This window comes from Lissotriton helveticus, chromosome 4_2, assembly GCF_964261635.1.
Source record: "Lissotriton helveticus chromosome 4_2, aLisHel1.1, whole genome shotgun sequence".
Lineage (NCBI taxonomy): Eukaryota > Metazoa > Chordata > Amphibia > Caudata > Salamandridae > Lissotriton > Lissotriton helveticus.
Window position 1 is genome coordinate 46,335,004 of NC_136064.1, and position 144,179 is coordinate 46,479,182.

The 144,179-nt window shown below is 45.2% G+C and overlaps 1 protein-coding gene across 1 annotated transcript; it reads left to right on the top strand.

Moving 5' to 3' along the window:
- Nucleotides 1-4,473: 4,473 nt before the first annotated feature.
- On the top strand, nucleotides 4,474-106,347 carry LOC144752027 (G-protein coupled receptor 83-like). The gene is made up of 4 exons (XM_078639986.1): nucleotides 4,474-5,133; nucleotides 60,250-60,375; nucleotides 95,393-95,526; nucleotides 105,523-106,347. Exons 1-4 carry the CDS (start codon nucleotides 4,774-4,776, stop codon nucleotides 106,142-106,144), a joined length of 1,242 nt encoding a protein of 413 aa, XP_078496112.1. The 5' UTR covers nucleotides 4,474-4,773; the 3' UTR covers nucleotides 106,145-106,347.
- Nucleotides 106,348-144,179: the final 37,832 nt, after the last annotated feature.

The following is a 144,179-nucleotide window of genomic DNA, read 5'->3' on the forward strand; positions in this document are numbered from 1 at the left end:
AGTAAAAGTCAAATATTAAAATCGCTTTCAACTTACTGAATTGTCTTAGTCCAAACAGCCAAGGGGGGTTGCCCAGCCCTGCCTCGTTATGCCCGGACTGCCACAGACTGCCTGCCCTTTGCCCGGGCTTAGCCCGGCGCACTCCCACGAGCGTCCTGCGAGGCGGGAGATGTTCTGCGCTGTTATAGCGCCTGCAGGCGCAGCAGGAGCGTCACGGGAGCGCCGGTGTGCCGGGCTGCTGGGGGATGTGGTCCCTCGGGTGCAGTCTGGTCCCGCTGAAGCCGTTCCCCTCACGGCGGGAAAGTTACCGAAAGCTGGCCGTTCCCCTCACGGCAGGTAAGGCTGAAGAAAGTGCCTCAGAGTGGCTTTTTACATTCTTGAAGTTGGACCTTAAGGGCCTCCTTTACTATATTTTGACACACAGCACCATAGCAAGTCTTCCTGCTGTGCTGTTGTGTGTCAAAATAAAAGGGCAGGAATGTGCTGTATCTATAAGATAAGGCACATTACTCTCCTCCCGTGCACCAGTGCACTAACAGCAGCTGTGTGCCAATGTAGAAACTCTTGTGCCATGGAGCAACTGTGTCTGTGTTGCAGAGATGATTGTTTATGTTCAGGAAGGGACACCTTCCTGCACTTAAACCATCATACAAGGCAATTTGCTCTTTCCATGTGTGCAGAAAAATGCAGCACACATAGAAAGAAGCAAAAAACGAGGTGAAATAAAAGTATTTCTCCTTGTTGCCCCACTCCTATGCCTCTCCTGGGGCGGCATAGGATTCTGGCACATTCCCAGGTTTAGGAAACTTAGTAAATCTGGGAATGCGTGAGGTTCCATGGATGTTGCATGGGAACAACCACAGCAACACCCATGGAACACCCCCTTCATACAGAGTAATGCTTGAAAGGGTCCCATATTTACAAGGCCATGAAAAGTCACGCAGGGTGACTTTTTGTGACTTTGTAAATATGGGCTGGCACTCTGCACCACCAGAGCGTCAAAAAAAGTGATGCACCAGCGGCAGAATGACCTTGTAAATGAGGCCTCAGTGTGCACTGGTCCTCGATGAGTTTGGATTTCTTCCATTTGGTTTACAGCTCTGCCAACTATGCTCACCCTCTCACATAAGAGGGGTAGACTAGTATGGCGATGGCTGCCTTACTTTTTGTATGACTGAGAGGTTCATGTTTGCTGCAGTCTGTGCATCACTGTATTGAAACCAATACAAAACAGGGTTGCTGTTGAGGTGATTGTAGCCACAAAGCAGCAGCATCGTTTATCACTAGCAGCTTCGCTGATATCAGTGATTTACTGTGGCGATATTTTGCTAATCATCCATTGGTTAGGGGTATTTTATGTCCTATCTGGGGCACAATTATAGCAAAAGTGACCAGATAGTGTCAGTGATCTGATCACCCTACCAGCCCCACGATTACTTTATTTACCCTCAGATCTCTATACACGGCCAGGTCAAAGGCTTTATACCGAGTACAAGGGTTAGAGAGCGACCCAAGACCCTTCTCTTCGTAGGTTGCCCCAGTGGCAGATGCGCCTCAACGTTTCCTCATCAGTGCTCATTCTGGCGCTCCTTGAGGAAAGCTTCCAGGAGGAGGATTTTTTTGTTTAATTACCTCTATAAAACTAACAGCGGATGTTAGAATAAACGTGTGGAGGCATATTTACAAGCCTCTAACGCCCGTCGGTGCGTCACTTTTAATATGGGGAAAAGTAACGTACCGACGGCGCACGGGGCTTCTAAATAAGCCCCGTAGTTTCTTCAGCACAGTATTGTAGACGACTTATAATTTGTTTTTTCTTAATATATTATTGCGGTTTTCAGCTGTTTCTCAGGTTCAACAATCCTTTAAAAGCCCTATACATCTGTATGATTTTCAAAACCGAAATAAAAATGTATGTTTTTATTCTATCATTTCGCAGAATAATTTCTCAATCACAGTTTATTTGAATATCTTTACCGATGTCACTGCAGAAACCATCTTCCTCAAGCGGGTCGTGCGATTGCACCGTGTAAATTTCATTTTTGGCAGAATTATGGCCCCAATGAGAGCAAGGAATACAAAAAATTAAATAGAAATAAATCTTCAAAATAATCTGCAGACATGTATGTAAAAGGAAACGTAAATATCCTAACAACAGACGTCAATACACATTTCCAGTACAAAGATTTTAAAGCAGAAGCTAAAAAAGAAATTGAAAAACTAAAACGACTTCTAAATGCGTCGTTTTGTGCGAGCCCTTTTCAGTATGCATTATAAAAATATTTATGTGGACTAGGTGACAAAAACAAAGGATTATACATTTCGAGATAGCGGAAGGTAAGGAAAGTTCTCGTGGTTGGGTGAGCCTGGTTTCTGACCATCTCTTCCATTTCTTTCCGCGCTGGGGACCCCACATCTCCCCCCACATCCCACCTTCCCTCGTAGAAGCAATACATCAGCAGCCGTGCTGGGCTGAATGAAGCTGATACTTGCCTCCCGCGAAGCCTGTCTGCCTCCTATTGGTCGTGGTCGCCAAGACCCACCCCCATCGTCAGAGGAGTGTGCACAATATAACCAGGATTGGTCCTCAGAGCAGCTCCCAGTGCGAGGCTCTGGTACAAGCGCTCGGAGCTGAAGGCATTCAGCACAAGGACAGCTCCCGGGGCACCGAGGCAGAACTAATACGCTTCAGCACCGAGGAGCTGACGTAGAGGCTGTCATTGTCAGCAACAGCTTGTACACTGCTGTGCACAGCTCCCAGTGCAAGACTTCGATACTGCTAGGGAGAGCTGACATACTGCTGTGCACAGCTCCCCGTGCAAGGCTTTGACACTCTCAGGATCCGCTGAGACACTGCAGTTCCGAGAAGAACTCCCAATGCTGGATTTCGACACAGTCAGGAACAGCTGAGACACTTTAGTGCCCAGGACCGACCCCGAGCAAGGCTGGTGGTGATACGACTGTGCACAGCTCCCTGTGGACGATTCAGTGATTGTCACCAACAGTTGTTATATTTCAGAGTCGAGGACAGTTCACTATTCACGACTATTACGCTGTCAGTAGGAGTTTATATAGTACTGTGCGCAGGTCCCCTGCAAGGCTTTGACACTCACAGGAACATAAGATACACTGCAATACTTTGGACAGCTCACGGTGCAAGGCTGAGACACTGGCAGGAACAGCTGATATACTTCAGTACCGTGGACAGCTCTCCATGCAAGGCTGAGACTCTGGAAGAACAGCTGATATACTTCAGTACCGTGGACAGCTCTCCGTGCAAGGCTGCGACGCTGGTAAGAACAGCTGATGTACTTCAGTACCGTGGACAGCTCTGCGTGCAAGGCTGCGGCGCTGGCAGGAACCGCTGATATACCTAATGAACTTGGAGAGCTCTCCGTGCAAAGCTGAGACACTGACAGGAAAAGCTGATATACTTCAGTCCCGTGGACAGCTCTCCGTGCACAGCCCCGGCACCCTCGGGAGCAGATGTGCACAGCTCCTTGAGCAAGGCTCCGGTGCTGTCAGGAACAGCTGATATACTTCAGTACAGATGGCAGCTCCCGTGTGAGTCTCTGACAGTTTTAGAAAGAGCTCAGATCGCTCCCCCGTGAAGGACCGAAACTGTGCAGTACCGAGCACCCCTTCCACTTCAAAGCCCTGGTTCTACAGGACAGCGCCTGGCTCACACATAGCTGGACAGAGCTGCCCTGCTGTTCCGGCTTCGGGGACAAGGTGATTCACAGGGCCCTGAAACTGCCGGTCCCTCTATACTCCAGCACCGAGGACGGCTGGCAGCAAACTCCGGACAGAGCTGCCGCACTTCAGCACTGCGGACGGAATCTAGTGAAAGGCTCTGACGGGTACATCTGATATACTTTAGCACAGAGAAAACTGATAGCATTGCACGCTCGGGGCTAAACTGATCTGGCTCTGTTCCCGGTGACAGCACCCTGTGCACACGCCGGACAGAACACTGCTCCAGCACTTCTCCAGTAAACATTCCGGACAGAGCTGCTTCAGGATCGCAGGCAGCTCAAGTGATCATTCTGGGCAGAGCTGCTCTTCATTAGCAAATAGGAGAGTTTCAGAGAACATTCCGGAGAGAACTGTTCTGCTTCAGGACCGAAGACAACTCCCTGAGTATATTCTGGACAGAGCTGCTCTTCTTCGGGACCTAAGACAACTACAGGCGCGCGCTCCGGACAGAGCTGCCGTGCCTTATGACTGGGGACAGTGCTCCGAGTCCAGCTCTGACATGGTCGATCTGAGATGCTGTACCTCATTCACTGAGTTTTTGTGAAGCAAGACATTCAGTTGACACTATTGTTTCAAAGTTTGCAGTGCGCTGGCAGTTCTATACCACATAGAAGCCCTTTTCGAAGCACACACGATACTCTACAAAATAAAAAAGAAAGCAGGATTCCCTCATGAAGAACATTTCCAAATGTTCAAGCTAAGCTGGCGCACCAGACTAGTAAAGTTGCAATCCGTTACTGCGAACTGTAGAAAAGTGCTTTTTCGGCACTTGTTAGAGTTACATGAACACATAACAAAAACGAAGCAAGCTCACTGGACCGGAAACCTCTCGCATACACAACTGTATATCTTTTAATAGGTGTTGAAACTCCACCTCTGTTTTAAAATTGCGGATTAAAATTGGAAGCAGCTCACATAAATCATCCGATTCCAGCAAACATTAGCGCTATGAGTAGTTGCCAAGTGCTCTGAGTCTTCTTCCTGGCAGTTGATGCTGAGGTTAGCTTTCTTCTAAGGATGACCCGGCACGCCTGGTTCTCGCTCCCTTACGCTTCAAAGTCCTTCCGGCGCACGAAGGAGGCGAACGGCACTGACTTCCTCTTTGGCCTCTACGAGGACTCCAACATCTCTTCCTTCTTCGACAACCTCGGGGACTTTGAGAACAGCAAGTATGAGGCCGAGTCCCAGAGCTCGACCGTCAAGGCGCTGCTCATCGTGGCCTACTCCGTCATCATCCTCATCTCCCTCTTCGGGAACCTCCTGGTCTGTCACGTGGTCATCAAGAACAAGCGCATGCACTCGGCCACCAGCCTCTTCATCGTCAACCTGGCCATAGCCGACATCATGATCACTCTGCTGAACACTCCTTTCACCCTGGTAAGGCTGCTCTGTGCCCCCTCCTCCGTGCCATATGTTCACTCTTTGTCTGTGTGAGCCATTTACCAGTGTTAGCACTAACGTGATGAGCAGGGACATCTTAAAGGAATTTGGGGGCCCTGGGGCCGGAGGCGGCCTTATGCATGTGCAAGCTGTGCACCTGCACAGGGCCGCCAAACCCCAGGGGCCGCCACGCCAATATAAATCCTAAATATAATAATGCTCTGAGGATCGATACTTTTTTGCGTGGCGGCCCCTGCCAGGGATTTGTTCCGGCTCTGTTCCACTTTAACGTTTTATTAAAATACCTTCCTGACCTCCAGGGGGGCTCCGCCCCGCCCGGACCCCCTCTTCCGGGGCCCCATACCTACGCTCCCTGCCCAGGGCCGCCCTGATCCTAGAGGGATGTATGACGTTACAACGCATACTTTTACAACGTATACCTTTACAACGCAACATCCATTACAACGCATTCCATTACAACACATGCCATTACGATGAATTTTTAAAAACTACCTTTACAGCGCATTCCATTACAACGCATACTACCTATACAACGCATACCATTACAACGCATAACATTACATTGCATGTATGGTAAGTATTGGATAGTGTAGGGGTAAAAATTACTATTCTAACTCCAGGGGGGTGCAACAGTAGGGTAAGTGTTGGATAGTGTAGGGGTAAACATTACTATTCTAACTCCAGGGGGGTGCAACAGTAGGGTAAGTGTTGGATAGTGTAAGGGTACTATGCGTTGTAATCTTATGTGTTGTAATGGTATGCGTTGTAATGACTGCGTTGTAGTGGTATGCGTTGTAGTGGTATGCGTTGTAGTGTCATGTGTTGTAATGGTTGCGTTGTAATGGCATGCGATGTAATGGATGGTGCGTTGTACAAGTTTCGTTGTAATGGTAGTGCATTGTAAAAATTGCGTTGTAAAGGTTGTTTCCCGCCTAGAGCCGCCCCTGCTGGGGCAAACGTATTTTGGGGGCCCCTGTCGCTGTGAACTTATGATGTAGTTTCAGCTCGTTCATGCACTCTTTAGCCTGCTCACTGACAGTGCAAAGGCACACTCATCCAAATTAAAAATTTGTTTACATCTAATATTCAGGGATACAGATGTGTATTATTGCTGCAACTATTCCCTCTGAAGCCCTCCTATTTCTCATATGTGAGGTCCTGTTTGATCTAAAAGAAACTTTATGGATATTGCATTAAACACAAACACAACATTTCTCTGCAAAATGTTTGTGCTAGACTCTCACACATCAACCACATCAAAAATACATGGAAGGAAAACAGTATTTAAAACAATCTGCTTGATAATTATTCACGGCCACAAGGGCAAGACTCTCTGCAGAACAGAGCTGCCTCAATCAGGGGGTCCCTGAAATACAGGGGCCCTGAGCCAGAGCCCACTTTGCCCATGCCTTAAACCGTCCCTGATGGTGAGGGATATTCCAAGTTCTAGTCTGACTTGAATATTGTACCCAGATTGCGCATGCAAGACCTCATCAGTGCTGTGCCTGGAGTTTCAGCTTTTTCTAAATGTCTTCTGTCCTTACGCTGGTGCTGAATGATATCAGGGCACTCAGCATTCACTCATTGAGTGGACATTCCACAGACTCATTGCCCAGACTCAGTTATCACCGCAACTTTCAGCACTGAAACTATGCACCTGATGTACAAAGGTCTTTACCCATTCAACGCAGGCACCCTTGTACCATAGTGCAAGGGTGTCTGCATGCAGGGGAGGATAGTTTATGTGTAGGAAGGTGTCCCTTCCTAAACATAGACAATCCTATAATACCATTTTGTCACTTCTATGTGTGCTGCTTAATGCAGCGCACATGGAAGTAGCAAAATGTCATTTTTTTAAGGACTGTTTTTGTGCAGAAAGGGCCACCTTCCTGTACATAAATCATCCAAGGCTTTTTGCTTTTTTCCATGTGTGGTGCATAAGGCAGCACACACGGTAAACGCAATAATGAGGAGAAGTAAAGTATTTCTCCTCATTATGCCAACTGAAGACCAGGTTTTCCCTGGTCTTAATGTTGGCGCTGCCTCCTATTTACGCTCCCCTTGTAAATAGGGGGCAGCGTCAAAATCAATAGGTGTCCTAGTAAAAGATGTCCAGAGAGTCCTCTAGCTACTTTTGTTCTAGTAACAGAGGCCCAGGCTTTCCACTGCCTTCCCATTATCCAAGCAAGGCATATCCAGGGTGTCCTCCTGCCCCCTTTGTCCTAGTAAGCCATATCCAGGGAGTTCTGTAGCTCTCTTTTATCCTATTAAGAGATGTCCTTTGCCCTGATCATCTTAGTGAGAGATGTCCCGCCCACTTTACCTGAGTAAGAGAGGTGTAGAATGTCCTCTGTCTCTGTGTTATTCTAGTAAGACATACCCAGGCCTTACCCGGCCTCCCCCTTGATCTAATAGGAGATGTCCAGGGTGGCCTCTGCATCCCTCTTCCTCATCATAGTAATAGATGTACAGTTTGTACTTTTTATAACCTTCTTCTTCTGGTAAGACACTTAGGGAGCTATCATTCATTCATTATTAACATAACATAATATGTATATTTGTAAATGCACATTCATGCAGAATGATACCTTGGTTCTGAATTACTGTTGTTTATTGTTATCTAACTCAATGGTACTCATGTTATCGACCTTAGAAGGATGAAAGGCTGAGTGAACACACTGGGATTTTAACCTGCGACCATGCGGTCAAACACAGGCCCCCTACAGTGGACGCATTAGTGCTCTAAGCCACCAGACCTAGTCACACACCCCGCCCCCTCTATCTGATAATGGAGACTCCATTAATTCTTCTGTTGTCCGCATCTCAAAAATGTTCAAAAAGCATCACCTACTACATTAAATCACCCGCTTCCTGCATCCTAATCCCCCAATAACTGCACAGCTTTGCTTCTATTATTCCAATCTATTCAGGGTGTGTTGCTGTTTGTGCACCAGTTTTGCCAACTACGTCACGTAAACCCAGGAGTGTGGATGGAATCGACTTTTTATTACCAATAATAATATAGTTAATTATTTGTGAACAAGTGAACTTGTGGTGTGTTTACGATATTTCTGGCGCTGAACACCTGTTGTACACGAGGCGTGCTTTATTTTTGTTATCACTGATCTTCAAGGAAACTTAGATACTCCTTTTATCTCAGCAAGAATGCACAATTCTTGTACTTAAATTTGACTTTAATACCGTGTGATCATCATGCTCACTGAGATCTCCTTCTCTGTTTTTACTTGCCCTTTTTCCTGTTATGTATCCTTCATTCACGCTTTCTCTCTCTCCTTCTCAGTATTTCTCTCCTCACTTTACTGTCCACTCTCACGAACTTCTCTTTCCTTTTGTCTTGGATGTCTCGCTTTGACTTTCTCTTGTCTGTCACCCTCAGTACTCCTTCCACTTCCCCTTCTTCCTCTGCTTTTCGATCCGTGTTTCCTTTTTTCTATCTTGTGTCGCTCTCTCTCTTTATGTATTTCTTTCCTTCTCTCTCTCAGTTAAATTCGGTTCAATCCATTTCTATATGGCTGTGTTTGAAAATTAATTCCCGGGCCACATTATTGACAAAGTTTTGCAGATTCATCAGTATTGTAGTAAAATGTACGTTTGAGGTTGTAGGTCCCTGGTGGTGTCCCAGGTTAACAGTGATTCTGCTGCCTGTTTCTGACTCTAGTTCTTCACTGACGTTGATGCAAGTGTCTGATACATCATTTGTCTCTGGTTCTACACTGACATGGATGATTGGCATTAGTACATCCTTCTGTCTCTGGTTCTTCATTCGCATGGATGATATAATTGATATTTCATTCTGTCTCTGGCTCTTCACTGACGTGGATGCAAGTCTATAGATCATCCTTCCATCTCTGGTTCTTCACTGACGTGGATGGATGTCTTTAGAACAACGTTCCCTGTGTGGTTCTTCACTGACGTTGATGCATGTCATTAATACATCATTCCATCTCTAATTCTTCGTCACTCGCATCGATATATGTCATTGATTTTTCAATGCATGTCTTTAGTACATCGTTCCGTGGCTGGTTCTTCACTGATGTGGATTCATGTCATGAGTACATCGTTCTGTCTCTGGTTCTTCACTGATGTGGATGCATGTCATGAGTACATCGTACTGTCTTTGGTTCTTCACTGATGTGGATGCATGTCTTTAGTACATCGTTCTGTCTCTGGTTCTTCACTGATGTGGGTGCATGTCATGAGTACATCGTTCTGTCTTTGGTTCTTCACTGATGTGGATGCATGTCATGAGTACATCGTTCTGTCTCTGGTTCTTCACTGATGTGGATGCATGTCATGAGTACATCGTTCTGTCTCTGGTTCTTTACTGATGTGGATGCATGTCTTTAGTACATCGTTCTGTCTCTGGTTCTTCACTGATGTGGATGCATGTCATGAGTACATCGTTCTGTCTCTGGTTCTTCACTGATGTGGATGCATGTCATGAGTACATCGATCTGTCTCTGGTTCTTCACTGACGTGGATGCATGTCTTTAGTACATCGTTCTGTCTCTGGTTCTTCACTGATGTGGATGCATGTCATGAGTACATCGTTCTGTCTCTGGTTCTTCACTGATGTGGATGCATGTCATGAGTACATCGTTCTGTCTCTGGTTCTTCACTGATGTGGATGCATGTCTTTAGTACATCGTTCTGTCTCTGGTTCTTCACTGATGTGGATGCATGTCATGAGTACATCGTTCTGTCTCTGGTTCTTCACTGATGTGGATGCATGTCATGAGTACATCGTTCTGTCTCTGGTTCTTCACTGATGTGGATGCATGTCTTTAGTACATCGTTCTGTCTCTGGTTCTTCACTGATGTGGATGCATGTCTTTAGTACATCATTCTGTCTCTGGTTCTTCACTGATGTGGATGCATGTCATGAGTACACCGTTCTGTCTCTGGTTCTTCACTGATGTGGATGCATGTCTTTAGTACATCGTTCTGTCTCTGGTTCTTCACTGATGTGGATGCATGTCTTTAGTACATCGTTCTGTCTCTGGTTCTTCACTGATGTGGATGCATGTCATGAGTACATCGCTCTGTCTCTGGTTCTTCACTGATGTGGATGCATGTCATGAGTACATCGTTCTGTCTCTGGTTCTTCACTGATGTGGATGCATGTCATGAGTACATCGTTCTGTCTCTGGTTCTTCACTGATGTGGATGCATGTCATGAGTACATCGTTCTGTCTCTGGTTCTTCACTGATGTGGATGCATGTCTTTAGTACATCGTTCTGTCTCTGGTTCTTCACTGATGTGGATGCATGTCATGAGTACATCGTTCTGTCTCTGGTTCTTCACTGATGTGGATGCATGTCATGAGTACATCCTTCTGTCTCTGGTTTTTCACTGACGTGGATGCATGTCATGAGTACAACGTTCTGTCTCTAGTTCTTCACTGATGTGGATGCATGTCATGAGTACATCGTTCTGTCTCTGGTTCTTCACTGATGTGGATGCATGTCATGAGTACATCGTTCTGTCTCTGGTTCTTCACTGATGTGGAAGCATGTCATGAGTACATCCTTCTGTCTCTGGTTCTTCACTGATGTGGATGCATGTCATGAGTACATCGTTCTGTCTCTGGTTCTTCACTGATGTGGATGCATGTCTTTAGTACATCGTTCTGTCTCTGGTTCTTCACTGATGTGGATGCATGTCTTTAGTACATCGTTCTGTCTCTGGTTCTTCACTGATGTGGATGCATGTCATGAGTACATCGTTCTGTCTCTGGTTCTTCACTGATGTGGATGCATGTCTTTAGTACATCGTTCTGTCTCTGGTTCTTCACTGATGTGGATGCATGTCATGAGTACATCGTTCTGTCTCTGGTTCTTCACTGATGTGGATGCATGTCATGAGTACATCGTTCTGTCTCTGGTTCTTCACTGATGTGGATGCATGTCTTTAGTACATCGTTCTGTCTCTGGTTCTTCACTGATGTGGATGCATGTCTTTAGTACATCATTCTGTCTCTGGTTCTTCACTGATGTGGATGCATGTCATGAGTACACCGTTCTGTCTCTGGTTCTTCACTGATGTGGATGCATGTCTTTAGTACATCGTTCTGTCTCTGGTTCTTCACTGATGTGGATGCATGTCTTTAGTACATCGTTCTGTCTCTGGTTCTTCACTGATGTGGATGCATGTCATGAGTACATCGCTCTGTCTCTGGTTCTTCACTGATGTGGATGCATGTCATGAGTACATCGTTCTGTCTCTGGTTCTTCACTGATGTGGATGCATGTCATGAGTACATCGTTCTGTCTCTGGTTCTTCACTGATGTGGATGCATGTCATGAGTACATCGTTCTGTCTCTGGTTCTTCACTGATGTGGATGCATGTCTTTAGTACATCGTTCTGTCTCTGGTTCTTCACTGATGTGGATGCATGTCATGAGTACATCGTTCTGTCTCTGGTTCTTCACTGATGTGGATGCATGTCATGAGTACATCCTTCTGTCTCTGGTTTTTCACTGACGTGGATGCATGTCATGAGTACAACGTTCTGTCTCTAGTTCTTCACTGATGTGGATGCATGTCATGAGTACATCGTTCTGTCTCTGGTTCTTCACTGATGTGGATGCATGTCATGAGTACATCGTTCTGTCTCTGGTTCTTCACTGATGTGGAAGCATGTCATGAGTACATCCTTCTGTCTCTGGTTCTTCACTGATGTGGATGCATGTCATGAGTACATCGTTCTGTCTCTGGTTCTTCACTGATGTGGATGCATGTCTTTAGTACATCGTTCTGTCTCTGGTTCTTCACTGATGTGGATGCATGTCTTTAGTACATCGTTCTGTCTCTGGTTCTTCACTGATGTGGATGCATGTCTTTAGTACATCGTTCTGTCTCTGGTTCTTCACTGATGTGGATTCATGTCATGAGTACATCGTTCTGTCTCTGGTTCTTCACTGACGTGGATGCATGTCATGAGTACATCGTTCTGTCTCTGGTTCTTCACTGATGTGGATGCATGTCATGAGTACATCGTTCTGTCTCTGGTTCTTCACTGATGTGGATGCATGTCATGAGTACATCGTTCTGTCTCTGGTTCTTCACTGATGTGGATGCATGTCTTTAGTACATCTTTCTGCCTCTGGTTCTTCACTGATGTGGATGCATGTCATGAGTACATCGTTCTGTCTCTGGTTCTTCACTGATGTGGATGCATGTCTTTAGTACATCGTTCTGTCTCTGGTTCTTCACTGATGTGGAAGCATGTCATGAGTACATCGTTCTGTCTCTGGTTCTTCACTGATGTGGATGCATGTCATGAGTACATCCTTCTGTTTCTGGTTCTTCACTGATGTGGATGCATGTCATGAGTACATCCTTCTGTCTCTGGTTCTTCACTGATGTGGATGCATGTCATGAGTACATCGTTCTGTCTCTGGTTCTTCACTGATGTGGATGCATGTCATGAGTACATCGTTCTGTCTCTGGTTCTTCACTGATGTGGATGCATGTCTTTAGTACATCGTTCTGTCTCTGGTTCTTCACTGATGTGGAAGCATGTCATGAGTACATCCTTCTGTCTCTGGTTCTTCACTGATGTGGATGCATGTCTTTAGTACATCATTCTGTCTCTGGTTCTTCACTGATGTGGATGCATGTCATGAGTACACCGTTCTGTCTCTGGTTCTTCACTGATGTGGATGCATGTCTTTAGTACATCGTTCTGTCTCTGGTTCTTCACTGATGTGGATGCATGTCTTTAGTACATCGTTCTGTCTCTGGTTCTTCACTGATGTGGATGCATGTCATGAGTACATCGCTCTGTCTCTGGTTCTTCACTGATGTGGATGCATGTCATGAGTACATCGTTCTGTCTCTGGTTCTTCACTGATGTGGATGCATGTCATGAGTACATCGTTCTGTCTCTGGTTCTTCACTGATGTGGATGCATGTCATGAGTACATCGTTCTGTCTCTGGTTCTTCACTGATGTGGATGCATGTCTTTAGTACATCGTTCTGTCTCTGGTTCTTCACTGATGTGGATGCATGTCATGAGTACATCGTTCTGTCTCTGGTTCTTCACTGATGTGGATGCATGTCATGAGTACATCCTTCTGTCTCTGGTTTTTCACTGACGTGGATGCATGTCATGAGTACAACGTTCTGTCTCTAGTTCTTCACTGATGTGGATGCATGTCATGAGTACATCGTTCTGTCTCTGGTTCTTCACTGATGTGGATGCATGTCATGAGTACATCGTTCTGTCTCTGGTTCTTCACTGATGTGGAAGCATGTCATGAGTACATCCTTCTGTCTCTGGTTCTTCACTGATGTGGATGCATGTCATGAGTACATCGTTCTGTCTCTGGTTCTTCACTGATGTGGATGCATGTCTTTAGTACATCGTTCTGTCTCTGGTTCTTCACTGATGTGGATGCATGTCTTTAGTACATCGTTCTGTCTCTGGTTCTTCACTGATGTGGATGCATGTCTTTAGTACATCGTTCTGTCTCTGGTTCTTCACTGATGTGGATTCATGTCATGAGTACATCGTTCTGTCTCTGGTTCTTCACTGACGTGGATGCATGTCATGAGTACATCGTTCTGTCTCTGGTTCTTCACTGATGTGGATGCATGTCATGAGTACATCGTTCTGTCTCTGGTTCTTCACTGATGTGGATGCATGTCATGAGTACATCGTTCTGTCTCTGGTTCTTCACTGATGTGGATGCATGTCTTTAGTACATCTTTCTGCCTCTGGTTCTTCACTGATGTGGATGCATGTCATGAGTACATCGTTCTGTCTCTGGTTCTTCACTGATGTGGATGCATGTCTTTAGTACATCGTTCTGTCTCTGGTTCTTCACTGATGTGGAAGCATGTCATGAGTACATCGTTCTGTCTCTGGTTCTTCACTGATGTGGATGCATGTCATGAGTACATCCTTCTGTTTCTGGTTCTTCACTGATGTGGATGCATGTCATGAGTACATCCTTCTGTCTCTGGTTCTTCACTGATGTGGATGCATGTCATGAGTACATCGTTCTGTCTCTGGTTCTTCACTGATGTGGATGCATGTCATGAGTACATCGTTCTGTCTCTGGTTCTTCACTGATGTGGATGCATGTCTTTAGTACATCGTTCTGTCTCTGGTTCTTCACTGATGTGGATGCATGTCATGAGTACATCGTTCTGTCTCTGGTTCTTCACTGATGTGGATGCATGTCATGAGTACATCGTTCTGTCTCTGGTTCTTCACTGATGTGGATGCATGTCATGAGTACATCGTTCTGTCTCTGGTTCTTCACTGATGTGGATGCATGTCATGAGTACATCGTTCTGTCTCTGGTTCTTCACTGATGTGGGTGCATGTCTTTAGTACATCGTTCTGTCTCTGGTTCTTCACTGATGTGGATGCATGTCATGAGTACATCGTTCTGTCTCTGGTTCTTCACTGACGTGGATGCATGTCATGAGTACAACGTTCTGTCTCTGGTTCTTCACTGACGTGGATGCATGTCATGGGTACATCGTTCTGTCTCTGGTTCTTCACTGATGTGGATGCATGTCATGAGTACATAGTTCTGTCTCTGGTTCTTCACTGATGTGGATGCATGTCATGAGTACATCGTTCTGTCTCTGGTTCTTCACTGATGTGGATGCATGTCATGAGTACATCGTTCTGTCTCTGGTTCTTCACTGATGTGGAAGCATGTCATGAGTACATCGTTCTGTCTCTGGTTCTTCACTGATGTGGATGCATGTCATGAGTACATCCTTCTGTTTCTGGTTCTTCACTGATGTGGATGCATGTCATGAGTACATCCTTCAGTCTCTGGTTCTTCACTGACGTGGATGCATGTCATGAGTACATCGTTCTGTCTCTGGTTCTTCACTGATGTGGATGCATGTCTTTAGTACATCTTTCTGCCTCTGGTTCTTCACTGATGTGGATGCATGTCATGAGTACATCCTTCTGTTTCTGGTTCTTCACTGATGTGGATGCATGTCATGAGTACATCCTTCTGTCTCTGGTTCTTCACTGATGTGGATGCATGTCATGAGTACATCGTTCTGTCTCTGGTTCTTCACTGATGTGGATGCATGTCATGAGTACATCGTTCTGTCTCTGGTTCTTCACTGATGTGGATGCATGTCTTTAGTACATCGTTCTGTCTCTGGTTCTTCACTGATGTGGATGCATGTCATGAGTACATCGTTCTGTCTCTGGTTCTTCACTGATGTGGATGCATGTCATGAGTACATCGTTCTGTCTCTGGTTCTTCACTGATGTGGATGCATGTCATGAGTACATCGTTCTGTCTCTGGTTCTTCACTGATGTGGATGCATGTCATGAGTACATCGCTCTGTCTCTGGTTCTTCACTGATGTGGATGCATGTCATGAGTACATCGTTCTGTCTCTGGTTCTTCACTGATGTGGATGCATGTCATGAGTACATCGTTCTGTCTCTGGTTCTTCACTGATGTGGATGCATGTCATGAGTACATCGTTCTGTCTCTGGTTCTTCACTGATGTGGATGCATGTCTTTAGTACATCGTTCTGTCTCTGGTTCTTCACTGATGTGGATGCATGTCTTTAGTACATCGTTCTGTCTCTGGTTCTTCACTGATGTGGATGCATGTCATGAGTACATCGTTCTGTCTCTGGTTCTTCACTGATGTGGATGCATGTCATGAGTACATCGTTCTGTCTCTGGTTCTTCACTGATGTGGATGCATGTCTTTAGTACATCGTTCTGTCTCTGGTTCTTCACTGATGTGGATGCATGTCATGAGTACATCGTTCTGTCTCTGGTTCTTCACTGATGTGGATGCATGTCATGAGTACATCGTTCTGTCTCTGGTTCTTCACTGATGTGGATGCATGTCTTTAGTACATCGTTCTGTCTCTGGTTCTTCACTGATGTGGATGCATGTCTTTAGTACATCATTCTGTCTCTGGTTCTTCACTGATGTGGATGCATGTCATGAGTACACCGTTCTGTCTCTGGTTCTTCACTGATGTGGATGCATGTCTTTAGTACATCGTTCTGTCTCTGGTTCTTCACTGATGTGGATGCATGTCTTTAGTACATCGTTCTGTCTCTGGTTCTTCACTGATGTGGATGCATGTCATGAGTACATCGCTCTGTCTCTGGTTCTTCACTGATGTGGATGCATGTCATGAGTACATCGTTCTGTCTCTGGTTCTTCACTGATGTGGATGCATGTCATGAGTACATCGTTCTGTCTCTGGTTCTTCACTGATGTGGATGCATGTCATGAGTACATCGTTCTGTCTCTGGTTCTTCACTGATGTGGATGCATGTCTTTAGTACATCGTTCTGTCTCTGGTTCTTCACTGATGTGGATGCATGTCATGAGTACATCGTTCTGTCTCTGGTTCTTCACTGATGTGGATGCATGTCATGAGTACATCCTTCTGTCTCTGGTTTTTCACTGACGTGGATGCATGTCATGAGTACAACGTTCTGTCTCTAGTTCTTCACTGATGTGGATGCATGTCATGAGTACATCGTTCTGTCTCTGGTTCTTCACTGATGTGGATGCATGTCATGAGTACATCGTTCTGTCTCTGGTTCTTCACTGATGTGGAAGCATGTCATGAGTACATCCTTCTTTCTCTGGTTCTTCACTGATGTGGATGCATGTCATGAGTACATCGTTCTGTCTCTGGTTCTTCACTGATGTGGATGCATGTCTTTAGTACATCGTTCTGTCTCTGGTTCTTCACTGATGTGGATGCATGTCTTTAGTACATCGTTCTGTCTCTGGTTCTTCACTGATGTGGATGCATGTCATGAGTACATCGTTCTGTCTCTGGTTCTTCACTGATGTGGATGCATGTCTTTAGTACATCGTTCTGTCTCTGGTTCTTCACTGATGTGGATGCATGTCATGAGTACATCGTTCTGTCTCTGGTTCTTCACTGATGTGGATGCATGTCATGAGTACATCGTTCTGTCTCTGGTTCTTCACTGATGTGGATGCATGTCTTTAGTACATCGTTCTGTCTCTGGTTCTTCACTGATGTGGATGCATGTCTTTAGTACATCATTCTGTCTCTGGTTCTTCACTGATGTGGATGCATGTCATGAGTACACCGTTCTGTCTCTGGTTCTTCACTGATGTGGATGCATGTCTTTAGTACATCGTTCTGTCTCTGGTTCTTCACTGATGTGGATGCATGTCTTTAGTACATCGTTCTGTCTCTGGTTCTTCACTGATGTGGATGCATGTCATGAGTACATCGCTCTGTCTCTGGTTCTTCACTGATGTGGATGCATGTCATGAGTACATCGTTCTGTCTCTGGTTCTTCACTGATGTGGATGCATGTCATGAGTACATCGTTCTGTCTCTGGTTCTTCACTGATGTGGATGCATGTCATGAGTACATCGTTCTGTCTCTGGTTCTTCACTGATGTGGATGCATGTCTTTAGTACATCGTTCTGTCTCTGGTTCTTCACTGATGTGGATGCATGTCATGAGTACATCGTTCTGTCTCTGGTTCTTCACTGATGTGGATGCATGTCATGAGTACATCCTTCTGTCTCTGGTTTTTCACTGACGTGGATGCATGTCATGAGTACAACGTTCTGTCTCTAGTTCTTCACTGATGTGGATGCATGTCATGAGTACATCGTTCTGTCTCTGGTTCTTCACTGATGTGGATGCATGTCATGAGTACATCGTTCTGTCTCTGGTTCTTCACTGATGTGGAAGCATGTCATGAGTACATCCTTCTGTCTCTGGTTCTTCACTGATGTGGATGCATGTCATGAGTACATCGTTCTGTCTCTGGTTCTTCACTGATGTGGATGCATGTCTTTAGTACATCGTTCTGTCTCTGGTTCTTCACTGATGTGGATGCATGTCTTTAGTACATCGTTCTGTCTCTGGTTCTTCACTGATGTGGATTCATGTCATGAGTACATCGTTCTGTCTCTGGTTCTTCACTGACGTGGATGCATGTCATGAGTACATCGTTCTGTCTCTGGTTCTTCACTGATGTGGATGCATGTCATGAGTACATCGTTCTGTCTCTGGTTCTTCACTGATGTGGATGCATGTCATGAGTACATCGTTCTGTCTCTGGTTCTTCACTGATGTGGATGCATGTCTTTAGTACATCTTTCTGCCTCTGGTTCTTCACTGATGTGGATGCATGTCATGAGTACATCGTTCTGTCTCTGGTTCTTCACTGATGTGGATGCATGTCTTTAGTACATCGTTCTGTCTCTGGTTCTTCACTGATGTGGAAGCATGTCATGAGTACATCGTTCTGTCTCTGGTTCTTCACTGATGTGGATGCATGTCATGAGTACATCCTTCTGTTTCTGGTTCTTCACTGATGTGGATGCATGTCATGAGTACATCCTTCTGTCTCTGGTTCTTCACTGATGTGGATGCATGTCATGAGTACATCGTTCTGTCTCTGGTTCTTCACTGATGTGGATGCATGTCATGAGTACATCGTTCTGTCTCTGGTTCTTCACTGATGTGGATGCATGTCTTTAGTACATCGTTCTGTCTCTGGTTCTTCACTGATGTGGATGCATGTCATGAGTACATCGTTCTGTCTCTGGTTCTTCACTGATGTGGATGCATGTCATGAGTACATCGTTCTGTCTCTGGTTCTTCACTGATGTGGATGCATGTCATGAGTACATCGTTCTGTCTCTGGTTCTTCACTGATGTGGATGCATGTCATGAGTACATCGTTCTGTCTCTGGTTCTTCACTGATGTGGGTGCATGTCTTTAGTACATCGTTCTGTCTCTGGTTCTTCACTGATGTGGATGCATGTCATGAGTACATCGTTCTGTCTCTGGTTCTTCACTGACGTGGATGCATGTCATGAGTACAACGTTCTGTCTCTGGTTCTTCACTGACGTGGATGCATGTCATGGGTACATCGTTCTGTCTCTGGTTCTTCACTGATGTGGATGCATGTCATGAGTACATCGTTCTGTCTCTGGTTCTTCACTGATGTGGATGCATGTCATGAGTACATCGTTCTGTCTCTGGTTCTTCACTGATGTGGATGCATGTCATGAGTACATCGTTCTGTCTCTGGTTCTTCACTGATGTGGAAGCATGTCATGAGTACATCGTTCTGTCTCTGGTTCTTCACTGATGTGGATGCATGTCATGAGTACATCCTTCTGTTTCTGGTTCTTCACTGATGTGGATGCATGTCATGAGTACATCCTTCAGTCTCTGGTTCTTCACTGACGTGGATGCATGTCATGAGTACATCGTTCTGTCTCTGGTTCTTCACTGATGTGGATGCATGTCTTTAGTACATCTTTCTGCCTCTGGTTCTTCACTGATGTGGATGCATGTCATGAGTACATCCTTCTGTTTCTGGTTCTTCACTGATGTGGATGCATGTCATGAGTACATCCTTCTGTCTCTGGTTCTTCACTGATGTGGATGCATGTCATGAGTACATCGTTCTGTCTCTGGTTCTTCACTGATGTGGATGCATGTCATGAGTACATCGTTCTGTCTCTGGTTCTTCACTGATGTGGATGCATGTCTTTAGTACATCGTTCTGTCTCTGGTTCTTCACTGATGTGGATGCATGTCATGAGTACATCGTTCTGTCTCTGGTTCTTCACTGATGTGGATGCATGTCATGAGTACATCGTTCTGTCTCTGGTTCTTCACTGATGTGGATGCATGTCATGAGTACATCGTTCTGTCTCTGGTTCTTCACTGATGTGGATGCATGTCATGAGTACATCGTTCTGTCTCTGGTTCTTCACTGATGTGGGTGCATGTCTTTAGTACATCGTTCTGTCTCTGGTTCTTCACTGATGTGGATGCATGTCATGAGTACATCGTTCTGTCTCTGGTTCTTCACTGACGTGGATGCATGTCATGAGTACAACGTTCTGTCTCTGGTTCTTCACTGACGTGGATGCATGTCATGGGTACATCGTTCTGTCTCTGGTTCTTCACTGATGTGGATGCATGTCATGAGTACATCGTTCTGTCTCTGGTTCTTCACTGATGTGGATGCATGTCATGAGTACATCGTTCTGTCTCTGGTTCTTCACTGATGTGGATGCATGTCTTTAGTACATCGTTCTGTCTCTGGTTCTTCACTGATGTGGATGCATGTCTTTAGTACATCGTTCTGTCTCTGGTTCTTCACTGATGTGGATGCATGTCTTTAGTACATCGTTCTGTCTCTGGTTCTTCACTGATGTGGATGCATGTCATGAGTACATCGTTCTGTCTTTGGTTCTTCACTGATGTGGATGCATGTCATGAGTACATCGTTCTGTCTCTGGTTCTTCACTGATGTGGATGCATATCATGAGTACATCGTTCTGTCTCTGGTTCTTCACTGATGTGGATGCATGTCATGAGTACATCGTTCTGTCTCTGGTTCTTCACTGATGTGGATGCATGTCATGAGTACATCGTTCTGTCTCTGGTTCTTCACTGACATGGATGGATGTCTTTAGTACATCGTTCTGTCTCTGGTTCTTCACTGATGTGGATGCATGTCATGAGTACATCCATCTGTCTCTGGTTCTTTGCTAAGTTGAATGCATGTCATGAGTACATCGTTCTGTCTCTGGTTCTTCACTGATGTGGATGCATGTCATCAGTACATCGTTCTGTCTCTGGTTCTTCACTGATGTGGATGCATGTCATGAGTACATCCATCTGTCTCTGGTTCTTTGCTAAGTTGAATGCATGTCATGAGTACATCGTTCTGTCTCTCGTTCTTCACTGATGTGGATGCATGTCTTTAGTACATCGTTCTGTCTCTGGTTCTTCACCGATGTGGATGCATGTCATGAGTACATCGTTCTGTCTCTGGTTCTTAACTGATGTGGATGCATGTCATGAGTACATCGTTCTGTCTCTGGTTCTTCACTGATGTGGATGCATGTCTTTAGTACATCGTTCTGTCTCTGGTTCTTCACTGATGTGGATGCATGTCATGTTTACATCCATCTGTCTCTGGTTCTTTGCTAAGTTGAATGCATGTCATGAGTACATCGTTCTGTCTCTGGTTCTTCACTGATGTGGATGCATGTCATGAGTACATCGTTCTGTCTCTGGTTCTTCACTGATGTGGATGCATGTCTTTAGTACATAGTTCTGTCTCTGGTTGTTCACTGATGTGGATGCATGTCTTTAGTACATCGTTCTGTCTCTGGTTCTTCACTGATGTGGATGCATGTCATGAGTACATTGTTCTGTCTCTGGTTCTTCACTGATGTGGATGCATGTCATGAGTACATCGTTCTGTCTCTGGTTCTTCACTGATGTGGATGCATGTCATGAGTACATCGTTCTGTCTCTGGTTCTTCACTGATGTGGATGCATGTCTTTAGTACATCGTTCTGTCTCTGGTTCTTCACTGATGTGGATGCATGTCTTTAGTACATCGTTCTGTCTCTGGTTCTTCACTGATGTGGATGCATGTCTTTAGTACATCGTTCTGTCTCTGGTTCTTCACTGATGTGGATGCATGTCATGAGTACAACGTTCTGTCTCTGGTTCTTCACTGACGTGGATGCATGTCTTTAGTACATCGTTCTGTCTCTGGTTCTTCACTGATGTGGATGCATGTCTTTAGTACATCCTTCTGTCTCTGGTTCTTCACTGATGTGGATGCATGTCATGAGTACATCGTTCTGTCTCTGGTTCTTCACTGATGTGGATGCATGTCATGAGTACATCGTTCTGTCTCTGGTTCTTCACTGATGTGGATGCATGTCATGAGTACATCGTTCTGTCTCTGGTTCTTCACTGACGTGGATGCATGTCATGAGTACATCGTTCTGTCTCTGGTTCTTCACTGATGTGGATGCATGTCATGAGTACATCGTTCTGTCTCTGGTTCTTCACTGATGTGGATGCATGTCATGAGTACATCGTTCTGTCTATGGTTCTTCACTGATGTGGATGCATGTCTTTAGTACATCGTTCTGTCTCTGGTTCTTCACTGATGTGGATGCATGTCATGAGTACATCGTTCTGTCTCTGGTTCTTCACTGATGTGGATGGATGTCTTTAGTACATCGTTCTGTCTCTGGTTCTTCACTGATGTGGAAGCATGTCATGAGTACATCGTTCTGTCTCTGGTTCTTCACTGATGTGGATGCATGTCATGAGTACATCGTTCTGTCTCTGGTTCTTCACTGATGTGGATGCATGTCATGAGTACATCGTTCTGTCTCTGGTTCTTCACTGATGTGGATGCATGTCATGAGTACATCGTTCTGTCTCTGGTTCTTCACTGACGTGGATGCATGTCTTTAGTACATCGTTCTGTCTCTGGTTCTTCACTGACGTGGATGCATGGTGCCCTTGTGACATTTTGACTCATTGATTATCGAATGCCACCTCATCAATAGCCCAGTATCTTGCTAGGATAAATCACAGTTCCAATGAGAAAACCTTGTTCAATCCACGATGACTATGGCGCAAGCAGGAGGCTTTCCCCCAGAGATGTGCAAGCAGAGTATTTAAGCTGCTGCAAACTAACATTACATTCATAATTCCAAGCAGTAATACTTCCAAGCTGAATTGATAAAAAGGTAAAACTGTAATAAATGAAATAGGACAAACATGATATCTAGTGGATAAAAGTAACATGTGATCTGAATTTATAACGTTTTACAGCAAAAAGGGTCAAGCAATACCAAAGCGCGTATTGAAGTCACTGGTTGCAGATGACCGGTGCCTGGGTGCAGATCCTGGCTGCAAGGGAGCAGGGTGAAGCAAGCCTTGCATGTTGCACCAGTAAAGATGCTTACGTTGGGGCTAAGGGCATCATTTAGAGGTCGGTGGAATGGGCGTCACTGGGCATTAGCTTGCCCCACTGTTGAAAAGTCTAGACTTCTCAGCTGGTTGTCCTTCAGACTGCCAGATCACAGGACTGCTCGCACTGCCCTATCTAGGGAAGGCGACGGTTACAGAATTTTACACCCGCCCACAAACCATTGTGGGCCCAGACAAGAAAACTTCAAAAGACCTCTATATGCAGGCAGTTTTGGCTTTGTGCAATCAAATTCCAGCTCAGAAATTTTAGTTGGGTAAAAAGAAAAATAAATTGGGCGTGGCTATGAAACCTGGCACCCACTTGGAATTCAGACTTGTCTACAGTGCACCTGCAGCACAGTGGGGTGCTCACCAGGCAGAAGGGGAACTCCAGATAAGGCAGGCGGGTGGGCTGCCCACTGCACTATATATGAGGCCACTAGTGTTTTCTCTTTCCATTGACGTCAAGTAGTATGCTGAAGCCTATGGGAATCCTCAAACTCAAATGCAAAGGCCCTAATTTATAGGGGTTTGGTGTAGGGCAGCCCAGTGAGTCACCTTGCAGCTCTGCCCTACGCCAAAGTGAAAGGTCAGGAATCCACCATGTGTATGCAATATGGTGTATTCCTGTTATTTTCCCATGCGCTGGCACTGTTTTGCCTGCCTAGCGCCAATGCAGGCACCCCTGCACCATGGTGCGAGTGCTTCTGTGTTGTAGGTTGGATTGTTTTTGTGCAGGAGGGGGCACCTTCTTGAACAGAAACGATCCTAAGAGCCATTTTCTTCATTTCATGTGTGCTGCAGTGTGCAGCACACATAGAAAGAGGAAAACACGAGGATAAATGCAGTTATTTCTCCTCATTATGCCTCACCTCAGGAGCCTTAAGGTTTCAGCACTTCCCCAGGTTTACATGCTCTCATAAAGCTGGGGAAACATCCAAATCCATGGGTGTTGCGTGGGAAAACCCACCACAACGCCCATGGAACACCTCCTGAGCGCAGAGTGAGGCAATGCAACAATTTGCGCTGCCTTGCCTTACTCCATATCTATGAGGCCAAGCCACGCATTGTGGCTTTTTGTATCCTCATAGACAAGTGGCCTAATTTATGAGAAATGACGCATCGCTGCGTGAAAGCAGCGATGCATCACTTCTCAGTGCGCACTCCTTGCGACATACCTGATGCATCATATTTATTGTATGACGCATCATGTCGCAAGGAGTTACAGATACGTTAGTATTTCTGACATATCTGTAAGCGCAAAAGTGACGCATTGCTGGAGTGTGTCACAAAAGTGACGCAACTCCAGCAATGCGTCCTTTCACATGGGGCAAGCCACTGGTGCGTCACAAAAAGTGACGAACTGGCGGCGTAAAAGTGACGCACAGCCTCATAAATGAGGCCCACGATTTCGTGATTTGCACCGCCGGAGTTACGCTCCAGCGGTACAGGGGGCACGAAGACCTCGATGTGAGGTAAAGCTGCATTTTGTAGCTGCTGTGGTAGCTTTGCTTCTGTGAAGACTTTGCTGCCTTTTTTGTTTTTCAGAAGTTTCCAGCGTGGCAAGGTCAGAAACTCTACCACGGCTCAATTAAGTTGCATGCGTATTTTCGGTAGTCCTGCAGTAGGCTCAATAGATGTAACATTTGTTCTAAAATGCTCTGAGTAAAATAATGTTCAATTGATGTCATTCGGGGTTATATTTGTTTCAGGGGCCTCAGCACCTTTCCCTGCCCTTCAGAAACCAAAAACCTTCCAAAATCTCCCTTTCGTGTAGGTGCTGTGAAACCACATGGTTTATCTCATGGCCCTCAGGCTTCCAGGGACAATTTCTAGGGTGCAGCTACCTCTCCTGCTAGGACTCCCACAGGGCTCAGTGCAATCTACTCCCACCTGGGCAGTGGGTGCTTCCATAATGGACAGAGCCGTTCTTAAGTCTTTTACTCCACGCTGGTCACAGACCCTCGAAGCAGTGGTGTTCTGCTTAAAGGGCTGCTCCATGTTCCACCAGGTGTGTTGTCCATTTCTCATTTCACCTTGAGACTTGGTCCCCAGTTACAGTTAAATGCAGCAGCGTCCAGAGCACCACTGTTTTTGAGGATGGATCTGGAAATTGCCTTTCCAATTCTGGTACATTTATGTTTTCGGTTCAACAAAGTTAAAGGGCTTTAATATTTAAAGTTAGAGAACGTTTTAAAAAAAAGAGAAACTAAACAGTTGTAGTTAACAAGGAGCCGAACTCCTTTGCCATAAATAGGCAAATGGATGGCATGTGTGGAGGGATTTCGGATTTCGGCAAAACAGGAGGCTAGACAGTTGAAACTTAGGGAATACTTCCAGTTCCTTTAGCACTGGTGGACCGCAGGGCACCCTTCAGCCTCGTCACACGTGGGCCCACATAGAATAATTCTTCTTCTGGGTCTTTACCATGTCACTTTCATCCTGTTCACTAGACAATGATAGATAAAAACTGTGAATTAATCTGTACAGAATTGCCCAGTCCAGTCATCTCACCTGTGCAGCAGTTCATGTTTATGTGCCTGCAAAGTATTCCAGAAGCCATTGCTCAAAGTGGAAGGCACCAGGCTCCAGGTTTTGAGGCGCCTGTGCTCCCATGACCTACAACCTGGCCTCTCCATAGGAAACAGCTAGATCAGCCTGTACAGTTGGAAAGAGCCCTTTGTATGTAGACACTGTGGAATCTACTATCTTTAATAATTGGGATGTTGTACCTTTGTATGTAAGGCACTAAGACGTGTGAGCCACAGGCACATGCCGGGCCAACTTACTTAATGTATGAAGGTAGCTTTTTGCACATACAAAGCAGTTTATTTTGTTATCCTGAAGTCAGCCAAGCTCACTCCAATGGTAGCCCTGAACCATGTTTGCCAGTCGCACATGTGGATGGCATAATTGCGCTCTGAGGTCGACTTGTGACAATTCACTTTTATGCCACTGGTGCTTTTCCAGTGCCACCTTGCCGTGGCCTTACCTAAAAGGTTAATATTCCAATTGTTTGTTTAGAAATGTGTTCTTTCTGTTTAGAGAGAGAATGCAATTTTTCGCATTGCCCAGAGTTGCATTCCACAGATCCAAAAAAGATGAGAGGTGGGGGCACGACTGCAAGGTTTTTAATATCTGAATCAGTGTTCTTCTTACTTGCGGTTTTTACTCTGTGTGTCTCTTAGAATGCGGTGCCATACATAAAAAATGGGTTGCATGTTTTGCCCCATGTAACATTATAAATGTAGTTGTGTGACTGTAAGCGCTTAGCAAAAATAATATGGTAATAAAATTGAACAAATGATGAAGTATCTTAATGGCTCTCAGTTGTTCACAAGTGATAGGTTCGCAGCCTTTCCTTTATTGGGGAACAAGAACCCCATTTTAGCACTCGAACTTCTCAGGATAGCAAAGCAGAGCAGTCCAAGGTCTACTCAGGGGAGGTGGTGTGGGCTAGTACCCAATGTTGATGGCATGCAAAAGATCAAACTCATTAAATTATTGTCCATTCAGTGCTTTTAATTGTAATAAGAAAATGTGTTTATGCAAACACTACTAAATACTACACCTCACTAACAGATATATACAGTCAGACAAATGGAAATACGTTTGGTGACATCAATAAAACAGTTTACAACCCCATGAAGCCCTAAACCCACAATCCCCCTGCCTACACTACATCCTTCATAATATAAAGGCGTATCAGTATCAGTAAGGCAGGTCTACTGGCTTTTCAGGGTATCCACACATTAGTGGAAAGAGAATTAATGTATAATTCACCATTGCAATGGCTTCGAAATCAATGGGGATAGTACCATCATTCAATACTATTCATTGTTTCAGAAAACCTTACATTATCAACTTTGACAATAGAGTATTGTGTTGAATACAGTGTCCCAGAGTCTTACTTATACCTTTACACTGCTGCAAATACATCCATAGGACCCTCCAGCAGGCGTCCCTGCATTCCCAAGTCAAAGTGCAAGAGCACAGGCTCTAAGGGTGGGTTGGAAACCAAGCAAGCTTCTCCTGTGGACATCACTATAACCCCTGGGACACTCAGGGCAACTTTTGTTTGGACATCTTATGTAGATCTGTTGGACTTCTTGAAGCCCCCAAACACTCTTTCGAAGCATGGGAGGACCAAGGTCCTTCAAACACTCTAGAGAACTGTGGATGCCACAGGAAGAACCCGTCCTTTCAGGGTCACCACCAGAGCAAATATGGTACTTTTTTTAGAATGCGCACTGGGCCTATGGGATGAGACTTTGCCCTATGGAGTTCCTATTTAAGTAGCAGCTTTACTGCTGTATCCCTGGCTTGGATTATCCAAAATGTGGCTTTGTGTTGCATGTATTTCTTTTTTCAATACCCGGTGCCTGTGTCCACACCGCACCCAAATGCTGGCTTTTTGTTGGGGCAGCATAGGAAGCCCAAGTCTGCCATTGCTTCTTTTGTTACCACCAGAGCCAGCATCTCATTCTTCCCTGCCGGCTCCATTGGGATATAGTGCTGGAGGTCAGAGTGCACCCCACGGATGTATGAGAGAACCACGCAAGCCACTACAATGCATGGCTTTGCTTGCAATGTGGTTTTTACAATGAGCCATCTTTACCACTGCATTCCTTTACCACACAAGTCTTTACAACGCACAACCACTTTGCTTTAGGGCAGAGCACTGGAATTTGGAAAGGTATAAATTACTAATACAACTCCAGTCTGTGCAACAGTAGGGAACGTATTGGATTCCGAAGTCCAATGCTGCTTTCCCTATGGCAAGTAGTTGTAAAGACTTGTGAGGTAAAGGAATGCAGTGGTAAAGATGGGTCATTGTACAGACCACATTGTAAAGGTAGTATGTGTTTTAGACTTTGTGGTAAATGATGTTTCCCGCACCCCACTCTCCCCAGACATGGGCATAGCGAGTTGGGGAAGCACACCGCCAGTGACAAGTGCAGCAGCGCTCACCTTTGTGTCCCATGGGGATGGGGTCCAGTGGGCCAATCTCTTTGTTTTGGATCCTTGGGGACGGGGTGCCTTGGACCTTGGAGGCTTGAGGAAGGGTCCTATTAATGTCCCCTCCAAATAAAAATGTAATACATTGAGGCTACGCTGACCCTAGGGACTTGACCCTCCCTTGGGGCATGTTCAGAGATCACAGCAAAGCGCCACACACTTTATTCCCTGCATAGTTCCCCAAGAAGAAGCAGCTTCAGGTGCTGGTTTAGCTGGTCCCTTAGCGCCGATTTTGCTGATCGTGGTCTAATTATTCTCCTGGTGGCCAGCTCTAGTGACCAAAAGCATTCTCTTCAGGCCTTATTCATCTAAATCTGACTTTATGTTGGGGAGCTTGATTATGCTCCTTTCTTGCCAGACCTGTTTTCTTCCTGGGCTCCTGATGCTCTCCTCTGCTTGGGGGCTATCTTCCACAATTCCTCCATAGTCAACACTTTTTTTTTTTTTTAAATATATTTTTATTGCAGAATCAGGAAGAAACACAACCAACAAACCAACCCATACACCAGCGGGTCCCATCATACAGCACAATAGCAATGCAATACACAGCCGATTAGCCCACATCCCGGAGGCTGGGCGGCGTGTCAATGAGTCAGTTCGCTGGAGGTACCTCGGTGCATGCCCTATGCGGGACACGGGTCAAGTGTAGCACTTTGTATCTGCTTTTATCCCAAAACAACCAACCATCTCCCCCCCATCCAATCCCAGGTCACTTCAATGTCATACCACGAAATCAGCATGACTACTTTCCTGGGCCATCCGGTTCCGGGAAGTCGCCGCTAGCCGGCAAACCCCCCCCCTCCCACAACTCCTACTCTAAACCCCCCCCCCCCAACTGCTGCTGACGCGGGTATCACCAATCCCCCCCTGCTCTAGGTGGACAACTATCAGGAAGTTGTAACAAACAAGTGGTCACACGGAATCCCAGTTCATAATTGATCAGTTTCGTCGCCTTCAGTTAGGTGGTCCCTCAATGCCTGCACCACCATCTCCCATGACCGTGCTAGGTCCAAGCTCTTTTCATTACCCGTTCTAGTCGCCTGGCGCATTCGTGACACACTCTCACAGCCCGACCACTTCACCAATTCGTTCCTCCACCTCCGTGCCGACGGCCCCTCTTTAGATTTCCAATGCCAAGTGAGTTCTCGCTGCGCCAGTATCAGTCCCAACCCAATGAATTTACTCGTCACCTTGGTCTTTTTGGTGTGCGGGAACCAAAGAAGCAGGCACGCGGCCATATCAAAGTCCACCTCCCGATCTGTGACAGCATTCAAGAGGTCTCCCACCTCGGACCAGTAGTCCCCCAACCTCGGGCAACCCCACAACATGTGGTCAAGATCTGCCTCGGGCTCCAAACATCTCGGGCACATGGCGTCAAGCACTTGGAAGTGTCGACGTAACCTCTCCGGGGTCAAATATGCCCTATGGAGCACAAAATAATGCACCTGTTGGAATCTCGCATTCCTTGTCTCTTTCCAGGCCCTGTGTAGCACCTGACCCCAAACAGAGTCCGGAATTGGCCTACCGATGCTGGCCTCCCAGCGCGACTTCAACTCGACCAACGGAGCCAGACCCTCATTCAGCATCCTATTGTGGAGGCAGGTCACCGCCTTGACGGTGCCCGCAGCCATCACCACATATTGGCACACCGCCGACACCTCCGGTTCAGCCAATCCGCCCCCCAGTGCCTCCGCAGAGCCGCGACCACCGCCGCATGCAGCAAGAAGGAACCACTCGGCAGGCCGAACTGCTCCTGCAAGGTCTGGAACTGGGCCAGCGCCCCATCCACATAAAGGTCACCTACCATCTGCAAGCCCAGGTCCTCCCACTCCAACAATTGGGACCAATCACCCCCGTGCGGTAAGGCAGTGAGCATTCCCAACGGAATCTCCGGGGCGTACGGCCGGCGCTTCCCAGCCCTCTTCATATATCTGTTCCAACACAATCTGAGTGTCCATTCCTCCATCGTGACTTCCCTACTGGCCAGTCTCTGTTGCATCACGATAGACGACAAGACATGCCTCTGAACGCCGACCCCCCGGCCATCCTCGGGCCCCCTGAATTCTCTGGCCACGTTCTGCGTCAGGACCTGGAGCTGCGCTGCCAGATAGTATAACTCGTAGTCGGGGACGGCCATCCCTCCCTCACACTTGGGTCTCAGCAGGGTGGTCAGTGCCACCCGTCTGCGACCGTGGCCCCAGAGAAAACCAGTCACCAACGTCCTCAGCTCCCTAAAGATACCCTGCGGGATCCACACCGGCAACGTTCTAAAATAATAGAGAAGTCTCGGGAGTGCCACCATTTTCAACAGTGCCACTCGGCCCAGTACAGACAGCGGGAGGGAGGCCCAGAAGTCCATACTGCCTCTCAACGCCCTAATGCAGCGCCCCACATTCCCCTCAAGGAGGTCCGCCGTGTCATGGTAGATGCGCACCCCTAAGTACAGAAAACAAGATGGTTCCCACACCACCGGCCTCGTGAGCTGTGGGCAGAGCGTGGCCTTCCGCAACGGAAACACACAAGTCTTAGTCCAGTTCACCCTGAGGCCTGAAAGCCTCCCAAACCTGCCCAGCATATCCACCGCGCCTTCCAGAGCCCTTCCAGCGTCCGCCAGGTACAGTAACAAGTCGTCAGCGTACAACGATATATAATGCGAGTCAAGTCCCTGCGCAATCCCGTCGAAAACAACTCCCAGTCTTGCCTGTGCCGCTAAGGGTTCCATCGCTAGAGCAAAGAGCAGAGGGGATAGCGAGCAGCCCTGCCTCGTGCCCCTACAGACCGGATAAACCGAGGAGACCAGTGTCCCTAGCCGCACCCGCGCCTTAGCCGATGAATAGAGCACTCTTGTCCAGCCTCGGAACCCCTCCCCAACCCCGAACTTCAACAGCACACCATCTAAAAAATCCCATTCCAAACTATCAAACGCCTTTTCAATATCAACCGCCAGCACCACCGGGCCCGGATCCGCCAAGGCAGCACTATCAATGACCCCAATCAGCCGACGGATATTCATCGAGGTACTCCTGGAGGGGATGAATCCCGCCTGATCTCTATGCACCAAAGAGGTCATCAGTGGCAGGAGCCGGGTGGCCAGGATTCGGCTCAAAATCTTATAATCCACAGTCAACATAGACAACGGACGAAAAGAAGCGGCATCTAAAGCATCCCTGCCCGGTTTCAGCAGGGGCACAACCAGCGCCTCCGTCATAGAGTCAGGCAATCGCCCCAGTTGTTTCGCCTCCGCATACACAGCCTGCAGTCTGGGTGCCAGCACTTCCATAAATTTGGCGTAGAACTCAATCGGCAGCCCATCCACCCCAGGAGTTCTATTCCGCGCCATATGGCTAATCGCCCCTCTAATTTCGGCCAGGGTGACAGGACCCCCCATATCCCGGGCCTCCTCCTCATCCAATACCGGCAAAGGAATCTGATCTAAATAATCGCTAATGTCCGTGGCTTCCGCTTCGAGGTGGCTGGTATATAGGCCTGTGTAGTAGGATTGAAAGCGCTCCAGGACCGCGGACTGCGAGCAAACCACCATCCCATCCTCCTTTCGTACACTCAGCACCGGACAACCCCTAGGGTTCGGATCAGCCAGCTGCGCAAGGAGCGTGCCCACTTTATCACGTTCCTCATGCACTTTCACCGCATACAACTTAGTCATAGCACCGCAGTCTCTCCGTCTCAGTCGCCACCGCTTCCTTAGCACGCAACAGGCTGTCCTGCAGCTCCGGCTTCTCTGGACGCTGCTGTTCCACCCCTCTCAGCACCGTCTCCGCTTTCGCGAGGTCAGACAGCACGGTTCCTCTCACAGTCAGAAACCGGCCCATGCAAATCCCCCTCACCACCACTTTCATCGCGTCCCATTCATTCGCTCTGGTCGCCGTCGACCCAGCATTGATCGCGAAATAGTCGTCAATGCTTTGTCGGACCGTGTCGCAGAACGCTGGGTCCTCCAGCGTCTCCGGGCGGAGTCGCCATGTGGGGACCGCCGATCTCGCCAACTGCCATTGCACCGAAATCAGCAGCGGGTTATGGTCCGAGATGGTTCTAGACAAGTACTCAGTGTGCCGCACCACCTTCGCCAGAGACTCACAACACAGCACCGAATCCAAACGAACATGCAGATCATGCAGCGCCGAGAAATAGGAGTAATCCCGAGTTTCGGGGTGCTGCGCCCTCCAGACATCCACCAAGCCCCACCTCTCCTGCCAGTCCCGCCTATGGGTCGCAAGTCTGCGCACTGGGGAGTCCACCAAAGGCGGGTGTGACCTGTCCAACCGCACATCCGTAATGGAGTTAAAATCCCCCGCCAGGAGGATAGGGCCTGCCAAGTAGCACGCCAGTGAGCGCGACAAGCTCTCAAAGAAGTGGGCCTGCTCAGCGTTGGGGGCGTAGATGTTACACAGCACCACTTCCCTTCCATACAGCTGTCCCTCCACCACTACATAACGACCCTCCGGATCTATCTTCTGACTCATGACTTGGAATGGCGTGCCTGCTCTGACCCATATCAACACCCCCCTGGCAAATGCTGAGTAAGTCGTGCCAAACACCTGACCCCGCCACCTCCTCTGCAATGCCCCACATTCCTGCTGTGTCAAGTGAGTTTCTTGAAGCATTGCTATCTGAACACCCCGCCTCACCAAGTAGGCATGCACCTTGTGGCGCTTGACCATAGTACGAATACCCCGGACATTCCATGTGATACATTTCAAATTAGGTAACATCCCCATAGAGCATCAATCCCAACAGTGGCGCACGCCAATAAATGTGACCCGCATCGCAGCAATTGTACAACCCCCTCAAAACATCCCCTGCAACTCCCACCCTCCCCCTCCCCAGGACAGGGCCTAGTAACCCAGCTTCAGCCCCGTTCCAAACCTCAAACAACCCACACATCACACTAATCTGTGGTCGACACCACAGAAGACCTTAAGGGTCTGATGGGGACTATGGAGCCCCGAACCAGGACGACAGAGCAACCACCCCGCGCCCATAGCCCCGTGCTGCCAATGCAGCCCCATACCTGGCAGTCCAGTAGAAGTCAGGAGCGTCCAGGCCATACCAAAGTCCAGCCGCCACAAGCCTCACCCATTAAAGATACCATCAGACGTTTGTGGAGTAACCTCCGGCCCCTGTGCACCCCCCACCTCCAAGTGCTCATCGCCAGTCTTCAAACCTTCACTCTCCGAAGCCGAACCCCTGGAGGCGTCCTCCTGCTGCGATCCCGTTATGCTCGCCGTGGCCTCCAACGCACTCCGTCTATCGGCCAGCATTTGCGCCTCTCGCTCGGCCCGTTGACGTCGATTCCGAGAGCGGATGCGCTGCGACTTCCTGACCCTGACCGGTTGTTCCCGATCTCTGGCTGGCCTGTGCGCCCGATCCGTCCCTGCTCGATACAGTTCCAGCCAGGACCAAGCTGCATCGGGTGTTTGGAAAAATTGAGTCTTGCCGTCAACGATGATCCGCAGCTTGGCTGGAAAAAGCAAGGAGTATTGAATCCCCTCCTCTCTCAGCTCCTTTTTCACCGACAGAAAAGAAGCCCTGTTCCGCTGCACCTCCTGCGTATAGTCCGGAAATATTGTCACCTTGCTGTTGTCCACTTGGAAGGGCCCACGATCTCTCGCCTTTTGGATCAGCAGATCCCGGTCCTTGTAATGCAGCAGTCTGGCCACCACCGGTCGGGGCGGTCGGCCCTCCAGGGGAGGCTTCGCGGGCACCCTATGCGCTCTTTCCAGGGAGAAGAAGGGGGACAGACCCTCAGGCGCCACCACTGTGCGGAACCAGTCCTCCAAATAGGCCACTGCATCATCCTTCTCTATTTTCTCCGGAAGCCCCACCACCCTCACGTTGTTCCGGCGGTTGCGACCTTCCGCGTCCTCCACCCTACGCTCCAAAGTCGCCAGTCGATGGACAACGTCATCAAGTTTATGCTCCGCCGTGACCACCGCTGGTTTCAGCTCCTGGAGCAGTTGTTCATTGGATTTCACCCGGTCCGAGAGCTTGGCGTGGTCCGCCCTCAGCAGGCCAAGCCCGGACGCCACCTGCGCAATATCCTGGTGCAGCTCCTCCTTCGTAGCAGTTATCGCGGCTAAGATTGCATCAAGGCGGAGGTTCAGCCTCTGTTCTTGCGGTGAGGACTCCGTCGGGAAGCCGCCAGTCACGTCCTCCGGCCTCCGGCTTCCCTGTCCAGATGGCACGGCGTCGCCAGTTCCCTGCGCGGCCATCTTGTATGCAGATATTCAGCCACTCGAGCAGCCCCTTCGGACAAAGGCGAGGCCCACCAGAAACGCCCAGCGGAGCACCCCAACCAGTGCGGCTCACCAATCCTCAGGACAAGCGGGAGCTCGCGGCGTCAACTGCACCCCACGCACAATCCTCCGACCAGATCCAGTCCGGAAGTGCGCTCCTCGGCGCCCCACAGTCACTCAGAAAACACCCGCAAGGCCCACCAGGGCAAGGGGGGGCAAAGTCCACTGAGGGGGCGGCCAGTGAATCAGGCGAGGCCCTGGGCAACACTGGCCCCCGCGAGACACCATGCGCCGTGGGGCTCAGCACCACTCCGCCAGCCCGGCGCGTCCTCGCTGTCCAGCGGGCGGGACCCCCGCCACCGATCGGGCCGACAGCCACCTCCTAGTCTGCCGGGCCCCAGGCTGTCGAGGCGCCTTGGGCGGCCGCCCCCCCCAGTGCCGCACCAGCTCACTGTTCACCCCTGCGTCCCGTCGGCCCCTATGACGGGTCAGCCAGGGGGTGGGCGGCCTCCCAGTCCAGCAGTGCCTCTGCCGGCACAGCGCAAATGCAGGCTCCGCTCCTCTGCCGTCCGAGGAACGGGTGGGGGAGGGGTGCCACACACTCCGCACACGCCGGTAAATCTCCGCCGGCCTCCTCCGCGGCGCGGGGTCCGCTCCGACGGGCCCCCGCTCTGCTCACTGCCGCACAAGTGCCCCGCAGGAGCCTACAGCCGCTCCGGTGCCCCACACCGCTCCGCTCCCGGAGCTCTCAGGCAGTCGGCGCCGCCATCTTGGCTTTGTTCGCTCGCCAGGTCACGCCGAGCACCAGGTCCGCCCGTGTCCACCGGCCAGGGTCCCGACGGAGTCAAACACTCCTCAACAGGTCACCAGCCCCCCGGACCACGATTCCAGCCGCCAGGCAGCTCGGGGCGACGGTCAGCAGGAGAAAAGACGGGGCATGGCGCGGAGCAACTCGCTCACGCAGCCATCCCGGTCGGCGCTGAAACCACGCCCCCCTCCATAGTCAACACTTGAAACACTTTCCCTGCTGCACTCACCAGGTCCCACAGCGTCCTGGGTCCCTTAAGGACACCTGTGTGTCAATGGAGCCAACAGCCAGCCCACAGACGTTCGAGGAGAACCCTCCAGGGTTCCCCTTGCAGATACATTCCCCCTACTGTTTCTCAGGGGGCATAAAATGGCTAGCAGCACTGGTCATAGAGAAACCAATCCCAGTCCTGAGTACCAGATTAAGTGAAATCCCTCAGTCCATCTTCTCAGTGGGGTTAGGTGGATCCTCCTTCCAACTGGGCATTTTTTCACTGTCATTGTTCCCAGGTCCAGTGTCTTCTCAAGTATTTCTCTCTTATGCTTTTTTTTTAATAGGGGTTAAAAGTTCTGGAAGGTAGGCACCTCTGGCCAACCCTAAGTTTCCACATCATCAATCCACCGCAACCCTCCTATACAACATTCTGGGATTTTTAAAGATGGTGACTTCAAGTGGTCTATGAAAAGAGCCTCAGCCCTACCCCCAACTGACACAGCTGCCTGATCCCTTCCCATGAAAACTTCAAAGGGAAGCTCCTCCTGTGTTTGGCTTGCCTCGATCAGGTGTTGTGTGAAGAGTTAATTAGCAAAATGCAGATTCCCTGCCCACCACTTTCTTTCCTAGGAGCTGGACCAAGCATTATTGTAGGTATGTAAGACATTTTGTTACTGGTTGAGCAAGGGTGAAACCCTACCCAAGTAGCAGCCAGAAACCTTGTTGGGGAAGTCAAAAGCAAACCCTAAATTAACCTGCACTCAACCCTCTGGTGGCTTGGCATGGAGCATGCAGACTTAACTGAGAGTAAATATGTAAAATATTTATGCAGCACTTTAAACAGTGATAAAGTGAAAACACAACAGAAGAGTAATCCCACACCATTTTACACGAATAGATTCGAATGTAATCACTAATTTGTCAGCCAACTGACAAGATTCTAATCAGTAGCGCCAGTGATTTTTAACTACAGTTCCAAAGACACCATACATGAATAGTTTACCTGTTCCCATTTGGAAGTTACAGCTCATTAAATAAAATAAGATAACTCCAATGTTATCCTATGGGAGAAGCGGTCCTTGCAATAGTGTAGAAACACATTTAAGAGTTTTCAGAACATGTAAAACTTAAACGTACATGGCCTACATTTAAAAGACACTGAACCCTGCCCTTCTACTGTGCAGAGGCTATCCTAGGGGTGGCTTATATGTATTAAAAAGTAAGGTTGGGGCCTGGAAAAAGGTTTATTTTGCTGGTTTGAAAATTCATCTCAAAACTGCTCAACCTGGCTCTGCAATGGCAGTTCTGAGACATGATTAAAAGGCTACTTAATTTGGTGGCACAATCTGTGCTGATGGGCCACTGCTAGCATTTATAATTACAAGCTCTGGCTCATGTAATACCACATGAGTAGAGACCTATAAGTAAATTAATTATAGCAAATGGGTATAAGCTAATTTTACTATGTTTAGAGGAGAAATCACAAGCCCTTTAGCACTGGTTAGCAGTGGAAACTGGTCAGAGTTCTAAAAGCCAACAAAAACAGTTTCAGAAAAAAGGAGGGTGTAGGCAAAAAGGATGGCCCTGCAGACAGGGCCAAGTCCAATATGACACTATTGATCCTCCTGCTGGGCTGCAGAGTAAATAACTTGGCCCAACAGGGGGGCAACGGCCTTGAATCTCATTATAGTAAAGTCAGGGAAATATGACACGTCTTAAAGTTCCATAAGGAGTATAGCTATTACGAACGTGACAGTGGATCTGTACTTAGTGTGCATGCCTATTCTAAAATTGATAGAATTTGCCAGGCCTAAGAATGGCAAAACTGCAGTTGTGCATATTCCTCCATAATGTATAATGGAGTGATGACAAACAAAAATGGGGGGAGATGGAGATAGTGGTTAGATTCACCCTCCAAAGTACATGTAGTAGTAAAAATCTGTAGATGACAGATCAAAGAATGTAACCCAAGGCAAAAAAGGTAGGGGGTTCTGCTAGATGTGCGAAATACAACCCCGTATCTGGGAAAAGTACATTCTTTTTTTGAGTCCCCTCACTCACCACTGGTTGCCCCTAGGTGACATGCTTCATCATTGGGGCATCCCAAACAGCTACTCTTTGGGGCGTGCTGTAACTTACGTAACTACATAGGAGCACTTTTTTGTGGAAAAATGTGTAGTGCAGTGTTAGGGGAGTGATGAAAGTGATGCTAAAAATACCTAGCTAGTGAGATAATATTGTATTCCTGCTCCTAGTTGGTATGGGTAAAAAGGGGAGTAAAAGTAACTGTTATGTGTATACAATCCCTAGTATTTAGTCAACATGTTTCGAGGTGTCAGGGTTGGGGCTTGTCCAGCCCCATGCGCACCACATGTCGTAAAAACAAACCTATGATAAAGGAAACCAGATGCACACCTAACGTGTGAGCACCAAATTGAAATAGATACTGTTTATATCAGACTCGTAGTATCTGTTCAGGGAATTAAGCAAAATGGAAATTAGTACATACTGCCTGCCCACCTCTCACATGGGCAGGTCAATACCATATGGGGTGCCTAGATCAATGAGCTCCTCTATAGTTGGTGTAGGTGCCCTTAAAAAAAAAATCATAATTAGTGCCTGAATCCGATGTGACTTGATAAAACACATCGGACATCTCTGTTGTGAGAAAGCGTGGTATTTTTTCCCTTGGGTTAGGTTTTTGGATGTGTCATCTATAGATTCTTTGTTAACCTAATGGAGTGATGACACAGTCTTTTTAGTAGGCACATCTGACCAACACTATCAATGTCCCCTCCCAATAAAAGGTCTACACCAGGTCAGCAGCAATACCTGAAAATGTCCTTCAAGCTACCTGTGCACAGACATTAGGCTGAGCTAGATGGTAGTCTCACACTCTCAACCCACACACGTGTGCACACACAGGTAATTACCTGTTCTCATGTAACCAACCCGGGGCCTCTTACCCTAGCCGCTCAACAGTGGCCTTATCTTCAAAGTGGGACACTGGTGGTTAGCACACTCAGTCCATTTCTACAGAATTAACAGTGGGAGAGACTCTGCTGACAAGATCAGTCATATTAAACCTCAACAAATCAGGTATTTAGAGGCAGAACATTTAGGGAGATTAAGTAAGCACAAACCACTTTCCTATATAACTTATCATGACTAAGCGCAAAGTAAGGCTGAAATGTTGAGAATCCCCAGGGGATTTTACCCTAACTCCTGTATCAGAACTCATAATTTCTATCATTGCCTATTCTGCATGTAGGTGTGGGACATTTGCAAACTAAAAATATATGGAAATCAATTGTGTTGAATTTTTGGCCAATGATCAGCCCATGGATTTCCTACATGTTCTACGATCCAAAGAGGCTGGGAGGTTCACCACTGGCATGGTGATACTGCCATTCTATCAGATGATTTGCTCTGAATGATGGAGGTGAGTCATAATTATTAAAATCCTTTAGTCATGTTGTAAGTGAAATCTCAATTATGCCATGGTATGAACTGTTGCAATACAGTACCTTTTCCTTGCCCATCACTTGGATTCACAATGTTTAATGATATGCCAAGGTCAACGAGCTATGACATTGATGTAGATGCAAGTATTCAGAGGCAAGGTTTATTTTTAGATTCAGAGATGGAATTCATGTGTTCCTGTGAAAAAAAAATTTGTGTTGGCAAAGAGAATAAGTGTATAACCTATTTGATTAAAGATATTGATTTAGACATATTGATGCCATCTGATAAACCTTTAAATTGATCAATAATAATATTGCCAGAGGTGTAAAAAAAATGGGTGCCTCCTTCCCGCAGCTATGTGTTTTATAGCACAGCACACACTTCTCACAGAGAACAATAGCAAAGCTTTCACTGCAGTTTGAGTCACTGCTCCATTTGATTCTGCATAGCAGCAGCAGAGAACCTTCTGCATACCTGGGGGAGGATGCTCGAGCCTTCCAAGTGGGAGACCACATGACTGCTTAACTCCATGAACTTTATTCAAGCACGCCAAGGCTTTTTATTGTTTACTTTACACACTATGCACAAATCATTGTGGCCTTCTGGAAACACGCAGGGGTGGCCTAGTTAATGTATAAATGCAGTTATCTATTATCCTGAAGCCAGTCAATCTCAAAATGGCTTGAACCATATTTTTCCGGTCACACATGTGGATGGTGTTAAATGCACACTGAAGTTCAAGTGCAACATTTAACCATGTACATTTTATACCACTGGTGCATTTCCTTTGCCAAATTACAGTGGGCTTACTTAAAAAGTTAATAAGGCAGTGTACTAGGCAATATTGCCTTCAGTTTAGGGGCAGAGAACATGCACTAGGAGACTAAAGGCCATTTTCACAGTTCCCATAGGCACATTCGAGTAAAAACAATCCACAAAAGGCGCGAAGACCTATACTTAAATGTTTTTAATAACTGTATCAATGTATGTCTTACTGGGAGAGTTGACCAGACTGTGTGTGTCTCTTAAAATGCATGTGCCATACATGTAAAAAGGAATACACATTTAGTCCTACATAGCCTTACAAAACCAATTATGTGGCTGTAAGTACTTAGCAAAGTAGGATGTGATAATGAAGTATGAGTGAACAGAAATTATATTTTAAAAATGTATCATGAAAGAGAGCAAACCTCCTCTGTTAAAATGTTGGTAATCCGCAGAGGATTTCACCCATCTCCGGTTCACACAACTCATAGCTTTCTTCGTTGTGCATTCTGTGTGTAAGTGTAGGACAACTGCACACCGAAGACATATGGAGGTGATTTGTGTTGACATTTAGTCCAATGAAAGGCCCATGGGTTCCTCTTTGGTTTTGTCTCATTCATGGGCCGGAAATGTGCAAGACCATCTGGCTGGTGACATTCCAATACTATCACTGATTGACTCTAAATGGTGGAGCTGTGCCACACATATTAAAGTCCTGTAGACATGTTGTAAGTCAAATCCCAATTCTGCTATTGTATGATCATTTGCGATCCAATAAGTATTCATTCCCTATCATATTGATTCCCAGTTTCTAAGAAAATGCCACGGTCAAAAACCCATTGTATTGGTGTACATGCAAGATGTAAAGCAGGTGTGGAAACACTAGTTGCAATGCTTACTTTGCTTTTCAGATTTTTTTGTGCAACTTCAAATAAGTTCTTAAATCCTACACAAATGGATGGCTTCGAAGGAAGTACATACATGATGGTTGCATCAGCCCTAGAGATATACCAACATCTCTCATATGGTTTGATTTAACAACGACATTTGACACTGTAAACCATACTATAATGCTTGAGAAAATTACGATTCGAGATGCAGTTTAACCCCTTCCGTGCGGGGCTGTTTCCCCCGCTGTGCTGGGGGGCATCCTGCCTTTTTCAACTGCATTCACTAAAACAAGTGCTCCATTTATTTACTTCATCACAAAAGATAACTATTTTAAATGTATTTGTGTCATCTTGCCTGGATTACTGAAACTCCATCCACCCAGATATATCAGTATATCCGGGTGGAGAATGTGTTAGCAAGATTGGCCACAGGGGCACACCACAGCTTTTATCTCTCTCCCTAACTGCATTGGTTTGCAATAATGTTCAAATCATGCTGTTCGGTGCATAAAGTGGTACATCAATCAAATATGATACCTTTCAAATCACCCCCCTTAGAGGACCGGCTGTTGACATACCACTTAGACAAGAAAGCAATTTCTCTTACATACCCAAAAATAATTAAGAATCAAACGGACCCCCTGGTACGACTCCAGGCTCTATGGCAGGCAGAGATGGGGGACCTGGATGACACTGACAGGCAGGTGGTGATTGAATCGGCAAGAGAGGTAGCGGTCTCCTCTAGGCTGGGCCTGATACTGCTCACAATACTACATAGGACCTACTACACAAGGGTGACAATGCAGAAGATAGGTAGAGCCACTGACCCGCGCTGTGTGAATCAGTGTGACGAACTAGGCCTATTCTATCATGCTCTGTGGGAGTGTCCACTGATTACACTATACTGGACAGCAGTGCTGGACACTATCACAGAGGTCAACCATAACCCAGTCCCGCCTGACCCCAAACGTTGTCTACTGAATATATGGGAACCAGCGGACCTCAACCACACAGACCGAAATTGGGCAACAACTGGGATGATGATAGCTAAGCGGAATACAGCTCAGAGGTGGGGGGCAGCACAATCCCCAACCCTGGCAGAGTGGTGTAGAGATATGGACATGATCATGGTGGCTGAGAAAGCTACGTAAATTCACACAGGGTGCCCCAAGAAATGGGAGAAAGTGTGGGGCAAATGGAATGCCTACAGAGGACATTTATGTACCCCCCCTGTCATAGATCGAGACCCAGAGATGAGGAATACAAATTGCAACTACGTGTAATTGTATATCACTGTGCACAATGCTGTTTGATAAGAAAATGTCAATGTAATATCTCCTTAATGAGAAATGTAATTGCAGATCTTGTTTAATGTATAATAAAAAGTTACAACAAAAAAATATACCTTTCAGATCACAATTCAAGCTATATTGTCCCTCACATACTTTAAGATCAGCCTTTCATTTGACCTAACAGTTCTGAAAGTTGAATGAAACACAATTGGTGGCAAAGCCTTTTTGGTAATTGCAGCCCAAAAGTGCAACCTTCTCCCGGACGCACTTAGAAGTGAGCCAGACTGTTAGAAATTAGGCCTCTATTTGGCAAAGATATGCACCCTGTCCAAGTAGGGACTCTCACTCTAGTCAGGGTAAGTAAGTTACACACTAAGAATAACCCGGTGCTCTCCTCCTTGGTAGCTTGGCACAGAGCAATCAGGCTTATCCCAAGAGGCAATTTGTAGAGTATGTTTACACACAGTAACACAGTGATAACACCACAAAAGTGCTCCAAACCAGTTTAGAAAACAGGCAATACTCATCTGAGTAAAACAAGACCAAAATGACAAAAATCAAACATACACAAGTCAAGGTATGACTTTTTAAAAATTAAATAAAGTATAGCACTTGGAAAACAATAGCTCCATTAGGGTTATCTGGTTGTGCTTGACCAGTCCGAATCCACAAGTTCAATCCAATCTCGATAGAGAGAGGACAGACATCAAGAGGCATGCAGACCCCGGTACAGTACCTTGAATGCATCGGAAATCAAAAACTATGCGAGACTCAGGGGAGGTGCTGCATCAGTTCTTTACTGCTATGCAAGTCGTTGGCGCATCGTTACTCGGGGACAGTGCGTTGCACAAAGGAGGTGAGGTCGTCACTGAAGCAGGTGAGGCATTGGTTCCTGGAGGTGGTGCAGAGTCGTGGAGTTGCTGACACCCGGAGATGCGAGGCGCAGCGGAGGTAATGTGGCAGTTGCGATACCATGGTTCCTTACTTCTGTGCGGTGACGATGATGAAGTTGGCATCTAGGGACGCTGTGTTGTGCACAGGAGGTGAGGCATCGCTGTTGGTGAGGTGTCAGTTCTGATGGTGATGCGGTATTGATAAGGCATTATTGGTCAGAGCTGTGCGTCACAGACTTCGGTGATGCAGTTATCAAGACTCACACAGTGACAATTCTTCAGAGGCACTATGGCATCATCGGAGCCTGCATTGTATGTTGCGGTTGTTGTGGTGATCGGTGATCACAGCTTCATTGCAGGCAATGGCAAGGTGTCATTATTTGCATAGAGGCCCTGGTTTTAAAGCGATGCTTGGAGTCAATGCATTGTTTTTCTCTTTTAACACCAAAAACTCACTTCCAAGGGTCCACTTGGCAAGCAGGGCTGTTAGCCGAGCAGCCTAAGTACTGTAGGTGAAGTTTTTGATGTTCCTGAGACTTCAAATAGGAGGCAAGCTCAACTCAAGTCCTTTGAGAAACGATAGAAAGCAGGATGTAGAGAACAAAGTCCAGTCCTCTCACTTCCAGTACAGAAGCAGCAGGGCAACACAGCATAGCAAACAACAAAGTGGAAGGCCAACAGCTCTACTTTGTGGTACAATGTCCTCAGTCCAGAAGTGTATTGAGTATATTGCGTCAGAGGTCCAGTACTTATACCCATTGTGGCCTTTGAATGAGAGAGACTTCCTTGAAAGGTCCTTGAAGTGCACAGGACCCTGCCATTCCTTGCCCTATCTCCTGATACTCTACAGGGGGGTGGAGACTACTTTGTGTGGGGACAGGAACAGCCCTATTTAGGTGTCAGTGTCAACTCCTCCCACCACCCTATCTCAGGAAGTCCCATCAGCCTGGTGATGGGCCATCGGGATTTGCATGGCACACCTCAGCTACCTTTGTGTGGAGGTCTAGAATGAATGCACAAAATACCAACTGTCACGCTGACCCAGATGTTTTTTCTAAGGACAGGCTGAAGCACAGAACAGTTAAGGAAGAAAAAATGCCAACTTTCTAAAAGTGGCATTTTCAGACCTGCAATTTGAAAACAAGCTTTACTAAAAGATGTGTTTTTAAATTGAGAGCCCAGAGACACCAAACTCCAATTTACTATCTGCTCTCAATTGGGATATATACTTGTAAGGTGTTACAAGGCAGCTAACTTACGGGAGAAATAGGCCTTGCTGTAGTAAAATCGTTTTTTAGCAGTTTTTCACCACCAGGACATGTAAAACTCACAAGCACATGTCCTACCTTTCAAATACACTACACCCTACCCATGGGCCTGCCATACGGGTGTCTTACATGTAACAAAAGAGAAGGTTTGGGTTGGGTGAGTGGCTGCACTTAGTAGGTCGAAATGGTAGTTTAATATTGAACAGACAGGCTCTGCAGAGGCAGGCCTGAGACACGTTTGCAGGGCTACTCATGTGATTGGCACAATCAGTACACTATACTAGGGACTTACTAGTAACTCAAATATGCCAGTCATGGAGAAACCAACTATTATTAGGTTTTAGACACAGAGTACTTGCAACTTAGCACTGGTCAGCAGTTGTAAAGTGCACAGAGTCCTAAAGCTAGCACAAACCAAATTCAGCACACAGTCAAAAAAAAGTAGGCCAGAAGTAAAAAGAAAGGGGAAACCATGCCAAAAGATGCCAGGTCTAAAACAGACCATCTCTGATTCAGGCAAAATGTGAAGACATGGCTTTTACCCGTGGCCTAACCAGGAAACTAGTATGCAGCAGAAATGAACTGGTTTATGGATTGTGATTGCCCCGATGGGGCGTGAGATGGGCTCTGTACAACAAATACACATAAACAGAGTCCCCAATGCAATTCATTGATCCTGTGAAAATGCTTTTCGTTTTGGTCCTAGCAAAGACGAGAGACCTCTTATGACCTATTGCATTGCACACATTGTTTTAGACATATTGATGACATCTGGTTAACCGTATACCGATGAGTAATATGATTTCCAGGAATGTTAAAGGAGAATGAATGCTTCGTTCCCAGAAACACAACACAAACAACTCACAAAGTTCAAGAGCAGTGCTTTCACTGCAGTATGAGTCACTGCTTCACACAGCAGCAGCAGCAGAGAACACTCAGGCTGGGGGGGAGGGAGGCAGGGGGGGAGCCATGCACTCGCTGAACCGATTCCCGAACATTGATAAGTCGCTCTTTATCTCAGCTTAAGACAAACCTGAACAAGCTGACAGTCAGTCCAGCGTTGGCAACTTTCTGGTGGCGACACGTGAAAAAATAACAACATGCACGTGAGGCATAGACTCTAGGTGAAAATGTTCCCATCAGTTGTCTAACTGTACCGCCACTAGCACATCATTTGGGTTCTCCTTGCCCAGGAGTCAGTGCCCTCACAGTCACACAAGACGGAGTAGAGGACTGTGAGAATAGAGAAACTCTACAGTTATTATCTATTAGGCGTCCCCAAGTCCAGCGCAGAGGGACGCCTGGAGACACCGACGGATAGAGCGGTGCTCCTCATTTACCTGAGCTGCAGCCAGGTGAGGTGAGGCGCGTACCCCACATAAATTGGATTGTGGTGGAGCATCCGCACCTGGAAATCAGGTGATAATTTTCATTTTAAATTCGTCACTATTATTACAGCAGTAGCACCAACTAGGTCCTGAAGAATGCATAGGTACTTCCATAGATGCAGAAACATGTTGACCACTCGCTGAGCAGATATTTTGTTAAATCTGCTTCTCACACCTTGGTTTTTAGAGTTAGGAAGCTGAGAGAAATTATTAAAATTTCCTTTTTCCACTCAGTCTTACCTGATTTTATTCTCACTTATCACTTCTTTGCACTGCTTTTCTCAGTTGTCTTACCATACTAGGCCCGCCTAATAGATAATAACTGTAGAGTTTCTCTATTCTCACAGTCCTCTACTCCGTCTTGTGTGACTGTGAGGGCACTGACTCCTGGGCAAGGAGAACCCAAATGATGTGCTAGTGGCGGTACAGTTAGACAACTGATGGGAAAAATTTCACCTAGAGTCTATGCCTCACGTGCATGTTGTTATTGTTTCACGTGATGCGACTGATGAATGTAGTCTCCACTCTTCTCTTATTTTGTCATGTCAATGGGTGTTTGTGATTTGATTTCACTTTCTTAGACTCCTAGATACCTCTTCGTGTATACTCATGTTCTTGATAGGGGCATGTATCTAGTATGAGTCGGTAAACTAGCCCTTCGACCCCCCTCTAAGTAGTTTAGTAAATTAACTTTCTGGTGGCGCCATGAACACATTGCTGCAGCCTTTAAGTATTTATATGACAAAAAGGTGTTCGAGGGCACTTCCCAGATCTGTACTAGGTTTTTGTTTCATCACAAAGCGTATGCGCAATTGCTGTCAAACAATACACAGGGGCAGATTTACAAGCCCCTTGCGCCACTTTTGTGTCACTTTTAACATGGGGAAAGTGAAGCAAAAGTGTTGGAAGGAGCTTGAAAATCTGCCCCACAGTATGTTTCCAAAACCGCAGAATTATTCACAGTAGCTGCCTCTAGACCATCTGTGGTTGGTAGACAATAGACAACGCGTTTCACTAATTCTCAAGAACTGCCAGCCTGTGTTTTGCAAGTGTTATTCTTTTCTAGACGCTTACAATTGTCACGATCGCCTAAGATTCCATTTTTCATTCGATATTTTCTTCTAAATGTCTGTTTAGCTTTCGTTGGTCGTATTAACCCGTCCCGTCCTTTCGTTAAACACTTTCCTAATTAGAAACACTTCTCAGCTGACTTCTTTTGCTTTGTGTGAGCCTTCATCTAGTAGAAGTACAGTGCGTAAAGCTCACTGTGCTTTATAATATAGATATAATTCGCCAATGTAGCATGAAAGCCAACAAGCCATCTGAAAATCTTGAGGTAGCCTCTAACGTTAGACAGACCTTTAGCATAACAGGCACATTAGTAGCGCTCACATTTACCCTGGGGTGCTCTCTTGGCGCTACTGATGTTTTGAAGTTGCTCATTTTATTAGCCATGGAAGATCGAAAGCCTTAGCAAAGCCCCATATATCACTGCAATGGATGCATTATCCCACTGAGATATCACACACAGTTTGTAATGCTAGTGTATGCTGGAAGGCTGCACACATGCCCTAAATAGGTCTTGACTCATCACTGGCTGAAGATGTAGGTGGTTTTGAAGAAGCAGTGAGTAGGGATTGGAAAGTAGAGTCCATCCCAGCTTCAGGGCACTGAGGCCACGTGGAAGGCTGGAACCTGAGGGCTTGTGGCACACAGATGCCAAAGCTCACAATATTGTTGAGAGTGTAGGACCTCAGGTGACGAGGGAGGAGTACATACTTCTGTGTGGTAAATGGCAGCAAGGAAGATGGGTGAGGGACGGTCTCGCTAGAATAAGTTCCAACCTGTCCCTCCCTCAGTGGGACCAAATGTGAGCCTGGCGATGGGTGGGAACCTGGGCTGCGACAGGACCTTCACAACCCAAAGTGTGTCCTACATTTATGCATGCAGAACTAATGCGCACATTCGTGGGCTACATGTGGAAAAGTAAATTTTGCCATGTTCTGTGTCCCTACGTGTTCCCCATCCTATGTTATATGTGCATGATCGATATGCATATGTATCCCCCTATGATCAATTAAAGACGCAATTATAGTTGTGTCCAACTCTAGTATGTCAGTTTCCAGTTCTCGTGAAAGCTACGAGTATTAGGCCTATGTAAACTTATGTTGCCACGTTTCACAGTGTGCACGTTAATTCAGTAAAAGTCCCCGTTTCTAGGCCTCAAAAGGGCCCGGACACCAGATTCAGCTCCTGTCTCCTGAACCCTCTCCGAGGAGCGATACAGCCCCCACCTGCATCCCTGACCCTTCACTTACTTCCTGCCTCACAGTGCCCGGCTCGGCCTGGCTCTGCCTGCCAGTCTGCCAAGAGTATGTTATGCTTCTAGTTATCAGTCCAGCTCTCCTTCTCTGCATTCCTAAGCTACTGAATCGCATCAATAGTTTCAGTCATAGTCTAGCCTTTCGGTCTCCATGTAAGAGAAATACTTTATTAATGTTCATCGAATATTCCTCGCACACGCAATACATGTAGAATAATGCATGCACCAGCCTTAGTGTCAAGTAGCCTTTACCCTGATAACTTTTGGATTCTATCAACATGTTCTCTAAACACCAGATACCAGATAGGCTTTAGGTACATGTCGCTCTGACTCCTCAGACTTTAGTCTCCTCTTCTAGCGCAGAAGTCATAGCCCCCAGTTCTCCCTAGTAACACGTCATTGTCCGTTTGCGCGCACCACTAGGTTAGAGGTCCCGGCTCCTCAGGTAGCCCCCTCCATGTTTCCGCCCCATTCATGACACTTCTGTTACGTTTATATCACATGTCTATGTATACGCCCTGTACACGCCTCTTGTTACACCTACTTTCACCTACTTTCTGCCTTATCTTTCGCGACTGCTACGAACCACGCCCACTGCTACGCCGACTGTATTGAATGTAATGTAAATTGCTTTGATATATATACTAATGTATTGTTACTAAAAGTTAGCCTTTTTTTCCATTCCTGCCCCCGGCAGCTGCCATCCTATTCCCGTGCAGGTTGTCCTGTTCCTGTCCTTTATGATTTATTAAAACCTGCAGACTCAAGATACCTCGAATCCTGACTCTTATTTATTGAGCTATCTGTTTGTACGAGTATCCTGAAAAATAGAACCGGTATTTAATTATTTATTTACCACATAATGGCGCCCGAATAGGGACTTGCCCTTTCCCCACGCGCCGGCGAAGCCACGCAAGCCCCCTGACCCTCTGCAGCCGTGACGGAACCATACCGTGCACGTGCAGATATTTCTGCTTCAAGTATCCCTCAGGTCCACGGAGGAGACGGAGGTTGCGGTCCAGCATCCAGACGAGGCGGTGTGGAACGCGGCGAGTCCCGACCAGAGCCCAAGCCGAGAGTTCAAGGTCCGAGGTATCCGGAGGCCCACCCGTAACTGAAGTCCGAAGTTTGTAGTCCGTCGTCGTAGCAGTCCAGTCCAGTCCGAGGCCTTCCGTTCTTGCTGCCCGGTGAGTACCGTTGCTGGGGTAGTATCTAGACAGGGTCAATTAATTTGTCTCTGGTCCGTGGGTTTGGGTACGCAAATCCAACACGAAGTGTCCACCTAGGTGGATGCGGGTCCTGACGTGTCTCTTTATGAGACCGGTATGTTTCGTACTGTTTCAGCAGTGCATCTAGTAATTCTAGTAAGTTCCGTTCTCGAGAAATTCATGTGTTTCTGTTCTCAGTATTCCAGGTAATGTTTCTGTCCGAACTGTTATTTTAAAATGTCATTTAATGTGTATTTAATGTCGTGGTATGAATGATTTGTTTTTCAGTCATTATTGTGTTTATCGTGTATTGTATTGTGTTCAGATTCAGCCTAAAGTATGCCTCTGTTCTCTAAGTTACGTCAGTTAAAAACCAGAAAAGGGCTGCTCGAGGAAGCAGTCCCTGTCCCGCCTAGGGACAGTCCAGGACATTTTATGTATCACAAGCATGGCTTAAGTGCCATAATATATCTAGATTTATGGTCTGATTATACCAGACATCTCGAAGAGAAATATAGATGGCCTGTATCAGGCACATGGGATGCCGAGTGCATCATGCGAGTAGAGGAAGCATTATGGAAAAAGAAAGCCAGACAGTCCCAGAAAGATGCCATCGAGTTATGGCGCAAAGAATCTCATAAAAGAACCGAAAAAGAAATCAGAAAAACAGAATTAAGTAGAGAATCCTCAGAAAGAGCCCAAGAAAGGGAATAATCGAAATAGGTGAACGAGTTAAAGCAGAACAGTCAGACAGACAGAGGAATGCCCTTATTAAGGGCATGTACCCTCTTCTTGCCGAGGGCTTGCCAAAAGCAACCCCGGAGGCATCCAGTAATTTTCCGCCATCACTAGTTCCGACTAAGCTACGTCATAAACCGACCGCAGCTGATATTTTCCTCTCGTCCTATCTGGACGACACGGTCCCAGAATATGCAAATCCTGCTCCGCCTGCTCCCGTAAATAATGTAATTCCTGTTCCTCCAGCCACCGGGGCACCCGTTACAGCACCTGTTACGGTACCCCCGGTCCAGCCCACAGTACAAGTACCCGCTACATCAGTCACTCTCCCAGCCCGTACAGTACACACCGACGATTCCAGTTTAGGAGCCGCGGGGGGAGGTTCTCCTCGTACCCCGCCTCAACACAGACGTATGATGCTACATGAGCTAGCATTACAGCGGTCACCCAAATTTCAGTCCGTTGCAGATATCAAGCGAGCACTTACCGAATGCCGTTATGATCCAGTCCCAGGCGATGATGATATGGTCTTGTATTCATTGCGTGTAAGACGGGTGACCGAGTATTTGGACACCCTGCCGAATATGAAAGGTTATTTAGACAGAATATATCGTTTCATCCGTACAGGAAGAGATCCAGAAAGTATTGGCGACACCATGGTCCAAAGAAAAGTCGAGATTCAGCTCATGATTTTAAAGTTTCTAATTAACTGTTTAATAAGAGAACAAGATTATCCAGGAAAAGACCCAGAAGAAATGAAAGTCCTGACCAGGTGGAGTGACCATATAGCCGAGGGAAGACACAAGACACAGAACAGTATAGAGAGTATGTACAAGAAAATCCGTAAAGAAATAGTAAAGTTACACGAGAAATGAGAAGCAACACAAGCAACCGAGAAAGAGAATGACTCTTCTACTGAAGAGGTAGACGACGAGAATCCTTCCAGAATAGCGTATGTAGGTAGAACTAGACTTTCCGACCGACATTCACGTCTAGATTACAAGACAACTGTTCCTTCTCCAGTTCCAGAACAGTGTTCTCTAGAACAAGTATTCCAAGCTACAGATAAAATTCTGAAATCACGAATAGGTTATAGTGAGCTCAGTACCATGCATGAACAAGAACTAGCCCGATCAGCAGTCCGATGGACTACTGATTCTACCACTTTTTCAGACGAAATAGTGGCACAAACGTTTCTGAAACTGCCCCCAGCCGAACAGCGACTGGTGGGTATGTATATGATCCAGCACCTCATCATTCTGTATGAGGGTCAACATTCCGATCCAGGTCCGTTACATGATGTATTAAACGAGTTACTACAGTACAGATGGAAAGGTCTAGGTACCGATTTAATTGGTATCATTCTAGAACAGCGCCACAAATACCGAACGTTCCTGAATCCGCATTTTGTTCATGTCTCACCCCCAGAAAGTAAATCATTCCATATAGACAGACAGCATCCGTTACGAGAAGTACACCCAGTTAGGACAACGGGTGGCGATCTAGAACGAGTATTTGTTTACACCCCTATTACAAAGATGGAACTCTTAGAGATGAAAAAGTTAGTTCCCTGTCATGATAAAGATCCAGCAGGGTTCCACCGTGAATTAAAAGACATGCTCCGTATGGGAGAATACACGTATCCAGATATCATTAAAATGTTAAAGGTCCTGTTGCCTGCGGGCATATATGAAAAACTCAAAGAAAAAGAATGGGAGGTGGGAGAGAAAAAGATAGATTGGACAGCTCTAGCAGCTGAAGATAATACACGAGTACCAGGTACCGGTCTTGGGGATAAATGTAAAGAATTACCCGAACTGTTGACACAAGTTTTGCCAAGATTACTAGCCACAAAAAAGGAAGACTGGGATGCCATCTCAGCCTGTAAACAGAAACCAGACGAAGATACTAGTGATTTTTATTCTAGATTCGAGAAATGTTTTATTATTAACAGTGGTTTGAAAACAAGTCGCGAGTCATACCCTCATCTTTTTGTTACTAAACTAGTCGAGAATTCAAGCCCACAAGTTAAAAATCGAGTTCTGAAAATCGAAAGTACCTGGCAAGCTAATACTCCGTCACAAATGCTTCAGATGCTCCAGTACCACCAGAACAGAATCAGGGAAGAGCAAGAACATGAAAGGAGACGTATGAAAGACACGAAAATGAAAGTATTAGTTGCACAATCTGTTCCCCAAGACAGTCAGAAGAGGGGTACGAATCAAGCCAGTCATCCTGCAGTTCCCGTTAAAGGGACCTGCAATTATTGTAAACAGCCAGGTCATTTTATAAACGAGTGTGCAGTTCTGAAACATAACATAGCTACTGGTAAGACTAAAGAAAGACCGCGTCCGCCTAGACAAGAACAAGTTACACAGACTTCTCAGTCACCACAGAATGCACAACAGACAGTTACAGTACCGCAGCCTATAGCTGCAACACAGCATGTTACACAGCAGATGTACCAGTACGCACAGTCCGAGTATCCAGAGTACCAGCAGTATTCATGAAACAGCCTAGAGAGGGAGGTAGGCTTGCCTCTCATCGAGATACCTGTAGATCAAGAGGGTCCCTATGTTCACAGTCAAGTATTAGGGAAAGACAGAAAGTTTCTGATTGATACAGGGGCAAGTAGGACTACAATCAGTCATGACGAGGTTCAAGGGGCTCCGCTCTCAGGCTCAAGAAATGTTTCCCCTGGATTTTCAGGAAAGCCAATTGTTAACGAGATTTCGAAACCAGTTTCTCTAGAAGTAGGTCCATTGTCCCGAACTACTGATTTATTACTTACGAAGTCATGTCCAGAAAATGTGTTAGGCATCAAGACATTAAAAGAATTAGGTGCGATTATATGTTGTTCTCCAGAAGGAATCCGTTTGTTTTTGAGAGACTTCAAGGGTCATTATGTATTACGTGATTTTGATCCAAGACTATTGAATGTACCGCAGCATTTATGGGCGCAAGGTCCAACTGATGTAGGATGTATGCAGATCACACCCCATCGTGTGACTCTGAAACAAGGTGTAGTGTTACCACGAATCAGACAGTACAAATTGCCACCTGAGGCTGTAGCAGCCTTATCCAAAATTATTGACGAGCTCATTGTTCAAGGAGTGGTTGTAGAAACTGACTCCAATGTATGTAATTCTCCTGTCATTCCAGTCATGAAACGTACTGATCCAAATGCACCTCCAGTTTATCGATTAGTGATTGATCTCCGAGGACTTAATAAATGTATCATTCCCCAGTACCCAGTAGTTCCAGATATTTCTTCCCTATTGACAGCCATTGATTCTGAAGCCACGTTCTTTACTGTCATAGACCTCAAGAACGCATTTTTCAGTGTCCCAATTCATCCAGACAGCCAGTTCCTTTTCGGATTCTGTTTAAATGGAAGGAGCTATAAATTTACACGAGCTCCTCAAGGTTTCACAGAAAGTCCTAGCATTTACAGTCAAGCACTTAAAAGACAACTAGACAATATTCACATGCCAACTGACACTGCCCTGCTCCAGTATGTCGATGATCTACTGATCACAGCCCGTTCTGAACGTGACTGCGAACGTGCGTCACTTACAGTTCTGTATTTTCTGGCCGAGATGGGGCACAAGGTGTCCCCTTCCAAATTACAATTCTGTGTCCAGCAAGTGGTCTACTTAGGACACTTACTGTCCAAGAGGGGTAGGCAGTTGACACCTGACCGTATCCAGTTAATAGCACGTCTTCCACAGCCCAAGACCCAGAAGGAGGTACGAGCTTTTATCGGCCTCACTTCTTACTGCAGACAATGGATTCCTCAGTATGCATTTCTAGCCAAGCCACTGATACAGTTAACGACACAGGAGGCAGCCGTATCGACTGTCCTCCCTTGGACATCCGAACATACACTTGCTTTTAATGAATTAAAGAAAGCTTTATGCCAAGCTCCTGTTCTAGCAACACCGAACTATAGTAAGCCTTTTACACTTTTTGTTACAGAACGTGATGGTACTGCATTATCTGTTCTCACACAAGATCAAGCAGGACAATACAAGCCCTGTGCTTATTTTTCAAGCACATTAGATCCAGTAGCCCAGGCTCTGCCTGCGTGCCTCAAGTCAGTTGCAGCCACAGCACTAGCTATCAGACAAAGTGATTCCATAGTATTAGGACATTCCCTGACAGTACAAGTTCCACACTCCGTGGAAGTTCTTTTAAACCGAACACAGACTCAGCACTTGACAATTGCACGTTTAACAGGTTATGAATTGACACTATTCCAGCCACACATAGAAATCAGACGCTGCAACGTTTTAAATCCTGCTACACTGTTACCGTCAGTTACTTCAAATCCTGCCACACATGACTGTGTGGAAGTTGTTAACACTATGACAAAGCCAAGACAAGACCTGACAGACATTGCATTACCTGATCCCAATCTGACACTTTATGTGGATGGTTCATGTATGAGAACAAGTACAGGAGAACTAGTAGCCGCGTATGCAGTGACTACTGAAACTGAAGTTATAGAGACACACCGTATTGACACTCTGTCCGCTCAAGCAGCAGAGCTAGTCGCTCTGACCCAAGCCTGCATACGTGCCAAGAACCTGAAAGTTAACATTTACACAGATTCACGTTATGCATTCGGAGTCGTACACGACTTTGGAGTGCTCTGGCAAGAGCGAGGTTTCATGAATTCTCATGGAACCAAGATTCAGCATGGTCTCCTTATTCAAGCTCTGTTAGATGCGATACATTTGCCGACAGCTATCGCTATCATGAAGTGCAAAGCACATACGAAAGTCACTGACATTATTTCCCAAGGTAACGATCTTGCAGATCGAACAGCCAAGCTCACAGCTCAGACTCCAGACATTCCAGTTAACACAACTCTGACACACACTCCAGAACAGACTACTTGTATGACAGTTAAGGACCCTACACAAGACGTACTAGACATACAGTCACATGCTACTCCCGATGAAATCAAGAAATGGTCCGAACAAGGAGGGGTCCAGACAGATCAAGGATGGTTGACGAAGGGAAAAGCCACATGGTTTCTCCCCGACTCTATGGTTCAAGTCATTATTAACACCGCACATAGTCCTGCACACTTAGGAGAAAAAGCCATGTTAGATAGTATTCAGAACATTTGGTTCAACAAGCATTTACGAGCTGCAGCCAAGCAGAAAGTCCGTACCTGTATGATATGTTGCCAGTTCAATCCAGGTAAAGGTGTCCCGGTGGAACAAGGTGGATTCCAACCTCCTGACCACCCTTTTGAGGTCCTCCAGATGGATTACATTCAGATGGAGCGATGTCGAGGTTTCAAGTATGTCCTCGTAGTTGTATGTGCTTTGTCCAGGTGGACAGAAGCATATCCAGTTCCAGATTACACAGCCGCGACCACTGCCAGACAGTTGGTTCGTGAATTCTTTCCCCGTTATGGACTCCCTAGGGTCGTGTATTCAGATAACGGCCAGCCATTCTCATCTGAACTTATGAAGCAAGTTTCCCTTCTGTTAGGGTACCAGTGGAAGTTCCATTGTGTACGCCATCCTGAAGCAGCCGGTCTCGTAGAGAGACATAATCAGACTCTGAAAATCCGAATTGCCAAAATATGTAAAGAAAAAGGTGTAGACTGGCTAGTAGCCCTGCCAGTTGCTCTATTTTATATGAGGATGGTTGCACATTCCAGATCAGGTCTGTCCCCGTATGAGGTCGTATTCGGCCGCCCCCCTAACATGTGGGGTACACCTAGACCCCGAAGTATTACAGATGTTTCCAGTAATATGCTGACAGATTACCTAGCTTCCTTGATGTCTGCCCTACACGCTTGTCGTTCACAGGTTGCCGCCGCATTTCCAGACAATACCGAGGTGAAACCGCATGAAATCGTTCCAGGAAACCTAGTACTTGTTCGGAACTTTGATCGTTCAAGTCCGCTGGAGCCCCGTTGGAAGGAGCCCCGTCTAGTCTTACTTACAACAAGGACCGCGGCCAAGCTGGAGGGCAGGAAAGGCTGGGTCCACCTGTCCCACATCAAGAAGTTTTATGGACTGCGTGAAAAGACTTTTGCTGAGGACTACCTAAATTCTAAAGACTGCCTGAAAACAGACTCTGAACTCAAGCCTCCCCTGTTAGAGAAAACTCCACAGCAGGAGTATAAAATGAAACTCAGGTCTAGTAAAATAAGTCAGCCAGTTTAATTGTCTAAGTCCCTCTCGGGTGAAACGGTTAGACAGGTTTCTGACATGTATGAGATAGACCCACATAGTGAGAGAGTTAGTCAAAACTCTAAAAGATGTATCATTATTCTATGTTTTCTTATGTTTTTGAGTCTTATGGTTTCCTGCACAAGTTATGCTTTTCATTTATGTTTTTCAATTTCTCATGTACATATGTTTTCCAACGCTACAGTAGAGCACACATTTAGTGATCTGCCTCCTCACGAGCTATCCTATCGTCTTGCTATGCGAAATAACACGTTTATCCGAATGCTACATTATTCACACCAGACCAGCAATGCCACTAATTGTTGGGTGTGTGGTCGACTCCCCCCTTTCCAGACACCGAAGGGAGTTCTGCCACTCTTTCCTTATCCGTTTTCACATAATGGTTCGTGTGGAGCATGGTCCACGTTAACGTCATCCTCAACTGATATGTCCCTTCTGAATAGCACATGTTTTCCAGACAAGCAAGGTCTTTCCCATAGAACAGGGTTAGATCTAGAAAATGAAGTATATGATTTAGGTAATTATTCCTCGAATTTCATGGTCCTGAATGTTCAGTCCGATACAACTCCAGATCGGCCTGCTATCTCAGTACTACCAGTCAAAGGCGAGTTATGTGTCAAAAAGAATGGTTCCGCACATGTGGGACATAGTGATTGTATTACTATTGTCGAGTATAGTGACAGTGGGAAATCTATTTTTAAAGCCTCACGTCATTCTTATTTTGTCTGTGGTCAGACCGCATATGTTCGTCTGCCCCTCGATTGGGATGGAACATGTTACATTGCCTTCCTACTGCCACCAGTTTTTCTAGCCCCATCCGATTATCATAGAAACACACATCTAGTACACATTAGACATAGAAGGGAGATCGAGTCCCCGATTGTCGATCAAACTGAAACTACTCTAGAACAGTATCAAGATTTCAATAAAGGTTTCTTCTTCTTTATAGGACCTATCCAGAATAGTAAGTTAATCCGTAGATTAACTAGAACTCTTGAAGCAGTAGTGAATGAGACTACTTCTGCTCTAGGTAACTTAACCGAAGAGCAATCTGCTATGAGATTTGTCGTGCTCCAAAATCGTCTCGTTCTTGACGTCATACTGGCCGATAGAGGAGGAGCATGTAGAGTCATCGGATCTAGTTGCTGCATTTTCATTCCTAAGAACGCACCGTCTGTTTATTCAGCTATAACCAGACTTCATAAAATTGCCCATCAGTTACACCAGAATCCAGGCACCTGGACATGGTCCGGTTGGCTCTGGAGTATAATTTCTGCCTGGGGATGGAAAGTATTGTCATTCCTAGGTATAGCAGTAATGATCATATTCAGTTGCTGCCTCTGTTTACAATGTGGCCCTGCGATTTGCGGCATTTGTGCTACATCCTGTATTCCTAGTCCTAAGTCCCGTTCCAAGCCAATTCGAGACGAGCAAATGATGCTGTATGAAATGATAGATGGTATCATGAATATTGATGTTTCCTGATGGAAACGTAGGGCACAAGGAGGGAATGTGGAAAAGTAAATTTTGCCATGTTCTGTGTCCCTACGTGTTCCCCATCCTATGTTATATGTGCATGATCGATATGCATATGTATCCCCCTATGATCAATTAAAGACGCAATTATAGTTGTGTCCAACTCTAGTATGTCAGTTTCCAGTTCTCGTGAAAGCTACGAGTATTAGGCCTATGTAAACTTATGTTGCCACGTTTCACAGTGTGCACGTTAATTCAGTAAAAGTCCCCGTTTCTAGGCCTCAAAAGGGCCCGGACACCAGATTCAGCTCCTGTCTCCTGAACCCTCTCCGAGGAGCGATACAGCCCCCACCTGCATCCCTGACCCTTCACTTACTTCCTGCCTCACAGTGCCCGGCTCGGCCTGGCTCTGCCTGCCAGTCTGCCAAGAGTATGTTATGCTTCTAGTTATCAGTCCAGCTCTCCTTCTCTGCATTCCTAAGCTACTGAATCGCATCAATAGTTTCAGTCATAGTCTAGCCTTTCGGTCTCCATGTAAGAGAAATACTGTATTAATGTTCATCGAATATTCCTCGCACACGCAATACATGTAGAATAATGCATGCACCAGCCTTAGTGTCAAGTAGCCTTTACCCTGATAACTTTTGGATTCTATCAACATGTTCTCTAAACACCAGATACCAGATAGGCTTTAGGTACATGTCGCTCTGACTCCGCAGACTTTAGTCTCCTCTTCTAGCGCAGAAGTCATAGCCCCCAGTTCTCCCTAGTAACACGTCATTGTCCGTTTGCGCGCACCACTAGGTTAGAGGTCCCGGCTCCTCAGGTAGCCCCCTCCATGCTTCCGCCCCATTCATGACACTTCTGTTACGTTTATATCACATGTCTATGTATACGCCCTGTACACGCCTCTTGTTACACCTACTTTCACCTACTTTCTGCCTTATCTTTCGCGACTGCTACGAACCACGCCCACTGCTACGCCGACTGTATTGAATGTAATGTAAATTGCTTTGATATATATACTAATGTATTGTTACTAAAAGTTAGCCTTTTTTTCCATTCCTGCCCCCGGCAGCTGCCATCCTATTCCCGTGCAGGTTGTCCTGTTCCTGTCCTTTATGATTTATTAAAACCTGCAGACTCAAGATACCTCGAATCCTGACTCTTATTTATTGAGCTATCTGTTTGTACGAGTATCCTGAAAAATAGAACCAGTATTTAATTATTTATTTACCACATAAACACACACGTACTATGGGGCATATTTACTGGAATTGTGGTGCGAGGAAGCAGAACATGTTGCCTTGTTGCGCTTCCCTCCATCACAGGGAAAGGGCAGGAATAAAGCCTATTTTTCCAATATGGTGCATTCCTGCCCGTTCCCCCCCAGGCTGGCTCAGTTTCAGCAGTCTAGCGCCAACGCAGGCGCCCTTGACCTGTAGTGCAAGTTTGCCTGTGTTGTAGGTAGGATTGTTTTTGTGCAGGACGGGTCACCTTTCTGCACAAGAACAATTTATAAAGGTGTTTCTTTCTTCCTATGTGCACTACAGAATGCAACACCCATAGAAAGAGGAAAAAACAAGGATAAAGTGACATATTTCTTGTCGTTACACCTCACCTGGGGAGGCGTAAGATTTTGAAGCATTCCCAGATTTACAAGTCCTTGTAAATCTGCGAATGCGTCAAAAACCATGGGAGTTGCTTAAGAACACCCACAGCAACACCCACGGACCGCTTCCCTTGAGCAGAGTAAGGTAACGCAGCGATTTACTCTGCTTTGCATTATTCCATATTTGTGAAGTCATCCAGAGGTTTGCATCGTGCATGTGCCGTGTTGTGTGGTGCAAGCATGAACCAAAGCCCTCATAAATATACCTCTATCTATCAGACGCACACAGACGGCTCTCCTCTCTTTCTCTCCTTCTCCCTCTCTCACACACACATAGACACACATATATACATGCACTTAAACCTTCTCTCACACATTCAATCTCTATCTGATATACTGGTGAATAACCCGATGGATTAATAACGTTTAATTGGAATAGCAAAGAGCCAGTAGCCAGGGCTCTGTTGGTTGAAGCCAAGGAATTGTGGATAGGGATTAAACATACCCATAAAAAGAATGAATTTGTTAGAATTCATTCCCACTAAAAGCAAAGCTTTATAACATATGACTAATACCATTCCCAGGCTCGAGTATTCATCAGTTAGCAAAAGAGTTCAGCAACAAAATGCTTCAATAGAAATGTGAGTCCAGAAATTGCTCAAAGCCAGGCTTGCCAAGGCTCAGTGTACCCTAATGCCGGGGCCAGTGTCGGAAGGGCGAGCTTTTTGGGCAAATCCTTCCTTTCTCAGTACAAACGCCTAGAAATATTTTTTTTGTCAATTTGCAAGTTTCATTTAATATGAATGTTATATGGAATGATTAATATACATTTATCTCGTGTGGTATTAATTGCTGTGGCATTGATGTGTGGCCTAGATGTGGGTGCACTGTGCCTTAGAGCAGTATTTACATTTCAAAAAGAGTCCACCGTAGTTCGGGGGGCATCTGGTGATGTGTCACCATTTTTCAATTACACGCCTCACCTTTTACAATCTGAAATCACTCCCCCACTAATACGTATGCAAATGTCGATCTTGTTTCTTTACCAAGTCGCAGGGGAGCTGCTAGCCTCCTTTTTAAATATTCATGAAGATTAAACTCGAGTAAAGCGAGAATTGTTGGTCGCGCATTTGAGGAAACTTCGGTCAAAGGCGCAGGCGAGCTTGGCAAAACTTTGTGAAGGCCATTAAAGACAGCAGACGAACATTCGAGGCCCCAGGGCTCGTCTAGTTTTCTGTAGAACACACATTTGCGAGTCCTAATTTCTACAAATTAGCGTCAATCACTGTATATAAATATTTAAACTGGGCACATATTGCAGAAAGTCATGTTTACCCACGCGAAACTCTGAGCCCTAGTAAAAAGGCCTCCTGGATGTTGTGTACAGACATTAAGAAGTTCCCTCTTGTGATAGGCATCTGTGTGTTCATGGTTTCCTGTTGATGGTTGTCCCACAGGTCCGTTTCGTCAGCAGCACCTGGGTGTTTGGGAAGCTCATGTGCCACCTGAGCCGCTTCGCGCAGTACTGCTCGGTCCACGTCTCGGTGCTGACTCTGGTCGCCATCGCTCTGGATCGACACCAGGTAACAAGAGTGATCTGAACGTACAACTATTGAGTTTGAAACATGTCAAGTGTACTCGTCTCCGGGGCATTCATTGAATTGCAAGGTAGGGGATGTCCAAAGAATGCCAAAGTATGTACTTGTACTCATACATACATAACTACATACATATATATATATATATACATGCATACATGCAAGTACGTACATACTAATGTATGTATGTACTTGAACTCATACATACATAACTACATACATACATACATACATACATACAAACAGGTACATACATACTAATGTATGTATGCACTTGTACTTAACCTTTTCCGTGCAGATGACGGAACCGCTCCGTCATCAGCCACGGTGGCGCTGTGCTGATGACGGAGCGGTTCCGTCATGGCCTGCCCGACGCGCCTGCACGGTGCTGATTTCGCGCCTGCGCGGCGCGTTCTATTGAGCGGGCGGGGCCATGACCGAACCGCTCCGCCATGAGCACAGCTAAACCGAGGCAGATGACGGAGCGGTTCCGTCACCAGCATGGGTGCGCTGCGCGGCCCCCCGCCCCCTTAGCGCTGCGGCGGAATAGCCGCCCCAGCGAAGGTGTTAATGGTGGGATAATCACCTCGTAGATCTATGAATATCCTGAGAGATTAGAGTCTGGCTTACCATTCTATTAGATCTTTATATGAATAGTTTTCCAAAATAAAACTGGACATGCGAACCATAAACAAACATGTTGTATGGATACCTGAAATGTAGAGGAAGAGGCAGCTACTAATAGAGAATTCCCACGGGGATAGTGTCCCAGTATCAAATACAACTCAGAATGACTCTTTCACTTACAAAGCAGAGGATTTTTCAATACTGACTCATTCTGACTAAAGCTCTCAGGGGATCATTTACATTTCAGCCAAGTGAGGGCGCTGTGGTAAGCAGGTGGACCTCTCTTCATGCTGAATGTGAGGTTCCCTGCCTCGACTAGAGTTGAGGGACCCACTGGATTCCCAGAGTGGAGCCTCAGCTGGCCGCACCATTAGAAACCCCTGACTCAGAGGCCAAATCAACATCTACCACCAGTTCACATTGACAGCCATCTTGGCTCATGGAAGCCAGGCCAACATCACTGATTTCTTTCTTGGACGGAACCACCATGTCAAGCATGGCAGTCAAACACAGAAAACAAACACATGTATCTCACATGAAAGGAGAAAAGTCCCTGTGCATTAAGGACATCCTATGTGTTTTGTGGAATGAATTCTGAAGAACAAAAACGAATACTGAGTCTGCCACATTAACATGAGGTCCAGCTCGGTATTCAGTCATACCTAAAGTGTATGCACACAAAATTTGGCCTGCGCCCTTCAAAAGTTTAATTTATTATATACACTTTTTTCACAAAATAACAATCTTTAGTAAATATGAGTTGTTTCCCAAAGAAACAGCAGACGAAAGATCTTCACTTCAAATCAGTTCTTTATTCAATTTTCTTTTAAAAAAAAGCAGAAAGCCAGATAGCCAATGCGTTTCGTCCGCTACCGGACTTCTTCAGGCTTAGTAAACTGTATCATATTCATGTTTCACAAGCAGTTCATGTCGGTCCTCAATTATCACTTTGTTTGTGTTCTTTATTTTTGAGAAAGAAGGCTCCCGTAATTAAAAAATGCATTCACTTCTAATATTTGTAGGCAGTCAGTAAAGCCATCGATAAGTGTAGTCATAGTCACAATGTGGTCGTCTGGTTCGGCCACATTGTGACTGTGACTACGCCCTGAAGAAGTCCGAAACGCGTTGGCTATCTGGCTTTCTGCTTTTAAAAAAAAGAAAATTGAATAAAGAACTGATTTGAAGGGAAGATTCTTCATTTGCTGTTTCTTTGGGTAAATAACTAAACACCTCATATTTACTAAAGATTGTTATTTTGTGAAAAAAGTGTATATAATAAATTGAACTTTTGAATGGTGCAGACCAAATTTTGTGTGCATGTTGTTAAGGAAATAGGGCTCTCCTATTCCCTGTTAGGACCGTATAGCGATTACGCTCCTGGTATTTGCACCTTCTGTAGAGACTTAAGTGTGGTATTCCAATAGTGGTGCAGGCGGTTTTGCCTTAATACCTAAAGTGTAACTGCTGCCCCAATGGGTGTGCTTTAGGCACACAGATCCATGCCAAGCAGACAGGGTCCTCTCAGTAAACACAGAGTCCTTCACCAGGGAGGTGGAGGCCAGGATCTTGCCAACTTAGCAGGCAGGTGACGCTTCCATCATAATGTGCCTCAGAGAGTTAATTGATGATGTAGCTGTGTTTTTTTCCTTCTCCTTACTTGTGAAGGCTTTTTTGACACAAAATCCAGGCAGCAAAGACTCATTTGCGGGGATAATTTAGATATGACCTAGCCAAGTATTGTTAATATTGAGATTCTGGATTAGGTTGAAACTCCAACATGCCCAAGATGGCCTGCAGCCCACATGGGAAACAAGTCTTCGTCCGAGCTGAAAACTGGTCGTCCTGGTAGCAAAGTCTCATGGTGCACGAGTTGCATCTAGGCAATGAATATTCCTGCCTAGTGAGAGGACTCGTCTTGCTCAGGCATGTTGGACTGAGACATGTCCTCTTGACCCAAAGAACTTTGCAGGGTAAAACACCATTAATGCAGAACACTACAGAATGGTAATCAGTGGAGGTATTTTCAGAAAATGCCCACACTTTACTCTAAGGCCACTATTCGAGGTTCCGATGGGGTCTGGAACCAGAATTACCAGCCAAATCAGCATTTGGCATCTTGGAGCTTCACTCTGGTACAACGGCTGCAGAAAATAGCTGAAATCTCTGTGTGAAAATCGTAGGGAGAAAGAAGAGTTATCATCAGAACTGAGGACTGTGTTCCTGATTTCCCAAGCATTCCTCATTCCCCAATGAAGCCCCAAGGGTCCAATTGTAATCTCTCGAAATTCCGCTTTCTCTTCCACCGATTAACCAAATTCTAGCCTTACAGCAGCTGCTCCCGATTGGACAGCCTTTGACAGGCTGAGCCAAAACGTCTCTGATGAGGTGTGAAGTGGCCTGCATAGAGACAAAGGACAACTGGTGGAAGGAGAACTTCAGCTGCAGAGCAAAAGGCAGGATGGGGGTAGAGTAGCCAAACTGGAATGACAGTTAGGACAGGACACAGGCTCACCCCTACATCCTGCAAAGCAAGCCAGACAGTAGCCCAAGTAATTGAATTGGCAGCGGGGCTGGAAGGTGAGTGTTAGAGAAACTTAGTCATGCCAGTGGGTTGACGTAGCCCGATCTTAACATCCAGGAGAGAGTTTTTCCAATTTAGATTTGAAAAGAATAGTGATTTCTGGGACAAGACTATGGCACACTTTGGAGGAAGTTGTCATACCTGAGGGTGGCACCCTGCACCCCATTGGCCAGTGGTGCACCCCTGCTTGGCACCCCAGGAGCACTGAAATATATGGGATAGCTGCCCAACAACTCAGATCCCTACATGAAACTGCAAGAAGAAGAAGGACTGCCCTGCTGAAACCATGGCCTGCACCAACAGGATTGCACTTGGAATGACTGCATCTACTGCACACTTTGTGAACTACAGCCCTAAGGGTTTTGCTGTGCTTTAAAAAGTGACGGAGTGGACTCCCTGAGAGCAACAGGTTAAAATAACTCTACCTGCATCATCTTCAGCAAGGAGAAACCAGCTGACCACCCGCAGTTGGACTTCAAAGGATTTGGCCTGGTGCATAGTTGGAAATGTAGTCCCAACATCCCAAGAGCTTCTGGAACCTTGAATTGGAGCTGTGGACAATTTAGAACCCCAAAGGGATCATCTAGAAGAAGATCCAGATGTTTGGAGAAGTTTGGAGCATTTTTGTCAAAAAGCTCCATAATGTGACCAACCCGTCGACGAGAGTCAAACTGGCGACATTGCACCACGACTTGACCTGAGATTCAGGTTTGCCCTGCTGAAGCTCTAGAGCTGTTCGTCATTGAAGAGACTTCCAGGGGTTAACTGAAGCAGTGCACTGAGCCAAGTCGCCGTCGTCTAACCCAAAGCTGGCATGCCAAGGAGCCTCGCTTGACGTCAAGAGAAAAAGCTCCCAAAAAATGACTAAAACAGACGGTAAAAACGTTTCTTTTTTTTTTTAAGTTTCAAAAACTTTTATTTAGGTTAACAAATTACAGCATCACAAGGAATGGACATGTCACATACTTCTGTTACAGTCATATATTTATAGTTGTCCTTGTATCCCTTCTGTTATAAATACCTTCCATGACTTTTAATGGTTACAACCCCTCCCTCTAACTGTCCACCCTCCTTCGTGCAATTTATCGAGTCTTCCATACATAGTCAACCTTTTTATATTCGCCTGGAACGGGGCTTCACGCTCAATGTCCATCCCCGCCCCTTATACAGTCTCTCAGTATACATTAACTGCAGTCTGTGCCCTTCAGCATTTATGTTCAGTTGTGTGTTCAATCCATTTATGTGCCTTGGGCCTTCCTACTACTTACAGAGACTCTACGCCTCCTTAAGACCTCATTGGTACTCGTTCTCCCTCCTCCTCCCCCACCATCTCCGTCTCTCCGTGTTCCTCCTCATTATCTGCCTGTTGCGCTACTAGGTAGGTAACCAGTGGTTCCCAGATATCCTTGGGTCGGGATCTAATTGGGAGCGATTCTGCATAATGGTGAAGATGTTCTTGCCACATTGTTAAATCTTTAATCCAGTCTTTGAATTTAGGTGCCCGCCCCTTCCCCCATCTACATGCCATTTGTGTCCTTGCCAGCAGTAGCCCCACTGCCAAAAACATTTTGTGCACCGTCTTGATATCCCCAGTCAAGTCCAGGAGACCAAAAAGCAGGGCCGGTTCTACCCTCACTCCAATCATAGCAGATAGTCCCTCAAACACTTTCTCCCAGTATTCCGCCACTCTCAGGCATTGCCACGCTAAGTGCATGAAATCCGCTCCTACCCTTCCACTGCGTTCACACCTGTCGTCTGTCCTGAGATGGAATCTATGTAGTTTGGCCGGGGTATGGTACAACCTGTGAAGGAATTTATAGTGTATCAGTCTCAATATACTGTTACTGGTAACTGCTTCTACCTGTGTAGAGCAGACTTCCCATTGGTCATCTGTGAGAGGCGTTTCCAGGTCTTTGTCCCATTCCACTCTGGCCCGCAAGAGCTGGGGGGGAGGATTATGTCTGATCTGCTTGTATAACTGGGACACTATATGCCTAGGAGTTTCTGCTTGCAGTATCATATGTAATGGCGGGAATATGTCCGGCTCCTTCGGAAAGTCTGGAGTTATGGCTTTCATACTCTGCTTAAAACGGGTATACATGAATGTGGCCATGAATGTAGGCGTATGCTCTCCAAAGAACTGTTCCTTATTGTGGATCTGTCCCCCCCATGTATAGATCCCCCCAAGTACTATATTGCAATTTGTCCAGCATTTTGCGACACAGCCCCTCATATGTAATTTGTATTATCGGATCCCGGGTTCGCTTCACCCTTGGGGAGTACATCATTTGTGCATTTAACTTCTTTGCCATCCATCGCCATGTGGACACAGTGCAGTCCACAGTGGATGGATCTCTCCCTCTCTCCGCCACCTGTATAGGTAACTCTCAGGGGGCGTCGGGGCCATGTAGCCATCCTCCACCGCTAAATGTGGCATAAAGGGGGGAGGGTGGATCCAATAGACAGCAAAATGTGCCTGCGCACATTAATAGTATTGCTCAAAGTTAGAAACGTCGTAACCCCTGATTGTAAGGTAGCATCAGTGTAGCTAGATTTAGTCTTGCCTGTTTCCCACCCCAAATGAATTTTGTCAGCTGTGTTTTAAGCATGTTGAAAAAGAACCTTCCTGGGTAGTAAGGAATGTTAATGAATAAGTAGAGGAATTTCTGCAATATTGTCATTTTGATGAGGGATATTCTACCCGCCATTGACAAGGGCAATCTTATCCATTTGGATACATTATCTGTCATTTTATCCATAGCTACTCCGTAATTAGCCCGCAATAGTTCGCCTTTATCTCGAGTAACATGTATCTCTAAATATTTGAAGTCCTCTGTCTCCCAGATCAGGGGGTAATCCAATTGGTGTTGTATAGCATGACTCGTTAAAGGGAATACAGCCGATTTGTTTCAATTTATCTGGATCCCTGAGATAGCCCCATATTTAGTAATTTCTCTCAGTACTGGGTTCAGGTTGTCCTGGTTTTTTTTATATCGAGGGTCATGTCATCCGCGTAAAGGGAGATTAGTAGCAGTCGAGACGGGTACACCAGTGCTCTGTTATTATGGTACTGCCTACGTTTCGCTGCTAAAGGCTCTATAGCAAGCGCAAATAAGATTGGGGATAAAGGGCACCCCTGCCTCGTGTCTCTTGATATGGTAAAGTTGGCAGAACGGTTCCCATTCAGTAAGACTGCGGCTCGCAGGTGTTGGTATAGTAGCTGCACCCAATTCAGAAAGGTTTGCGGCATGCCCATATATCGTAGAGTTCCCATTAAGTAGTCCCACTCTACCGAGTAGAACGCCTTGGTGGCGTCTAAAAAGACTGCCACCGCCGAGAAATTAGGATCTACATCTTGCATTACAGCTAATAGGGTTCTCAGGTTGTGAGACATAACCCGGTTCGGCACAAATCCCGCCTGGTCAGGCAGGACCAACCGCTCCATTAATAAGTTAGGACGGGTGGCTAAAACCTTTGCTAGTATTTTGGTGTCACAGTTCAGTAACGAGAGGGGCCGATATGAATTGCAATGGATCGGACTTCTAGGTCCAAATTAAGGAATTTTTTCTGTGTTTCACCCAGCCATGCCAGGGCTGTATCCTCGAAATATTCCTGCAAATCCACGGGAGAGCCTCTCTGAGAGGTGTAGAGTTTTTTTTATAATATTCAACAAATGTGTCCAATTGCCCTGATAAGTTCCTATGTGTCCGGCCCTTTTCATCCTGTATTTCTGTTATGCAATTCGCAAATTCGGGAGGGTGTATAGTGTTCACTAAAGCCTTCACTGGGCGGTCTCATTCTCCGTAGATACACGCCATAATGGATTTTCCTCATATTCTGTCATTTTAGTGTGTATTCTGGCCCTTGTAGCATCACTCCCTCCTCCTGACGTAAGTTCTCTCCCTCCAATTTACGGAGTTCCCTGCGCAGATCTTTGAGAATTCCTCCCCCTTTAGAGAGGCACTATCCTCGTGCTGTGACTTTGAATGCCTCCCACACAGTTGTGAGGCTTGATACCGACTTTACATTCCTTTCAAAGAAATCTTGGGTTTCCTGCTCGATTTCCGCTTTAAACACTTCATCTTGTAGATACAATGGGTTCAATTGCCAGCTAAGATTGGAGGTCTGATTGACCGGAGTCTGCAAAGCCACTACAACAGGCGAATGGTCAGAGTAGGTGCGGGCTAGATGCTCAACTCTGCCCAGCCAGTGCGCCATTCCCACTGACACTAACAAGTAGTCTAATCTTGCCCATGACAAGTGCACCGCTGAGTGGTGTGTCCCTTCCTGCTGTGTAGGGTGCTTATACCGCCATGCGTCCAATAAGTAGTGGTTGTCAGTTATGTCTTTGAATGCTCGGTGTGTGCGAACTCATTTGAGAATGCTCGGTGTGTGTTGGTGTAATGCATAGGAGAGGCTCGGGATCTATCCTTTTGCGGGTCTAGTACCGTATTAAATCCCCCACATATAATGTAAGTAGAGCCTATGGCTTGAATTTTACTCCAGAGCATGAGTAGAGCGTGTGTGTCGTCCGTGTTGGGCCCATAATAATTGGCGAATGTCACCTCCTCAGAATTCAACTTCCCCCAGAGTAGGCAATATCTACTGTCTCTGTCGGCATCGGAGCATCCCATCACAAACTGCACTCCCCGTTTAATTAATATGCCTACTCCTCTCGAGTAACTAGAGTACGATGCCAAACACTGATGAGACACCCATTTTGTTGCAAATCGGGGCAAATTCTTCGGTTCTAGGTGTGTCTCTTGCAGTAGGGCCACTTTAACATAATGTCTATCTAAGTACCCAAGCACCTGCCTCCGATTCCTTGGGTTATTCAATTCCCGTACTTTCCAGGTTAAAACATTCAGCTCGTTCCTAGTCGTTGTAGTGCCTGCCTTTCCCTGTATCCTTCCTGATAGTGTGTACAATTATTTCGCTTCTCAGTGCACGTTTCGGTAATAAACCTTTCCCACCAACCCCTCTCCCCCCTCCCTCTCCGGCTTCCCCAACTTGCCAGGTATGCCCCCCCTCTAGAAAAAACATTAACACCCCTTAACCTCACTCTCTTAAGGGGTGAATCTATAGGGTTTGCCCTCATACGGGAGTCGCTAGAGGCCCACAACCTGCCCACTCTCCCCCTCTATTTCACCCACCCGCCGCTCTGCTTGTTAAGGCGGATGACTTCAGTGGGATGGAGGTGAGTGTCCAGGCGGAACTAAACATATTGTTAGTAACATACGTTCATACGTCACTAATTTGGAGAAGTTCACAGTCAGTATAAGTGCCTTGAAAGTGTTGTTCACTCTGGTTACAGTCAATTACGTCAGCCGGGATTCGCCATCGGCGAGGGGGATCTGGACCAACTACGTTCCTCGGCTTTCTGGGAGGCTGCTCTCCAAGTCTTCTTAAGATAGTCTTCCGCTTGTTCGGGGTTGCCAAAGAAATGTTGCTTCCCTAGGTGTGTTATGCGCAGTTTTGCCGGGTACATCATGGTGTATGGTATGTTCTGCAACACTAGTTTTTTCTTCACTGTGGTAAATTTACATCGGGCTTCCTGTACCGCTTGTGTAAAATCAGGGAAAAATGCGAGAGTGGTATTCTGGTATCAGACTGGCTGTTTTTCTCGAGCTAGACATAGCACGGTATCTCTGTCTTGGTAGTTGAGGAATCGTACTATAACAGGTTGAGGCCCAGCTCCTAGTGGCGGTCGCGCCGCTAGAGACCTGTGAGCCTGTTCTACCATCAGGTGTGCAGAGAAGGCCTCTTTGCCAAATAATTCAACGACCAGCTTTTCTATAAAGTCCTCCATTCTGCCAGTATTGGTGGATTCGGCCAGGCCTAGGACACAGACGTTATTTTGCCTGGAGCGTGCCTCCAAATGCTCATTCTTATCTGCGATTATTTTAAGCAGTTTGTACATTTGGTGTATCTGTTCTCTGCTTGCCACTGCCCCATCTTCTAGCTCCGATACCCTTGTTTCTGCTTCCTTGATTCGCTGGCCATGATGGTGTAATTTATTTACCACTGAGTCCATTCTGGCGTTCATGGAATCCATTTTCGCGTCAATGGACGTGAAACTCTGTTTCATTCCCAGCAGCAGTGCTTTCCAGTTTTCCTCCTGTTGGATGGTCGGCTCCGATTCCGTCTGCTCCGGTGATCGCGATCTTGGCGGCCTACGGGAGTCAAACGTAAGTTTGGGCTGCTTGGCATCAATGCGCCCCATATTGATCGTCCGTTATGTGCTCAGGGCATTATGTAAGGGTAGAGATCCTGAGCGGCACTCCAAGTTGCAGGTGCTCTCTACCCACTGGTTCATGTATATCAGGCTGTGCCTCGTAGTGGGCCCAGCGCAATGGCCTTTCCTTTTACGCACCTTGCCTTCTGCAGCATACGGGTAGTCTCACAGCAGCTGCGGCTTCGGCGATTCCTCCGCTGCAATCGACTTTGTGCTCCACAGCACTGTAGCGCCTGTGTCCCGTGACATTATCACCTCTCCTTACCCTTATGCCGTAGGCCCCCTCAGCCTCGGATTGTCCCAGTTTCCGCAGCTGACTCACCACTCCAGCCGTTTCCCTCTTCCTCCTGAGCAGTTTTTCGCCGACCCCGTTCTTAATGCTAGAGCAAGCTAGCCTTCCACAAATTACTTCATGGCATGCCGTATATTCTCTGCACTCTTGTAGGCTCATGATGGGCTTAGATATAGATGTAGAATAGTGTTGAAAGTAATTTTTCCGCCCGGTCTGGCGGGAGCCTCACTAAAGCGCGGCCATCATGGTCGTGCACCCTCTAGCGCCCCCTCACAGACGGTAACAACTTGACTGAGCCCTACCCCAAAGTATATCCAGCACGTGCTCCATGACGGTTGGCCTGAAACTTTGACTTTGTCTTGGTCAAGGACGGCCAGATGCCCTAAAGTGGTGCTTTTGGATTTGTTTTTTGTTCTGTTGCTGTCATTTTAATCATAAAAATATTTCCATTAGTTTAAATGGTTTGGGATGTTTATTGTGTTTTGTGTCTTTCATATTAAATGTATTTGTGCTTTTAATTGATTTACTCACCTGTCTCCTAAGTTAAGCCCACCTGCTTGCAGCCAGCTACCAAGGGTTGAGTAAGGCAATAATTTACTGAGACCTTGATTTGACCTTAAATTATAGTTTTGGTCTTATTTTTAGTGGTAGGTACCTACCAACCCCTACTAATAAACCACATTGCAATGGAGAAATAAAGATATTTCTCATTGTTGCACCTCTGCTTTGAGCCATAGAGTTCTGACACATTCCCAGTTCTACCAGTGTTGGTAAATTCGGGAATGTATCAGAATGCAAGGCTGGCTGCGTGGGAACACCCACACTCCACCCATGGAACATCTCCCTGCACAGAGTAAGGCAAGGCAGCAATTTGCACTGCCTTGTGGTACTCTAGATTTATAAAGCCATGCAGGGCAACACAAGGTGGCATTACATGGTTTGATAAATCTCATTTAGGTTTGTGTCACCCATGCACCTTGATAAATATGGGCCTGTGTAACTGAAAGGTTGACCTTTGTATTACTATGTGGTACCATGTGTGATGCTCTATTGTCTAGTGACTGATTAATCAGTTAAGGTAGAAGCAATTTTCTGTTAAAGATGCATGTTATGCAGAAGATGGTAGATTATGTAGCAAGTGTGGTGGCTCCATAATTGTGTGGAGAATGCTGTGGCTGCAGAATCACAGAATTAATTTATCCTAACCTATACCTATCAACTATGATTTTTGAAGCACTTACCTTGCAAAGGTTATTGATTTAACATTTAGTTACATATTATGCAGTGTGAATATGTCTAGGAGCATGGGCTGCTGGAGAACAAATGTAATATTAATACAGATGCTACGGGATAGGAGAAGTTGGGCTGTGTGAATTCAGCATACAGACAGTTATTTTACCAGAGGTTTTAGTTGCATTGCACCATAGTTGTTTAAGGCACTCTGGAAAGGAAATCAACTATCTTAAATAGAGTTCCTGTAGCTGGACCTATTTAGAAGGCCACAACCAAATTGAAGTTTCTACACAAACTCATATTTATTATTTTAATTTTGATTTGATGTATATGATGTATGCTTCAGGCAATTTTCAGAAATAGAAAAGCAAATTCTTTAGCCCTCAATAAGAGATCATTGGGCATTTGCAGTTATATCACCAATTTGTTACTGGTGTGACCCAAACCGGTAACCTTAATATTACAGAATTTACAATTAAATGGTAACTAAGAGTGAAACCTGTTGTTACTCCCTTTTTTTCATTTATTGATTCAAAATTAAAACCAGTTTACTGCTGCTACAATGGATACTGACATCTTGTTCAGGTATCATAACATTTATTTGATACAGAAAGTGACTTTTCTCTGAATATAATAACTGTGATAAATGCACAGAAAACAGCTACTCTCACATTTAGCATACGTTTTTCCCCTTGCAAACAAAGTCTAAATGCCTGTCTTTGTTTTTTTTCTACTTTGTTCCTGTTTTTAGAAATAACTTTTTTTTTAACTGACATATTTCTTCAATACTTTTCACTGAATATGTATTAAATGTGGTCGAACAGGAAATTAACGAGCTGTTATCTAGTGACAAAAACATTTCTTGAATATTAACAATTTTAAAAACCTCAGAAGGCAAGATCCTTTCCATTGTTACAAATTTTGATGGAAATGTGTAAAAGTCAACCACCCTTGCATCTTCAGTATACATTCATGACTATCTTAACACAAAGTCATTTCTTGTGTATTACCAATTTTGAAAATCTCTTTTCAAAGATTTTAAAATCGCCATTCTTGATTATTCAATTTTGGAAATCTCAGAAGGTAAAGTAATTTCCATTCTTCCAAATTTTAATGGAAATGTGTAAACATCAACTACCCATATATCTTCAGGATACATTTGTCACTATCTTAATAAAAAGGGATATAATTTTGCATATTGTTTCTGGTAACAAAGTTATTAATATTTGAATATGCGCATGAGCTCATCATTCTCAGCTTTTAAAGGAATAATTAATTTAGAGAAAATTCAGACACTGATATCCTTACAATGAACTCTCTCTTTTGCAAAGACAAATATTCCTTCATGTGAAAATATACCTTCTCTAAAAAAAATCATCTTTTTGAAAAATATTGTTTTAGAAGCGACCAGTCAGGGAACACATAAGACCAAAAGTGTACCCTACTGACTATGGGCAGACAAATTGTAAATCCCTGTGAACATGGTTTCATAAAAATTTATATCTTAAATAATGAGCTGAACATCCATACAATTAAATGACACAATTCTCACAGACATTTGATATGAATGTTTTTGGCATTCATTTCTAAATGAATCTACCAACCAAACACTATTCATTATTTCTTTGTAATGCCCAACAAAATTTGCTAACGGATATATTGAAAGAAAATTCAAGCAACTCGTCGAAATAAATATTCAGTGTGGCAGTATAACTCGATTGAGATATTTCATCTTCTTTTGTTAACACTTCAATAGTAAAAGTGTAGCAAGCGTTTTCAAAAAGCTAAATACCTACACATTCAACCTACTTATATATAAGGAACAAATCCATTGTTATGGAAATATAATTATGCAAAAGTAAAATTTACATCCCAACAAACTACATTACTCTTTTTGGAGTAAACAGAAGAATAAAGGTCCGAGGCTTTGATAGCTGTTAAGGAGATTTCAAACATTTCCATTTTATCTGCTTTGTGATTCTAACTATTTCTCAATCATTTTAATCTATCTAAAACAAACATGCCAACATTTAAACAGAGTTGTGCCCTGAGGAAGCAAGTATTAAAGTAAAGAAAATAGGCAAAATAGTATGAACATAATTAGCCAGTTGCAAGGCAAATGTTTTTGAGTGGTCCTCATATTTTTGTTTTTTGCCTAGATTTTACTGGCATAGTATACTCATGGTACTGGGTCATATTAAAGATTTCCCAGTGCAGGTGCGGTAACCCCTAAGCATGAATTAAGTCTGTCTATAACAATGGTATGCAGAAAGTGCCCAGTGGCATAAAAGTTAAATGCTTCATGTGTGCTGCAGTATACATTTACATCAACCGCATTACTGACTACAACAGGCACATCTCAGAGAAAATTTTTATTTTGCATATTTTGCATGTGCGGAAACAAACATGTGACTACCTAAATTACATAAAGTAATGACTTGAAACCTGCAAGGCCTTGAAGCATAATGTGAACATATACAATACAGTGGGGAGTCACAATATTAAAGTTGTTTTATCAAAACACACAGATTTTGACTCCACAAAACTTCACTACAATCGTCAGGGTAAGTAAATGCAGAATTAGAACAGTAAACCAACAGTTCTCTATACATTATTACCTTGATCATGTAGTGGCATCTGAGGTTGTGCAGATTATATTATTAACCTATGGATTGTGAACTACTCCACCTAATATTTAGTCTGCCATAGTCCTCCAGTGACAAGATGCAAACGTTCTGTTCATTGCATCAGCTAAAGTAACTTTTCCAATTACAGAATAATATTTGTGAACAAAAATCACAGTTTTGAAAATGAAATCAGTCATACTAGGGAAAATATACTGAAAAGATCTGCAAACAGTTCCAATCTTTATCAAAACTACCTAAGGATGATCGGCCTTCTGCTTTGCTGCACACTAATAGGTGGTAACAACAAAGAAAACGTATATTTGTGAGTAAGTTATACATGTACGTTTACCTTACACTTTAGAGAAACTGCACCACTTTAGGCTATTTAAAAAATCTGAGAGTAAAGTTATCCAAAAATGTAGAGTTACTTGTCTGCCCCTCCAAGAAAGGGGATGGAGCCACATTTAGAAGTGTAAGTTGGGTAAGTCTGGGTGAGCCACTATTCCTTTTAGTGCACTGCTCCTGCCTGGGATGATCTGCTCCTAGCGCGGGGATACACCTTATGGTGTAACCATAGCGCTTTAGAAGACGTATTATTATTGATAATAAGTTGCTAGTGCTAACCGTATTAATTCCTGTACCACAATTGGCCAACCACTAAAATTGCAACATACTTGGTAGGGGCTTAAAATATCAGCCCATAGTAAATAATGTTAAGTCGAAAGAAACATATATATATATCTATACTACTATAATAAAGGAAGAACTTTCAGCCTTTGAGGCGGGTAAACTCGGGAACCACAGCGCCAATCCACACACCCAATACACCGTTGGAATCATCAGGGTGTGTAGATGGTTATAGGCTATATAAATGTAAAAAACAAAGGTTATTAAAAAAATTTACAGTAAAAAAAAAAGTAGTCCCTCCGAAGTAGCGCCGGCCGCGACGTGCGTGCTCACGTCAGGAGCACGGGGAGGAGCGGCTTCCAGGAGCATGACGAGGAGCGGCGGACATGGCGCGGGGGGGGAGCGGTGACGTGAGGAGCAGCGGACAGGCCAGCGGCGGTGCAAGCAGCGGACAGGCTGGAGGAGCGGCGGCTGAGGTAAGGGAGCGGCGGACATGGCACGGGGGAGGAGCGCTGACGTGAGGAGCAGCGGCCAGGCCAGCGGCGGTGCGAGCAGTGGACAGGCGGGAGGAGCGGCGGCTGAGGTAAGGGGACCCATGTCGGGGCAGGCGGGGGTCGGGGCAGGCGGGGGCCGGGCTGCTGGACAATGTCGGGGCGGGCGGGGGTCAGGGAAGCCTGTTGCTCCCGGACAACGTCGGGACGGGCTGCTAGTATATATATATATATATTGTACTGATGAAATGTCTTTAAAACATGGCCTCCTTCGATGTGTCATCAACACCGAAGAAGGAAGTTTGCCGAAACGCGTTTGTTGCTGGGCATCGAGAAATAAAGTTGTCTTTGAAGGCCCCCGTAAGTGCAGAATTTTCTTTTGCAACCAAAGGAACAGAGCGAATAAATATATATATATATATATATACCAAAGGAACAGAGCGAATAAATATATATATATATATATATATATATATATATATATATATATATATATATGTATATATATATATATATATATATATATATATATATATATATAACTATTATAATTTTTTATATAATTGTTTTTACTATTAATGCAGGGTAAATATTTTTTTTCTAGGTGTGCAAGATGAGGTTAATAGCAATGTATCATTTTTTCATTTTGTTCTACATTTAAAATTAATATTTGAAAACAATGTGCAATAATATTTAGCATATAAATATGTTTACTAACTTTTTCCAAGTTTCATTAACTTTTTTACTGTTCCCAATACTTAACCATATGGAGGTCTTCACCCCGACTGTGGAGTCTCTATTGTAAAGTATAGAGAAAAGAACAAAATATAGGGCCCGATGTAGGTCGGTCGGTAACGGCCGAAAATCGGTATTTTCGGCCGTTACCGACCGGTATTTAGTAAATGGTATGTAGGGCCCAGAATTTTACAGATTCGGTAAATTTACCGATCGGTAAATTTACCGAATCTGTAAAATACCGAATCGGTATTTATACCAATTCGGTATTTTTGATATGTAGGTGGGACTCTTCTGAGTCCCACAAGCCTTACAGAATCGGTATTTTACCATGAAATCCAACTTCATGGTAAAAAACCGATTCCGGTGTGCATGCACCTGTGCCATATGACAGGCAGACCTGCCCTTAGGGCAGGTATGCCTGCCACATGGCCCCGAATCTTTTTTGGGGGTGCTAGAGGGTGTCAAAGTGACACCCCCTGCACCCTTGTCAAAATCGGTATTTACCGATTCGGTAAATACCGACCGGTAATGCCCCATTCATTCCTATGGGCTTCAAAGCCCATAGGAATGAATGGGGCATTACCGGTCGGTATTTACCGAATCGGTAAATACAGATATTTACCGATTCGGTAAAAGGAACATCTGGATGTTCCTACATATCCACCCCTTAGATTTACCGATTTTTAATTACCGAATCGGTAGGATTCGGTAATTAAAAATCGGTAAATCTATTTTACCTACATCTGGGCCATAATGCCTGCTTTTCAGCAGTATTAATTTTTGGCAATAGACCCTGTTTTCTTATGATAGTGGATATGGATAACGTAAAAAAGCATGGTTGGTTGGATGGCAATGCTCATGTATTCCCCATGTAACGCCCACTTGACGCAATGGAATGCGCAGCAGCATTTCGCTCTGCTTTATGTTACTTTTCCATACAGAACAATGCTAATACTAATTAGGGTTGGTTTGTTAATCCCCAAGAAGGTTTAGCATTGGGTAAGCGTTGCAAAAGTAGCAGTAACCCAACCCTAAAACTTTGTGAATCTGGGCCTTGATTTCTTTCAAATCAGGCACACATATCTGTTCCAAGCCTGTCCAAGTTGTTGCTGGTGTTCAAGGCTTTTAAGAAAGGACACTTTTAACCTAGTGAGCTGAACATCTGCACATTTCTGCTAGACATCTGAGAATGTTGTCTGATTCCTTGTTTCATGACTGTCCAAATCAAAAGACTATTCATCGTTTTCTAAAGATGATAACTTGAAAGCCAGTTTTCATGTGAATAGCTGAAGCTTTCAGAAACACAATATTAGACTGATTTTCAATTTGACAGGATGGCTAGCTTGGCAAATGGAGATTGAACATGTAAATAATGACTACCACAGTAGATAGCAAATCTAAAATGCCAGATGTGGCCGGCTGGAAGACTGTCACTGCAAAATCTATGTGCATTTGTCCTAATGTTTAGATCAATGGTATAGATCAGTGTTTCCCAAAGTTTGGGTTGCAATCCACTGATGGGTTGCCGCTGATTTCTGGTGCATCGCCAAAGTCCATGCAATAAATAAAGATGCCTTTATATTCTGTTTTTATCATATCACACTTGATGTCCTTCAAAAACAGATGTCAAATGTCAGGCTGTGTCTTCTTCTGTTTAATTTTTTTCATATGGATTAGTGTTTTACAAACAGCTCTTATTTTGCAGTCCGATAAAGAAATGTAAAATGAATTACATGACAATCTTGCTGGAGTACATAAAGTGGGAAAGGGAGGGATGTAGGATGGCATTTTTTCCTAACACACAACAAAATGTAAATAATTGTAAATGAACTGCACACATTCAACAGGTAAGAAAGCAAATATAAAGCAAATCTTTTTAATTCTGAAGTATGAAAAAAACAAAGATTTTAATAGGATGAGAACAAATCAAGACGCTCTACTTAGTGCCCAATTCTGATCTGGGTCGAAAAGCTCTCCGACCGAGCCGTATCCAGAGTGTTCTCTGACCGAGCCGGACCCCTGCAGTTCAACCGAGCAATTACGATGCGGAAGCATGCTGTCGGACTTGATTCGGTCGGACTCCCATTGAAGTCAACGGGAGCTGGTCGTACGATGCGTACATAGGCTCCCATTGACTGAATGCGGATGTCTCGCACAAGGGTGCCCCCTACAGTGGGTACGCGTCAGTGCCATCCGCACCGTACATGCCTGTGGGTCTCCCCCTGTGTCTGAGTCGTAAGGCTGCGGGTGATGGGGGTCCGACGCAGACCCCCTAAGGCATCGTACTGAGTCGGTCATAAATCGTCTCCATTGCACGGAACGGTTTGGTTACGGATGAGACATATGTAGCGGTTAGGACTGGAAACTATTTGGCCGGTGAATTTCGCGTTGCTCGCATCGTACTCGCTCGCTCACACAGCTGTGCGAGTCGGGCAGAGAACACGCGTACGACTCATACTTTTTCCAGCCGGATCGCGTTCGGAGTGGTGCGAAGATAATAAACATTCACTGACACCCGATTTCCACACATTATCATTTGTGTGCAATATAGCTTTATCAATTAAACTGTATGCCTGTGCAAATTTAGTGACCATTTAATTGGAAAATGTGCTGCCTGTAAATGACTCAGCGCTACCACATGATGCATTAGTTATTAGTTACAGTAAAAAATTGCCTGCTTCTTATCCCTTAAAGCTATGTGGGTTGCCTACTAAAAAGTGGTTTGTGGTTAAGAAATGTTTGGGATGCACTATTATAGATAAGCATTGCTAACATATTAACTGTTAGATTTCTATTGCAAATATAAATATCTCAGTGGTATTTCAGACCTTGATGGTAAACTCAAGTGTTGAGATATATATGAGGCATCCTGCTCTCCACTCGCGCTCAAGTGGTAGTGTGCTAATGGCTGATTCACCTTTGGAGTCCTGGAAACAACACTTTACCTAGTGTGGAGACAGTGTGATGGGGGGGTCTCCTGTGCTTCATCATACTGAAGATGTGTGGTACCCTCGCACCACTATCACACAACCCCTTGTTTAAGACCAATGTCAGACCAATATCTGTGTGTTGTGTACCATGCTGACATCCACTCAGAAATACCAAAATGCATCACAGTGAACAAAGGGAGGAAAGGAACTGACCATATCTGAATGGGGCAAATACAGTCCACCGGTGGGGTTTATAACCCTCTCTTGTACGCTGAAGTTGGTTGAATGCATTTCCCACCTATTTCCAATGAGCAAAGTTATGGTAATTTTGTGTGTGGATCCTTTATCTTTGTGTCAGAAGCCACCTGAACTATGACAAGACTACTTTATAGTGTAGACCAGTGTAAAACAAGTAATGCTGTTCTGTAAACCTCTAATAAACATGGACATTTACTATAGCGAGCAACACTGATTCATGGAGGTAGTGTTTATGAAAAAATAGATATATCAAAAGGAATTTTAATTTTCCAAATTTCAAATAATCGTTCAATTTCAATAGAAATTTCAGATTTCCAATAGAAAAACAGAAAACACCTTGGAAATGCTCCAGAACAAAATACATCAAATAGTATGTTTAGTATAAAATAAGCTGGATTATTATTCATATGCATTTTAAAGGATATTTGGCAGATCACCCATACACCGTGACAGGTGATCACACAGTGGAGAAATAAACCAATAATATAAAGCATGTTTGTTGTAATCAGCAGCAGATAGGCCAAATTATGCACAGGGAAGCTTGCAAAATCCCTGACTCCAACATTTCTACTAGTTAGTACATTTCTAGTCTTAGCTGCAGAAGTGAACAGACGTGTTTCGAGCCTTAGGTCAATCCAGCATCATCATCAGGATATATGCCACTTGAAGGAGAACACAGCATTCTAAGACCCCAAAAATTGCAATGATTCAATTATTAGAGAACAAATGAAAGCAAATGAAAGCAAATCTAAACAAATGTGGCAACCACGTAGTGCTATAAAGTTGCTGGTGAGTAGTCGAGGAACCACCAGATATGCGGTTAATAGGAAGACATTCTTCAAAAAGCCCCAAGGGCATGGAACATAGATTATCTTATATTCATGATTGGGTCATTTTTTTCTTGTAATTGGTTCCACCATTTTCTACTCCTCCTCCTTTTTTTAGTTTCTATGTTCTTTCCTTATTTTGTAATTACACATTCATATGTGCTGCTGTAACGTTCACTTTTCTAGTACTCCTTAATTTATGTGACTAATTGTAATACTCTGTAGTTCCTGGCCTTTTGATAAATAAACCCTGTTTTTTCCAACTCTGCATCAATGAGAAGTAACTAGCGCCAGGACACGCCCGGGTAATCGTGCACTCTAAAAGTTCCCATAATATAACATAATATACCCACTTAGATTTGTTTAAGAGTGCCTACTTGGCAGGGACCTCTGTTCCTTCAGTGAAGACAGCATTGTGGTGGTTCCCTTGAAGGCACTGAGCCTTTGTGGAGAGGGCATCACATTTGTAGTGCCTACTGTTATGCAAGAACAAACTCTCAAAGCAAGAGTTTGTTCTAACAAAACAAAATAACAGTGATTCCAAAATGCAGGAAGGCTTTTCCTTGTGCGTGGGTGCCATATTGAGATTTGCCTACCCGAACAAGAACAGCAAATGAGTGATGGTCAACCCAACATAAATAGGGCTAGGAGACCTCCACTGTGATAAGGCAATCTTATGGTGACTGAACCACCCAGTCAAGTGTTTCTGTTGGCAGTGCCGGCTGATTTTGTGTCAGCACAAATCCAGCATTTTCGTGACGTCTAAATGGAGTGGTGGGATCACAAGTTTTTTTCTGCATGATTTATCCACCATTTATGCATGTGCACCATTTCTTCTAACTCTAATGATAATCCACAGTCCCAGAACTGGGCAATTCTATCATGAAAAATGAGCCTGCTAGAAACTAGTGAGAGCATTTAGGAAAACAGGAACAATGTGCAGACTGTCCACGCATCAGATCCTTGCATTTCTACTTGAGAGGTACTGGGCTGTAGACGTGGCAGCATTCTCACATGTCTTTTCCTCATTGAAGCTGCTGAGTTTTTTTGCTGTTTAGATAGGAGGATGTGGCAGGGTTGTGTTCTATGATACCTCCTAAAGACAATTGTAATAATACACCCAAATATTCCTATAGATCAGTGGTTTTTATATTTGTTACTTCTGTGGATCCCAACTTAATCATTACTGGAACCCGAGGACTCCCACTGAACCATTATTGGTATCTGGGACCCCCACTGATTATTTAATGGAAGCAGGAGACCTATTCTAAGCAATTTTTGATAATTTGAATCACAAAGAAAATACAAAACAAAACAGAAACAAGCATCCAACAAACATATATGCAAATGGTGAAATATGTTATTCAATTAAAAAACCAATATAAGAAAAATCTACATTTTAATTCTAATGGGAAAGTTTGAGCTTTTCTAAATTCATTTCAGGACACTCAACCTCCATGCTATATTCTAATTGATTAATTGGAGGAGTGCAAGTGTATCAATCTGAGCATACTAACTTAATTTGTAGCCTCCAATTCTAGATTGTTTCATATTTACATAATATGTGTAAATTTTCAGTTGCAAAGTTTGCTTCGTTCTTTAATTATCTACACCTTAATAATATTGTAATATTACTTATTTTTCTATTCAGTCACTGACCTCCTGAGTAGGATTTAAAGACCCTCAAGTGTCCCCGGACTATAGGTTAAGAAACACTTTTCTTGAGTGTCCTAGCTGACCTGGATTGCTTTGTGCAGTTATTATGTTGTTACAGGTATTCAATTACACCCTTGGAGAGGCCTGCATATGCTGCATGGAATGGTGTCAGCAGTCTTTGCCAATCACCTACCAGTATCTTTTTAGTACTTTATTCTGCTGACAATATTAGGTTTTTGTGGCATTGTGATGAGACAGTCTCTTTTGGCAAACGAAAGACAAGGACTAATGTCAGGCTGGACTGTTCCTATTAGAGTAGGGTCAAGCCTGATTTGCATGTGGCTGGGTCCAATCAGAGGTAGCATGTGCGATCCTGGGTGATTCTCAGTGGCTGAGGTGAATTCAAGCATTCCATCCAACACCTTGTTGTTGTTGCAGTTGCACCGTGCGATAGGTCTGTCCAGATAATAGATAATAGTCACGGGAACGAAGCTGCTGCCTACTGATGACCCCCAATCAGGACGAAACCAGCCTTGGGTTGCCTGTGTTCTGGTTCAGGGAGGACCAGACCTGGCAGTATGGGCTGGACTATTCCTATTGTGGTGCAAGACTGATTTGCATATGCCTGGGTCCAAATGGAGGTGGCAAAAAAACAATGGACTGGAGAGCAAGTTTGAGCTATTGGCAGTGGTTGAGATTAATTTAAGCTTTCCATCCATCACTTTGTTGTTGTTAGAGCCTGTGCGGGAGCAGTAACTATCATTGGACTCCAGAAAAACACAGTAGGTGGTGGGATGTTGCTTGATGTGCAAAATGTGGAATCCATGTCACTAGCTTCTATTGGAGCTTCCCTTACCTGCAAGCAGGTATGATCCGCTGTCCAATGTAGCCGCGCTGCAGTATTGTGGCTCCAGTCACAATCTGGTGGCATCATCAAGACATTGTCCTCTGCACACTCGTGTATCTGACTGCTCTTCTGGCCGGCATGCCTTAGATCACAAGTGTCACCATCTGCTGTGAGATGCGCGTATTGTACCTAGTAGCTCTTACACCAATGAGTCATACAGCAGCATTAGAGCAGACTTCAAAAGGAATGATTTTGACTTGAAGGGTACATTTATCGGCATCCATTCCCTTTCTATATAGAACATATACAATTAAATGCCTACATGCAAACCCATGTGATCAACTGCCACATCCATATCCCCCAGGAATATCTGGGACTGTTAGGTGTGTATATGGTATGTGTGCCATGACACACACGAAAATATGTCACCTTGCTATTGTTGGCTGATATTGTAAATCAGGTGCTTTGGGAACGTCGAAAAAAGGTGCAGAAGTGCTTGAACCAAATCAGTCTTTTGGGCAAACCTTGGGCAGGGCAGAGGTTTAAGGCGCGTACATTTATCACAAGTGAAGATGGAGAAAATGTATCATGGCTCTGGCCTTCCTGGGCCCACAGTGGAAACCCTTGGATTCTAGGTTCATGACGTAAACAGGCCTGCTGCCAAAGTAGATTTAAACACCTCTCAGAAAGCCAGGGGGAATGGCAAATCTAACATGGGTAGTATCCAGAGAAGCATTAAAAAGGGCTAGCAATTGACCCTTCGTCCATGATGATATTAGGGACGACAAGGCTCCAGAGAGAGTCGTGGTTTATCCGCTGATTTTTCATTTTAAGAGGCAGCAGCCACAGATTCCCGCTGCGCCTGGCGAGGATTCACTGAATGGCGGATTTCAGAAGAGGAAATTGCTTTTCTGCTCATAAAAATATAACCATCAAGTTTGGGAAATGACTCTTCACAATCCCCGGTACAGAACATGAGAATGTATCTGAAACACGTCGGATTTATAAAGTAGAAAAAAGACTCCAGTGAAAGCAGTAAAAACACAGCCCGGATACTGCGCAATGACGTATCCACGATACTGGACGTTACGTGAGGGGTAAATGAGAAAAGCACGCACAGGAGCACGTCTGTGTCTCAGAACAGGAGGAACACACTGTACAAAAGGAAAAGAGGGGGCTGAAGTCAGCCAGTTGTTTTTCTTAACTTCAGATCCCAGAATTTCATAGGTGTTTTCTCGATTACATTCAGCATTACTAGCGGCACCTATGCAGAAAAACAAGATTAGCGCTAGAAAAGAAGGCTGTAGAAGATATATATGGTCAATAACTATAAAGATTTCTCATTTCACTATTTCACTCCGTTTGGGACACCACTGCTCTGCTATGATAAGAAAACAACCTACAAATTACATTTACCGGCAAGATGGCTCAGTGAGTTCAATGCATACTGCTGACATTTGCTGTCTTGCAGACCATTGCAAAAACAACAATTGATGGACAGAATGCAGAACAATGTCATACATTCACCCAGTACAGAGATCTGAACCTAAATCCATCGTTTTCTTTACTTACCATGCCATTCCAGTTTGGACCCAGCCATACATGGGTCCTGGGCTCACTGTGCTACTGAAATCAAGCTATCCTGGCTGATGAGGGGTGAACCCCCGAAACCGTTCCTAGCGTACTTGTTTCCAGTCCAAGGAGTACCTGGCTTGGGAGTTTGGGCTGGACTGTTCCCATGAAGCACAGGGTCAAGACCGATTTGCATATGGCCAGGTCTATACTGGGGTGGCATGGTGAGCAAAAGAATGATGGATTTAACCCAGATCTCTTGACTTGGGGTGAATGATTTGATTTGTTATGCATTGCGTCCATCAATTTTGTGTCTTTTGTCTTGCAGACCATTGGCATGATTCACAAGCTAAAATTTGTAGTACATTTTGTAGCACCACAGTGTACTACAAATCTTACTACAAAGTGCAATTCACAAACTGCATTTTTGTAGTAACTTACACTTTTTAGTAAGTGTACTACTTTTCAGTATTCACAACTTGCACTTGTATAGTAAGTCCCTACCTCTGGACTTACTGCAAAAGTGTAAGTTACTTTAAAAGTGTAAGTTATTACAATAGTGCAGTTTGTGAAAACCAAAAAGCTGTAAACGCACTGAAAGTGTAAACTTGCTCAAGAGTGTAAGTTGCCTTTATAAATCAGGCCTCAAGACTGTGAATCACGGCAAGATCAGTTCAACCTTTAATCTTTCTGGAGTCGGTTAACTGAGTGCCATCAAATTAGGGTAATATTAATGCCTGTTAACTGCACCACTTATGTGTAACTGAAACTATGGTATGAAAGGATATAGGAATTTCAAGTTATTACTATTATTACTGCTTCTCTGTAACCATTAATTCCACTTGACATTTAAGGGTTGGCGGCTGGGTTAGTCCATTACACATGTGGTGGACACCCACCCCACCTCATTACAAGTGCATTATGTCTGAAGGTGGACGGGATATACACCATATTTGTGACGGTGTGACCTGTCAGCCAAACTCTAAATCAGACCACATATGTCTACTGACATCACTCAGAGTGAAAAGCCACTCTGCATTACATTCATGAAATATGTGCTTGTATTGAATTACAAAGTACATATTGACACATTTATTTTCACTGTACAGATTTTACAGCAAGAAGCCACGAATTTGAAAGAGGTTTTAGAGAAAGAATAATGGTGCTTCAAATCCATCTGGCAGATTTACGAGGAAGTGCCACAGCGGGGCAGCGCAAGCCCTTTGGCTGAACAACCTGCAGCAGTTCCAAAGCACAGGAATGCAACATATTTCCAATAATATGTCACATTCCTGTGCTCTCCCCTGTGCTGGCGCACAAACTGCTGCAATACGCCGGCGCAGGCACCCTTGCACCATGGTGCAAGAATGCCTGCGTCATGGGGAGATTGTTTTTGTGCAGGATGGAGTACCTTCCTGCACAAAAACATTCACTACAGGCATTTTCCTCTTTGTAGAAAGCAGCACGCATTGAAAGAGGAAAGGAGAAATAAATACATTTCTCCTCATTGTGCCTCCCTACGTCTCCGTGGGAACACCCACAGCAACACCCATGGAACTCGCCTTTCACGCAAAGTGCTGCATGTAAAGGGGCCATATTTACAAGGACAGGAAAAGCCACGCAGTGTGGCTTTTCCTGTCCTTGTAAATATGGAGCAGTCAAAATCACCACCAGTACGTCACAAAAAGTATCGTACTGGTGGAGCAGGGGGCATGTAAATCTGCTCCCATGTTTGTAGTTATAAAACTACTCTGTGCTGGACATCTTTGTGACCCTACAAAAGAACCTGGCCTTTGGTTGTGATTCTCCTCTGTGACTTGCAATGTTCTTATAACATTCCCTTGGCCTAGTTTATCCTTACATTTTCTTGAGAAAGTCTATAGAATGTGTATAGTGAATGCATATCACAGGTGGGTATTCATGCACTTAGTTCTTTTATTTAATGCACTGAATGCCACTGCACAGCAGCCTCAGAGCACATGGAGTCGGGAACCAAATAGAAGGGTTGTAATAATGGATCAATCAAATGAAAATAGGTCAACAGACAATGGTCCACGTGTGAAGAGAAATATGCCTGGTGGATCTCTGCTCCATCGGTGTAGATGATGGATCTCAAAGCCTTAAAGTGTAGGAAGCACAGATTCTTAACACTTGGTAAGAGACTATGACGGCATCTGATCGATGTGGCAACAATATCAGTTGGGGTGGGGCAGATGTCAGGAAATGCACCCCAAAGAGAGTAATCTTCTCCTTATAAAGGAACACAGCCTTCGGTCTTTTTCACCTGTATGGTCACAGAACTCCTCTGTGATTTGCAGTTTCCTTACAATGCGTGGTGGGGGTACTTTATCTCATATATTATGTATTTGAAAAGGGACACTCAGCAGTGCATGCTTAATAAATGTACCAGTGGACACACAGAAAGAAATAATCAACAAAAGTAATAATTGGTAAAATGTAAACTAATACATTGCTGCAAAATGTATATGGGACTTCTTAAAGTTAAATTGCAGATTTCCCCTACTTTCTTCTCAAGTAAAGAGGCAGTTGAGATAGTAGTGCAAGAATTGATATCTACAGCTAGTTGACACGCGTTCATGTAGTCCTTAAAAGGGTGATGGTACTTTTAAGTAATCGAAATGTTTCTTGAGCAGGCATTCACCTTGAATTTGAGTGAAATCAATTGGTATATGCATAATATGATGGCAAAGTCACATTTTGAGCAGAAGGAGTTTGCAATGGTTTTTGGAATAAACTGCATTTTTAAATATTAAAGGATAAGGAAACTATTATCTGGAATCATTGCAGCAGAGATCAGATTCTTGAGTGGTGCCTCGCAACAGCAAAGCAAAACATTGCCATGGCAACTGCTCTTAATGTTCTGCCTGCGTCCTCACCCTTGTCCTCAATAAGCTGTCGCAGGTCTAGCTATTTCCTACAAGACAGCCTCGACATGTTTTTGCACTTTTGAAATTGTATCTTATTGAGTCAATCGTGATGTATTTGTCAGAAAAGTCAACAAAAATGGATGTTTACAGCGAGACAAATGTCACCCATTCGGAAGAGCGGCTCAGGCATCACGCCAGGGCAAACTACCCCATTCACAAAGTTCCGTCACAAGTTTGTGATAGGCATACGGAGGGGCATATTTACAATGTCCCTGAGGCACTTTTGCGCTGCTGGAGCTTCACTTTTGTAACGCTCCAGAGCCGCAGTGTGCGGGCCCGTATTTACAAGGCCACACAGGGTGGCTTTTCCTGGACTTGTAAATATGGAGTAAGACAATGTCTTACTCTGCGTAGAAGGGGCCTTTCATGAGTGTTGCTGTGGGTGTTGACAAGCAATATCCATGGTTTTTGACACTGCCCCAGATTTACAACATAGAGTAAATCTAACGCTTTCCCAAAGCAGGTGTAACGAAGAGAAATGTTGCCATTTATCCTAGTTTTTTTCTCTTTCCATGTGTACGGAATTCTCCAGCATATGTAGAAACACCTTCTTTAATTGTTTCTGTGCAGGTGTCCCTTCCTCCACAAAAAAATTGTGCCAACAACACAGGCACCCTTGCATCATGATGCAAGGGTGCCTGCGTTGGCGCTCAGTTGCTGTCTGATGTGGGATATAACATTGTGGTTGCTAGAGCTGCACACACGGTCTCCATAGTGGAAGAAGAGTTTAATTGGCCCCGGACCCCTTGAAGTGAGGATGGTGGAGGGGACAAAGCGTCTAGGGCTCCTCAACCCTCCAAGGAAGTCCCATTTACCCATGACCAATGAATATCAGTTTGGTATGGGAGACTAAAGAGTCACATACTTCAGGAACCCCAACATTTTGCATTACCTGGAAGGGACCACATACTGAAATACTCCATTTTCACAAGCGGCCAAATCTGTCTATATTAGGCTCAGATATGAAAGCTATTTGCATAGCTATAAGATTTATTTCACGGAAGTGAAAGTAGACACAGACTAAGCAAATGTGTGTACGGCCCCTATGGGAATATCCATCATGCACACGGGCTATGGCTAGATGTGCCAGTTCTTAAATGCATAAAGGCACAAGATCAGAATGTACAAACCAATGCACAAACAGCATAGGCGATGCAACCCTAAGTAGCCTTTGCAAAGAAGGTTCATACAGTTTGCACAGTTTTTCTCTTTCCCACATACAGCAGTTGCAACCCTAATTAATGAAATAACACACTGCCCACCCGGTTTATTGGTAGGCATTGGATGAAACCCCTTTCGCGCTCAGGATAGATCATTCATGGTACTAATGTCCTGCCACCTCACATGCCAGACAATGCTGGTGCATACTTTCTGGTGGAGCCAGAAAGCCCTCAGCACCATACAACCTGAAACAACCTGAAACTTCAGCAGATTTCTGGTGTTTAACTGTAAAGGTGTATGCAAATCATTCTTACTGGCCAACACAACTGTTCAGTCTTCAATATATTAAACATCACGAACTACAGAATTACAAACCTTGGGGCATATTATCAAGGATCGGTGTTAAAATTATCGCTGTTTTATCGGCAGGAAACTGACGATAAAACGGCAATAATGGGCTTGATAATACATCCTTGTTAATTCCCTTGGAAGCCCATGTTCTGATGTTAACATGGGCTTCTACGGGAATTAATAAGGGCGTTGATAATATGCCCACAAATGTTGTAACATGCTTTAAGTTTAGAAATTCACCTTTCTCTTTCCCAAGTAAATATTAAATAAAGTTCAAACCACACCGCCAAGTGAGCCGTACCCCATAAAAGTGCCTGTGAACAAACATTACATCAATACCGAACCCGTAAAATGTCTCGTGTAACTGAGGTACGAAGGTGATAATGTCAAGCCAAATATTTAAACATACCTAAGATTGAAAATGCCCAGTGCTCCTACCCATTGCAGTGTCAGTCCTCTTCCCTCTCCCTCTTAGCTTGCCATGGTGTCTGCATTAGTTTAATCTGCAAGTAATGTCAGTGAATGAAAGAGGATGAAAGCAGTTATAGAGGACTTAAACATAAGCAGTCATCGCCATCTTGAACTGGCGTAGTAAGGCAAAAAATCGAATGCTGTTATCAACCCAGAAACCTAAGCAGTGGTGAGGAAAACAGAAGAAAGAAAAGAAAGGAAAAAGTAGGACATAAGCACTCCTTTTGTCACAGAGAACTTGTTCCCAGCACATGCCACTCACTGACAAATGTGTCTGAACTAACATCCTTCATCCCAGGCTATCCTAAAGTGAAGACAAACAAGAGGCTAGTGAACAGTCAAAGCAGCTTGACTCGGCATGCTGCTGCTCTGGTCTGATTATTCGGAGGGAGGCAGGCTTCAAGTTCGACACTCGACAGTGAGCTGCAGTGTTTTATAATGGGCAGACAAGCCCCAGGCTGCTTGAGCACAGTGCAAGAAGTTGGACATTGCCGCATCAGCCGGGCTCTGCGTTCAAAAGAAAACCAAACCAACAGAGGCCGACAAGGTGACAGCAAAGTGCAGACCCACCCACTCGTCCATTCCGATAGTCCAATTCCTAAAGTGGAGTTCTGCCTTAGTGGACCGGCAGCGCCGAGGCAACTTTTGAAAGGTAGGCATGCTGAAGGGTCTTTGAAATGCTACAGTAAGAACACAACACATGGTTTTACAACTGTGGTGAGTCAACGCAAGTCACGCCTGCGCAGCATTGTGTGGCTAGGGGTGTCTGAACAATACTCTGCCCACCCACGGAAATCCACAGAATTCTGCAGAGTTTTCCTGTGACTCTGCAAAATTGTCCAGCAATGCTCCAACCCGACAGCCAGGAAGAACACAATCCAACCCTCTCAAGAACTCTGTGACACCCTCTCAGATTTCTTCCACGGTGATATTGGCACTCTCTATAACAGCTTTGACTCCCAACACCCCCCTTCTCAGAGCCAGGACAACCTCAACCAACCAGCGAACACCAGCTGAACGATAACCACCCGTTCCCCGCTCACCACCCAGACCACCACAGCCATCATGTAGTCCATCCGTTCCTGGGCACCCAACGACCTCTGTCCCCACCATCTCTTCAACCTCAAAGCCAACCTAATCAGCACCGAACTCACCTGCATCCTAACACCTCCATTTTCTGCAGCAACCTTCCCAGACATATGGAAACACACAGAGGTCAGACCCCTCCTAACGAAGCCCTCTGCCAACCCCAGCAACCTCAAAAATAACCAGCTAATCTCCCTGCTCCCCAACCCAGCCAAAGTACTTAAGAAAACTATCAATCAATTGTTCACTGAATACCTGGAACAAAACCACCTACTTGAGGCCTCACAATCAGGATTTCGTACAAGGCAAAGCACTGAGACCACACTGATTGCCGACACAGCGACATCAGAACTCTCCTCGATCATGAAGAAAATGAGGCCCTGATCCTCCTTGACGTATCTGCTGCATTCAACACTCTCTCCCACCACACCCTCATCGTCAGACTCCACAACATCGGCATATAGCACAACACCCTCAAGTGGAATGCTTCTTTCCTTTCAGGATGCACACAGAGCATCCAACTGCATCCCCTCACCTCCACACCCAAGAACATCATTTTTTAAGCAGCCCCATGGCCCTTCAGCCCCCCGTTCAACATCTACATGACCACACTGACAGACATGGACTCAACATAGTCTCCTATGCAGATAACACTCAACTAATCCTATCGCCCACCAACTTCTGCAATGCCATGACCAATGTGGCAAAATGGATGAGAGTCAGATGCCTCAAACTCAATTCTGGCAAAACAGAAGTACTGATCTTTGGAAAAAAACACCTCTGTATGGGACCACAGCTGGTGGTGGGCAGAACTCGAAACAGCACCCATGCCAACAGACCATGCACGCAACCTCGGCATCATCCTCGACAGCCAACTTACCATGAAGCGACAAGTCAACACAGTCACCTCCTCCTGGTTCCACACCATCCACATGCTCTGCAGACTCTTCAGATTGATCCTCATCAACATCAGAAAGACTGTCAGGCAGAGGCTTGTCATCAGCCGTCTCGACTATGGCAATACTCTCTATGTCAGAATCTCCACCCAACTACTGTATTTATTTCATTTTATCATATTTTATCTATTTTTTTGCTGTTTAGTATTTCTTCACCATATATACACAACACAAAATATTTGAAAAAGAGGAAAAAACATGACATTTATATACAGAACGTGACAAATATGTTACAAAAGACTAATTACACATATACAGCACCCTCCCTGGCTGACTTCAGAAAAGAAACTCAAGACCTGGCATTTTGATGGAGACACGGCATCCTGGAGACACGGCATCCTCAGGGCCCAGATACCCTTAGGTGTGATAGTGCTTTGCTATACAAATAAAGATTGATTAAGAAACCTTTACAGAGAGCTGCCTTCCAGCTTGAGTATGTATACCCTGCATTGTCTTAAGCTACGATGGGATTTGCAGGGATGGAGGATGCAGGGTCGCAAGAGACATTTGTGTTTAATTTTTGTTTCACGATCCTTCGATAGTGCATCCAATGTATATTCAAAAGGCAGGGCTCACAACTTCACAACCAGTGACACAATAAGGAAGTTATTGTGGGGGGTATACTCAGGCCAGTAAGCCTCTGTACGCTACATTAACACCAACTTTAAATGCTGTCCTCCATGGACCGCATTCCTCTTTAGAAATGTGTGCTGATGTACCCGACGAGACAATAATCAGTCAGTGTCTTGCAACCATGAGTGACTGCACACCACTTTCATTCACAACTGTTTGCTCTGAGTGAATTGTGATTTAAAATGCACTTATCTAGATTGTCAACCGTAATTTTACATTCACAAATTCACCTGTAATGTGCAGAAGTGATTTTGAAAATAGATGACTACTTCTTTCAGGTGCCCGATGATGGTATGCACCAGCTAACATAAAGGGGCATATTTACTAGAAAATGTTGGAGCGTGGAGGTGCACCAAATTTGGCAGCGCTGTGCTCCGACATTTTTAAACTGCAGGGATGCACCTTAATTACTACAATACAGCCCACACCTGTGGTTTCCCTAGTGATGGTGCTAAATTTAGCTGCCTAGCGCCAATGCTGGCACCCTTGCAGAATAATATAAAGGTGCCTGCATTGCAGGGAATGCATTTGTATATGCAGGAAGGCGTCCCATAATTGCTGTTTGTTACTTCTATGTGTGCTGCACTTTGCAGCACACATAGAAGTAGCAAATCATCATTATTTAAATATTTTTTGTGTGCAGGAAGGGACAACTTCCTGCACATAAACAATAATTAATGACTTGTTGCTCTTTCTATGTGTGCTGCAGGATGCAACACCCATAGAAAAAGCAAATATGAGGAGAAATATAGGCATTTCTCCTGGTACGCCATTCTAACTAACACCTGCTCTTGCATGGTGTTAGTTGTTGCCGATGCTACAGATTTACACCTGCTTGCAAATCTGGAGCAGCGTAAAAAAAGCAATGGGTATTGCAGTGGAACACCCAAAGCAACACCCATTGCATTCTGCTTTCATACAGATACCTGTGTGAAAGGGTATAATATTTACAAAGCGCCATGAAGCCACAAAAAAGTGGCTTAACGCCACTTTGTAAATATGGTGCAGGGCATACCGCCACCGAAGCGTCAACAAAAGTGTTCCTCCGGTGGCTCTAGGGTCTTGTACATATGCCCCAAAATATCTCAACGTTCACAAATAAAGCCCATCCAATCAAAATTAATCAAGTATACATACCCATAATTAATGGTGATTGGAGTCTGATGTCTGTGTTGGATATAGAAGGTGACTAATGACACCAGCACATGAAAAAAAGTCTGAAATAGAATGCTATTTTCGGAAAAGGCTGGTGTTGCTCACATATTGTTTAATTATCACAGCAAATCTGGGGTATCCATGCAGCCATTATTGAAAGTGATAAAAATGACTCAGACCTGTTAAAGGAAGGCATTTTAAAATAACTTTGCATAACCCTGGGATGAGGATACAGGCCACAGAAGAAGTCAACATGATTATCTGTGTGTCATTCAGTGACAGGAACGTTAGTTATATGAGGCTTATTTTGTCGTGGTTTATAGAACAAAAACAGTAGTATAATAACTAGTTAAGTTAAAAAAAAATCGGTATCAACTGCAAAAAGATTTGATTTTTTAACAAATAAGTAGCAAGTGAAAATACTTCAGAAAACATTTTGAGGTGTTTTGTTGTGTGTATGAAATTTTAGCCAACGTTAATGTATTGAAATTGTGGAAAATTGGCCAACTTCTTAAGGTTAGAAAGTTTGCTACATTCATAATAATGAATATCAATGCCAACAGGATTTTAAATGTGGTAAGGTTAGACTACAGGTGTGCAAATTAAATATTTTTTAACTTTTGTGAAAATTACCTGAAATTATGTGCAATTGCACAAACTTGCCTTGGTGATATCTGAACATGAAAAAGCATTGAGAATCCCCATAAGTCTGACTTTAAAGGAATGTTGTAGGGTAATGTGAAGCATTACAAGTAAATAGGATTGGAATAGTTTTGTATTTGTGTGGAGGCAAAGAACTGTAGAATAATATTAGTGTGAGTTACACTGTCAGGTGACAGTTGCACTGTCAAGCCAGATCTAAAAATCCATGTAGGTTATAATAATAATAATAATAATAATAATAATAATAATAATAATAAAAATAATAATAATAATAATAATAATAATAATAAGAATTCAACATTTGTTAGGCGCTAACTTATCACTCTTAAGGTTATCCAGATGTTGGGAGGGTGTTTGGGGAGATTTAGTGAGTTTTTGTCCAGAGTCACTTGATGCTCAGCTGCGCCTCCACTGGCGCCAGAGATCAAACCATGAGCCCCACACTACGGAGTCAGCCGCTCTGGCTACTGCGCCACACCACCCCCTCCTCCCTTCTGTCCTGCTGCCAAAGGAAAACAACACAAACTATCTAATTATCTAAGACACTGTAATAGCATTCCAATGTCATGTGTGCGCCCCTGATAGTTCAAGCTTAAGCAGTTGGATAGAGGGAGAGGTGTGGCGCCGCGGCCAGGGCGACTGACGCTGGAATCTGGGGATCACGGTTCGATCCCCGGCTCCGGCGGCAGGTTAGCCCAGCACCATGTGACTCTGGGCAATAGCTCGCTTAATCTTCCCGACGGCCCCCAGCGCTTAGAGACCTTTACGGGTGATTTTGCGCTTTACAAATGTGGATTATTATATTATTATTATAAATAAACAAAATGATCACAGCTGCATGGAGGGCGAGCACCTTTTTGTGGAAGCACACAACTTCTGCTCAATCAAAGCATTTACTCCTGGCTCTCAACGTGTGGTTGGAGCCAAATCCCCTCGCTAGTGATTCTCACACAATAGTCTGGTGACAACTGCGGGTATATATATCTTACATTCACAAGTAAAGGGAGATACCAGCAGGAGTCGAGGTTGAGAAGAAACTATCTTGGATGGACTAAGTGGAGATGTTAGCAGGAGTTGTGCATTGTGAGAATCTAAGTGTTGGGCAAGGACTTTACTTTAAGACTTTACTTTCAGAGACAAATGTCTTGCTGAAAGACAATACTTCTGAGAAATGATTTAGGGGAAAGTTCACCAGGGGATACTTATAAATAGAGAGTGGCACATTATTTCCGAGATTTGTATCAGCATGATTAAAAGAGGGTAGAGGAAGCTTTGGGAGAGGGAGACAAAAGAGCTGAATGTTTGGGCAAGATGTCAGTGTAAGGAAAACACAGGCAGGGTGCATTGGGAAAGCAATGAAGCTGTAGTATGAGGATGCCGAATGAAGGGCCTTGTAGATGAGTTTAGTTAGAATTGACAGTGATTCAATGTTGTAGCCCCTTTAGGAACCCACTATAAATTATCTTGTAAAAATGGATGGTAATATCAGACAAGGCATACTGATTCCAGGTGTTAGTACCTCTTTACTGCAAGTTTTGTCCCAGAATGGGGAATAACAAGTAGCACCAGGGATTAGAGGTTTGCTTGCCTCATGATTTTCCTCTTTTCTGGGCCTTTTCAGCAATAGCATATTCCACCTGATTTTAGCAGGTAAGAAATGTTACTGGAAAAGTCAATACTGGATGCCATATTGCTGGGTGTGGAAAACTTGATGGGATTTTGCACTTACAATTACTTGTGTAAAAACCACTCTACACAACCATTAATGTGTTTCATGGTGGAATAGGATGGTGAAGTTGTGGCCATAATATTTGAAAATCTGCATCCACAGGTGTATGACATACTTGAGAATTAATCACATCCCCTTCCTGCTACTAAAGCAAGTTAAGATGCTGGAAATTTACCATCTAGTGCAAAAATATGTAAAGTTGACTCTACCATTGCAAATTTTGCCTTAAACAGCTGAGTCACTGCCGTAGAAGATAAAGTGCAAGTCATCCTAACCTGAGGTGCTAACAACTTTTGCCTTAATTTTAGGTGATCATGCACCCGCTGAAACCTCGGATGTCCACCGTCAAGGGCGTCATCTGCATTATCATCATCTGGGTGATGGCGAGCTGCTTCTCTATGCCGCATGCGGTGTATCAGAAACTTGAGCAATTTTGCATAGGGTAAGATGAAGGCACCTCAGTGCAATTTATTTAAATCTCTTGCAATCTGTTTTCGGTTTTGAATCAACCAATGCCTTTCTGCCTTATTCATTGTGCAGTCTGTATTTGACATTATCCCTTATTGGTCATCCCTTCTGTCCGTTTCTTCTTGTTTCTGTTCCTTCTTTCTCATACTTGTGCTTGTCCTTTTGCTCACTTCAGAGACCTCCTTCCCACTCCTAAGCTAGCATTCCTTTCAATCTAATATTAAAATGCAAGAGACCTTGAGCAAAATACTGATTGCACTTGTTAAGGCCCTACACAATATTCTGCTTCAGCTATTTTCTTATTGTGTAATTGGGAGGAAGTATTAGTAGTGTGGGATATTGACTTTGTAACAACTAGATCTAAGACGTAAACAGCTATTATCCAGTCCTCGTCCCATTGATGACATGTGGAGATAACCATCTTCCAGACAGAAAAAAGAACAAAAGGAATGCTGGGACCCTCTTTCCCACCCCTTCCCACCGGGAGTGCATAACCAGTACTTACCCAGCATTTGTTCTGTTCTTTTTTCTGTCTGCAGACAGAATGGGGCGAGGTGTGCTGGGTGCTGCTCCTGCTGGACTGGAGTGGCACTCTTCTGTTTTTCTCCCTTGGGTTGCCCGTCTGACGGCTGGGCTCACCCCGACGGTGCCTCCACGTGCCTCCCAGCCTGCTGGGCTTTGCCGGGAGGCGGTAGTGGGATTGTCGGCCCTTTGTGGCTGGCGCCGGGACTACAGGGCAGTTCTGGGTTGCGTCTTCCTGGTGGCTGGGCTGGGTGGAAGGCGCATTGCAGAGGCCTGTTTTTCACAGTGGAGTTGGGCTTGGGGGTGCACTTGTGGTGGGTAAAGGCTGTGCTCGCGGCGCTTCTTGCTTGGTTGCCTTTTTCCCTTAGGGGCATCCGTTGCCCTATGGTTACTTTGACTGTATGTGTCCGTTTCTGGGCTGTTCCTCCGCCGTAGCCTCTGATCTCTTGTTGGGTTGAGCAGCGGGTTGTTCTGTGGCCTGGGTCTCCCTTGGGCAGCTTTGACGTCTGCATGCATTTTTCTGTTGCCTCACTGTCCATATTTGTGCTCTTTTTAGGTTGGGCTGTGCCTTACATGTTGGCTGTGCATTCTCTGCCTATGTCTCCAGGTTCTGGGTGCTCCCTGGCTTGGGGTTTTTGGGCCTTGCCTCCTGGGGGTACATCCAGTCCCAGCCATTGTGGGCATTGGATGCTTGTGGATCGCCTTTTAAGGGTTTGCCATATGGGTGTTCTGGCTTCCCCTCCATTTCTTGGTGTCATGTGCATCTTGTGCCCAGGCTTCCTGGTCACTTCTGTGGTATGGTGCCTGTGTGGCTTTGGATATGGCTGGCGGTGGTATACGTGTCTCTTTCCCATGAAGGGTGTCACCAGGCTGGCTGAAGTAGCTCTGTTGGGAGAGTGTTAGACTGACGTTCTAAAGGTCCCTGGTTCAATCTTGGATTTCAGCACAGTCTGAGCCGTTGCCTTGCTTAAGTTGGAATTTCCTGGGGTGTAGTTGTTTCATGGCCCCTGGGTCGATCTTTTCCAAGACTGGTTGGGAAGGCGCAGTGTTGGGGGGCCTCCTTGCTCCTGTTTCTGGAGGTTTGTGGGCTGGTGGGGGGTTTTCTCCTTCCGGCCCTTTGGGCTGGGCTTGGGCCGTCTGCGTCTGCTCCATTTCCTTCCTGGATGGTTGGTTGTTGCACTGCTACTGGGTTGGGTGTTACCTGTGGCATACCTTCCTGTGGGCCTCTGCTTTCTCTTTTTCTGGCCTCGGTCCCTGGTCTGGGTGTTTGCAGGCTGTTGCTCCTTCTCCTGGGCTGCTCTTCGGCAGGCCTTTTTGGTGGCCCTCAGAGGGTTCTTTCTCCTGTCTCTACTGGCTGGTCCCAGGCTCAGATGGCTGGGTTTTTGGGTCTCTCTGTGGACATCGGTGAGGTTGGATTCTTGTCCGCCCCGCTTGACTGATGCGCTTTCCGGCACCCTTGTCCATGTGTGCATTTCTTGGGGTTGCTGTGTGACTTGGTTCTGCATTGCCTTGGCTGCTTTGATTGCACTTCTTGGAGCCCTCTCCAGGCTGGCTGGTTGTGCGGTGCCTGCACTCCTGGGGGTGTGTGCCCTGGGGATCTGGGACCTTTGTATGGCAGCATCTCCAGTTACTTTTGGGCGGTCGTGGGACTTTGTTGTTAGCCCTTCTGCATCTGGTGGTGCGACTGGTAAGTAATAAGGGAATCCTTTACTTGGAGGATGTAAGCAAAATGCAACTAATGGTCTCTGTGGGGAGACAGCCATGACAACGCGGGCTTTACACCACACTGCCATTACAACGCAAGTTGTAACAACGACTTGCGCTTGATGGCGCTAGAGACTAAGGAATGGTAGATTTACTATTCCAACACCTTCCCTACTGTTGCGTAGGCTGGAGTTGGAATAGTAAATCATACTATTCCAAAATCCAGCGCCTACAGCGCAAGTCGTTGTAACGACTTGCGTTGTAATGGATGCGTTCAATGGCAGCGCTGTGTAAAAGCCTGCGTTGTCATGACGTACATCCATCTCTGTGTGTCAACCATAACAAGGATGTACTACTTTTGAGGTCGGCAATTAGTTTTAGGCCATGATAGTTCCCATTTACAGAGAATTATGCCCTCTCCTGGGTATTGTCTCCAAAGTGTCAGCCTAATTGTCTTTGTGATTTTTGGGGGGGATTTCATTGCGAGTTTGAATATGAGTTTGTTTAATTATAACTTTTGACTCCAAAGAGCCTGTTTTGCGTGATGCATCTGTGCCGTAAAGGCGGTGCAGGGTTTTGACGCTGCATGGGCTCAAAAGTGACTGAGTGACATCTTGTAGATTTCACTCAGCCACTTTTAGGAGGCGTTCCTGCACCGGAACGAGCCCCCCCTGCGCAGGAACGCCTACTTCTGGCGCAGGGCTTTACAATGTGACGCATCTCCCAGATGCGTCACGTTGTAAATACCACACAGCATGGCGCTGGTTTTGTGCTGCCGCTGCGTCACAAAAGTGATGCAACGGCAGCCTAAAAGAGGCGCAAGGGACTTGTAAATCTGCCCCATAGTCCTAATGGCTGATGCTAATTTACAAATAAATGCTTCCAGACAGTCCAGGTTCCATTTTCCAAATTGGAACTCACTGTACAAAAGCTGGATCCATTTTAACACTATGGGACAGGTTCTATGGCCTTTTCAATACTGAGAGCTACTTCTGCCCAAGGAAAATCACCCTGAGCTGCCAACAGATTTTATGACAGTACAACTACCAGCTTTAAATATGTCTTGCAAATACAGCCATTTTGTCTTCTTCAGCATATCAGTTTCTGAAAATAAGCACATTTTTCTACCAAATACATCTTCCATCTTAGGCAAACAGACTCAATTTTCCATTATGAAAATAACATAATGTTGCCTTCAAAATACAAGGTTTCATTTTTAGTAAATATGCAGACCCAAACATCCAAGTGTAGAAAGGCTTTACATAAACAGAATCTACTTCAAATGTACAGGCATTACGATTACATACCATGATGCAGAGGATTCCTCTAATCTGCCAATAATGCTCTCCATTGTATGAGAAACACCACCGTGCCAAGGATGAACACCACAATGACCAGGATGCCAAAAATACAGCAGTAATGGCAATTATTATGCCAAGGAGGGCAACATTTAGTCAGTCATGCCCTCAATTTGCTTGTCGCTTTGTTCAATTTATGGAAGCGGCAGGGGCAAAAGCTCTGTCATCAACCGACAGGAATACTTTATTACTGCATCCAAATGCCTGTTAAAGGATCACATTACAGCGTAAACCATATTTTCAGGTCGCCCCTCACTAGGAGGTTCACGCTTAAGCAGGACAGCCAATAGCAACTTACCATTGTCATTGTTTACAAATCAACCAACCACTGAACAGACTCTCTCCTAGATCTGAGCTTTGTTTTTTTATTCACAGTCCGTGCTAATAATTACTCACAATTGCTCTATGTATGGTCACATAATTTATAAAAGTTTTATGACATGTGGTAAAAATAAATCCGTTCTTGAAAATGAACTTTGCTGCTACGCCACTTTCTACATGGAAATTGTAAAAGTTTTAATTAAAAACAATAAACTATTACATTACACATTATTCAATATGTTAATGATGGCTTAGAGTATGCACAAATAGACCAATATACGTCAAGGATGAAAACTATTATGCAAGAGCCACTACCATACCATGAACTGACACAATAGTGCTAGAGTTGCAACCCCATATGAAGGGGAGCAACATCAACTTGTTTTGGTCCATGACACTAACCATTGTTTCCAGTAACCAATAATATTCATCCGGGAGATACACAATGCCAAACACACACACCCAGAAGGACACACACAGAAATGTCCACACATGCATAGACGCACAAAGATGTATGCACAGTGGGGCCTGGAAGTGAATCTCAGCTCTGGATCTAGCCACTGCTCTCTACAGCTCCTAGGCTGATCATGCAACCAACCCACACACTTTCTATCCCGCTCCTACCAGTTCACGCGTATATGACTCGGGTCCACCTCCTACTGTGGCTACTGCCCGCATTCTTCTTTTCTGGCCCATTGTTCACAAACATAGTGTGACTGAGAGAGTGGGGCCTACGACATGTGCAATCTCCGTGTGATTTTGCTAGATTAAGAGTGTCTAAAGATGGTCACTTTGCTGGCTCATAGATGTGTGTCTGTGTGTTGGCAAGAGGCCCTTACACTATTTTGGCTGGATGTCACTCTAAGGGTCTTGAGATGAGCAGTGCAGCCTTCTATAACGTGCATACCCCCCTCTGAATAATGTACTGGGCTGAGCATCACTCTGTGGAGCTACGTCAAGGGTTTTGATGAGCTCGCAATAGCTCCCGAGCTACTTGTTGGAAACCGAAAATATAGACTATCTATGAAAGACTCTTCTAACAAGAACCCATACTTGTTTTTTTGGTTAGGCTTAGACCTTTTATAGAGGCAGCTGCAGAATACGTTTTTACTTTAGATTCGGGTGACCATTTTACTTTACTATTTATTGTAATCCCAAAGTAATTATACTAATCTCCATAGCCCATCTAATTGCCACCAGAAACCATTTCTAGGTGATTTTGTACTAGCAAAGAATATTGCCATAAAGTTTGCCAAATGAATGAAAATGTAATTCCAAAATAACACATGAATAATATCAACTGCATAGAAAACTTTAGGGGTCTGAACTCCAACCTTACAGCACCAAAGCCACTGGAAAGTCAGCAATGAACAGTTTAAACAAAAGGGATGAGTGCAAATATCTGATTAACTCCTGATTTGGTTGAAACCTATTCAATCATTGACACCACTTTATTTAAGATAACCCCATGTGTCTGGAAATACTGCCTGGTGGTTTATACAAGGTTAGCAGTACACTGGAAATGCCTAATTTGTTATACACCAATTTCCTCTCAAAACGATTAAAGGCAATCATTAAAAGAATGTAGAAGCAACGTAGTACACCTTACTTCAAAGTCTACCCGAGCAAGGTAATAAACTGCAATGCCATCATGCATTGTGTAAAACCTTGAATCAAAGCTTTTTGAAAAAAAACCTAAATCTTGAATTCTGGAATTACTTATGTAATAATCTGCGGCAAGTGGGATGACCGGCATAGCCTGTCTAAAAAATCTTGTCAATAAAATATAACTTTTGCAGGATTGCTTTTATGATTAAATGAATCCAAGTAAGGTTGTGGTGAGAATGGATAACTTCCACATTGGCATATTTGTTTGCCACAGGGTCACCGGCTAATGAAGACTGCAAACCCTGTCCTACTTATAATATTACATATTCAAGCTTGAGGCACCACGGTGTGCATGGCAGAGTCAGGCTAAAACAAATTAGGAAAAAGTCAGGCCTTGGAGAAAAATCCTTATGTGTCAGAACTATTTACTTTATGTTTCATCGAAACAAATTCTCACCTTCATTGTTTATTTCTTTGAAAAAGGAAGTTCTGAGCAGGCGTTCAAGCATTACATTTGTGTTAACAGTGCTCCCGCCCTGTTGCTAAGATCAGTATTGTCTCCAAATGGCTTAGCAGTGGTCTAAATAAGCCTTTAAAATTCACAAGGAATTTCTGCAAGATCAGAAATACAATGCTGGTCCATCCCTCTGGAGTCTTTTATTTAAAAAAATAATATTTGATATTTTTTAGCGTCCTCATCAGACAAAGGAAATGACAGCCTCATCATTTTCTCCATACTAGAATTTCAACTTTATTCGCAACTAGTAATAATCACTTCTTCTCTGAGACAGTCTGCTAAGAAATTACAGAAAGATGGCGTGTTGAGCTCAAACCATTCCTAGCATCAGCCCCAAATTGTTGCTGTCCATATCATTGTAAAAGAATAATTTCGTAAACATATGCCACTTCTTTATTTCTTGCTTAGAGTATCTTGAAAGAAGTGTTTTAGCTCTTGTTAAAAGTGTCATTCCGCCTGAGGTCCATATTTCGAGGAGCCCGGTACTCGTTGCAATATGCATCACACCCTGAGGAATAATTTACAGGGTTCAATAAACAGCACATATTACCAGTTTTCCCTTGTAGTGGGAATTAACCTGTGAAAAATGCTGCTTTCGCCTTCAAAATATGCATGCCTCTTTAATTACCAGGCTTTCTTCCCTAGTGAACTTAAGCGGGTTTCTCCTACAGAAACTGACCTGGACAAAATTGCAAGTGTGTTTACCCAAAGAGATTTTCTCATTTTTCTTATATGTGTTGTGACAGGAGCCACTGCACTCACATATTTTTTTAATCCTTCCATGGCATCTCATCTGATAGATGGATTTTAGTCCAAACCAGCCGTTCCTAAAAAGCAGCACAGAAATCCACTCTGTGTTATATGCATTGTTCCTGTGAGTAATATGCTCTAACATAAACTAGACATTACTAGATGCCATTACTAGTTGTGTAATGCAGCCGACACTTATATTTACCTAAATGCACTTAAACTTAGCCCTAAAAGACAAGAAGTAATCCTAAATAGACTAGTCTGCCATCTACTAACTAGCAGATCCCTAATGCCCATGCACATGGCACAACATCCATGGTTGCCTAGTCACATCATTAAACTGGCATGTAATGCTCTAGAAACAGAACTGTTTGAGAACCTGTATATCTACAAGGTAAATCCGCATTATTTACCATTATACTTTCATTGTCCTTCCTTTTCCACCCAACTCCTCCAACTATTACACTTGGCAGCTTTAACTGGATCCCGTGACTCAGTTTAACTCCCCAGGATTACCCTGTTTTGCAGCTAGTAATCCTTCTTTCAGTACCCCACATTCACCCTGTAAGGCACTCAAAGCAGCAATAGTGATGTCACTCAGCACTACACGAACCAGGGCCTACGTTTCCTGAGTTAGATTATAACATATTCATAAATGAGGCTCTCAGTATCTCTTTGAGTCATGTTACAATGCAATAGTCGAATATTTAAGGACAATGATGCAACATTCCTACTGTTTTTGTGATGGGGAAGTCTTATTTCCATTGCAGACCTTCAGGGAACCAAATACACCACTAAAGATAATCGGAGGCAGAAGTTAGCAGCTCTCCAACACCACCAACCACTGCATCAATTATCTCAATCTTAACAAAGACCTTGAATGACCAATCCCTCTTAGTTCCTCATTTCGAGCTAGGCACTTTTTACGATTTGGAGTAGATGCTCCCCCCGTTAGAATCTGGCTTCCTCATCCCTCCTCTAATCCTGCCTCCCTTTCACCTTACTCGGAAGTCACCACATCCATTTGCCACCTACTAAGAGCAGGTGGCAAATGTAAATCCAGGAGAAAGTCAGGAGTAATCCAGTGCAACTACACCGCCCACAGCAACATCTGTGGAAAACAGGATCCCGGTGTCTTCCCGGGAAACATCCATCACAACGCAACTTTTACGACGCACTACCATCACAACGCAGGATTTACAACGCAAGTCATTACAACGACTTGCGCTGGAGGGCGCTGTAGGATAGGGAATAGTTTAATTTACTGTCCAAAACCTTCCCTACTATCCACGGGGCCTGGAGTTGGAATAGTAAATTAAACTATTCCACTATCCAGCACCCCCCAACGCAAGTCATTGTAACGACTTGCATTGTAAATCCTGCGTTGTAAAGGCATGCGTAGTAAAAGCATGCGTTGTGATGACATACATCCGTCTTCCCAGCAGGGAAGTTCTGTGGCAGATTAGCAGAAGTAGATACTGCAGCACTGCATGCCAGGCTACCAATACTGAGGTAGTAATACCCAATTGTTGCTGGAGCTTTTCACCCTCTTTTCAGAAGAACATTTTATTCTGAAGCTGTTTTGGTCAACTGACAGATTTGAAATGTTTATGAGGGTGACTGGATTAAGGGAGTACAGAGAATTTAAAGAGACTCTTGATACATTTCTGACATTATTTTTAGATTCAAATCCCTAATTACCCATTTGTGGCAAGACCCTTCTTTATAAATAATAACCCATTTTGGTTGAAATCTGCAATGGACGCTGGCAGTGGACAGATGATCAAACAACATTTCCTGGCCCATGGCCATGATCCTTGACTCTCAACATGGTGCTAATGTGCTTGGCACGCTTCTCATGCACTACAGCCATGCTGCTGGTGCCCCAGACCTGCTCGGCTTCACTGCTGTCCAGGCAGCCTCTCCTGCCACCACCCCACAACTACAGAGAGAAGCATGGCCTGCAGCATCTGGGCATCCTCAGAATATACCTGTGGGAGAAACAGTAGGAAACAAAGAACTTTGATGATTTTACTGTGACAATTGTTAGTCAGTCAGTCAATATGTTTATTTCAGCCTAAAAGGCCATAAAAGTAGGGGTAGGTGGACATCTCCTGTCCGCCCACGGAATGTGCGGAGATTTGCCCTTCCGCCCTTGCGCAAAAAAGGTGGAAATTTGCGGCAAATCTCCGCACAGTCAGGGGTGGAATGGAAGTCGGCCGCCCGCCCGCTTCCCGCCTCCCGCGAGCCTCCCGCCCGCCTTATTAAATTCTGTGTAAAAGCATAAAATAAAACGTACCTTACTGTGACCGCATCCTTGTCCATCGCGGCTTCATCTGCAAACTGCGCATGCGCGGGATCCTGCGCATGCACAGTCCTGGCGAGGACTGCGCATGCGCAGGTTCCCGCGCATGCGCAGTTTGCAGATAAAGTCGCGATGGGCAAGGATGCGGCCGCAGTAAGGTAAGTTTTATTTAAGTTTAATTTTATGCTTTAACATAGAATTTAATAAGGCGGGCGGGAGGTCAGCGGGAGGCGGGCGGCGGGCGGGCGTTGCATTACGGAAATATCGCGGAGAGGCACGGAGATTGGTTCCGTGCCTCTCAGCGATAGTCCCTTATGCGACTTCCGCCCACCCCTACATAAAAGAGCAAGATAAATACATAAATACTAAATATATACAAGCAAGATAATAATACAAGGCATATAAAAGAACGAAAATCCGACTGAATACAGTACAATAAAACCAGGATAAAATATGTTAAAACATTAAGGGGCTCATTTACAAGCCCCTTGTGCTGCCAGTGTGTCACTTTTAACATAGAACATAGTGCCGTAAGCGGGGGCACAAGGAGCTTGTAAATAAGCCCCTAAGTACACAGCAGCATTAAAGGGACACCTTTATCTGTCTTAACCTCAACATAGACGTCATATACCTTGAGACTGCAAAGACAATGGACTGGCTTGTGTTACTTCTGTGACAAATGGGGAAGAAGCAATACATCTTCTGATGTGTTTGCATGTAGTAATTACATTTCATTTTAAAAAAATCTTTAATTTATGGTATTCCCATGTTTTGGACTGTGAACCAAATTCAGTAAAAACTATTTGAATCCAGTACTACATTCACCATGCTTTTGAGTTCTTTTTGATATCTGTCAAATTAAAATGTTCTTTCTTTCTTCTCCAGCACCACAGTGAGGATGGTCTGTCTGCACAGCTTCCCCAAGCCCTCAGATCTGTTCTGGAAATACCTCGACTTGGGAACCTTTGTACTTCTGTACGTCTTACCCTTGCTGGTTATTTCCATCACATACACGACAGTGGCCAAGAAGTTGTGGTTGCGCAACACCATAGGGGACATCACCATGGAACAGTATTACGCGCACCGGCGTAAGAAGAAGATGACCCTCAAGATGCTCATGTTGGTGGTGGTCGTCTTTGCCGTCTGTTGGTTCCCCTTGAACTGCTACCTGGTGCTCATGTCCAGCAAGGTCATCAACAGCAACAACGCGCTCTACTTTGCCTTTCACTGGTTCGCAATGAGCAGCACCTGCTACAATCCCTTCATCTACTGTTGGCTGAACGAGAGCTTCCGGACGGAACTCAAGTCTCTCCTGTGCGTGTGTCGGCGAAAGAGCGCTGCCCAAGGCCACGCCCTGCATGCTATCTCCCCTCCGTTCAGGCATGCCTGGGCAGAGACCTGTAACTATAAGAGCGGAAATCCCTCGAAAAGCAACAGGTCAACCTCGAATGCCAACTCAGGGAGGACCGACATTTCCATTGTTGAGCCCATCGTGAATATGGGCTAAGGTGGTTTCCGCTCAACCGTGCACTTGTGCTGTGTTTCATTAGGGCCTCATTGTACATGACTGAACTGTAGAGAAGTCTTTTTTATTCCATTTTAGTGGAAACTGTTCTTGTTTTTCCATAGCAAGGTAGAACTTCTTTGATCAAGTAATTCATCGTTTATCTGGAAATAGTAGATTCCATTTTTAAACAGACACAGAGAAGGATAGAGGCCCAAGTTTCTTAGATAATTAAGTGCTTAATATAAAGTGAGCAAAATACAAAGTTTGCCTTGATTCTTAGGAATCTTAGTAACAAAAGTAGAGGAACTTTTTTCCCCAGAAATGACATATTCCACCAGCACAGAACATGTTCAATGTGTGTACAGTTCAAAAACAAAGTAAAAAAATAAAATTGAATCAAAACAAAAATTGGGTAAATAAATCATTAAGTATTTGATTTTATAATCAAATATTGAGCCAGGTGTGTCAGACATTTTTCCATAGGGTAGGTGCAATTCCAGATTTTTAGGATAACAAGTAACAATGTAAATGATTCCCATTTACATACAAAAACCTCCAATTAAAGTGTATATTCTTGTTTTGCCTTTACAGACGTGAATTTAAACTGATAAATGTATTTGCTCACGCATAATATTGCCCCAGTAGTGCATAATATCAGCTTAGAACAAATAGTATTCAAGGGATATGTGCGTGTGTTTTCTTTGGGGCAGACACTGAGTATCTGTGTGTGCAAATCCTCAAACTTGCACGCTTGTGGCACATACACACTCGTGGCTGTCACACACCTGCTCTGGATAGGGTCAGCCTTTTACTGCCACCAAGGACAGGAAAATAACACTTTCTAGAATGAGAAATGGGAGGATTTTTTTCACTTGGAGAAACTAATAAAAAAATATCCGTTGCAGTGACCCTTGGCAGTCACATGCATGCATACACATAAGTGCACCCGCAACATTGCTACATTCATAGATGTCAAAATGGTTTCATGTACGAGTACCTGGGATACAGAACGATTTCCCGTACTCAGATCGTGCTTGACTGCAAAGCTTACAGCCTCACTTGTTTAAATTAGGTCTAGCGTTAGCTAAGACCTATTAATTTTACTGAAGTTGTATGTATAATATACTCACATGAAGGGACTTCCCGCCACCTCTCTTCATCCATTGGTCTGTTCTTCTGTCAGTCACAGTTTGCTTTCGACCAGTATCACAAACCTGATGGGGCAGTGGGTAACCCTACTTCAGCCCCTGACTAACTTTAATTTGAGTGACTGCATATAGTCCTTTCACAAGGAGCATATCCACATACAAGGTAGTCCCCTTCAGTGCCAGTGTTCTTGCTTTTAGTTTTTATGTTCCCTTTTTTTGTAGAGCCTGGTGTGATAGCAGGATGTTATTTGCCAGATGAGAGCAGAGGGCACATTCAAGCTTTATAAATCCCTGCCTCCTGTCAAAACTGTTGTAAATTCCTTTTGAAGTGGTCTTTGTTTATCTGACTGCTGCTTTTTCATGACATAGCAACAGCTCATATGAACTCTGAATATAAGGTCATGAGGGTGCTCTATCTGTGGAACCCTAACTGTCTACCATTCCTTATTTCCTTTTTTTAAATGTGTTCTTTCTTTCTTTCCTTCTTACTTTTCACTTTCATTAAGTATCTTTCTTTCTTTCCTTCTCTCTCATCTTCTTTTCAAAGGTAAGAGGCGTGAAGCCAGTGCTAGACCTATTGGCCTTTTTAAGTTTGTGTCAGCCAATACCTTTTATTATGCTTAAATTATGTGTACAACATAGTTACCTGTCGGGGTATTAAGCCAGACTTTAGTCTGTGGTTCTGTAATTCACATTTTTCTTCTACCTACTCCAGCATCCAAAAAGGGGCAATGTGTCAGGCCACTTCAGTCATTGACTGACTTCACTATGAGTTACGGCTTGCTGCCCTTTCACAAGGAGCACATCAACACACAAATGAGTTCCCATCAGTGCCAGGGAGCACTATGACAATGTGTTCTTTTTTACGAGCAAAAAAAAGTTTTCGTCTTTAGACAAAGATTTTGTTTACATTGATGAGGGCCCAGCGGCTTTCCGAACAATAAAGTTTGCAAGCACAATGTGTTAGAAATTGGGTTTTTGGTTTGGTTAAGGTAGACACCCAAGACAGGCAGATCCCACCATTCTAGTCAGGGTGAGCTAGTTGCACAACTGAGATAAACTGTGCTCACCATTTGGTAGCTTGGCGCAGAGCAGACAGGCTTATATAATGAGGAAATGTGTAAAGTATTTGTAACACAGTAACACAATGAATAAATCACAAAAAGACTACATAGGTTTAAAAAAATAGCTTTCTGTATTATCAACAAAATGAGACTAAAACAATATAGATCTGATAAATACTTGTCAAGTTATTACTCTCAATGCACAAGGGAATCATAGTGCAAAAATATGCAGTTGCTGCTATAAGGTTCTGGACGGTAGTGCAAATGGGATTAAAAGTTTTCTTGATCCCAAACGGGGATCGCTCTGTGCACACGGAACCTGTAAAGCCCAAGTGGCACTCGTTGGTGAGTCTACATGAGTTTCCTGGGACCTGGGTGCGCAGAAAAGCAGGTAGCCTTCAAATGTGCACTGATCTCTTGCTCAAGGTCAGAATCCCAGTAACATTCTAGAGCCACTGGGTCTCACGCTGCTTTGGCTGCTGTCTGCACACAACCTCTGAGCTCCACACAGGGGCATTCGGAGCTGACAAGCAACTGCCGTCATCCAGGTAATTCGTCAGAGATGCACATCAAAGGCTTCTTTTTGTATTGTGGCATCGAGGCTAACAAATGCTGGGAGCATTACAGGGGCAATGCACTCGACCTTTCAGTTGTGCTGGGTCAGAGCGGGGTTGTTGACCCTCCAACCCAGTGAAGCGCTCAGAGTTGGGCCGGCAAGCTGGCAAACCGGCTTAGGAGCATAGTAGATGCAGGTTTAATGCCGGACTCGATGTAGAGTGGAGTCCCACAACAGAAATTTAATGGCACTGAGACTTTGGGTAAAAGGTGGCAAGCCAACAAGCCCTTGGAGAATACTTTGGAAGTTATGACGGCAAAAGGTGGCAGGCAGCAGGCCAGCACAGCAAAGCAGGTTGCAAGATGGCAGTCCCTCTTGCAGATCAGCAAGCAGCAGGCCATCACAGCAGAGCAGTTAGCAGAGTGGCAGTGCTTCCTGGCAGCACAGCAGTCCTACAGGTAATGTGCGGATATAAAGCCAGAGATGCCTGGATACATGTTAAAAAATGTATGATTAGGGATCAGAAACCTTGTATTTATACCCAGCAGTGAGCTTGATGTATAGGGTGGCTTTAAAAGATCTTTCTGAAGTGCACATGCCCCCTTTCAGCCCTGTCCTGACTGCCACTCTAGCTAGCCTTTGTGTGGAGACAGGACAATGCCTATTCAAGTGAAGTGTTCTCTCCTCTGCTCTCTCCTGCCCATGATGATCCATCAATATGCATAGGAATGCAGATGAAGTTGAGTGCCTTGTGTTGGGGCAGTCTAGAGGGAACGCACAAATGTAGCTGTCACCGAGCCCAGACGTGTATGGAGACAGGCTGTCAGGCACACAGAGCAGTAAATGCAGAGACTTTTCCACGTTCTAAAAGTGGCATTTCTAAATAATAAAGTTAATCCAACCTCGCCAGTAAGTAGGATTTATTAATACCATTCAAAACATATGAAACATCAAAAAGCTACTCTTCTCTTCTCAGGAATTACAGCTTAAAATAATATTAAGGAATTCCCAATGCTACCCTATGGGAGGGGTGGGCCACACAGTAGTGAACAACTAAATAGGCCATTTGTCACTACCAGGACATGCAAAACATAAAGGTGAATGTCCTTCCTTTTACATATATAGCACCCTGCTCTTAGGGCTGCCTAGGGTGTACCTTAGTGGGGATTTATATGTACTAAAAGAGGAGTTTATGGCTTGGCAAGTAGGTTTTAAATGCCACGTTGAAGTTCTGCAATGGCTGGCCTGATACAGGTTTGAAAGGCTGATACTGTGGGTAGCACAATCAGTGCTGCAAGCTGCAAGGGTCTGCTTAATTCAGACACTCTGTTCATCACCACCCCCTTTTCTGAAGCAAGCCCACTAGTAGCATTTAACTTACATGTCTGGTGTACAAGGGACTTACAAGTAAATTATATAGGGCATTCAGGTATACACCAATCACAGGCATGTTTAGGGAGAAGCACATGCCCTTTAACACTGGTTAGCAGTGGTAAAGTGCTCAGAGGTCTATGGCAAACAAAAAGATACAGCAAAACCATATAGGATCCAAGAAAACGATTTGGGGGATGACCTCCCTAAGGCTGACAGGTCTAACACCATCAAAAAACAATGCAATTGTTGCCAAAAGGCTGGAGGTTAATGCCATACCTATTGGCTTTTTTCAAGTGCTTGGTATACTCTGCATTTTCCAGCCTAGTGTTCTGAAGTAAAATACATCATCATAGTGTTACACTTTTTTAAAGCTGAATAAATATGGTAATACGTAAATACATTAACAAACATATATATATATAAATTAATACACACACAAATAAATAAACAAATACATAGTAGGTGCTGCTGCCCACAAATGCAACAATTTGACAAATTTGAAGCTATGTAAGTGGCTCAACCTTAGAGTTCAAAATTAAAAATTGTGTTCAGGCTACTTGTACATTAACCAGGTCACATTAAAGTGTGACCATGACAGCCTTCCAAAAGTCAGCTTCTCCCTTCATGCTTGGGTAGTAACAAACTAAGGGGCTCATTAGGATGGCGGACGGAAGGGCGACCGCCTTCCTGGAGTAGGCGGAAAAAGCCTTTTTCCGTCCGCCTGCCGCTGACACTCCGTCCGCTATATTAGGATGGGAAACACTGTCAAATTTCCGTACGCAGCGGAAGAGCACGCACAGCCGTGGAAGTACACCCGACCCTGCAGCGGACGCACCCAATCCAGACACACCGCCGTATGGAATGACGTCTCCGACCGTCCTCCAAATCACGATGGCGGAAAACACACATAAATTCGCTGCGGAAAAACAACCTGCCTGAACACGTCGGAATCACCACAGCGGAGTTACACACCACAAGCAGATCGCCATCATGGACCCAGCGCTGCACGCATTTCCGATACTCTTCGTGCTCCACCACCAGCAAGTCATGGACCATCATCAACGACGACGCAGGTACGCCAACTCACCAATTGCTGACGGAAGGGGAGTACCTGGCAGGGCAGTGACGTTGGAAGGGGGAGTGTCATGTCACAGGAAATACATTGACGATCGCACCATAACATACACAATTGAAGTACACAGCCAGGAATGACAACGACAAACCACAAAACATGATTTATTAGCTTTATTCAACATAATAGGTGCATAATATCAGAATATCCAAGAGGATGTATGACGTTACAACGCATACTTTTACAACGCATACCATTACAACGAATTTTTTACAACGCAAAAACTTTTACAACGCATACCATTACAACGCATGTTTTTACAACGCAAGTACCTTTACAACGCATACCATTACAACGTAAGTATTGGTAAGTATATATTATTTTTTTTATTTTAAATTAATTTAAATTAATATAATTTAATTTAAGTTAATTTCATTTTATTTTTACCCTGTACCCCTGTACCCCAAATTTAATTTAATTAAATTAATTTAATTTTTTTTTACCCTGTACTCCAAAAACCCCAAAATGACCCTGAACCCTAAAAATACCCCTGTACCCCAAAAACCCAAAACTGTCCCTGAACCCTAAAAATATCCCTGTACCCCAAAAACCCAAAACTGACCCTGAACCCTAAAAATACCCCTGTACCCCAAAAACCCAAAACTGACCCTGAACCCTAAAAATACCCCTTTACCCAAAAACTGAAAACTGACCCTGAACCCTAAAAATACCCCTGTACCCCAAAAACTGAAAACTGACCCTGAACCCTAAAAATACCCCTTTACCCAAAAACTGAAAACTGACCCTGAACCCTAAAAATACCCCTTTACCCAAAAACTGAAAACTGACCCTGAACCCTAAAAATACTAACCCTGGGCGTAGTGGGCGGAGTGGGGCTCCGCGGAGCTACGTGAAGTGGGCGCACAACTACGCCCACCCACGCACTCCGCGTAGCCCCACTCCGCGCCGCCCGCCTGTCTCCCGCCCAAACTAAATACATAAATAAATGAATAAAAAGCTTTTAAAAACACTTACCTTGTCTGCCGCGTCCCCGGGGCTCCCTCTCGCTGTCCCGCGATTCGCGCCGCCACCGAATCGGATCCTAATGCGCATGCGCGGGCGGCCGCGCATGCGCATTCCTCACGAGAAATGCGCATGCGCGGCCGCCCGCGCATGCGCATTAGGATCCGAAATGGCGGCGCGCATCGCGGGACGGCGAGAGGGAGCCCCGGGGACGTGGCAGACAAGGTAAGTGTTTTTAAAAGCTTTTTATTCATTTATTTATGTATTTAGGGAGGGCGGGAGGGAGGCGGGTGGCGGCCGGCTACGCACCGTCTGCGGAGCGCGCGTAGTGCCGCCTGGCTACGTCCGCTACGCAAAATGCGTAGGAGACGGCACTCCGTGCACGGAGCGTAGCTGGCCGCCCACCCTTAAAAAATACCCCTTTACCCAAAAACTGAAAACTGACCCTGAACCCTAAAAATACCCCTTTACCCAAAAACTGAAAACTGACCCTGAACCCTAAAAATACCCCTTTACCCAAAAACTGAAAACTGACCCTGAACCCTAAAAATACCCCTTTACCTAAAAACTAAAAACTAAAAATACCCCTTAAAAAAAACCAAACATATAAAATTTTAATTATAATTATATACTTACCAATACTTACGTTGTAATGGTATGCGTTGTAAAGGTACTTGCGTTGTAAAAACATGCGTTGTAATGGTATGCGTTGTAAAAGTGTTTGCGTTGTAAAAGTTTCGTTGTAATGGTAGTGCGTTGTAAAAGTTGCGTTGTAAAGGTTGTTTCCCATCCAAGAGCATGGGCATTGGGTACAACAGATCATGTACATCACTGGCAGCACGTCAGAGTGGGTAAGTGCATCAGCAGTCCATTGCACAGAACAACTACATCAGAGGCAGCACATGAGAGGGGATAAGTGCATCAGCAGTCCATTGCAGAGAACAGCTACACCAGAGGCAGCATATGAGAGGGCACAATGCAGTATCAGAACAGCAACAGGGCATTGTGGCCAACACAGCAGGTACATCAGAGGCAGTAAATGAGAGGGGCTAAGTGCATCAACAGTCCATTGCACAGAACAGCTACATCATTGGCAGCACATGAGAGGGGGTAAGTGCATCAGCAGTCCATTGCACAGAACAGCTACATCAGAGGCAGCATATGAGAGGGCACAATGCAGTATCAGAACAGCAACAGGGCAGTGTTTACAACAGAGCAGGTACATCAGAGGCTGCACGTGAGAGGGCACAATGCAGTATCAGAACAGCAACAGGGCAGTGTTTACAACAGAGCAGGTACATCAGAGGCAGCACGTGAGAGGGCACAATGCAGTATCAGAACAGCAACAGGGCAGTGTTTACAGCAGAGCAGGTACATCAGAGGCAGCACGTCAGAGGGCAGAATGCAGTATCAGAACAGCAACAGGGCATTGTGGCCAACAAAGCAGGTACATCAGAGGCAGTAAATGAGAGGGGCTAAGTGCATCAACAGTCCATTGCACAGAACAGCTACATCATTGGCAGCACATGAGAGGGGCTAAGTGCATCAACAGTCCATTGCACAGAACAGCTACATCATTGACAGCACATGACAGGGGGTAAGTGCATCAGCAGTCCATTGCACAGAACAGCTACATCAGAGGCAGCATATGAGAGGGAACAATGCAGTATCAGAACAGCAACAGGGCAGTGTTTACAACAGAGCAGGTACATCAGAGGCAGCACGTGAGAGGGCACAATGCAGTATCAGAACAGCAACAGGGCAGTGTTTACAACAGACAAGGAACATCAGAGGCAACCCAAGTACGTGTGTCAAGCGACCCGTGACAAGGACAATAATAATATCGAGGTGGTTACATTCGTCAATCTACACACAAAGTTAAATGACATGTGAGTGATGGCAACTAAACCTCACACCACAGAATCTGGTGGACTGCTTGAACTACTCGCCTCGGACACACCGCCAGCACCAGCGACAGGAGTGTGAGACACAGCCACCGATCTACTGACTGACACATGAGCCATAGACCCAGACACACCACCAGCACCAGCAACAGGAGTGTGAGACACAGCCACAGCTGTAGTGACTGACACATGAGCCCTAGACCCAGACACACCGCCAGCACCAGAAACAGGAGTGTGAGACACAGCCACATATCTACTGACTGACACATGAGCCACAGACCCAGACACACTGCCATGACATGTCCCTGTACACTGACCAACAAATACCATGCCTGCATCTGACACATGAGAGTGGCGGACACACACAGTGCCAGTACCTGCAACAGGAGAGGGCACAACTGACACAGTGCTACTACATGATGCATGACAGCGAACAATAGACACAGTGCCACTATCTGACACATGAGAGTGAACTGCAGATGAGCCACTAGGACCACTGAAATGATGAGCCACAGGGCTGTATGGGCCAGGAGGCAGGGTGGCTCTGGGAGCTGGGGACAGCTGTACTGGAGCGACATTGGGGTGGTCAGGTCTCACTGGTGTGTGTGTCCGTTTCTTAGTGAAACGTAGGGGCACCCCGGACATGACTGGACTGGTAAGTGGAGTGGCATCATCAGACATCAAAGGTGTATCATGTGCTTGTGGTGGTCTGCTCTCTGGGGACGTGCTGGACCCTGCCTGCCGTTTGCTGTGGGCCTGCCTTCTGCCCTCTGCATCATGTGTAATGGGGGATGCAACAACAGTGTACTCCTTTCTCTGCTTCTGCGGGGCGTGGATGGGAGTAGAGGTATGGGGGGACTCCACTGCTGACACATGTGTTGTACGTTCCTTAAACATCATCCTCAGTGCAGCCAGGGGTGATATATGCCTGTCCTTGAGGTGTTCGTGTCCATGGGAGAACCCTTGCCCATGGGAGGTGCCTTGGATGTAGGAGGTGTCCTGTCGCTGGAATGTCCCTGATCCCTTGCCGGTGCCCTATCCCTGGGTGCAGACTTGTCCATTGTAGTGTCCCTCTCCTTTGAAGCTACCTTGCCCTTGGGAGTGTCCCTGCTCTTGGGAGGTGCCCTTTCCTTGGTACTGTCCTTGTCCTTGGGAGTGTCCCTGCTCTTGGGAGGTGCCCTTTCCTTGGTACTGTCCTTGTCCTTGGGAGTGTCCCTGCTCTTGGGAGGTGCCCTTTCCTTGGTACTGTCCTTGTCCTTGGGAGTGTCCCTGCTCTTGGGAGGTGCCCTTTCCTTGGTACTGTCCTTGTCCTTGGGAGTGTCCCTGCTCTTGGGTGGTGCCCTTTCCTTGGTACTGTCCTTGTCCTTGGGAGTGTCCCTGCTCTTGGGAGGTACCCTTTCCTTGGTACTGTCCTTGTCCTTGGGAGTGTCCCTGCTCTTGGGAGGTGGCCTTGGCTTGGGAGTCCCTTTTGTGGGGGATGCCTGTGTAGCATGTGAATCCATTTCCACCAACACCCCTTGATGATCCTGTGTGTCAACTCCAGTGTTGCTCACGTCGTCTTCGGAGAAAGATATCCCAGTCCTAGGGGATGGTGGCTGTGCCCTCCGTGCCCTGCCTTGCTTCCTGTGGCTGCTCCTAGTGTAATAACCTGAATAAGAGGCCTGGTCTGATGACTCACTCTCCCCTGAAACAAACATCAAGTGGTGTGGATGGTGGTACAGAAGTAGCACCCTGTCTATGCGACTGTACAATGGCTGCGGGCACAGTGTTTGCCAATGACTGAATTGTTCTGTGGAGACCAGCAACATCGCCATGCATCCCCTCCATGAATGCCACCACCTGCCCCAACTTCCTATCGTGGTCTTGGAATGCATTGATCATGTTGATCTGCCCTACACACAGCTGTCACAGCAGATCAACAGCCTCTGCACAAAGTGCACTTTGTGTCACAGGTGCAGGGGCAGCGGTTCCTCCACCGAAGGCAACTCTGCTCCCCCTCCTCTGGCGAGCACGAGCAGTACATGTTGCAGTGGGTGGCAGTGTGGGCCCTGTGTACTGTGTCCACTCCCGACTGAAGGTGTCGATTGCCCACTCCCTGTCTGTGACAACAGTGCTGACTCACCAACACTTTCTGAGGATGAGGGTGATGGTGTCTCCACATGTGAGTTCTCAGGGACGGTTCTGTCCCCCTCTCCGTGGCTGCCCTCTTCAGTGTCAGTCTTCGTGTGTGTCATCTCGGATCCGGATGCATTGCCACCACTCATCTCCGTCGTCTGTGTCTCAGTGCCCTCGGCCAAAGCTGGAAGAGAGAGGGAAGAACTGTGAACCTAAGTGACACACTCACGTACTGAAGGTTTCAAAGTCACACCGTTCCGTACAGTCAATTGACATGTAGCACCCATCCTGTACACGAACCACCCCGACCACACATCGACACATCATAGATCTGTGGGTGTATGTGAAACCTGTACATCATACAAAAAGGCCAAGTGCATGCAGACCACCACACATGTCGTGCCATGGGACACCAGACCTCAACGGCATGTCCTTGAACCCTCAAATACAAATCAACTGCCATGTCCACCTGGCGGACTTGGGTGCTACCGGTCACTCCGCTAATGCCACCAACATGCAATATATGCTAAAGATACGCACCACGGATGTCACTACTGTGTCTGAGCATGGATAAATGCATTCACTCACAAGTTACAGACACATACAGTCTGCTTACCGCTAGTTTGCTGTTGATCCCCTCTCAGCCGGGCGGACAGGTCAGGATGCGTCACAGCAATTATGCGGTGCATTAGAGGTGTCATGCTGCATCGTTCAAGGCGGCCTGTTCTCGGAATGATCCCCAGTGTCATCTCCGCAACGTTCTTGCTGAACCTGGATATGTCGTCCCAGCGCTTGTGGCAGTGTGTGTGTCGTCTATTGCACAACCCCACTGCCTGTACATCACGTGCTATGGTCTTCCACACGGCCTTGCGAAGGTGCAGCTTCACCTACCAGGATGGGAGACAAGAAGGGAACGTCAGTGGAATGTTTGACAATCACATACATTGCAGAAACACGTATCTTCATGCAGCCATGCGCAGTACAACACATGTGAAGGTCCCACAGCACACCGCCAAGCTTGCAGAAGCAAGGAGTCAATGACCACCTCATGCCCACCAACATGTTACCCACTTCACTTACCACCTGTCCGGGGGCACCTTAGAGCCGTTCATAGTGGGTGAGCACACCGTCCACAAGGACATCCAGCTCCGCTGCGGTGAAGGGACGAGACCGGGTCTCTCGCACTCCCTGCATGGCAAGGTTCACGACTGTGGCAGTACAAGCAGCAGTTGTTGGATAGCTCAGCAGCAGCAGGTCGAGGTGACGGTCGCAGGCAGCAGTTGTTGGATAGCTCAGGAGCAGCAGGTCGAGGTGACGGTCGCAGGCAGCAGTGCCTGGAAGCAGTGAATGTGTGCAGCAGATCTTCACACATATATAGGGCCCTGAGATCATTCCAGTGGCACACTTCTGCAGCAATTGGTTTTCCCTGGATGCTTCCTTCAAAAAAAGCCAATGACTCACATTGTTGTGGCGGAGCACGTCTTCCGCAATTTTTGAATGCGCTTACGTGCAACGCGTAACCTGTTCCCATTGGCTACATGTGCACGGACCATCACGTTCACACACCGGCAACCGCATGTGCGTGCTACCGCGACGGTGCATCATTTGAAATCAATCGCTCACTGGCGCCGCTATGGCGGTGCACGCCTTCCGCGGTGGCGGTGCAGGCAAACACATACATTTGATGATGCAATCTAAAATGGCAGTTGAAACAACCCCTTACAGGGTCACCCACTGCCAGTCCATGCCTGTCACCTGCCGCCAGTCCAGGCCGGTCACCCACCGCCAGTCCATGCCAGTCACACACCGGCAGTCCAGGCCGGTCACCCACCGCCAGTCCATGCCGGTCACACACTGCCAGTCCAGGCACCGCCCAGTCCTGGTGGTGGGTGAGTGGCCTGGACTGGCGGTGGGTGACCGGCATGGACTGGCGGTGGGTGACCGACCTGGACTGGCGGTGGGTGACCAGCATGGACTGGCGGTGGATGACCGGCATGGACTGGGGGTGGGTGACCGGCATGGACTGGTGGTGGGTGCCCGGCCTGGACTGGCGGTGGGTGACCGGCATGGACTGGTGGTGGGTGACCGGCATGGACTGGCGGTGGGTGACCGGCATGGACTGGCGGTGGGTGACCGGCCTGGACTGGCGGTGGATGAGGCAATAACACTGTAAGGGGTTGTTTCAATCCATTTCATGATGCATTACAAGGATGATTACATCCATTTTCCACGTCAGGCACAGTTGGCAGCAGTCAAAGGGGACTTCTATGCCCTGGCCCAGTTACCACACGTGGTGGGTTCAATTGATGGGACACATATTTGTCTCATACCACCCCAGGCACGTGAAGCTGTATATAGGAATCGGAAGCACTACCATTCGGTCAACGTGCAAGTGGTGTGCCTGGCTGACAACATCATCTCGCATGTGTGTGCCAGATACATACCTTTAATAAGGGCATTTCTCTGTCTGTCTGACTGTTCTGCTCTAACTCGTTCACCTTCTTCGATTAATTCCCTTTCTTGGGTTTTTTCTCAGGATTCCCTACTTAATTCTGCTTTTCTGAATTCTTTTTCGGTTCTTCTATGAGATTCTTTGCGCCATAACTCGATGGCATCTTTCTGGGATTGTCTGGCTTTCTTTTTCCATAATGCTTCTTCTACTCGCATGATGCACTCGGCATCCCATGTACCTGATACAGGCCATCTATATTTCTCTTCAAGATCCTTCGTGTACTCCGCCCATAAGTCTAGATATAATATGGCATCTAAGCCATGCTTGTGATACATGAAATGTCCAGGACTGTCCCTAGGAGGGACAGGAACTGCTTCTTCGAGTAACCCTTTTCTAGTTTTTATCTGACGTAACTTCGAAAACAGAGGCATGTCTGAGTTGTACTTGCGAACACAATACACAATAATCACAGTAATGAAATGGCAAACAAATCACTCATACCACGACATAGAAATACATTAATAACAGTTCAAACAGAATACTACCTGATACACTGAAAACATAACACTTGAGTTTCTCGAGAACGGACTTACTAGAATTACTGGATGCACTGCTAAAACAGTACAGAACATACTGGTCTCATAAAGAGACACGTCATACCGTATCCACCTAGGTGAATACTTCGGACTGGATCTGTGTACCCAAACCCATCGGACCAGGAACAAACTAATGAACCTGTCTAGATACTTCCCCCGCAACGGTACTCACCGGGAAGCAGAAACTGAAGGCCTCGGACTGGACTGGACTGCTACGACGTCTGGTTACTACGAACTTCGGACTTCAGAAACAGGTGGGCCTCCGGATACCTCGGACCTTGCTCTCTCGGCTTGGGCTCTGGTCGGGACGAACCGCATTCCTCACCGCCTTGTCTGGATGTCGGACCGCAGTTTCCGTCTCCTCCGTGGGCCTGAGGGAGACTTGAAGCAGAAATATCTACACGTGCGCATAGGGTTCCGTCACGGCTGTAGAAGGGTCAGGGGGCCTGCGTTACATCGCCGGCGCGTGGGGAAGGGGCTCGTCCCTATTCGGGCACCATTTATGTGGTAAATAAATAATTAATTACCGGTACTATTTTTGAATACATTAATAATAACAGATAGCTCAATAAATAAGAGGCAGGATCCGGGGTATCTGAGTCTAACAGGCTTTAATCAGGCACAAGGGGAGGGACAGGATCGGAACAGCCTGAAATAGAATGGCATAGAAGGCAGCTGCAACGTCTCATTAACAGTACAAGGTATATATAGTAAAACATCACAATTACATTACATACAGTAGGCGTAACAAGTGACAAGCGTAAGATAAGAACACATGGGCGTGAAAAGAAGGCGTGCACAGGGCGTGCACGTAGACATGTGATGAGAACGTCACAGAAGTGTCATGAAGTGGGTGGATACATGGAGGGGGCTACCTGAGTGGCTGGAACCTTTAACCTAGTGGTGCGCGCAAACGGACAATGACGTGTGACTAGGGAGAACTGGGGGTTATGACTTCTGCACTAGAGGAGGAGACTAAAGTCTGCGGTGTCAGGACGACATGTACCTATAGCATATCTGGTATCTGGTATTTGGAGTACATGTTGATAGAATCTAAAAGTTATCAGGGCAAAGGCTACTTGATACTAAGGCTGGTACATGCATATATTCTACATGTATTGCGTGTGCTATGAATCTTCCATGAATATTAATACAGTAATTCACTTGCATGGAGACAGAAAGACTAGACTATAGCTGAAGCTGTTTATGCGGTTTGCTAGCTTAGGAATGTGAAGACGGAGAGCTGAACTGATAACTGGAGGCATAACATATTCTTGGCAGACAGGCAGGCAGAGCCAGGCCGGGCACCGCGCTGCGCGGCAGGAAGTAAGTGAAGGGTCAGGGATGCAGGTGGGGGCTGCATCGCTCCTCGGAGTGGGTTCAGGAGACTGGAGCTTGAATCTGGTGTCCGGGCCCTTTCGAGGCCTAGAAACGGGGACAATTCAATGAATTAACGTGCACAATATAAAACGTGGCAACATAGGCCTAATACTCGTTGCTTTCACGAGAACTGGAAACTGGCATACTAGAGTTGGACACAACTATAATTGCGTTTTTAATCGATCATAGGGGGATATATGCATATCGATCATGCACATATAACATAGGATGGGGAACACGTAGGCACATATGACAAGGCAAAATTCAATTTTCCTCATTCCCTCCTTGTGCCCTACGTTTCCATCAGGAAACATCAATATTCATGATACCATCTATCTGTTCATATAGCATCATTTGCTCGTCTCGAATTTTCTTGGAACGGGACTTAGGACTAGGAATACAAGAGGTAGCACACAAGCCGCAAATCGCAGGGCCACATTGTAAACAGAGACAGCAACTGAATATAATCATTACTGCTATACCCAGGAATGACAATACTTTCCATCCCCAGGCAGATATTATACTCCAGAGCCAACCGGACCATGTCCAAGTGCCTGGATTCTGGTGTAACTGATGGGCAATTTTATGAAGTCTGGTTATAGCTGAATAAACAGACGGTGCGTTATTAGGAATGAAAATGCAGCAACTAGATCCGATGACTCTACAAGCTCCTCCCCTATCGGCCAGTATGACGTCAAGGACGAGACGATTTTGGAGCACAACAAATCTCATAGCAGATTGTTCTTCAGTTAAGTTACCTAGAGCGGAAGTAGTCTCATTCACTACTGCTTCAAGGGTTCTAGTTAGCCTACGTATTAACTTACTATTCTGGACAGGACCTATGCAGAAGAAGAAACCTTTATTGAAGTCTTGATATTGTTCTAAGGCAGTTTCAGTTTGATCGACAATTGGGGACTCAGTCTCCCTTCTATGTCTAACGTGTACTAGATGTGTGTTTCTGTGATAATCGGATGGGGCTAGGAAAACTGGTGGCAGTAGGAAGGCAATGTAACATGTTCCATCCCAATCTAGGGGCAGACGAACATATGCGGTCTGACCACACACAAAATAAGAATGACGTGAGGCTTTGAAAGTAGATTTCCCACTGTCACTATACTCGACCATAGTAGTACAATCACTATGACCTACAGGTGCGGAACCATTCTTTCTGACACATAATTCGCCTTTCACGGGTAGAACTGAAATAGCAGGCAAATCTGGAGTAGTCTCGGATTGAACATTCAAAACCATGAAATTCGAGGAATAATTACCTAGATTATATACTTCATTTTCTAGATCTAACCCTGTTCTATGGGAAAGACCTTCCTTGTCTGGGAAACATGTTCTATTCAGAAGGGACATATCATTTGACGATGACGTTAACGTGGACCATGCTCCACACGAACCATTATGTGAAAACGGATAGGGAAAGAGTGGCAGCACTCCCTTCGGTGTCTGGAAAGGGGGGAGTCGACCACACACCCAACAATTGGTGGCATTGCTGGTCTGATGTGAATAGTGTAACATTCGAATAAACGTATTATTGCGCATGGCAAGACGATAGGATAACTCGTGAGGAGGCAGGTCACTAAAAGTGTGCTCTACTGTAACATTAGAAGAAAAATGTACATGTGAATTAATAGGAAAACATAAATGTAAGGCATAACTTATGCAGGTAACCATAAGACTCAGAAATGTCATAAATAATAGAGTAATAATGCATCTACTTCGAAGATTCTTACAATAACGTATTCTCTTAGAGTTTCGACTAACTCTCTCACTGTGTGGGTCTATCTCATACATGTCAGGAACCTGTCTAACCGTTTCACCCGAGAGGGACTTAGACAATTAAACTGGCTGACTTACTAGACCTCAGTTTTTCTTTATACTCCTGCTGCGGAGTTTTCTCTAACAGGGGAAGTTTAGATTCAGTGTCTGGGCAGTCCTTGAGAACGGGGCAGTCTTTGAAAAGAGTTTTTGGCCGAAGTCCATGGAATCGTTTTACATGACTGGAGTGCAACCACCCCTTGCGACCTTCGACCTTGATTGCAGTCCTTGTTGTTAGTAGAACGAGTCTTGGTTCTTTCCATCGGGGCTCCAGCGGACTTGAACGATCAAAATTCCTCACGAGGACTAGGTCGCCTGGTATGACCTCGTGCGGTTTTACTTGAGTGTTGTCTGGAAAAGCAGCGGCAACCTGTGAACGACAAGAGAGTAGTGCAGACATCAAGGAAGCCAGGTAATCTGTCAGCATATTACTGTCAACATCTGTAATTGTACGTGGTCTAGGTGTACCCCACATGTTTGGGGGACGACCGAACACTACCTCATAAGGGGACAGACCTGAACGGGAGTGAGCGACCATTCTCATATAGAAAAGGGCGACCGGCAGTGCTACTATCCAATCTACGCCTTTCTCTGCGCATACTTTGGCAATGCGGATTTTCAGAGTCTGATTATGTCTCTCTACAAGACCGGCTGCTTCAGGATGTCGTACACAATGGAACTTCCACTGGTACCCTAACAGAAGGGATACTTGTTTCATGAGCTCGGATGAGAATGGCTGGCCGTTATCTGAATACACGACCCTAGGTAATCCATAGCGGGGGAAAAACTCACGAACCAACTGCCTGGCAGTGGTCGCGGCAGTGTAATCTGGGACTGGATATGCTTCTGTCCACCTAGACAAAGCGCATACAACTACGAGGACATACTTGAAACCTCGACATCGCTCCATCTGAATATAATCCATCTGGAGGACTTCAAAAGGGTGGTCAGGAGGATGGAATCCACCTTGTTCCACCGGGACACCTTTACCTGGATTGAACTGACAACAGATCATGCAGGTACGCACTTTCTGCTTGGCTGCTGCTCGTAAATGCTTGTTGAACCAGAGGTTCTGAATACTGTCTAGCATGGCTTTTTCTCCTAAGTGTGCTGGACTATGTGCGGTGTTAATAATGACTTGAACCATAGAGTCGGGGAGAAACCATGTGGCTTTTCCCTTCGTCCACCATCCTTGATCTGTCTGGACCCCTCCTTGTTCGGACCACTTCTTGATTTCATCGGGAGTAGCATGTGACTGTATATCTAGTACGTCTTGTGTAGGGTCCTTAACTGTCATACAAGTCGTCTGATCTGGAATGTCTGTCTGTGTCGGGTTAACTGGAATCCCTGGAGTCTGAGCTGTGAGCTTGGCTGTTCGATCTGCTAGATCGTTACCCTGGGAAATGATGTCAGTGACTTTCGTATGTGCCTTGCACTTCATGATAGCGATAGCTGTCGGTAAATGTATTGCTTCTAACAGAGCTTGAATGAGGGGGCCATGCTGAATCTTGGTTCCATGAGAAGTCATGAAACCTCTCTCTTGCCAGAGCACTCCAAAGTCGTGTACGACTCCGAATGCATAACGTGAATCTGTGTATATATTTACTTTCAGGTTCTTAGCTCGTATGCAGGCTTGAGTCAGAGCGACAAGCTCTGCTGCTTTAGCAGACAGGGTGTCAATACGATGTGTTTCTATAACTTCAGTGTCAGTAGTCACTGCATACGCGGCTACTAGTTCTCCTGTACTTGTTCTCATACATGAACCATCCACATAAAGTGTCAGGTCGGGATCAGGTAATGCAATGTCTGTCAAGTCTTGTCTTGGCTTTGTCATGGTGTTAACAACTTCCACACAGTCATGTGTGGCAGGATTTGAAGTAACTGAGGGTAACAGTGTAGCAGGATTTAAAATGTTGCAGCGTCTGATTTCTATGTGTGGCTGAAACAGTGTCAGTTCATAACCTGTTAAACGTGCAATTGTCAAGTGCTGAGTCTGTGTTCGGTTTAAAAGAACTTCCACGGAGTGTGGAACTTGTACTGTCAGGGAATGTCCTAACACTATGGAATCACTTTGTCTGATAGCTAGAGCTGTGGCTGCAACTGACTTGAGGCACGCAGGCAGAGCCTGGGCCACCGGATCTAATGTGCTAGAGAAATAAGCACAGGGCTTGTATTGTCCAGCTTGATCTTGTGTGAGAACAGATAATGCAGTACCATCACGTTCGGTGACAAAAAGTGTAAAAGGCTTACTGTAGTTCGGTGTCGCTAATACAGGTGCTTGGCATAAAGCTTTCTTTAACTCATTGAAAACAGGTGTATGTTCCTGGGTCCAAGGGAGGACAGTCGATGTGGCTGCCTCCTGTGTCGTTAACTGTATCAGTGGTTTGGCTAGATATGCGTACTGAGGAATCCATTGTCTGCAGTAAGAAGTGAGGCCGATAAAAGCTCGTACCTCCTTCTGAGTCTTGGGCTGTGGAAGATGTGCTATTAACTGGATACGGTCAGGTGTCAACTGCCTACCCCTCTTGGACAGTAAGTGTCCAAGGTAGACCACTTGCTGGACACAGAATTGCAATTTCGAAGGGGACACCTTGTGCCCCATCTCGGCTAGAAAATACAAGACTGTAAGTGACGCACGTTCGCAGTCACGTTCAGAACGGGCTGTGATCCATAGATCATCGACATACTGGAGCAGAGCAGTGTCAGTTGGCATGTGAATATTGTCTAGTTGTCTTTTAAGTGCTTGACTGTAAATGCTAGGGCTTTCTGTGAAACCTTGAGGAGCTCGTGTAAATTTATAGCTTCTTCCATTTAAACAGAATCCGAAAAGGAATTGGCTGTCTGGATGAATGGGGACACTAAAGAATGCGTTCTTGAGATCAATAACAGTAAAGAACGTGGCTTCGGAATCAATGGCAGTCAATAGGGAAGAAATATCTGGGACCACTGGGTACTGGGGTATGATACATTTATTAAGTTCTCGAAGGTCAATCACTAATCGATAAACTGGAGGTGCATTTGGATCAGTACGTTTTAGAATCGGAATGATAGGAGAATTACATACATTGGAGTCAGTTTCTACAACTACTCCTTGAGCAATGAGCTCGTCAATAATTTTTGATAAGGCTGCTACAGCCTCAGGTGGCAATTTGTACTGTCGGATTCGTGGTAATACAACACCTTTCTTCAGAGTGACACGATGGGGTGTGATGTGCATACAACCTACATCAGTTGGACCTTGCGCCCATAAATGCTGTGGTACATTCAATAATCGTGGATCAAAATCACGTAATACATAATGACCTTTAAAGTCTCTTAAAAACAATCGCACCCCTTCTGGGGAACAGCATATGACTGCTCCTAATTCTTTCAGGGTCTTAATGCCTAGTAAGTTTTCTGGACAAGATTTCGTGAGTAACAAATCTGTAGTTCGGGATAATGGACCAACTTCTAGAGTAACTGGTTTCGATATTTCATTAACAATAGGCTTTCCTGAAAATCCAAGGGAAATATTTCTAGAGCCTGAGAGTGGAGCCCCTGGAACCTCGTCATGACTGATGGTAGTCCTACTTGCCCCTGTATCAATCAGAAACTTTCTGTCTTTCCCTAATACTTGACTGTGTACATAGGGACCCTCTTGATCTACAGGAATCTCGATGAGAGGCAAGCCAACCTCCCTCTCTAGGCTGTTTCATGAATACGGTTGATAATCTGGATACTCTGACTGGGCATACTGGTACATCTGCTGTGTAACGTGCTGTGTGGCAGCTATAGGCTGCGGTACTGTAACTGTCTGTTGTGCGTTCTGCGGTGGCTGGGAAGTCTGTGAAACTTGTTCTTGTCTAGGCGGACGTGGTCTCTCTTTCGTTTTACCAGTAGATATGTTGTGTTTCAGAACTGCACATTCATTTATATAATGACCTGGCTGTTTACAGTAATTGCATGTCCCCTTAACGGGAGCTGCAGGATGACTAGTTTGATTCGGACCCCTCTTCTGACTGTCTTGCGGAACAGATTGTGCAACTAGCACTTTCATTTTCGTGTCTTTCATACGTCTCCTTTCATGTTCCTGCTCCTCCCTGATTCTGTTCTGGTGATACTGGAGCATCTGGAGCATTTGTGACGGAGTATTAGCTTGCCAGGTACTTTCGACTTTCAGTACTCGATTTTTTACTTGTGGACTTGAATTCTCAACTAGTTTGGTAACAAAAAGATGTGGATACGATTCACTACTTGTTTTCAGACCACTATTAATAATGAAACATTTCTCAAATCTAGAATAAAAATCACTAGTGTCTTCATCTTGTTTCTGTTTACAGGCTGAGATGGCATCCCAGTCTTCCTTTTTCGTAGCTAGTAATCTTGGCAAGACTTGTATTAACAATTCGGGCAAAGCTTTAGCTTTTTCCCCAAGACCGGTACCTGGAACTCGTGTGTTATCTTCAGTCTCTAAGGCGGTCCAATCTATCTTTTTCTCTCCCACCTCCCATTCTTTTTCTTTGAGTTTTTCATATATGCCCGCAGGCAACAGGACCTTTAACATTTTAATGATATCAGGATACGTGTATTCTCCCATACGGAGCATGTCCTTTAATTCACGGTGGAACCCTGCTGGATCTTTATCGTGACAGGGTATTAACTTTTTCATTTCAAGAAGTTCTATTTTCGTGATAGGGGTGTAAACAAATACTCGTTCTAGATCACCCCCCTCTCCCTTAACTGGATGTACTTCTCGCAACGGATTCTGTCTGTCTATATAGAATGATTTTCTTTCTGGGGGTGGGACAGGAACAAAATGTGGATTCAGGAACGTTCTGTATTTGTGGCGCTGTTCTAATATGATATTAATTAAGTCAGTACCTAGACCTTTCCATCTGTTTAGGAGTAACTCGTTCAGTACATCATGTAAAGGACCTGGATCAGAACGCTGATCCTCATACAGTGTAATGAGGTGCTGGATCATATACGTACCCACCAGACGCTGCTCGTCTGGGGGCAGTTTCAGAAACGTTTGGGCCACGATTTCATCTGGAAACGTGGTAGAATCACTAGTCCATCGGACTGCTGATCGGGCTAGTTCTTGTTCATGCATTGTAATAAGCTCGCTATAACCTATTCGTGATTTTAGAATTTGATCGGTGGCCTGGAATACTTGTTCAAGACAACACTGTTCTGGTACTGGAGGAGGAAAAACTTTCTTGTAATCTAGACGTGAATGTCTGTCGGAAAATCTGGTTCTACCTACGTACGCTATTCTGGAGGGATTCTCGCTGTCTACCTCTTCACTAGAAGAGTCATTAATTTTCTCGGTTCCTCTTTTTGCTTCCTCTTTCTGGTGTATACTTATAATTTCCTTACGAATTTTCTTGTACATACTTTCTACACTACCTTGTGTCTTGTGTTTTCCCTCGGCTATATTGTCACTCCACCTGATCAGGCCTTTCATCTCGTCTTTGTCTTTATCAGGATAATCTTGCTCCCTTATTAAACAGTTAATCAAGAACTGTAAAATCATATTTTGAATCTCGGCTTTTCTGTGTGCCATAGCTTCGTGAATACTTCCTGGATTCTCCCCTGTACGGACAAAACAATATATTCTGTCTAGATGTTCCTTCATGTCGGGCAGGGTGACCAAAAAGTTGGCAACCCGTCTTAAACGTACTGAATATAATACCATGTGATCTTCGCCTGGAACTGGATCATATATACAGTCAGTAAGAAGTCGCTTGAGGTCTGTGTATGTAGCCACTTTTGGCGTACGCTGTAACGCTGCTTCTCGCGGCGTCAGTCGTCTTACTTGAGGCGGGGTGATAGGAGCACCTCCCCCCGCTGCTCCTGAACTAGAATCGTCAGTTAATACTGTACGTGCTGGTAAAGTGACTGGCAAACCGGGTACATTTAATGTGGGCTGGTCCGGGGGTACTGGCACATTAACTTGGTCCCCGGGACCAGTGGCTGGAGGAACAGGAATTACATTATTTACAGGATGCTGAGGGTGAGCGGGCGGAATACGATTTGCATATGCTGGGACTGTGTCGTCCAAGTAGGACGAAAGAAAAATTTCAGCTGCGGTCGGTTTATGACGTAGCTTAATCGGGACCAATGGTGGCGGTAAATTACAGGGTGCTTCCGGGGTTGCCTTCGGCAAGCCCTCGGCAAGAAGAGGATACATACCTTTAATAAGGGCATTTCTCTGTCTGTCTGACTGTTCTGCTCTAACTCGTTCACCTTCTTCGATTAATTCCCTTTCTTGGGCTTTTTCTGAGGATTCCCTACTTAATTCTGCTTTTCTGAATTCTTTTTCGGTTCTTCTATGAGATTCTTTGCGCCATAACTCGATGGCATCTTTCTGGGATTGTCTGGCTTTCTTTTTCCATAATGCTTCTTCTACTCGCATGATGCACTCGGCATCCCATGTACCTGATACAGGCCATCTATATTTCTCTTCAAGATCCTTTGTGTACTCCGCCCATAAGTCTAGATATAATATGGCATCTAAGCCATGCTTGTGATACATGAAATGTCCAGGACTGTCCCTAGGAGGGACAGGAACTGCTTCTTCGAGTAACCCTTTTCTAGTTTTTATCTGACGTAACTTCGAAAACAGAGGCATGTCTGAGTTGTACTTGCGAACACAATACACAATAATCACAGTAATGAAATGGCAAACAAATCACTCATACCACGACATAGAAATACATTAATAACAGTTCAAACAGAATACTACCTGATACACTGAAAACATAACACTTGAGTTTCTCGAGAACGGACTTACTAGAATTACTGGATGCACTGCTAAAACAGTACAGAACATACCGGTCTCATAAAGAGACACGTCATACCGTATCCACCTAGGTGAATACTTCGGACTGGATCTGTGTACCCAAACCCATCGGACCAGGAACAAACTAATGAACCTGTCTAGATACTTCCCCCGCAACGGTACTCACCGGGAAGCAGAAACTGAAGGCCTCGGACTGGACTGGACTGCTACGACGTCTGGTTACTACGAACTTCGGACTTCAGAAACAGGTGGGCCTCCGGATACCTCGGACCTTGCTCTCTCGGCTTGGGCTCTGGTCGGGACGAACCGCATTCCTCACCGCCTCGTCTGGATGTCGGACCGCAGTTTCCGTCTCCTCCGTGGGCCTGAGGGAGACTTGAAGCAGAAATATCTACACGTGCGCATAGGGTTCCGTCACGGCTGTAGAAGGGTCAGGGGGCCTGCGTTACATCGCCGGCGCGTGGGGAAGGGGCTCGTCCCTATTCGGGCGCCATTTATGTGGTAAATAAATAATTAATTACCGGTACTATTTTTGAATACATTAATAATAACAGATAGCTCAATAAATAAGAGGCAGGATCCGGGTTATCTGAGTCTAACAGGCTTTAATCAGGCACAAGGGGAGGGACAGGATCGGAACAGCCTGAAATAGAATGGCATAGAAGGCAGCTGCAACGTCTCATTAACAGTACAAGGTATATATAGTAAAACATCACAATTACATTACATACAGTAGGCGTAACAAGTGACAAGCGTAAGATAAGAACACATGGGCGTGAAAAGAAGGCGTGCACAGGGCGTGCACGTAGACATGTGATGAGAACGTCACAGAAGTGTCATGAAGTGGGTGGATACATGGAGGGGGCTACCTGAGCGGCTGGAACCTTTAACCTAGTGGTGCGCGCAAACGGACAATGACGTGTGACTAGGGAGAACTGGGGGCTATGACTTCTGCACTAGAGGAGGAGACTAAAGTCTGCGGTGTCAGGACGACATGTACCTATAGCATATCTGGTATCTGGTGTTTGGAGTACATGTTGATAGAATCTAAAAGTTATCAGGGCAAAGGCTACTTGATACTAAGGCTGGTACATGCATATATTCTACATGTATTGCGTGTGCTATGAATCTTCCATGAATATTAATACAGTAATTCACTTGCATGGAGACAGAAAGACTAGACTATAGCTGAAGCTGTTTATGCGGTTTGCTAGCTTAGGAATGTGAAGACGGAGAGCTGAACTGATAACTGGAGGCATAACATATTCTTGGCAGACAGGCAGGCAGAGCCAGGCCGGGCACCGCGCTGCGCGGCAGGAAGTAAGTGAAGGGTCAGGGATGCAGGTGGGGGCTGCATCGCTCCTCGGAGTGGGTTCAGGAGACTGGAGCTTGAATCTGGTGTCCGGGCCCTTTCGAGGCCTAGAAACGGGGACAATTCAATGAATTAACGTGCACAATATAAAACGTGGCAACATAGGCCTAATACTCGTTGCTTTCACGAGAACTGGAAACTGGCATACTAGAGTTGGACACAACTATAATTGCGTTTTTAATCGATCATAGGGGGATATATGCATATCGATCATGCACATATAACATAGGATGGGGAACACGTAGGCACATATGACAAGGCAAAATTCAATTTTCCTCATTCCCTCCTTGTGCCCTACGTTTCCATCAGGAAACATCAATATTCATGATACCATCTATCTGTTCATATAGCATCATTTGCTCGTCTCGAATTTTCTTGGAACGGGACTTAGGACTAGGAATACAAGAGGTAGCACACAAGCCGCAAATCGCAGGGCCACATTGTAAACAGAGACAGCAACTGAATATAATCATTACTGCTATACCCAGGAATGACAATACTTTCCATCCCCAGGCAGATATTATACTCCAGAGCCAACCGGACCATGTCCAAGTGCCTGGATTCTGGTGTAACTGATGGGCAATTTTATGAAGTCTGGTTATAGCTGAATAAACAGACGGTGCGTTATTAGGAATGAAAATGCAGCAACTAGATCCGATGACTCTACAAGCTCCTCCCCTATCGGCCAGTATGACGTCAAGGACGAGACGATTTTGGAGCACAACAAATCTCATAGCAGATTGTTCTTCAGTTAAGTTACCTAGAGCGGAAGTAGTCTCATTCACTACTGCTTCAAGGGTTCTAGTTAGCCTACGTATTAACTTACTATTCTGGACAGGACCTATGCAGAAGAAGAAACCTTTATTGAAGTCTTGATATTGTTCTAAGGCAGTTTCAGTTTGATCGACAATTGGGGACTCAGTCTCCCTTCTATGTCTAACGTGTACTAGATGTGTGTTTCTGTGATAATCGGATGGGGCTAGGAAGTAAGTGAAGGGTCAGGGATGCAGGTGGGGGCTGCATCGCTCCTCGGAGTGGGTTCAGGAGACTGGAGCTTGAATCTGGTGTCCGGGCCCTTTCGAGGCCTAGAAACGGGGACAATTCAATGAATTAACGTGCACAATATAAAACGTGGCAACATAGGCCTAATACTCGTTGCTTTCACGAGAACTGGAAACTGGCATACTAGAGTTGGACACAACTATAATTGCGTTTTTAATCGATCATAGGGGGATATATGCATATCGATCATGCACATATAACATAGGATGGGGAACACGTAGGCACATATGACAAGGCAAAATTCAATTTTCCTCAGCTGCTGAGCCCCATCAGGAATCCTACTACCCCTGGTGAATTGCGTTATAATGATGCCCATGGGAGGACACGTTGAGTGATAGAACGTACATTTGGGCTGCTGAAGTCTAGGTTTTGCTGCCTGGATAAAACCTGAGGGGCACTGCCATACTCACCAGGCAAAGTATGCAAAATCGTGATTGCCTGCTGCATGCTCCACAACCTGGCCTTGCGCAATAACATAGAACTGATCATGCACCCTGAAGACCAACAGGTTGCTCGGCCTCCCATCCCACCCATGTCGACTGATGAGGATAGTGGTGAGGAAGAAGGTGTGGACCAGAGGCGTCAGCTCATTGATCGCTATTTCCCTTGAATGTGAGTAACTACCGCTTGTACAGCCAGACAATGCGTGATGTATGTTTGGTGGTGGAGTGTGGATGTGGTGTGTCTATGCAGCCTGTTCTGGTATGTTCTGTTTGCAAATGTGTGTGTTAGATGGGGTACATGGTATGCTCCCTGATGTGTGTCCTGTGATCCACTTAATTGGTGATGAGTGTGGTTTGTGGGATGTTGCTGTACAGTGTGTTGTGATGGGTGTGAATCTCTTTCCTGACCTGTGTTTGTTGTTCTCTCATTATCCCTAGGTCACTCCCACAGAGGCATGATTCTCAACAACATTGATCCCTGCACCTGGTAACGTTAGATTCTAAGACATTCATGTGAATAAAACATGGAGGCAACACATCATTGAGTGTCAACGTGATGTTTATTTACAGGTTGAGGATTGTTGTTGGTGCATATTTACAAAGAAGTGTTGGTGGGGGAGTGAGAGTTGAAGGTCATGGCAGATGAAATCACCGTGGGGACACCACAATGTGTGATGTCCAGCTAGTCCAACAGACGTGTGGCAATGGTTGGCATTGTGGGACAGGATAGTTTTCAGGGTGAATGGCAGGCTCAGACAAGGGTGAAGTCATTGGCACCCCCTCTCAGAGTGGGTAGATGGGGCAACACCACTGTTCTCACCTGCATCCAGCCTCGGACGGCCCCTCCGTCTTGGAGCTGGAGCGGAGACAGCTGTGGGGGCAGGTTGGTCAGGGGCCACCTCATGTCCATGGGCTCAGGTGTGGGTGGGGGTGGTGTTGGGGAGCGCTCCCGCTGGGCACTAGGGTGAGGGGGTGGTGCGCGGGATAGCCAGTCCCTCCACAGAGCAGTTGCTTGGCCCATGATGTCCACAATTTGCCCTATGCACGTATCTATGGACCGCAACAGATTGCTGTTCTCCTGTGAGTCTTGGTGGGCCCGGTCAGACTGTTCCTGCACCCGCTGATAGGAGGCATTGACTCTTGCAATGGCTTCCAGGGTTTCGGCGGCTGGATGGGGTGGGTGTCCTTCACCACCTCGCCGGACAACTGCACTCCTGGTTGTGTGGTGTGCCCTCACCTGTGTCCTCTCACGTCCACTCTCCCTGCTTGCCTGGGATGTAGATGGCCCATCATCGGCTGATGGGTCAGGCAGAGTGGCACAGGCAGGAGTGGTGGTGGTGGTGGTGGTGGTGGTGGCTGCACAGCTCACTATGGCAGGTGATGGTGTGGTGACACAGGCCGTGGTGGTGGAGGCAGTGATGTCCTGTGAGCCTGATAGCCCTGGAAGTCTGCTTGGTCCCGCTTCGTCCTCTGCGTCTGAGCTGGCAATGGGCTCGTCCCCAGAGAGTCCGTGCTGTGAGGGGGGCGGTTGGTGCATGCGCCAGTCAAGTTGTGATCACCTGAGGGACAAGATTATCATGATCAATGCTGTGGCCATGACATGGTTTTGGTAACAACATTACTAATCAATTACCTCTCTCACACACACACCCCCACCGCCACCCCTCCCTGTGGACATGGGGGCCTGTTGGGAGTTGTAGTGCTGGTCTCTCTCACCCCCCCCACCGCCATCCCTCCCTGTGGACATGGGGGCCTGTTGGGAGTTGTAGTGCTGGTCTCCCACACACCCCACACACCGCCATCCCTCCCTGTGGACATGGGGGCCTGTTGGGAGTTGTAGTTCTGGTCTCCCACACACCCCACACACCTCTCTCACACCCCCCACCCCACCGCCACCCTCCCTGTGGACATGGGGGCCTGTTGGCAGTTGCAGTGCTGGTCTCTCTCACCCCCCCACCGCCATCCCTCCATGTGGACATGGGGGCCTGTTGGGAGTTGTAGTTCTGGTCTCCCACACACCGCCATCCCTCCCTGTGGACATGGGAGCCTGTTGGGAGTTGTAGTGCTGGTCTCCCACACACCCCACACACCTCTCTCACACCCCCCACCCACCGCCATCCCTCCATGTGGACATGGAGGCCTGTTGGGAGTTGTAGTGCTGGTCTCCCACACACCCCACACACCTCTCTCACACCCCCCACCCACCGCCATCCCTCCCTGTGGACATGGGGGCCTGTTGGGAGTTGTAGTGCTGGTCTCTCTCACCCCCCCACCGCCATCCCTCCATGTGGACATGGTGTCGTAATTCTGCAGCAACTGAGTTAGCATTCAGCTCAGCTACACGAACTTCCATTGTTAACTTGACCAAACGTGCGGAGGCCATTTTGTATTTCCTGGCTTCCATTTTGTATGAACATGCGACCTCGTGGTCAGCATGCCCTTTTGTCCTTCCTCTGTACCCATGACCATTTATCCTGCCCGGCAACAGGCTATTTTTAGCACTGGTCAAGCTCACGCATGCGTATTCGAGCATTCGGGTTAATGAGTGGTCACCTCTCAGGAATGTTCTCTACAACTGACCAGTGGTACTAAACTCCTCCCACATGTTGGCTGTGTTCCAAAAATGCCCTTATATGTACCTAAACTGTGAAAAGAGTATACCGCCTATTTTTTATTACTGTTAAACTTGTATAAAAGAGGTCGCGCACCGATGTTCGGTGTGATACTTCTTGCATTACTGAAGGGTGCTGTAGGAATGTACCACCACCCCATGGGGTCTTAATAAACTTGTCTTTTGCATTTCCAGTTTCCGTGCCAACTTCTATTCTATGGTGTTTGAGAGTTTTCACAGAGTATGTAGACCTGACGAAACCCAATACCACAAATTGGCGACCACGAAGGGACTCATCGGCGACTCGGATGCCCGAAGGAGAGGTCGCGACGAAGGATTGGAAACTCGCCATGGACGCGTACGCGGCCACTGAGTGACCCGAGTCTTGCCACCCACGGTGTTTCTTCCTTTCCTTCTGACCCGACCTTCCAGGTGGCGCCGGTCCTCGACTGAGATCCTGATCGGTTGGGTTGTCGTGCAGTGCCTGTTTGGCTGATTCAATTAAAGAACTTGTAGTGTAGCTCCTATTTTCCCAATAGGCTCTGCGCATTGGAATAGTACCTACAGCAGTAAAGGCCTAGGCCAGACGTTAACTAGGTCTACTACTGTCAATACTAGACTTAATTTTTGGGTTTGCCAGCTAAGCTCAGAGTTCGCTAGAAACTTTCTCGAATGTTCAAGGAAGGAATTAACTCCCCTGATTAGACAAGAAGGGATTTAGTTTCTGACAACCATAGAACATGACAACTTTGCTCTCCCCTAATCAAGAGTCAATCTCGAGAGTCGTGTGAGCACAAGGCAATTATTTTACTCAGTCAGTACGTGCATTCTTAGTCTCATCAGAATGTAGAGAAAAGGAAGAGACGGGCGTGTTCAATAAAAAGGTGTCATTTATTGATCAGTCTCTTTTCTCATACATGAGAAATGGATCGATATTATTGCAATACTTATAGTTAAGTAAAGTGCATACATTAAAAGCAATAGTATAAAATAATACTGTAAAAACATTGATATGGTTTCTGAGCCATATGATGTTTAAAATGATTAAAATATATTTACATACACATATACATTTGACTAAACGTACTCAACTGGTGTTTCTAAATACGCCTACCCCGTGTACCTGACCTAAGTCTAATGCGTGGGCGGGAATAGAAAGTTACAGTTTAAGTTAAGTTTGTTTTTGCCAAGTGAATAACTAAAGAATTCTCTGTGAGGGGTTATTCAGTTCTGTACCTGGAATTTAGGATGAATGAGGAATGGTATCTCTTTCTCTGCTCTCGATATTCCAGGCTGCCTGCGAGGGCTGCCCGAAAGCGCCGGTGCTGGTTCTCTCGGCTTGAGATAGCAGCACGTCTCTCAGCGCGTCAGGAAGGCGGGGCTGCTGCCAGCGGGGTCTGCTTCTGCTCTCGGCTTCGGCAAGTATGGCTGCTCCATCTTGTCACCACGCGTGTGTTTGCATAGGGCAAGGTCGGCAATATTTATACCTTAAAGGTGCCGAGATTGACGTAAGGATGGACATAGATACGTCAATAAAGATGTCATACGACTTGCTCGTTAGCACATTCTTTACTAAAGTTCTCTGTGAAATCAAAACAATGGCCGCACGGATTATCCAGGTTGTCATTGGTTTGATTTGTTATGAGAACGTTGTATGCCTTATCAGGGGCTGGAGGAATGTCGCTTGTCTAATTAGATCTCAAGCGTTATGACCTAATCAGATAACACGTTCCTGTGCCGTAGTGTGACTGCGTCAGATAACGGTATCTGCATCATGGGGGTTTTCATGCCTCATGGGCTGACTGTTAGTTAACTTGATAGTTAGTTTAACCAGAATAGGTCAGGAATAGGGGGACTGATTCAGAACCTATAGAAATACACGACACCCACTCCACGCTAACTATGGTCATATCTACTAATCTATGCATAGTATAACATAGTACAACATACTATAGAGTATAGTGTATACCTTACCACCCCAAAATACATAAATGCATTTTGAAATTTTCAAATATACTGAAAAATTGCAGTCATATATATTGTATGCACTTAAGCTATGAATTAAATGCAAAAGTAAACACGCATTTTTATGCATTATTGCTTATTGGTATATGAGAAATACACATGAAATGGCTCTTAATATGGCTATACAGAAAGGAAGTCCGAGACCATTTCATCACATAATCAAATATTTGTGAACATCCCAGCGAGCAGCTAAAGTCTATAAAGTATCTAAAAATAGAAATTTTAGTTCTCTAGGAATAGTTTCTTACTTTAAGCAGAAGATCAGTGTCCCGGGAAAAAAATATGTAGAAAAATATTTTAAGGGGCATGCTGAAAAAATTGCTGTCCGTGAGCTGGAGTTAAATTGTTCATGTGACTTCATTTTTAAAGTTGAAGGCCGAATTCAGGGAACGCCGTGTGCGAGTTTACTCAAAAGTCTCTATTTCTGTTCTGGAGAGAACATCATATCATTCAGGCTTTCGAAAAAACTGTCAACAGCTTCATGGGAAAGTTCCACTAAGTCGGAAATAGGTGTAACCATGCATTCGTGCGCATGATTGTCTCCATTGACATTCTGAATTGCATTGCTGACAGAAGGTCGTACCTGTTCGATGCTGCTTTCATCTTGAACTTCACTACTCTTCAATCGTAGTGGTGAATATTCCAGGAATGCCGTCATCAGGATTGGCAGGCTTTGAGGGCAGCACAAAGCGTGAACCTTGGTAGGAACCAACAGTGTATCTGCATCCACTGGCGCATCCGATTGTAGCGTCAGACAGGTGTCTAACACGCATTCTTCTCCGCATAGCAGACACCTTAGTACAGGTAAAACACACCTTTGCCACATTGGTCGAAATGATAGAAACCAAGTCATGTTTAGGTCTCTAAGCCGGGAGAGTCCCAGGATTTTTGATATCCGGTCCCGGTATCCAATGGCTAGGATCGTATCTTCCATTGTCGCGAGAGTTTGATCTGTGACATGGGTTGCCATAACGAAAAATAAGGACTAGGAATAGGATTCCTGCAATTAGTCCCAGGATCAGGGGAAGTCCGCCAAAAATCGAATGGACGAAATCTGGAAAAATACCCAGTATGGCTTTGAATGGTGTTAATGCCATCGAAAATACTGTCTTAAATACCTTTGAGACCCCAGTGGTATCAGAAATATTTAAGATTTCGCTTAGGATTTCCGCGAAATGTACGGGGGAATTAGTTGATAATAATGTATGTATCTCTGCAGTCGTCCTTGCGACTTGTAGATCATACGTTTCTTTTGATGACGTGAGCCTTGTAGGCGTCTGAAGAAGCACTGTTTTCATTCTGCTTAAAGTATCTATTCGAATAGAAGTAATTTTCAAACTGGGCCATGCCCTTGCCTCCCTGTCTGGAAAGGAGCTGGGGAACAAAGAACGTCCACAGCACTTGACCTTCGCCGTTGTAGTTACTAGATAAGGAGTCCCGGGCATAAGACTACAACATCTGCGGTCTACAATAAGAATGTAACTCCCATTATAGAGTCTTTGAAAGAATGGTTCTATTTCAGTTGCAGGTGTGCCTTGCTGGTGACATGAAAGGTTGTATGAATTCCCTTCACAGGCTCCATGCAAACTAATTCCGTTACACAGAAGCGTGCCGCTTAGTGACATAGCACAATTGTTGCCACTAAGAAACACTTTCTGTCCTTTATTACTGACACATGCATGTGAATAGGGCAGGTTCCAAGTTGTTTTAAGGTACCCCTTTCCCAATTTCTCGTACATGCCAGCCTGTATATATTTTTGGCAGTATTGAAACCTGAAGGTTGAGATTGGAATATTTATGATTCCGTGGATTATCCATTCACTGACAGGTCGTTCTGACATTGTCATTGGTAATCTTTCTAGTTTTTCAATGCTCAAGATTGTATAATCAGCACCCTTTTGCGCCATACCGATTTGTCTATCAGTAAGGTTAAAGATTTGGAATAGTGACGTTGTGTTGATTAAACGCCAAGGCACATAGCCTGAACGCAGATTTTGTAACGTCCAGCCAAGCTGTACAATGGAACGCAATTGTGACTGACCATGTTGTAATAACAGTAAGTCTTGCGATAATATATCGATTGCTGAAGACACAATGCTGTCCAATGAAAAAATTCTGGAGGACAGAGTCATTAACCCATTGTCCACTACAGAAAGTGATTTTTCCAAATTGATACGGTCAATTTCCCGTATTCTTTCTGCTGTCTCAATTTGAGTAACCTTCCAGGCCTCATTGTATGCTGCATATACAGAGGCTGCTATGAAACGCTTTTGACGCTGTTTGCGTGGTCCCAGTATGAAATCACGCAAGTCAGCACCATCAGTAAGTAAAGTTAGGTGTTGCTTAATTTCAGGCAGTGTGGAAGTCTGTAGCCATTGAAGGCATAATTTGCCCACACTGTAGGTTGTTATTATCCCTGGGTGATGTCTTTGGGGATATCTAGGGTCTGGCCTGGTCATTTTAAAACCCTGTGTTTTATTCAGGAATCTATCTTGACAGTGATTTGTATCTGTGGGCCAGATCAGCCATTGTTTCCAATCAGGATGTGTTCTGTTTTGGTTTAATATATGGTTTACGTCTATCTCTTCATCTGTATCAGAGCTATTGCTAAACATTGTTGGCTTTGGAATAGACGGATTATTTAAATCTTTGATTTTGGCTAAGCCAAGACAGGTGGTTTGTTGAACAGTGTCATTTAAAAATATCATTTGTTCTGGGATCATGCAGGCTCTAAACAAAGCTTCTAAACCCTGTACTTGCCATTCTTTTGTACCCCAAACACTTTTCAAATCAACATTTTTGTCCCAATAATCAAATCCAAAAGTATTCATTTTTTCAAAGAATGAATCTGAATATATCAATTTTGTGTTGGTTATCATGGTTTTCATCCCTGTCTTGTTTGACAATTTAAAATAAAATGTTTCAACATTACTTATGTTAAAACCTGAAAAATATGAATATTTGTCAAACGGTTCTAGAGCTCCCTTTTGGAGGTGTAGCACAATGTTCCCATTGATTATAATTTAAAACATTTCTAGGTTGTGCAGATTTATGCAAAAAATGGTTACCATAATGGTTATAGCAATACATACTATCATAATTTGTAGAACCTTGCAAATAATCATGTTTTGTAAATTTAGCAGACATTACTAAGTCAGACATCATGTTGTTAATACTTTCGAAGTCCCAATCATCCGCAAATGAGTTTGGTTTTGCAAAGTCACTCAAGGAGATCTTGATTTGGTGTGGATATTTCAGGATCTCGACTGGACCATAAATTTCATAGTCAGTGTTGTCCCAGGCTACCCCACCAGGTATCGGATTGGCTGTGAAGTTGGCTGAAGAAAGTTCTCTTTTCTCGACGTGTGAAGATGTGTGTGGTTTGAGGACCAAGTTGATGTTCTGACTTGCTGTGTCCATTTTAGCATATTTTCCCTCAATGAAGCGTCCCAAAGTAAATACCATGATGAGCCAAAGTATGAGGATAAATGCACCAAAACCCACCCAAAATTCAATCCATGGAGAAACCAGATATGTTTCTTTCAGTTGTTTCAAAAGTTCCTTCGCTTTGTCTCTAAAGGATTTTGATGATGGCTGTGTCTTTCATTCACTCAGGCTTTCAGAGGAATCATCGAAGTTGATGAAGTAACCGGATGCAGTTCTGTCAATTGTTCCAATTGCTTCAGGATTTTTGTTTCTTGCATTGTCACTTGGTACTTCATTGTAGATTGGTGTGTCTCTGCTAAATGTTTTTATTTGGGTTTTCAGAGGTCTTAGTTCTATTGCAGTGTTGCATAGTCCTTGTTGTTCTTCTGTAGGCGTTTCGAATGTGATGAGCCTCTTTGTTAGGACCTCTGTACTGGTAGCAAACCTTGGTGTTCTGCTACTTATTGGGAGTCCACTTGGCCTACTGTTTGTTATCGGCCACATGTTGTGGTTTTACCAGGTCGATGGATACAACTCGGTTCTCCTTTTTTCCAGCAAGTGGCGGTAGTACAACTGATCTTGTCCCGTTGACAGACAAGACAGGAACTGCTTTTCTGTAAGAAGGCCCAAATTCCTTCTTTACCGCGATCTTCTCCCTGACTAGATCCCCGACTTTTGGAATCCAGACAGGTCTTGCTGGGACAGGTGGTGATTCTTCAGTGGTTGTTGGCTGTTGTTTCAACTGTATGTTGCTCAGGTCTTTTCTTGTTTTGTTTAAGTCCTGCAAAATAGCCAAACGGTCTTTGACATCAAAGGTTTTTTTCTATTACCACTGAAGTCTGACTATCAAGGTCAGAGATCAACATCCTAGTTCCGAATAATAATTCGTACGGACTGAATCCCTTCAGAGAATTTCTTGGCAAGTTATTTAGACTACGTTGGACACTTATTAGATGTTTGACCCACCCAGCTCCCGAACCTAATATCCTTTCCATTATAGATTGCTTTCTGCCTTGGTTTTTTCTTTACACCATCCAGTACCCTCAGGAAGGAAGTGAGAAGATTCCCGCTGGGCTGTGCTCATTTGGCCATGTTTCCCCCCCAGGCTGGATTGCCTGAGTGAAAACAATGGTCGAACGTAGCATGCTCTTAGCGTATATGCCATTTAGACTCGCAAATCTTGTATAATAGTCCGGACGTCAGCCGAGTGCTGTGGATCTACATTGTAAGTGGAAACTAGCCTGTATATGTTAATCGCAAGCCATTCTTTTTACTGGTGATGTTATCTGCAGTCAGATTCCACCGTATTATATTTTTTCTGTCCCCACTGCGATTTCTGTTGCAGTTTGGGCAGTTTTTTACAAACATGGTATGATGTAGGCTCATGCCTGGCCACCAGTACCGGGATTGTAAATCTTCCAGAGAATCTTTTAGTTTGAGGTGTCCAAGACCCTCACCCATATGTGCGTCTGCGATTAACAAGCTTCTCCTGTCCATGTTTGGAATCACTCTATCCCCCACTCCAGGGATTCGAGCAAAAGGGACGGAGTTTGCATCGATTATGTATGTGTAATTGAGTGGATAGTTGATCGGTAACGCTGAGCAGTCGCCTTTTGATGACGTTTTCACCGCCAGCAATGTTTCACCGTCAATGTATTTTAATGTACGCTTTTTTCGAACTACGGGAGCCGATTTAGTGGCTGCCGCTGCGGCTGTTTCAGCCAATGAATTCCCTACAACGTGAACGCCATCACGTTGATGACTCAGTGAGTGAGTCACGTGAGTCTTTGGTAGTTCTTTTTTCAGAAGAGCTACTTGTTCCCAGAGCATTTTCTGCTTTATTGGTGCATCTGTGTCATCTTTGTAACCGTTCTGAATCCATGTCTGCCAATCCTTGTTATATGCTTTGACACAGTAATATGAATCTGACACTATAAGTGTCGGGAATTCGCGATCCGCATTATCTAGCGCCATTTTCAATGCGATTATTTCAGTTTGTTGTTCTGAATTAGTTTCTACTGAGTGTGATTTTGTTAATAGAGGTTTTAATATACCTCCGCGCCACACTTCTTTTGTAATCTCACATGTGGGGTTGTATGCTTGTTCTCCCCAAACGGAGGGTTGAGCATGTCCGTCTGTATAGATTACACAGGCGTAATGTCGTAGAGGCAGAATGTCGATTGGCAGAGGATACGTCTTTTCATATTTTAGATTTTTTAATTCTTCTAGTTCTGGATCAAAGTAGTAGTATACTTTGTCCGTTGTGATTGAATTCACCCATTGTATCCATTCCGGATTCAATGTTGTTGTTGGTAAATTACATGGTGTTGTTAGTGCCTCAAAGGCTGATTCTGCTGTTCTGACTGTGATATGTCTACCGTCAGCTATGTCTTTTTCTCTAGCTATTGCGGTTTGAACTGCACGAATGATTTTTTCTGTATTACTGAATTTCTGTTCAGCTTCTGTGTACATGTGTGATTTAAATGCAATTGGTACCTTTTCTCCCTCATTAGAGGTCAGGTATGTAAATCCGCATCTCCCTGGGATGACTCGGATCACAAGGTTGCGTGTGTTATCACGTGTTTCTAATTTTGTTTTAATTAGCATGTCTGTTTGTAAGGATCTCAAAATTTCTGTGTGTGTTTGAGTCCAATTGGATCTTTTAAAGTCTGGTTTAATTAGATCATAAAGGTGTTTGACCCTTTCTGCGTAATTTGCAATGTATGTTCTTCCGAAATTTAGGAAACCTAGAATCGACTGTAGGTTTTTTAGTGTTTTAGGAGCTTGGATTACGGCACATTTCTCTAGGAAATTGTCAGCCAGGCTTTTGCCTTCACTTGATAACTCATAGTGGAGTAGTGTGGCTCACTGGTTAGAGGCGGCAGACCCGAGAGCAGAGGACGGCCCGGGACCAGGGTTCGATTCCCGACGCGGCAGGTTTCTGGACCAGGGTCAGCAGACTCGATAATTCTCTCGCCTCGGTGCCCACTCTGATCAGCGATCACACTCGGCAACTCTGGGCACTAGCTTGCCTCATCTTCACTAACGGCCCCACCAGACCGCCGGGGATGCCTGGTCTCACCCTGGAGATACCCATTAAGGGACCATCTCTCAGGGAAGCCAGGAAGGGTTTCGCAGTGGTCGAAGCGCGGAGGTACCCCTTCGGGAGTGATTCCAGCGCTATATAAGCACATAATTAATTAATATCCTAAGAATAGGACCGTCAGATGGGCAATTCTGGACTTTTTGAAGTTGAATTTGTAACCCTCTGCAGCGAACCCAAGTATTATGGTGTTCACTCTTTTCAAGTGAGTCTCCAAGTCATCATCTGTTAAGTAAATGTCATCGACATAAGATAATGCCTCATCATCATATAGTTGTAGTAATTCTGTTACTCTCGCTGAGAATACCCCCGGGCTGTTCTTGTACCCCTGGGCTAACCGACAGAATTGTTTTTGAGTGCCATTTACTGAGAATGCAGTTAAATATCTGCTCTCTGGTGCTATGTTTTGACAAAAGAATCCATTGGAGATGTCCAAGGTTGTTTTGTATTTTTTGCGCACTATGTTATTCATTAGTGCAGCACTATGTGAGTTTTGCACTGCAAAGGTTTTGCAACATGTGTTAAGGTGTCGGTAATCCAAAACTAGACGATATGAATTGTCTGGTTTTGAGACCGGAAACAAAGGGTTGTTCATTTGTGAGGTGCAAGTTTCAATCACCCCCTGGTATTCTAGCTGATCTAGTATTTCATTTACTTGTTTTTTAGCTTCTTGCTTAATTGGGTACTGCCTTTGTGCA

What these genes read in the sequence shown, in the direction of transcription:
- LOC144752027 (XM_078639986.1), top strand. Translation starts at nt 4,774, where the DNA reads ATGACCCGGCACGCCTGGTTCTCGCTCCCTTACGCTTCAAAGTCCTTC. An exon ending in TCGCTCTGGATCGACACCAG is followed by an intron (nt 60,376 to 95,392) that starts GTAACAAGAGTG and finishes CCTTAATTTTAG; the next exon opens with GTGATCATGCACCCGCTGAA. An exon ending in CTTGAGCAATTTTGCATAGG is followed by an intron (nt 95,527 to 105,522) that starts GTAAGATGAAGG and finishes TTTCTTCTCCAG; the next exon opens with CACCACAGTGAGGATGGTCT.